Raw genomic sequence first — 144,179 nt, forward strand, 5'->3', positions numbered from 1 at the left:
AATCAATTTTTATAGACTTCTTGATGAGCTAGAGTTCTGATATATGGTGAGAGGACAGTATTTTGATATTTGCCGTGGTTAATTACTAATTGATCGCATAATTTTGTTTAATTTTGCTAGTATGAGTGCAGTTATCAGTTATCCGATATCATTTGTAAGAACATTTGATTGTAACAATGCAAGATAATTATAATAACAGTCTTGGCTGTTTATTCTTCATATTAATTGTATTAATCTAATAATCTAATTCCACTAGCTGCATCTTGACACAAAGAAAGAAAAGGTTTTTAAACGATATTCGCACAATAAACATTGAGTAACTTTTTGTTCGGCATCCAAATAATGCATTTCTTAAAGCAAATATTATTTTCCCACGTTTTTGGAATTTAAGAATGCATTAACAATTCCATCAGCAGGAAAAATATCAAATCAACGAAAAGAAAAGGCTTCTCAAGCCTTTGCCAATAAATCCAAAAATTTCCATTCAAATTCCAATGACATAGCTCGCCGCCTCATAAAATGTCACTTATAGAATATAAAAAAGGTAATGGAAAATCAAATTTTATATCTTAGTAAATACCTTGTGGTTTTATAATTTTATAAATATCAAATTTTATGTCCCAATAAATACTTTGTAGCATTATAACTATAATTTACAGACACGCCAACCAAAATATTTCATAATATTTCTCTACAAACAATTTCATAATATTTCTCTACAAATAATTTCATATTATTTCTCTACAAATAATTTCATAATATTTCTCTACAATTCCATATTTTGTGACAAAAAAAGGACATTTCTCTTTGTTAAAATTATTGATGCCTTTTTATGTGCTTAAAACTTTCAACAGCAGTTTCAGATTTATTAAATTAATTTGCTGTAGTTGTAATTATTATAATAATGTATATAATCATAAATGGAATTAAATTCTGACATTAAAATATTATTAGATCCTCAGTTACTATTAAAGTGTGGATGTAAAATATATTTTACATCCATTCAAATACATTAAAAAATATATTTTACGCTTACTAATGAACGCTTACTAATAAAGATGAACAATTTCAAATAATTTTAATGATTCATGAAGTATTTATTGCCATTGTCGATCGCCACTATTTTTGGAGTATAAATAATGTCCTCTGCCCCAAGTCTTCTTTCATTAAACATTATTCAGTCAAACTTCCCGACTCTGGTGACAGGCACAAGTTTAGTTGAGTTATATTAACTTCCCGTTATAAAGCAACACTAGGGCTATTTTGGGACGGATCTAGTCATTTTGAACCGCAGTCAGATGACGAGGACGATATCTGAACTGACACCCCCTTTCCAAACTTCCACATCCCAATAGTGGGAGGACTGGTGTCAGGCACAACGATTATTCTATAAATATATGCAACACTGAAGAGCATAATAATTACATCGGCATTTTTTGAAATGATACCGATTTTGCAGGAAAGAACATTTAACGTTAAAGATTATGCCTAAATATGCAAATTGTCATAAGCCTAGTAATTGTTATAGAAATGGCCAGACGGAGAAGTACAACAAGCCCAATAGAAACGCCTTATTCTGCAAGAAAAACATTGAACACACGTAGCAAAACACATCCGAAGACAAGCAAAGAACAACACTTGCGGAAATGAACGGCACTCAACAAATAGAATACAGCAACGTCGCTCAGAGTGGGGTTAGGGACTCACTTGATTGACACACGTTTATATGCTCTCGGTGACAAGATATTGATTCCTAATAAAGTTATTGCCATAATTCTTGTATTTTCAGAATTTTCATTCTTGTTGTCGAAACGGTTACCAAATTTGTATTCAAAATGAGCAGCATTGCTTCTCTTCTCGTTGCTATGACATCAATAGTGCAAAGAAACAGCATTATAGATCTGAACATTATTCAGCACTCCGAAACTAGAGATAAAAATGATAAGAATGCGTTCGCTTATGAAATGAAATCTGTGCATACAGGAAATGCGTAGTAAAATAATCACCTGATACATGTACGGAAAAGTAATTGACATCAAGTCATGTCTCATAAATCAGCTATCCTCTGTCAAGCATTTCCAAGAATGCAAGAAACATGATGTGTTAGTTTACAGTTATTTTCACTGACAGTATTGACCCCCCCCCGTCCAGGGGGCAGCTTAGATATGGGGATGAGAAGCTTCCAGAAAAAGATAAATCATACCTACTGAGAGGAATGATCTTCGCCTGACTTCCGACACAGAAATCAAAAATTGCTCAAACGTAAGTTAAAAAGATCGAACAATAAATGAGTCCATTACTTCTTTAACGTGATACATTATTAGGATGTTTGGTTAAAAAGAACCATGTTCTGTAACAAGAAATGCGAATACACAATTATATATTACAAAATAGAAGCAGACAACTGTCGAACTGTACGATCTTTAACTGATTTAAACAGAATAGAAACAAATTTCTTCTTTCTTCCCCAAACTCCTCACTTTAAGATGGTGTTTGTGACTTTCACAAATCAGTAGTCTGATATATTGAATTATTAATCTTTCTGTTCCCCTACTGGATCATTTAAAAAACACTTCAAACCGTAGGGAGATATTTCAAACATATTACATTTATTTTAAATATCCTTTTGCATTTCTAAGAAACGGTCAGGCGATTAAGATTTTTATGATGCATTTTAGATTCTTTTTTTCTGAGATATGTTCTTTTGGTGACTTTTAAATGAATTTCGTATGTATAATAAAGTTTTAATACGCAGGATTAACTTTTCTCTACGTAGTTTTGTAAATACAAATGACTTTTTTTCAAAAATGTATGTTCCTTTCATAATTTTCGTTCTTTTAGGAAATTATTACTTACTTGTTCATTTTATATTTAAGTGTTGTAAAATGTCCTAATTTTGAGCCAAATTTAAGAGCGTAGTTTCATTGAAAAAAATACTTTTCATTAAGTTGAAAAATGACAATCAATGAAAACTGATTTTTCTTATCTGATCGAAGCAATTATGGGATGAACAGTCCCGAGCCATTTTTGAAATCGTTCTCTCATTTCATGAAAGCTTTTCCCCCGAAACCATCTCTACAAAGCCATACTTGAGAATTATAAAAACCACGAGACAACGAAAGAGTGGCCTTTCCAATCAATAAACACATCAAAAGGAAACCGAAGTCTACCCCAACCAATTTTGTGGAAAGCAAAAGTCCGTACTGGAGTGAAATAAGCTCCACTGCTTTTAACTTCACTGTGTTTTCTCGCCGGCTCTTGAGAAGACGCTTTCACTCCACCCCTATCCACTGAAAAGCAACAAAATTTTTCCTACGAGAAAAACCAAAACCAACAACAAAAAGAAGAAAAAGTTTTCTTTGGTCCCCCCAACTCTAGGCATGTAAAGGTGTCATCGTGTATTGCGGAAAAGGCAAATTCCGCCCCCTAGCGGTGAAACTCCGGGGATCCTGCGCCTGTGGGTGTGCGCGTGGAACACTGCAGTGGTTGATTCAGGAGAGAGTTGGAGGCGAAGAAAATCGTCTGTGCCCCCCCGAACCATCCTTTTTTCCGGTGGATACAATCTTTCGGCAGCACCACTTCTTCTGGTGCCTTCCACAAGCAGCAAACATTCCAGTCGATTCGCCAGGACTTCCAGAGGTAAGTGCTAGACCGTACTTTTTCTCTGTTTTTTCCAGGAATTTTTCCCATTTTGGGAGCGATCGCGGCGTGTTCTCAGCCGGTTTTTGATCGTACGTGTAGACGGGGAATGACCGAAACGGCTAGTGTCCGCTTTTGGCACAGGGCGGAGATCTCTGTGTGTGAAGTGCGCAGGTTAAACTCATAAGCAGACCGCTGGTTGCAAGCAAATTTTACATCAATAAATGGTTTAGAATATCGGAATCTCCTTAATTTGAAAGGTATGACGTCGTTCTTCTGGTCATCTGCGTCACGCCGGACCAATTGCGTCATGAGAGTTAAAGTCGGCCAAAGAGTCTCAAACGAAAGGACATCTTCATGACATTAAATATATGGTAGAATAAAAGATATTTGGGAAATTATATAATATAATAATGCACATCTTAAAGATTGTTATGGCTGGTTTACATTTTTGACGCATCATGGCTAATGTTTGCTTATTAATTGTTTGTCATTCTTTTATATTCTTCTTCCTAAGCATATTTGTATGTTATCAACAACTTCCATGCGTTGATGTCCGAGTTATTCAGTTGTCTCGTTTCCTTTATTTTGCTTTTTTGAATGGCGGTATTCGATGCTATACTTTTTCATGTCATGTTTGTGCAGTGATTCTTAAGACAACGTTCGCAGATAGGTCAGCAATTTCTCTTCTGAAACAGTCAATGTAAAACTACCGCTTTTCTTAATACGTTAATTAATATTTTTTTCATGCATTTGATAACAGAATTAAAAACAAACACATATAAGTCAAACTTTCCACTCTTAATCAACATATAATTAATCATTCCTTTAACAAAGAGAAAATTCTAAAAAGTCAAAGTTATTTTTCAGTTTTTGTCATAGTTTATACACCGCAAAGGGGGGAAAACCCAAGAGAAATAATAATTGCATTCAAACGCATAAGGGGAAGGAAATTCAGTTCAAGATGGGAACTTGAATTACTAATAAGCCTCCAAACTTTCGAGAGCAGAGTATAAATAAGTAAACTTTAGAGTAATTACAAAGTTTTTAAGTAGTAAAAACAATAAATAGTTTTAACTGTGATAATTAATATCATTAATATTGTTATCACTAAAAAGATTATAAAAATGTTTGAATTATTAAATTCGATACAATCCTGGCACTAAGGAGGTGTTTTTGTTTTGGTAACAGAAGAGAGAGCCATTATTAATTTTCTGAATACACAGAAAAATGCCTTAAAATTACATAATAAATAGATTTAAATAGATTTCATGCATTTAGACGCATTTAAATAGATTTCATAAAGAAACGTTTCTTCGTGAACAATCCCCATTTATTAATTGAGCGAGATGTCAAACTTTTTCTTTCTTTTGCATACAATGTTTTTTATGATAATTATCATTCTGATACTTACATGCATTTAAAATTAATAATCTTTGAAAAAAATTAAAGTTTTAATGAATGAAAAATACCAATATCAACCAGTACAGTTGACTAGCACGCATATATGTATTAATGGGTGAAGACCCCAAATATATGCTACTAATATTTCATCTCTCTTGATTCTCTCTTCTGATAAACTCATTCTTGAATCGAATCTCCACTGTCAATTAGCTGAATTTAACTCATATTTGCATTTCAGGAAAACCTTTTCACGATAGCTATACAGCTGCTTACAAAAAATAATCTTCTTCATTGCTGAATAAATATGCGAGTCATTGAAAATAATAAAATGTTCAGATGAAATTATAATAGAGCGAATTTGCATAGATAATTCTCTTTTTTCGATAAAATTCAATTGTTTTTTATTTTTTAGAAGGATTCATAAAATGGGTGGAAAAAAGATGTTACAAGCATCCTCAAAAAATAGGTCTTCATTTTATTCCAACGCCGTTCGAATTTTGAATTGTGAAATCAGAAATTTATAGTTAATAGTTATCTTATTATATTATAAGAATTTTATTGTTAATGTGACTGCATTCATATGAACTGATGTCAATTGCGGCTTATTATGGACACAAGCAGTAGTAAAAGTAATAAAGCCGTTGGACGACTCCACTTGGTGTGTCATGACGATATCGAAAATGAAAACAGGAGTCTGACCTGCAAATCCTAAATTCTCAAAAAAGAAGATCTTTTCCATTAGAGTAATTTTAACTCCATAACTTTTGAACATTTGAAAAGAGAATGCTTCGTTACCAATGCACAAATAATAACCAAACAAATGTTTTAAATATTAATTTTTCAAAATACATGCAATGCACTAGTAAAATATTACTGCTCCAAGAAAGCATATCTGAAGTCAAGGAAAAAAATGTCGTCCATTTTCTATATCAAAGCAAAAATATATGTATGAAATGTATTTATAGGTAGCACGAAAATTCGAAATGGCAGTAAATTAATTTCCCTTTGTAAAACCCAGCATTTGAAATGCCTTTATGAGCAGCATGAAAAATCAAAGCTGTCATCGAAAGGAAATTCCCCGCTGAATTATCGATTAAGAGCTGTCTATTGAAGTCATTTTTGGCGCCATGGCATCTAATGTCTGTCGGAGATGCGTGAATGCAGGGAACTCAGCGAATATTATGAATGAATTCTTCGGGTTCAACAACCTGCTGTGAATTCAGGCTCGATTTCTAGAAAACTAAAAATGGATTCACAAAGTGACAGATATGCATCTATCGTGCAGACATATCAGTTAGGTTGTCTCTTAGGAATTCTGTTTTAATGCTGATAATCGATAGGCAATGCAAACTTCAAATTACTTCTACTCATTTATTATTAGTTACCTTCTTTTTTCTCCCAGTAAAACATATTAAAAAATAAAAAAATATTATTTAGTAATAAAATTAATTTTAATCACACACGTTTTGATACATTGTTAATAATCCTGAAATTTCTTTTTCTATTAGATTGATGTAAGTGATGCTATTTTTATTTATTTATTTATACTCTTATTCTTTAATGCGTTTTCTCTACTTTTAAATAAAATTTCCTAATGCTTTTGTCTTTAGAAAAAAATTACTTGCATACCGATACCACATTATTACAATTAGAAGCTCATTTTAAAGGCCCTTTTTAAAAGAGAGACAAGTTTTTTTTGTAGTTAAGAAGAAAATTGAATGAACTTCCAACCAAACACATACATTTGTTCGGTTGGCTTGATTTCACTGGAACATGGAGGTTTGGAGGTCTCTTAAATGATAATATTCGACAATTTATTGTGTTTTTTTTTTCATGTAAAGAATATTTATTTCGATTTTCTACTCGTCTAAATTTCAAGTTAAAATAAGAAAAGAAAGGTAATTGTTGTCTGTAAGAAAGGAAGATAACTGTTATTTAACTCCATATTATGCATACAATTCAGAATATTAAAATTTTTGAGTAAGAATCCTTCAAACGAAAATTTATAAATAAGAATATCATTATTCTTTAAAAAATGAATGCAAGCAAAATTCATCTCATTTTTTTAAAACGTGGAAGTCATATAAAAAATGTTTTTTTTTTATTTATATTGTGAGCTACTGCCAAAAAGCTGTCAATTGTTTAGAAAGGAAATACATCAATAAATGATGAATTCCTCGTGAATTACAAATGATTACAAATTTATAATGTTCCATCGAGATAGAATAAAACTATAGATTGTATATAGGATTAAACTAGTAGATTTTATTTTTGTATTGAATTTAAACAGTTTTTAAGAAGACCTTTTGCTTCCATTGAAAAAAAAGTTTTCTGAATTTATATCACAATGAGTTATAAATAGGGTTAAGCTATAATTCATTTGGGAAAAAAATCGTTGAATCAGTAGCATATGTTGTATATTTTAGGGAAGTATATCTTACTGTAAATAGATATCTTATCTATTTTAATATAATACAAGATAATATTAGCTATTTATTTTCCAAGTTTGTTGATAAAAAAACTGATAAGAAAAATAAAACCATGAAAAAATAAACCAATTACAAGAGATGCCTTTTGCGATACTGCTCTTTATGTATATTTAATCATTTATTAACGTTGTTACCATACTTTTGAAATATGTGTCCATTCCTACTTACAAATAGTTGATTTTGACGATCTGAAACCTATTATTCAAGGAAATTTTTTTTTTTCTGAAAGAATATTTAATGTTTAAAAATATTAAACATTTTTTTATCAATTTTATTATTTTATTTTGTTTAATAAACGTCATCATTAAATTAGAAATATTGCAATGAATGTAGAGATAGCTTGAATCACGAATTATACTAATTAACGTATAAAAAAATGGATAAATTATTCAGATTTTTAACATTTTAATAGATTTTATTTTTCCTGCTTCGGTGAAATTTTTATATTATATTGAATTTTAGAAATGCCCTTTCGTATAGTGAATTATAATTTAAAAGATTAGAACTATGTGAAAAATAAATAATACTTGCAATTACTCAATAAATGGTTCCTCAAATCAGCAACCATTACCACTCAAACATTTTGTGAAGCTTATCATGAAGAAAACCGATAATATTTCTTATTTTAAGGATAGATGATTCTATTTGAGGACTTAATTCCACTGCAAGGGCTTCGCTTATACCGAATAATCATATAAATTAAAATCGAGTCATTCATAAATAATTCATAATTCATTTGGAAATAAAGTTACGCTGCTTCCATTTTTGTCTCACAGGCTTAATGCATTCTTAATTAAATCATCATAACAATGCATTCCACAAACAGACGAGTCATCTAATAGGCAGAGAAGACAACAGAATAATTAAGTGAATTTCTTCATTTCTTTCGCTGTGATTGGTGAAGATAGACCCGACGTTAATCATCAAAATTTCCGAAAACTGGTAATGGCTGACAACTTTGTTATTCAGTCTTTTTTTTTTTTTTTTGTATAATACGGTCGCATGTATAACAATTCATGTAAAAAATATTCCTTGCATCATTTTGTGAGAGCTGAATACTTATCTTTTGCGAACAATTATCACGGTATTGAGTAGATATTGTAATTGAATATCACTTGGCTGGTATCATTATTCGTTATTGTAAGTAAGAAGGAGTTCATACTACTTCAAGAATTAATTCAATTATAAAGTGTCCATTTTTTTCATTTTCCAATCATTTATTCCATTTTTTTTATTAAAAATATTTTCGATTTTTCATAATATGGTATATAATATTTTAGACTTACTGTTTCTGCAAAAGATTTAGGTCACTCAATGGCTCATTTTAATAATCAATTATTGTAAAAAATTAAGTTTTCATAATGTTGTAATCGTACATTCATTTCATAATTTAGTGAATTTTTTAATTTTTATTGTTACAATGTGTTTATTTTATTTATTCCCCATTCAGGTCATGCTTGTACACTTAGAGATAATGATTCTACAAGTTGTTATATTTTATGCCAATAAAGAATTTTTTCTGGATTTCTAAAATCAGCATAAGGTCTTAAAGCTACATGTTCAGACAAATACCATGTTCGGTTTACAAGTTATTTTTGCTTCTATTATAATAATTTAAAGAGATGAGCATCATGAAAATTATTATAGATATAATATGGTATTTTGCACAGATTTTATTGCATAAAAATGGTTTGGGATTTCAGTACTGACAGGAAATGTTATCGTTCAGCTGCGTGAAATGCCCATCTAAAAAGATCAACTCTTAAAACTTAATATTCAAAAGATAAATCTAATTTCACCTGTTTATGATTTTTTGTTATTACGTACCAAGAACCCTCACACGAGAAAAAAGCAGCATTTCTTTGATAAATTCAATTCAAAATTTGATAAATATGTACAATGTAGATGTTGAAACTACGGACTATTTTTCCCAAATCTAACTCGTTACATTTTTTAATTATCATATTTACAGATAAACAGACGTAAATATGCGTTCATGCCGATCTATTCAAAATCATGTTTGTTTATTTGTTCGTTGGACTCGAAGAGATTTGAAATGATATTCATTATTTTTGAATAAATTTTCAATGAAACAAAAACATGCAAAATACAGTGTGCAGTTCACTTCATGAGGTGAAATTTTATATTTAAACTTAATATTTTCTATTTAAAATAATCTATATAATTCTACGTCTTTATTAAATGTGAATTTTGAACTTCGAAACTATATTTATAATTTTATTTCAAACTTGTATTTAAATATACCTATAAATTTGAATTTCAATTTTCAATTTTTATATAAATTTATTTTTATGCAAATTGACTTATTAAATAGATTAACATATTGTAATGTCATTCTAATAGCCGAGAAAGGAAACAACAAAAAATTACAATGGTATCAACTTTAAGCACACACATTGCTAAGTAAATTAATTATCTGTTTAATTAACATAAAATGCATCACGTTTGACATATTTGGTCTATTATCTATGTTTTCTATACGTACCCTTTAAAATTTCAAGATACTTTTCAGTAGTTGTATACCAAATATTGCAATATATAAAATACCATTTAATTGTTTTTTTGTCTGGTTCCGATTTAAAATGAAAATTGGTGATTAGGTAACAATATTTTTGCTCACCCAAAATCACATCTATTGGTATCAAACAGTTTTTGCATAAAGATACATGTATATACATAACTGTAAATAAAAAAAGGAAGCCTTATTATCATTTTACAAAAACAAAAATAAATAAAAAGTAGTAAAAGCAAAGTCTAAAACTGAAACTTCCATAAGAAAAATCATTTGTCAGAGAATGAGAAATAACCATGTATCAGGATGTGAAAGAAAATACTTTTAAAGTGAAAGCATTAAAATTTATGGCAGAATCGAAGCTCATAAAAGATCCCATTATAAAAATGTTGTTGAACATAAAGGTAATAAAAATGCATTTTTGAATTCCAAAATTTTATTGTGATATTGAAAGCAAAAGTAGAAGCTTGTTTGTTGCTTTAATCTTCCATTCTCCAAAAAAAAAAAAAAAAATCGAGTTTTTGGTTTTTGGCATCTGATATCATTTTCTTTATTATTGGAATTGGAACCCAAGGAATTGGAAAGAAGCGACTTTCGAAAATTATGGATTGAAATTAAATTATGTTTTACAAGCGCATTGAAGTGCATTTCTCAACGTTATTTTTTTTTTAATATTTTTTCAACGTGATAATGCTTAAACATTTGCATACTATCTGTAAATAGCGTAGTGCGTGATGTGATATATACAATGGAAAAATTGTTCAAATCGTTTTATACTGCAGCCGCTAAATCTAGAGCTACGAAATTTGGCCCGTAGTTACTTCTTAAGTAGTAAATTCTTACTAAGAAATGATTATTTAAAACTTTTAATTACATTTTTATTTAAAAATCAATTCAAACTTTATATTTTCTTGAATAATTTCAGAGCATATTACCGCACAAACATAATTTTTATATCGCTTTAAATTTTTTTAAAAAATAAACCATTTATTCATATCCATTTTATCTGTAAAAGTTTTTTTTCTAGTTTATAAAAGTTACTAGCCGCCTTTGGCGACCAGCCGGTTCGCCAATCTTAATGCTCATTAAAATTTTAATAAATAAATATTTTATGTAAGTCCTATTTTAATACTTTCTTCACCAAAATATTTTAAAACTTCACTCATAACATTAAAAAGGCCTTCAGCCATAATGTAATATTATCTTTCTAATTTTCTGGTAGCTCCCGTAGAATTTATGCTTTAAATTAAAGTGGAAATGATTAAACTGCAATTAATATAAGAACATTTTTTTCCGAAACAAATATTTTTTTTATAATATGATTACTGAAAACAGAGTCACTGAGCATTTAAATCTTATGAGCGCTAAAGAATATCTTTCTTAATTTATGTAATACATCAAGAATTTGTCAACAAATTTTTCTCAGATTCATCATCAGCAGATCGATTAATTAACAAGGCTTAATTTTAAACACACCAAACACTAAGAAAATAAACAGAATCGTTTAAAACAATCGGTCGAAAACAGGTTAAAAAAAACTACTACTTAAAAAACGATGTACTTAAAACTTAAGCATATACAAAAAATATATAAGTAACATCAATCAATTTAGTTACAAAAGCACACAACTAATCTAAAAATAATTTAAATGAAGTCCGTATCTGTTGAAAATAGTTGTCAACAATCAGAACACAATGCGCATGCGTGAATTTTCAACGCCAGTTATTGTAACGTAAATGCGTGAATTTTCAACGCCAGTTATTGTAATGTAAATGCGTGAATTTTCTACGCCAGTTGGAGTAACGCTTTGCAGATTAGAAAATTTTAATTCAAAAGTACTTCAGAATGAATTTGAAAGATCGATTAAATGACAAGGTTTAATTTTAAATGCATAAAACATTAATAAAATAAACAGAATCGTTTGAAATAATCGGTTGAAAACATGTTAAGCCTAGTCTCATTAGCGTGGGATAAAAAAACTAAAACCTTACTCATTTGGCGGTAGGGAAAATGAAAAAAAAAATTTTTTTTTTGGCGGGAAAGTTAGTTTTTAATTAATAATTAAAATTCTAATTAAAAATTCACATTCTCCATATTCCCGACCTAAAAACAATTAATTTACAAACCAGAGTTGTGGATTTTATTGGCACAAGAGCCATGATATTGGCTATGCTGCGCTAAACTGTGTTTTTCAGGATTAAATTATAAAATTTCAGCTATATATATATATATATATATATATATATATATATATATATATATATATATATATATATATATATATATATATATATATATATATATATATAAACCCTTTTGAGAAAGATGAAGAAAACTTAAATATGTGGATAAAAACCTATTGATTTCAAAAATGCAAAAATTTGAACATGTGGTGTCTTACCAAGTAAGAGAGGTAATGGAGTATTCGTATTTTGAAAGAAGTGCAAACGTTGAGCATTGAAATTTGGACATTCTGACAATATATGTTGGACAGACATTTGACAGTCACACTGGGAACATAGAGGTGGTTGTTCACCTAGTAACAAGTGGAGATGGGTGAATCTCGTATGCCCAATACGTAAACGGGTTAATACCGTGTCTGCTTTTCGATTAGGTAATGAAGACCACGGTTGTACAAGAGGTTTAATGGTATGTAGTTTATTGTTAGTTTCAAGGTCCCACTGAGCTTGCCATTTGGAATAAAGAAGCCTTTTAGTGTGCTTATTTAAGTCGCTTACAGGAATAGATGTGTTTAATTTACTTTTTAATGTGCTTAATTTACAAACCAATTAAGCAGTTGTCAACAATCAGAACACAATGCGCATACGTGAATTTTCTACGCCAGTTGGGGTAATGCTATGCAGATTAGAAATTTTTAATTTCTTTCATTCTGCTTTATTTTAATTTAATTAAGTTTGGTAGCTGTAGGTCAAACGGTCTGGTCTGTAGAGAGCCAACACACACACACACACACACACACACACACACACACACACACACACACACACACACACACACACACACACACACACACACACACACACACACACACACAATGAGCTTTATTATAAGTATAGATTATTAAAAAATATTTCGTAATAATACATTTCTTTTCTTTAGTTTCTAGATTTGTGCTCAAGCGCGTTGAGCCGATATTTAATACATTTTGCGAATGTGGGTTATTGCTGTTACATATTTAAGTAAAGATAAATGAATTGAGCTTAAAATATTATTGTATTGTATTGGTTCAGACTAGAGGTCCAAATCTCGTCAAAAATTTCATCAGTGGGAAAAAAATTATATTCATTAAAAATTTCTAGCTGAAAATGATATGTGATTTGTTTTTTTTATCGTATATCAAATATAAATAAGTTTGATAGCCTTTCATTTTTTTTCAAATAATTGTAGTGAAAGCGATTTCCGATATTTTATTCTCAAGAATTTAGTAAAATGGATGTGTTTGGACTGATGAATTAGAAAATCCTGAAAAAAAAAATACTGAAATCTGTTTTTTTTATCTGTCTACTCCACTTCAAAAACCAAAAGGACTTAGAAGCAGAACATATCTGCCCGACTGCACGCTTACATATGCATCAGCATGATCATTCATAAACGCAGCGACAAACGGAGGCTTATCAACCTGCACCAATTCTGTACAAAATCATTCATAACTGATATTCTTGCCATCCTAAGCATGCATAATGGCATGTTCGAAACTACCTAATATATTTTTTTGGCTGTGAAAATAATATACATACACATAAACAAAAGAAACATTAAACTTTTTAGCTTGTCTAATCTCATACTTAAGGAAAGGGTTGCATTAAGAATTTAAGATATATCGCATTCAAAGAAATGATACTTTAAAGAATTTATTTGCACGTGCCCTCTCTACTGAATTCGCATTTTAAACAAGAGTTTCCAGTCCATCGTATGTTACTTTATTTAAAAAGTGTCTTCCCGTTCAATAATTTCAAAATGTAAATCATTTTTTAACAGATCTTATCAACTTCATTTGGCGCCCACTTAAAAGTATTGAACAAAAGGAATTCATTTCATTAAGTGTTTTTATTTTCTATTCCAATATTATTCCGTGAATGTTTTCAAGAATTTATTAGAGAAAAAGTAAATTAAAGGATACAAACTGTTCGCATTTTATCATAAATTCCGTAATGTCCAACTTAAATGCAGAAAACATAAGCAAAATATGAATGCAAATCTAGGTCTAATTCTTAAGAAAATGGACTCAAACTGATTTTATTTTTCGCTGATAAATGACTAAAATTAGAAACTCCAGATCTGCTGGCTTCAAATCATGTTCAAACAATTAAAATTTAGAACGTTTAAAAAATATTTTAAGAATTTTATTCATGTTGATGAAATATTAAAATCTTTATTTTCTTTCTGGGAAATGTAAATCATTACTGTATTTAGTTTGGATGTTATATATTCCTTAATCAAGTAATCTGGCTCTACTTTTCATTAAAGAAAATTCCATCTGGCCAATTAATTCATCCTTAGATCATTTTAACATGACTGCTTTTGTGCTGACATCTTATTGTCTGCAAACTGTCTGATGTAAAAATCGTTCTAAGTGCTCTACAAGACAGAACCGTTGGAACTAGAGTTACCAAACAAGGCAGGGAGTAAAAATTCTTGGGTAATAGGTAGAAAAGAATCATTCATTATTTTAATTAGTTTAAAATTTTATAAATGTTTCTTTATTAACTTTTCCAGCTTTAAAATGAAAAAGAGCAATCTTTAAACGAGATGAATTTTATTTCTGTGCAATACATTTTTCACTTTTAAGTAATATCGCTAAATTAATAATACACAATCGGTAAAAACAGTTTTTTTGTTATAATGAAATACAAACTAATTTTATTGATCCAAGGGCATTTATCAATATTTTGATATCATGACTTAAAAATATGCTTTCTTTGAACTTCATTTCAAAGCAGAATTCTCACTTTTATTCGTTTAATAATGTTTATATGCAAACATTCTTTCTACAGTGATGTAAAAAGGCAACAGTCGAAAAGGAAAGCCATCCAGCCGATTCCAGTCTACAGTTTTATTATGTTATAATGTTATGGGCAGGTCCTTTGACATTCTTTTGTACTCTGAATGAAATTAATTTATTTAACTTTGCTGCCGTCAGTTGACTGTGCTTGCCACTCTTCTAAGTTACTAAATAAAGAATATGCAATGTACGCATGCGCTCGCCAAATTGCACTGGTTAAATTTCGCCCAAACATTTTACATTCTGATTGTTGAAGCTTTGAATGTTAAAATACAAAAGAAAGAGATAATTGTAGAAAGATTTAAAAAACATTTTCCACCGAATAATACTGAGTTATTCAAAATATTGCTGATGAAAAGTGAAGGGAAGCATTTTTACTTGCGTCAAATTGTGAAATAGGCTTTCTTAAGCATAAAAACTTTTCTAAACTAAAGATGCAAATGATAATAAATCAATTGTACAAGATAAAAGTTAAAAAGCTTATAAATAATACAATGCATTGAAAATATATAATTCAGTCAAAAAACATTTCAGATAAAAGTTTTTCTAACAATGAGATTCTAATGTAACAGAAAACGATAACAAGAAAAAAAAATCAGGGAAAAAATTTCAGAGCATAAACATACCGAAAGAATTTCACTGAAGTTCTGACGTAAAAAAGTATAATCAAATTAAAAAAAGAAAATGTAAAGTAAGCAGAGCTCTGTGCTAAATTTTTCATGGTGTTGGCGGATAAACTAAAAAACATAAACATAACTTATTCTGTTCTTAAATAGTTTATATAAATCTATTGTATGCTTTGATAGTATGTTATTTAAAATGACAGTGATGTCCATTTTTGTTTGCATAGAATCATTCAAATACATGGCACAAGTTTCAGTTGCAGTTAAAGATATTATTTGATAAAGGTTTCTCTCCCCTTCCTTGTAGCATAGCAACGGATTGATACGATATGAAAGGAATCTGTCTGAAGTAAAACAATCTTTTGTTTGATTCCGTTCAATAAAAGATAAGAAAAAAAATTCAATGAATAATTTTAAGAACTATTTTTAGATAAATAAATCATGAGTACTAAGAACAAAGGAGTTATTATTAATAATGTATCTGAATTATCCCAAAATTATAAGGTTTGAATGTGTTATTCATTTGAAGTGATGCTACCAAGTCATACATTGAGTGATAGGGGACGATATCGGCTCTACTGTCTGTCCTATTCTAGCGCAGTCTTAAAATCTTATATTTTCGAAATAAGATTTTATTTCTTACTAGCAGACCCGGCCACTCGTTGCTGTGGCTAAGGTTTTTGTTATATTACATAGTAGTAAAGTATTCAAGGGAAACGGTAGGAGAACACCAGTCATGGGGACCACCATGCTTTTTTACACAGATGCCATTTGTAAAAAAAAACATGGGGACCTCCATGATTGATTTTCTACTACCGTTGATATTGAGCAAAAATCAATACAAAAAAAAAATTAAATTTCTTTATTTTTTGTTTTCAAGTTTGTAACAAATGAGTACATTACAAAGTTGTTAGTAAAAAACACGTAACACTTAAACTTATAAATGAGGTAGGTAGGGCAGATAGTTTTAAATCTTTTATTAATATTTATTAATAAAAGATTTAAAACTATCTTAATGTTTATTATTTTGAATTATAAATACTTTTAATTTCAATTTAATTTAGCCCTAATCGGTGCACAATATTTTTGGTTAACCTGTCTATAGCTAACTCAAATAGATTTGACGGTTTTCCTACACGTGAACATGCAACATATAGTTGCCCATGAAAAAAACATGGATTTTCCAAATCTAAACCACAAATGGACATTGTTTGGCCTTGAGACATTTATAGACATGGCAAGAGCTAAACGAATTGGAAACTGTAACCTTTTGAAGGGTATCGTAGATTCTGATGGTATCATCGGAAGACGTGGCAACACGACCACTTCTCCTTTAAACTTTCCAGTTAAAATGGTAGCTTCAAGTATATTTCCGGTGATCTTTTTGATGACTAAACTCGTACCGTTGCATAATCGAGATGGATTCAAATTACGCAGGAGAATAATAGATGAACCAATCTTTAATCGAAGGTTATGTGGTTAATTTCGTCAACATCAACATTTTTGGCTGACAAAATAGCCCGATAACTCAGCCAGTTATGATTCAAGTAATTACTCTGTATATCCGGAAAAATACTCTGAATCAATTCATTTTCCCCTCAAGAACAGTGCAGAAATTGTCTGGCAGTTTAATGCATTGCGTATTTGGTTGCAGTTCTATTTTACCGTTCCCAATATCTAGTAATTGTTCAGAAAATATTTGTGCTGATGGATCACTTTGCAATTGTACGCACATGTTTATGGCCAATCGAATTGTTTCAACACTTCGCCATAAGAATGATTGTTTTAAACATGCATTTTAATTAAAGATTGTTGAACAATGAAGCACTAATAATTAAAAAGCAAGAAGAATTGCACTGTATTACTTTTACTATAATATGAATTCAATTTATACTTCAGTCTAAATAACACGTGGTCGGCTATGCTAATACCAAAAATTGATAAAGTAAGAACAATTGAATTTCATTGTATTGCGTTTACTACGAAATAAATTTAACTTATACTTTAGCCTCAGCAACACGTGGTGGTTATGCCATTAAATTGTAGCTTATGTGAAACGTTGGTACTTTTAACACAGCGCCATCTGTTAGAATACTTACTCAATCCAGTCAACAGATACCGCCATCTGTTAGAATCGCTTGGAGCTAACAGATAATTGTGACTGTCAAATAAGGAACAAATAATTTGTTCCTTCTTAAAACCTTCCTTAGTATAAGCCCTTTATGATGTATAATAAATCCTCTAACTTCAGTGATACAGATTCTGGCTTCCTCAGCTTAAAGGAAAGATTTTTTTTTAATAAAAAAGTTCTATATTCTACACATGAAGTTGCCATGAGATTTATTCCGTCATTGATACATTTGTCTGTTGCAATAATTCAGAATTCATTTACAAAATGAAATCAGTTCCAGAAACATTTATTAAATAATGATAAGCATTGTAGCTGAAGTGAATGATAGCTGAGTTGATGATAGCTGACATAACTTGATACGTACATGCAGTTTATTAGTAAAGAAATGAAAAACTGAAACGATTATTGTAACCATTTTTTATTATCATATCTTCAATAATTTATATAAAAAAGATTAAATTTCCTTTAGCATACAAATGAGTTAATATTTTTTTATTATCGATTAGAGGAACTTATTATTGGCTCGTTCACTTACCTTTTTTACGATATGCTTAACAAAAGAAATAAAATTATTTAATTGAAAATTCAATGAAGGTAACAAATGTTATTGCCGTACAACATTTTTCTTAGTAAACAGTCAAATAAAGAATCGGAATTCATTCAAAACGAAAAGTAATAATTATCCGTGTGCACCTCCAAGTATTTTTCCAAACTTCTTTATAGTTAAAAAAAAGCAGAATTTTAGTATGTTATATTAATCAGTGATCCGTTAAAATGTGTGTAATTAATCATTTTCAAATAAAATATCTTATTTCTGAGAATTGCCACCGTGCAGAGTAATACAAAATTCAAACATAAGATCGTGATACTTTATCCGTTGCAACGTATAAAATGGATTGTATGCATTAAAAAATAATTGTGGAAAATGATATCTTATTCCTGAGAAACGTTTTCGGATAGGATCATAAATAATTCGAACATTCGGATTCGAAACGTAACGCAAATGCGTGAGTTTTTCTACGCCAGTTGGTGTAACGCTATGCAGATTAAAAATTTTTAATTTCCTTTATTCTGTTTTATTTTAATTCAAAAGTACTTTAGAATTAATCTGAAAGATCGATTCATTAACAATGTTTAATTTTAAAAGCACCAAACATTAAAAAAATAAATGGAATCGTTTTAAATAATCAGCCGAAAAATCTTAAGCCTAGCCTCATGACTGTTGGGGAAAAAAAAATTGAAGCCGTACTCATTTGGCGGCGGGGAAAATGAAACGATTTTTTTGGCGGGAAAGTTACTTTTTAATTAATAATTAAAATTCTAATTAAACATTCAAAAAAGGGCTATCCTATCTTTTAAGTTAGATCAAACTGCACACGGTGTGCAAATTTGATTAAAATCGGTTAAGTAGTTTAGGAGTCCATCGCGGACAAACAACGTGACACGTAATTTATATATATTAAGATATCGAATCGTATATTATCTTATCGAATCTTATATTTCGATTAAGACAGGCAAATAAGCGATCGTCAAAGATTTGGAGCCTTGATTTTTTAGATATTTTCACCTTTAAGATATTCCTGTGCCCTAAAAATTCTATTTTTGTAATTATGTCTGTCTGTCTACGAACACGATAAATGAAATACACAAGAACCAGGTGAATGAAATTTGGCATGCTTACACAAAAATGGATTTTTATGAAATGGCTAATGAAACCGTCTACAGAACGTCTATTTCTCTGATTGTCCTCGTGCACGGGAGCGCCACAATTCAAAATTGAAATAAGATAGATGAATAAAGTTTGGCAAATGGTTTTTGGCAGTAGAGATGACATTAGTGTATCATTTTGGACTATATCTTCTAATTGTTTAAGTGGTTTTCAGTCTCTGTCTTCTGGTATAAAAACAGAAAATTACTACAAGCTACATGAAAGAAATTCGGTGTTCCATCTTTTCCCCAAAATCACGGTTTCATATTTCGAACACAATTGATTGAAATGAAGGGATCTATCTTCTTCTTGTAAGCCTAAGTAGAACACAAGAAGCACCCTAATGGGTATGCCTATGAGGATATCGAGTGGAAGATATTCCTCTCACTGGTTTGAATAAGTTGAAAGAAGGCATTAAAAATATTTCTCGTGAGAGCAAGCGACGTTTAATAACCTGTTTTCAATCATGATTGCTTCATTTATCCGATATAAATATTTTAATAAAGTGCCGTTGAAATTTACTATGACAGTGCTTCTCCACCTTTCAGTATTCGTTTTAGCTTTTCAACCCAGTTTTCAATTATAATTTTCATTGCGCCCCCTCCCCCCGTTTACAAATAAAATGTGTACAACAATAATGCATATTGAGTATTTTGGATTCTGTTTTTAAATTATTTTTTACCTAACTGCCAAAACAAGAGTAAAAGCGAGCCAACGTTGGCGAGAAACCACATTTGGCATTTTGCCAGCGGGTGGTGAACAGATGAAGCGAATTTAAGCGGGGAAAATTTAAATACTATATTTGAAATGAAAGCCAAACAGGGAGATAACATTAAAAGAATATGAAAGTAGAAAAATTCATTAATGAAAGTTAACCTAGACGGGATGAGCTAAATTTAGAAACTGGGAATGCATTTTTTCGAATAATAAAAGAAATAAAATAGAAGCACGACTAAACAAACACAAAAGAAAAATAATAAGTTATGTTTGTGGAAGGGAATCCACACGAATGATGCCGTCTCGAGTAGGTGAAGAGCAAATGTTTTTTCATAGAAAGAAGGAAAATGTTCGGTTACGCAGTTTAAATTCCAGCCAGTCTCATTCGAGCCGATCCTTCTATCGTTATCGAATCTATCGTGAATGTGTATGTTATATATGTTTTCGTGTTAATTGCATTATTAAATATTCACGGCAGTAGATTTATGTAGACTCGTGGATAAATTTTTAAGCGAAAGTAAGCGAGCATTAGACTATAGTCAAGCACCAACAAATACACAGATGAGCGTGGTTCCGAAAATAAAACTAAGAAAATATTCTCAAGAATACTTAAATTTTGGGTTTATCAGTACTGAAATAAATGAAGAGGAAAGGCCCCTGTGTATCATTTGCTCAAAAATGTTGGCCGCAGACAGCATGAAACCTAATGAACTTAAATGACGACATTTGGAAACGCTTCATAGTGAGTATAACAAATCCAGAGAATTCTTTGAATTAAAATTAAAATCATATAAAAAGCAAAAATTATTTTTTAAAGAAACTTTGTGAATAAAAAAGCTTTAATTGCATCTTACAAAGTTTCATATAAAATAGCCAGATGTAAAAACCCTCACACCATTCGTGAAGAGCTTATTTTGCCAGCAACAATTGAGATTGCAGAAACTATATTTGGAGATAATTTTTCAAAACAATTGCAGTCCATGCTTCTTTCAAATGACACTTGTAGAATTGCTGATAAAGCTGCAGATGTACAGTGTCAGCTTTTCTCGAAGTTGCGTGACAAATTTTTTTCAGTACAGCTTGATGAAGCAACAGATAGTAATAAAGATGCTCATTTAATTGCCTATGTTCGAATTTGTGATAATATGTCAGTAGCTGCAAACCAACAGAACTCAAAACAACAGTGCTCGCATTATTTGCTATTTTAAATGATTTTATGAACGAGGCAAACATAGAATGGAAAAATTGCGTCGGAACGTACACCGATGGTGCTCGTTCAATGTCCGGGAGATTTCAAGGTATACAAGCACTTGTAAAACAAAAATTGCCTCAATGGGTCTGGATACATTGCATGATCCACAGAGAAGCTTTGGTTTCGAAATAAATGAGTCATGGTCTGAATACTGTGTTAACTACGGTTGTAACCGTAGTAAATTATATAAAAATGAGACCCCCTGAAATTCAGAATATTTTCCGCACTTTGTAAAGACATGGATTCAGTACATTCAGCGTTACTATTTTATTCCGAGACAAGATGGTTATCACGTGGGAAATTTTTGCAACTTGTTTATGAATTAAGAGAAGAATTCGCCATTTTCTCAGAAGAAGAAAACAGACCGGAGGCCGAAAATTTTCGCGATGGTTTATTTGTGATGAAATTGAGCTACTTGGTTGACATATTCGAGAAATTAAATAACTTGAATCTTCAATTCCAAGGAGCAAATACACATATGTTGGATACGAGTGATAAAGTTAATGCTTTTTGTAGAAAATTGGAATTGTGGAACAGGAATTTAAAGCAAAAAAAACCTAGCAATGTTTGCAAATGTGGATGATTGTACTAAAACTTACAAGGCTGAAGAAGAATATGTAAAAGTTGTTTTTGTAACCATTGAAAATCATTTAGCCATGCTGGCAAAGAATTTTAAAAAGTATTTTCTTGCTGGCGACAAACTGATAGCAAGTTACGAGTGAGTTAGGGATCCATTTCATAAGACTCCCGAAGAACTTTCAATTGATGAGGAAGAAAAATTCATGAACTTCACTACAAGTGGCGAAACTAAAAGACAATTTAGCAATAAATCACTATTTGAATTTTGGGAAGGAGTAGAGGATGATTTTTCTGCAGTAAAAACAAGGGCATTTAGCATTCTATTACCATTTTCAACATCCTATCTTTGTGAAACTGGATTCACTGCTGTGGCTTCTTTGAAGACAAAATACAGATCTCGGCTAAATATAGAAACAGAACTGAGATTGGCTATTTCTAATATTACGCCTTCCTTTGAAAAATTTTGCTCTGAAAGACAGGCCCAATGAAGTCACTAATAATTATTAAATTTGTTTTTAATTTAGTATATTTTAATTAAGTAAGTTTTGATTTAGTAAGTTGTTTTACTTTAATAAGTTATTAAATATGTCGAAATGTATTTTGTTTTCTATGTGTATGTGTGCTTTCCTTTCAGTCAGTTAATCGATTTTTTTAAAATAATATTTTATCTTGGATATTCTCGCGACCCCCCTCTAGTGTGATCGCCCCCCCCTAGGGGGGCATGCCCCACAGGTTGAGAATCGCTGAACTATCATATGAACTTTGCCAATAATTTGTTTTCAGAAATATGTTATTTTATTGTTGTTTTCATAAATATTGTGCTTAAAAATATCTCATTCCTATTGAAAAAAATGTAATAAATTTTTTAGGCAATATTAATTTTTCACAAAACACAAAGAATTAATTTTACATTTCTGTCAGTCATAAAATGTAATAAAAGTTATTGGTTTATAATTCTAGTTGGAAATATCTGTAATAAAACATCTAACTTAAGGTGCATTATTTACATTGTTTCCGACAAAAGCATTCAGTCTTATTAAATGTATAAATGTATTAGAATTACCATAGAATGCCTTGTCAGTCTTTCATGGGAATAATTTAGAAAAGGACTCTTCCCACCGCACATATATACTCGTTAAATATAGAATTTGAAAGCATCTCCATCAAGCAGTGCAAGTAGGAAACTTTATTTTCAACCAATAAAGTTAATATCTTGTTTAATTTCAGCAGAAATAATAGGGTATGATAACATTTTAAATTGCATTCATATGGCTTATCAAACAAAAAGCAGAAATAAGGCTTATCAAAAAGAAAAAAATGATAAGTGGAATTTCTGAATTGTTCGGTTTTATCATATTCCAAAACCAATTTTTTTTTCATTGCTGTGCCAAATTCTCTATGCATGTGGACACCAACGGAGATTCGAATCTGTATTCTGAAACATTTTAGAGTGGGAATATTTTAGACTTGAATTTTCTACTTCGTACCATCTGCTGCATTCTGAGTGTAATGTATCACTCTGTTTACAGGAAACATGCTAGCTAAAAGCATTATTATGCGAATAAAAAATGCTTTCTAAAATGGCTTGCTTTGAACTAAATGTTCAAATAACGCAGCATGTTTTTAATCAATGCGAAAAATGCAAAACTGAAAAATTTGACAAAGCAGTAAAGCTCTTTCATTTTTTTTTTTCATTTCAATGATAAAAAGCATGCTTACAGTTAATGTTTAAAATTTAATTTTGAAAAATTTATAGAAACTAAACAAAACTTAAATTTTTGAAAAGGCAATTTTTTATGTTTAAACCGGATAAAAATGATTTTACTGCTGTTATACGCGCTCCGGAGCTGTAACTAAAAAATTTTAAGATTATGAATTTCTAGTTATTAAAAAAACTAATGAAATTTTTAAAACCTTTTTCAGTGAGCATATATTATCCTAGAAATAACAAAGTGCCAAATTTGGCTATTCTAATTCTAATTCTTTCCTGTACTCAGTTTCTTAAGTGATTTTTTTCAAGCACAGAGTTTGCAAAATGCATACTACTCAAACCCTTATTAAAAACTGTAAAATAAATTATTATAAATTGTTAAAAAGATTCCAAACAAATGAATATAGTATATATTTTTCCATTTTTCAAACGAATTCAAAAAATAAAAATATATTAAATTAATGTCAAGCATAAAATAGGAAAAAATTGTGTGCACTATTTACATTCCTTTGGCAATGATTTCAGCTTTATAGTCCTGGGCATAATGAAGATTATTGTTAACATCTTTGTAAATGAAGAATCTACCCAAATGAGAAAGATTAAGAAATATATAATATATACAGAGCAAGGCAGAATTTCACATATTAGTAAAGTTATAAATTTTTAAAAACAATCTAAATTTTGATGAAGTTTTCTGTTATTTGCTATGCATTTTTCTCTAAATTGAAGAAATACATAAACGAGGAAAGGAAGCTGAAACTTTAGGAGTGCATTAAATACATGCAGTGATCTTAAATTATGAAAAACAAAATTAAATAATTTAATCAGTTCCAATAATTATAAATTTGTTTTATAATGCTAATTATTTTATTTACAAATAACATAACAGTTTAAAAATTTGGAAATCAAATACCATCAAATCCAAAAAGCACATAACCACTACCGAATAATATTACATAAATTTATAGTTCGGGTTTTTATGGCGACATAACCAGAATTAGATACACTACTTCAAAGTTGTAATTTGGAAGAAAGATTTCAGATTTCATATCCTTTACAAATATATAAATTTAAAACGACTTTTATAATTTAACAACATAATACAACAAAATGTAGAGCAGACCGAATGGTTTCGGGCCTTCCTGCCACGAGAATAATTGGTGCGAGACAAAACGATGCATTTCCTTTTTTCATTTACTTTCTCTTTATTTCACCTGAAGCACAAAATCAAATACGTGAATTTATTCATAAAAATCTCAGATAGTTTCATTCCCTGTTCTAAATTAATTTATTAAATTGTTCGGGTGGGCTGTTCATCGCAGTATCTTTCTTGGAATATTTTTTTCATTCTCAGAGGAAAACCCTATTTCCACATATTAAAGGAATTATAAAATTCTACTTAATTATTGAAATTAGCAAAATTACAAGGTAAATTCCATAAAATGGTTCTCCAAATAAATTCATTCATAATTCTAAAGAATCTTTAGCTATTGGAAATTAAAACAAACCTTCTTCTTTGTTTTGTAATAAAATTCAGAACTTCATGCGCAGAGAAAATTGAATAGATAATGTTCAGATCGTGAACGAGACTTTATATGTTCCTTATCAATCTGCAAGCCCACCGCCGCACTTAAATAGTTTGTCTTTAAGAAAGTCATTTCTTTGTTTCTTACAAGTAAATTTTCTGATTAAAATAGAATATTGACTGCCTTTTATTATTCGAAAATTGTGTTGTGCCTCTAGAACAGGTTGTCTATGAATGCTAAATGTTTATTTTATTTATTTATTTATTATTATTATTATTTTTTTTGAGGATAATACATGTTACTCAATTTGCTCTAAGCATAGTTTTAACGTTTTAATCTTATAGCGTAATGCATTTTATATTTTTTATATGAATATAGCTCATGTATATGTTTGTTTTCTCGTATATGTAATGTACAAAGAAGAAGTATTTGTTAATTAAAACTTTCACAGTGTGAATGGTATAATTTGGCTCCCGAAGCATAATTTGCTTGTTTCGCCCCTTGCCATCGTCAGTGTTTCAGAAATGGTAAATAGCGCCTGGGAGTTGATATTCATTTTTCTTCCTCTCTTCGCATGTGAATTCAAATAATGCGTAAGCTCAGTATTGCTTTGTCTCGATGGCGCTGCTTAAGACTGGCACCCTGGGCACACGTACACCCCTGCTCGCAAATCGCATTGAAATACGGCACTCACATTTAGAAGATTTTTGCAAACAATTTCTATTTTTAGGCACACGAATAGTTTAAGCCGAAATATAATAGAAGATAGAATGCTGAAGAATACAGCCTATTTGATTTTAAGATTTCAAGAGCTCTGATTTTGATTATATTTAGCTTATGTATTTGTTTAATTTTTTTGTGCATAAATGGGAAATAATGGGAATAATGGAATACTGTTACATTTTATAGTTTAAAGAAAAATACGTAGGAGAGACGAGGGCCAGTTGTTAGAATTTTTTTCATTTTTTTGTTAGAGAATGTATTATAAGTATTTTTGTGAAACATTCGTTAACACTTACTTTAATTATTGACGATCCGTACCCTATTTTTAATAACCGATAAGGAACGAAAATTTAACAGCATCAACAGTTTAATGCGCATATGTATATCATGAAATCTTATCCCAAATTGGAGTATGTTGTTACACTACATGGTATAATTTGTTACATACAATGTTTTAGCAATATAAACAAATATGATATTTTTATGTTTTTCTTATTTTATTGATTTCATAGAATAATAATATGACTTTGCTTTATTTATAAAGCACTTAATTTATTATTCTGGGTCTGATGGAGCGGTTAATTAAGGTCTGAACCGTAGTTTTTGCAACTATGCAATTTGTGAAATTAGCTCTGTGGCCCCTTTCCAATCAGTTGGGACATTGAAGTCAATCAGCATTTTAAGACTGATTCATAAAACTCTGTGCAGCATCAATTGTCCTCTGTGGTCTAAAGAAGGAAGTTTCTTCTTTCGTTTATTTGTCTGGTTGGATGCTGCTTCTCTTTCGGTCCTTGCAATTTTTCTCTTTCTAGTTTGTCATTTTACGACTCAGGTTTTCAAAACATTTTTTACCGATGAAAACCAACCACCTATCGGTTTCAGATTTGCCACTTTTTACTCGTAAGCTTCTGGAAATGTCTCGGTTTCCTGTAGGCATGAAGCCCTTCTCCCTCCTGTCGAAGCAGAGGGGCTTATTTTTAATGAAAGGCTTATTTGTGATGCAGAAAGTCTTCCTCCTGATATAAAATAGAACTTCTTTTGTTTATATTACTTCTTCATGCATCTTCTGCAATATTTTTTCCTTCAATTAATTCTGTTGGCTGTGAACTATCGATTGTGATGGATGGCAAGAAACCTTTTTCACCAAAAATGTTCCAATTAAATGGCCAGATCTCAGTTGCGAGGAAACATTACAGAACTTACAATGACTCGATAACATTTCATAGGAGATATCTTACTGCCGAAGAAATATCGTATGCTGTCAGATTTTTTTGGAGATTTTTCTTCATCTAGGAATGAGTGACTACATTAGTGAATATTCTGTAAAGTCCAAATACAGACCTGGTTGTCACATGTGAGGTACACCTTGAAAAAAGTGTACCTCACATTCTCCATATTTTTCGAAGAAGTCTATTGTTGGCAAAGCGAGGTGATAATGAGAATTATCCAGAAGAAGTAGGACAAGCCATTACTTTGGCACACTTTACAAGCTATGAATTTCATGAAATCTTGAAATTCTTTCCATAATATTTACACAAATGTATTCGTTGAAACCCCACTCCCTTTATCTACGTGTTCATAGCTGAAATATTTAAAATTTCTCCTAGAAAAAGACAAAAAAAGAGGAAATGAAATTAAGAACTAGCAAACTCTTGACTAAGACTAAAACCCTAAAACTAAGCAAAACCTTGAAAGCAAAATGAGCAATAACTGCTTAGTTATTGCTCATTTTGCATTCAAAGGGATGATTACATCTGAATTATTTGTTTTGATAGGCTTTGATGTCATTTTTATAAAGATTCTATAATTAAAAGATTAGATCTCTTTGTTGTTGAAAAATTTCGTCTATAGGATAAAAATATTTATCCTCGTTGTGTTTGGAAACTTTTTATTTCATTTCCCCAGTAGCTGAGTGAAAATATATATTTAATTAATTTTGATAAGAAAAGCATATTATATAAAACATATAATCACATGCAATTTTAAGATCTGGACTCTGTTAAAATGTATCAAATTAAGTGCAAATAGTTTACAAAAAAGAATATTAATTAAAATGACACAGATCCACAAATTTTACACTTTATTGCTTATAATATCAATTACATCATAGATGAAATACTGTATGGATTACCTTTTCGTTAACATTAAATCAGTGTTACCTTTGTTTTCATTTTTTCATTGATCCTATAAATGGTAGCTTTAATATATTTTTATTTTTATTTGACCTAGAATGAATGGTAAAAAAGTGTAAAACCTCAAAGGTGAAATACTAAATGATGTATTTCTATTGAATATCAACAAATATTTTCATTTTAAATTCACTTTTCAAAGTTAGAACTGTAGAAAAAAAAATTCAACATCTTTCTGTCGGTATCTAATTGTTCCCCACAGAATGTTATATGTTCTTACACCATTAATGATTGCAGGTAATCCTTCCTTACAGATTTGATATCGAAGTTGTTTAATCACTAAAAATTTATACGTTTCTAAATAGCATATTGTTACGAATTTGTAGTATTACTTTCCTGCAGACTCAGTCTCATGGCTGAAGAGGGAGATTTGCGCATGTTCTAAATGGAGGTCACATCCAAGACTCGGCGGCAAAAATGAAGGGTTTAAGAAAGATGAGAATTGTGGCACTACTCTATTTCTTAACACCTATTTTGAAGATTTGTATCATATTTTATCCGTCTCCAATCCCTCGATCTATCCGCTGATGAGCACAATAATCAAATGATGTGAAGAAACTGGTAAGATTTAGAACGGAAGTGTGGCATCAAATATGTCGACGGGTTTGTATGTATATTCGCGTATAAAAGTGACGGCTAACAAATATAATGATTTAGATAACAGAAATTTGGTATATGGTCTTATAACTAAATTGTAGATTGAACTTTCAGTGGGTCCCCTCACATGTTGGTTTAAATGTTAATGAGATAGAGGATAACTTATCTAAGCTGACATATTTCATGGTGATGCAGCACTAACTTATTTTGAAATCTCCTCTATCAAAAAGATGGAGTCGAGTGCACTTTGGAGAATCCCACCTGCTCACCCTTAGTACTTTGGTAAGAGTCCCGGTTGGTGTCAATGTCTGAATATCTCTAGAAAACAGCAAACGGCTCTCTCTCGTTTTTGAGTGAACACACCAAATCCCTCACCTTCCAACACGGACGGAGGATCTTTGCTGAATGTCCTTGGTGCAAAGCAGATCAAGCCTCCCCCAATCATATTCTTAAATGTTTAAATTTTACGATTTTTGAGATTTTACGGGGTCCGCTATTGTTTTTGGACTGTTTAGAGATATTTGGTTTCATGGAGCTATACCATCGCAGCTATACCACCTGGGATCAGAAACAACAACAGATAGAATTGAGGCATCCATTGGCGATCAAAATGTACACGTGGTTTTCTTCATTATGCTACGGAACAGAAAATACTCAAAATTGGGCTAGAGTCGGTGTTGGTGCGGGAAGGAGAAGGAGTGATACTGCAAGTGCATACGTTCGCGCCTCACTTCCCGATACGTTTGAGGTCTGCAGATTCTCAGGAGAATTGAAAAGACAGTCTAAGCATATAAGAAAGTCGATTCCCACTGGTTCTTTGTATCTTCATATATTTACAATCAAATAATCTTTACATAGCTCTGAACGTAAAAATCCATATTTTTAGAATTTTGAATTATTACTTTATTTGTAAAAAAAAATGTAAGTCTTTTTCTTTTTTGAAATAACAGGTGAGGTATTTAGGAGCAAGTCATGTCGCAATCAGATTATAAAAGTAACGATCCGAATCCCTTCGCACCAAATTTCAAGGTTTACTTTTCTGACACAAAATTCCACATACAGCCATCCAAATTTTAACGCCACAAAATCGAGATAAACATTGCTTAACATGGCTAGGTTCAACTAACATCAGATTAACATTCATAGTGGATATACTCTCGAGGCTGCTTTGGTTGAGTTTAATTTAGTATTATTTACAACTCGCTTTTAAAACAAAAGCCATATTGGTGTTAACAATATACTTTCGAGCTGTGATCAGATAACGAGGATAACCAGCGATACAGGCGAATTTAATGTGCACAGTGCTCTATGGTTAAAACAGGTTTCAAATCTATAGCCTCGGTGCTGAGATCTTATTCCCAGGCTACCTGCATCCAAATATGTCTTGGACTGTAATGACATGTTAAAAACTGTTAACAATTTGCTGAAAACCTTGTAGGGTAGAAAGAAAAAAAATGTAGTACTTTGAATTACATGGGGAAACCATGGGGAAACATTTCCCGTGGGGAAAATGCACATTTTGTGTTAAAGTCACCAATCAAATTCCGCTAATAAAAATTTAACCCCGATACGTGGAAAAGAACACCTGAAGTCGGAAATTGATCCGGTTTGTTCATTGTAAAGGCTGGTTAATGGGTGTGCGCACGGAAGCAAACCATCAGGCTTCTATGATTCACTCTGCGACCAGCGCTGCAAGTAATTAGATGGAAGAAAATATATTTACATCATTCTCTATACACGGAGAAATATTATTTGTGATTCTGAAAACGGTTTTACTCGCCTTTTTATTCATTTTCTGTAAAGATCTGATACAGTAAAAGAGAATAAAATTTAGTATACACACGTTATTCCCATTCTAATCAGGACTCATTAGCTATTTCATTGGAAATAGACATATAATTCTGATTGGTTGGATGCTTTAAATGAAGAAAAGAATTCTGTTTTATGTCGTTTCGGCCAATCGTAGTGCAGCTGAAAATTCACGAAATCTAAAGTTCTATATAATTTCCCAATTCTGTTAGTCTATTTAATAAAATTTCTTTGGCATAATATAATTTTAACAATTTTATTTTAATATCATGTCATTAATGCGTAATATTTAAGGTAAACTTGATTTACATTCACAGAATATACAGTCAAATCAAAATCAAACAGTTCATTTCCAAACCGTTTGTAATAGACATACACATCTAATTTGAAAAACTATGTAAAAATTTATAATTTGCTCTTATGTAGCTTGAGTCAATAATGTTTTCATGGAATACAAATTTTAATACATATCTTCTGTATACGAACTCTATTTGATAAATTCTTTCTTAATCTGATAAATTGAATTCTATGTAAATAACAGAAAAATTTTTATTCAATAATTCTCTTTTATAAAATATTCTTGAGACAATAACATTTAAAGAGAAACAATTCTCTTCTTCTGCAACCGTATTTCATCTAGTTATGAAGTCTTGAATAACACAATTTAAAACATTTCAACGTTACTTTAGAGAAATTTATTCCTCGTATGAATTTCATTTCACTAAAACTTTAGGCTTGATTGGCCTAAAATAATAAAATTCCTAATTCGGTCATTTTTTTATTTCTAATTTTTTGAATAGCAATGCCATTGGGTAAAATAATATAAAACATAATTTTGACCATTAAAGCAATTTAAAACACTTTTCCAACTGTATACCGATAATCCAAAACTTTGTACTTTTTTCTAACGGTTTAGAATTTAGTTAAATGACCTCGATTACAGTGAACAACCTGTATTGATATTTTTAATAATTCAGAGGTTCTGTGGTCTACAATAATAATAATAATGCGATTATTAAAAAAATATTGAAAATCAAGAATATTCTAATCTTAGAATTAGGTGCATATTTAGAAATATTATCTCTTGTCTTTAACGAATATTTTTTTCCAAAATTTGATAATGATTTGCAAATTTGGAATAGGAATAGATGCTAAATTTTCCACATCTGTTCTCACTGAGTTTTCGAGTTATCATATATCTCTACTATTCCACGCTTTATATTTAGTTTCGTCTTTTATTACAGAGAACTGAGTTCCTAAACAGTATTTCTTCCTTTAAATTAGGTTTAAAGTGGAAACGAATCTGCATTTGTGGTGTAGAAGGTGCCCAATTTCTACCAACTGATTCGATGCGCTTTATAGATTTCGAATTCATATGTAAATAGAAGTTTATAACTTGGAGATTCATTTTTTGTTTGTTCAATGATTTCTACAAATATGGCTTCGTAAAATGGAAAGTGGCAATGTGATATGGTTGGCACAGATCCGTAAATGGTCACAAAACCTCCTTACCAGAAGACTTACTGGCTGGGAAGCAATATTACAAATTCGTATCACAAATATTTTTAAGTATATTTTGCAATAATTTTCAATATTTTAACTACTACGTTTATATATATGTGAGTTGCAATGATACTGAAAATTTTTTATGGGTATGTACTCGTCATCCTTACAATAATCAAGAGAAATTTTTAAAAAATAATATGAAGACAGGCGAATCAAACCTTTATGCTACGATAATTTTATCTCGTTGTTCAATTCTCCTTTAAAGTTTATAATTTAAATTTAGAATATTAAAAAAAATTGTGATATTTACAGATAACTTTCATTTTTTGCAATAGAACTGGTATTTTTTGCCTTGAAGCTGTTTGAATTTATTCATAACTTATTTTGTAAAAATTTATAATTGAAAATCTAACAAATATTATAAGAATAAACAAGTATATTCTTATAATAACGATCTGTCTAATTTTAGATGTTAGTTTCTCCATTTTTTTTATATTGGTTTGTATATATAACATAAATCTATGTTTGCAAATTCGCAGTTTTAGGAAAATTACAAAAATATATTTAATCGAGATATTAGTCTACATTTGGATTCGTGTCATATTAGAATTCAACTTTATGTAAGTAAAACTTTAGAAGAATTGATTGAATTGCTCGTCTCTGATAAATAGAAGTAATGTTATTCTGATAAAATGTAATTAATAAAAATAATAATTAATCTTTACTCTCACATACTGATTCTATTTTATTATATGTTATTTATAATCTTTATTACAATCGATCCAAATGTACCTATTCTGACACACTGCGTTATGAGATGCTGCTCTTTTATCGAATACTTAAGGGTAGCATAAGTTTACAAGAACACGAATACAGTAGACGACAAAGGCAAAGGGTTAGGTCACAGTTTCAACATTATTCAACGGCCGGAAACAGTGTCAAGTTGTAACAGAAACTGCATTTTTGTTCCTCGCACCTTTGATTGTCAGCTAAATGTATCGTCATTAAAGATCCACCAAAAGCTGTTTTAAAAATTATGAAGTACACTTTAAATGAATGAAAAATTTACCATTTACTAATATATAAAATATATTTTTTTTAATTCCGATATTTTTTTTTAAATGTAAGAGAAAATGAAGAAATTTTCTGCCTTATCGTGTATCATTCTTTTGAAATTCTTCAAGCCATACGGTACGATAGATTAATTTTCACAGATTTCACTTAAGAAAACATTTAAAAAATGTGCTATTATCTTTCCTTTCTTTCCTTTTGCTTCCTCCAATGTAAAGCACTACTATAGTAACTATATGGAACACGATGACATCTATATACTTATAATAAAGCTCAATGTGTGTGTGTGTGTGAGTATTGATGCTCTACAGGCCAGGTCATTTGACATACAGCTATCAAATTTGGTACATGTATACCTTAGAGGTCGGGAATGTGCACCTGGGGTCCCTTTTTTTGAAATTTTAATTAGAATTTTAATTATTAATTAAAAACTAACTTTCCCGCCAAAAAATCTTCCATTTTCCCCACCGCCAAATTTTCCACCAAAATAATCTTCCATTTTCCCCACCGCCAAATGAGTAAGGCTTCAGTTTTTTTTTCTCCCAACAGTAATGAGGCTAGGGTTAATATTTTTCGGCGGAGTATTTCAAACGATTCTGTTTATTTTCTTAATGTTTGATGCATTTAAAATTAAACATTGTTAATTAATCCATGTTTCAGATTCATTCTGAAGTACTTTTGAATTAAAATAACACAGAATAAAGGAAATTAAAAATGTATAATCTGCATAGCGTTACCCCAACTGGCGTAGAAAAATTCACGCATTTGTGTTACCTAACTGGCGTTGAAAATTCACGCATGCGCATTGTTCTGATTGTTGTCATGACAACCACTATCAACGGATGATTTAAATTATTTTTAGGTTAGTTGCATGCTTTTGTAAGTAAATTGTATTTATGTTAGTTATATATTTTTTGTATATGCTTATAGTTTTAAGTACACCGTTTTTTAAGTATTTTTTTAACCTGTTTTCAAGGATTTAAATTATTTTTATGTTAGTTGCATGCTTTTGTAATTAAATTGTATTTATCTTAGTTATATATTTTTTTTGTATATACTTATAGTTTTAAGTACATCGTTTTTTAAGTAGTTTTTTAAAACCTGTTTTCGACCGATTATTTTAAACGATTCATTTTATTTTCTTAGTGTTTGATGCATTTAAAATGAAACATTGTTAATGAATCGATCTGTTGATGATGAATCTGAGAAATTTTTTGACAAATTCTTGAGATATTACATAAATTAAGAAAGATATTCTTTAGTGCCCATAAAGTTTAAACGCTCAGTGACTCTATTATCAGTAATCATATTATTAAAAAAAAAATGCTTTGTTTCAGTAAAGAATATTATTATATTAATTGCAGATTAATCATTTCCACTTTAATTTAAAGCATAAATTCTACGAGAGCTAACAGAAAATGAGAGAGATACATATTACCTTATGACTGAAGGCCTTTATAATATTATGAGTGAATTATATGACTATCAAAATTTGAAGTTTTAAAATATTTTGCTGAAGAATCTATTAAAGTTGGAATTGCATAAAATATTTAATTATTAAAATTTTAACGAACATTAAGATTGGCGAACCGGCTGGTCGCCAAAGGCGGCTAGTGGTATAAATAATACTATGTGAATTTTCTTTGATTCGGAACTGCAGAAAACATTAAATGCTAGAAAATATTCCAAGGTCAAAAGGTTTGCATTTAAATTCTGAATTTTTTTCATCTCTTGTAACTTTAGTCTGCATGTTAGTCTACTCTGCGCATTGTAGGAGAAAAGAGGGAAAATCAAACCTGTTTTAGTAATTGAAGATTCACAAATAATTTACGACATTTTTCAAAATTCGATTTCATTAAATACGCACTGAGTATATAATCCGGCTGCATGCTAAATATGTCTTTGTTCAAACAGGGTGATTAAAAAGGGTATGTCATCTGAGTGCCGTGTTCTAATCGTGAATCTAAATTAAGTTTTGTACTAAGTAGCGTTCCTGCAACCTCACAGATAGATGGTAAAATATCCAATGAATCGGAAATAAGATTTCTAGTCCATGAATGTTCCTACTTTCCAAATTTGGCAGTGATCTTCCTCCCAGAACGGCTTGCATTTCAATGCACACAAACTACAGGTGGCATGCCAGCCTGTAAAAAGTATTATCTTGAAAAGTCTAGAACATTTTCCGTTCATTATATTATAAGTATATATATCGAATGCTCAAATATGAGGTCAAGGCTTTTTTGGTACACACCTGTACCTCGTACATATATTGGCAACTCTTTTTCCTTATTTTAGTTGCATGAAGCTTAAAGAATGGACTGCTTCATTGCCATTTAATTAAATAGTTTCCGTACATATTGCTAACTAATATATCTCATCAATCTTATATCTGACTTTGAAGTACGTTATTATTCGATAGAGTGTACTTATCGCTCTTGCAGATGAGTTATGCCATAAATCAAATACCCGCTCCTATTTGCACCGTTTTCCGCTTTTGCCATTTTCAAAATGGCGTCACAAGACATACGCACTTTACAGCAGACGGCCGGGAAAATTTATAACAGAAATCATTATTCTCTACGAAAAATAAGAGGCGTAGCCGACGTGATCTCATTTTGCCTGAGTACTCCCACACGCGATCAGTAATTATACTAGTACCTGGTGCAAGGACCGCTCCATAGTTTGCCAGAATAAACTATTCGGAATGTCAGGGTTCTAGGGCTAATCGTTGTTGGCTTCAGGTATTGATTGATCGCTGTGCTTCAGACGGGGAATGCTTCACTTCATGAAGACGTACAAAGACTTTGGAGAGGGTTGGTTTGTAAGCAGATTATTTTATCAGTAAGGAGTGCGTGTTTTTTTTTTTTTTTTTTTGTTGCTGGAAAGAGTTTTGTTTTCCTTCTGTGAAATTTCAAGACAGTTGAATCAACACAGATCATTAGAAATCGTCTTTGCTTAAAATTTTAAAGTCCACGGTAATAGATACAGAGCACAGTTTATGTGTAGGATGGTTTAACAGCCTTAACAAAAAAGTCTTTTGAATTTTATGCAGTGATTAGATGCTGCCTCATATTCTAAAGAAGAATAACTTTGTAGTATTAATACATCAATCAATTTCAAAGTTTTGTGCCTATGTTTTCTGTTTAACAAATAAAATAAGTGGATAAAAGTTCTTTCAAAATTATATAAAAATTAATAATTTTATGAAAAGTAATAAAACTTTATGAACTTTTAAAGATATATAATTTTAAAAAATGAATAACTTGCACTTTAAATGCACATATTTTGATTTGATTATTTGCAAACAATATTATCCTCAAATTTACATTCACTTCCAATAAGGATATACTGAAATTTCGAAAGCATTAAAAATTCTTATAATTACTGTCCGCCTTTGAAATCTTTACATTAAAACATTTTTTGCTGTGAGAGTTGCTTTTACAAATGTCTTTGATAACAAAACAAAAAAAAAAAAAAAAAAAAAAAAAAAAAGCTGAGCTTGAAAGAGAAGAAAAATTATAAACTTTGGAGTAGAAAATATTTATTCACTTATTCATTCAGGAGAGAAAATCTTTTCATTTTCACTGAATGATCACATTTTGCTCAGAATATTTTTCTTTACCTTGCGCATGTAATTGTGAAATAAAAGCTCAGAAGTCATCCATCTATGGGAATTACAATGAAATGTTTAAGATTAAATATTTCCCATACAAAGCGCTCGCATTTTTGCTTCCAAAATAATTTCCGCTGTCTTGAATTCTAAAAGAAATGGTTAATTGCATTGTCTTTTCGTTTTACTCCAGACAAAAAAGAAAAGAAATATTCTTGCTGTAAAGTGTGTTATCGGTCCATAAATAAAAATTCTTTGAGGAAAAAGATGTTTTATTCTTTTCAGTCATTACTATAAAGTGATTTTTTTTTCTTTTCTTCTCCCTGCATTCCATTTCATTTTATGAAGTTGAGCGATCTTTTCTTATCGTCAGACGACTAAGTAAGAAATATGAAGTGTGTTTATATAAAAAAGCAAAGTAATAATTTAATTAAACTCTTGTTATAAATGCAAGTATTTCAAATAGTGACCTGATTTTATGTATTTTATTTCATTTCGATATAAAAACAAAGGCTAAGTGATGGTTATTGAGTTTCATATTTTTTTTTTTTTTATAAAGCATTCAGTTGAAGTTGAATTGATGGCATTTATACATTTCAAACCTTCAACCTTCAAATATTTCTGATCGAATTTTTCATGCTAATTTGTATCTTATAGTTGTTTTTGAAATAATTTTTACTGCCTTTTCTCAGTTCAATTTAATTTTCGAATTTGTTACAAATTTATTTATTCAAACAGTTTTTCTGTTAAATGTATACACTGACGGGAAAAAAATCCCAACACCAAGAAAAAATTATTGTAGAGTAATGAAATTTGGACAATGCATTTGTTTGTTAACATGTTTAATTGATTAAATTTTCAAGATCACAGGTTAATTTAAGCTCAAGAAAATGTATTTCAAATTCGAAATGTTGTTACATTAATAACCGGTGTATCCTCCTGAATTTTGAATGAAAGCCTGGAAAAGTTCATACATTATGCCATACAGGTGCTGAATGTCACTTTGTGGTATGGAATTCTATGCTTGTTGTACATGTTCTGTCAATACTGAAACGGTCAGTGCTGGCTGTGGATGATGCTGGAGTTGTCGTCCAATGATATCCCATAAGTGCTCAATTGGAGACAGACCTGGTGATCTTGCAGGCCAAGGTAACATGTAGACACTCTGTAAAGTAGAAAGCTGTCCTTAAATTTACCGATTTCTAACAGTTCGTTGTGTCACTGTGGTACCAACTGCAGCTCCAACTTCTGCCGCAGACGCACTACGATGCGCCACAGCCGTACGCCGAATATGTCGGTCTTCCCTCTCAGTAGAGCCACTTAGCCACCCAGAGCCCGGTCTTCTTGATACAGTACCATCCCTTGAGCATTACTGCCAACAATCATTCACAATGGATACATTCCGGCCAAGTCTTTCTGCAATATCGCAGGAAGAAAATCCACCTTCTCGTAGCCCTATTACACGACCTCGTTCAAACTCGGAGAGCTGTTGATAAGGGCTTCTACGCCTTCTTAAAGGCATACTTGGCTAACATCAACTCAATACGTCAGATTTCAAAGATTCATAACGCTCCCCAACTTTATAGCACGCATTTAAAGCAAACCTGATATGTAAATTCTGAGTGGCGCTACTAGCGCCAGACTTATGCGGAAAGCGAGAAATTTGAATCGATCTCATCTTTCAGATGTATAAATACACCTACCTAATTTTGTTTATCTAGCACAAATCCTTCTTGGTGTTGGGATTTTTTTTCCGCCAGTGTAAATTGATGATCTTTTCTGTACGACATGGAGCTGAATTAGTGAAATACATTGCGGAGTAGATCAAAATAGTAATGAAAAATGTTTTAATTACAGTAAGAAAGTAAACTATTATTGCACAATAGACGGAACTGAAGAACAGACAAATGAATCAGAGATGTTAAAATGAATCAAAAGGATGAACTTTATGTTATCGAAGCCGTTTTTAAATACATAGATAGACAAAACCTCAAGTACGAATGCATATCTTTCTATGAAAGGCATTATGTAACAGCTATCTATAAAGTATCGATCTGCCTATAAGCAATTGGTTAACACAAAATTAAAGAAAAGAATTCTTTATAGATTCATTTTAAAAGCTTTTTTAGTAAGACTAGCTTACACGAATAATTCTCGTGTCGCATAGTTTCTCTTTTCTGCTTTCCTCCTTGAAATACCGTATATTACGAGATATTAATACGTAAGGTAAAAATTAAATGTTCCTTCCTGTACTATTATGAGAAATGTTTTTTATTCATTCGTTTTTTATTAACGAATTAGTTGTTTTGCTCAAGTATTCAAATTGCAACTTTGGAAAAAGATGACTTACATTCAAATTCAGGATTCGATTAAAAATCAGCCTTATAAACATTCGTTTTTTTCTCGTTATTATTTTATGTTTCTTCTCTTCATGATCTCTTCAAGTTCATGTTCTCTTCAAGATCAATTTATTTCTTCTTTACATTAACTTAATGAAGATTGCAAAAAACTTAATAATTGAGTTGCTTATTATTTCAATATTTTGTTAACTAGGCCTGTATCATAAGCATATCCAAAAAGTTTTGCGAAATTTGGGAAGATTTTCATAGTCAATGCCTTGAGGCTACAGAGCAATATTTTTATTCCATTATTTCTTTTATTTGCGGTTAATTAATCTTTACTACGAATATTGAGAATTTGTCAATATTAAGTAAAATTCCTTGATTTCCCCAATTCTTTTTACTGTTTTTTTTTCTGTAAACACTTGACTATGTAGAGCTTTGTTTTAAATCTCTTTAGAATACTGAATTAGCAACTTTAATTCCTTAATAAGTTTTTTAATTGCCTTCTTGACAAGAATGGACGCATCATTTTTGCATTCTGTAGAATGCCTATATTTACAGACGGATAAATAGCCATTACACATTATAATGATTCTGAATGTAAATTCAAAGAATGTGATATTGCGGAATCTCTTTAAATCGTGCCTCATAAATATCATTTTATCCTATTCTTTCTCGTTCAATTCAATGTTGAAAATTTTTTAGTAGAGTGCGTAGTTGCACAGTGCGTACTTTTAACTCCTATCAAAAAGTAACAATTCTATCATTTCTTTTTGAGGTAACAGCTAACGTAAATGTGGTAACAGATTTATTCTTTCTTTTCTGAACTGTTCAAACTTCATATTCTGATATCACATGGCTCGAAATGTGCTCACTCTTGTATAACGTATTTAAAAACCAGTTGATGGAAAGTGTGAGACGGGATTGCCGTTTGGGAAAATTAAGAGCAGCGTTTTATTGTTATATGCTCTGTGATAAGTTATATGTTATGTTGAGAAATGAAAAAAATATCCGTAAGAAAGATTATTGTTCAACAACTATCATTAAATGTTGATCCACCATTTAAATTTTTACATAATTTCAGATTTAATAATGATTGTGACAGATTAAACGAATAAAATGGATATTAATTTGATTATGAAATCTTGTATAGGCATGCGCAGTAGCATTGAGAACTAAATGAAGCTCTAGCATTTTGAATAAATATTCGACTTTGTCTTAAATATGTTATTCCGGAGCAGTCCCTTGACGAGCATGTTATTGTGTAATAAATAAGCCTTGATTATTGTGTAATAATCTTAAACATATTTTCTTACATGTGCGAAATGAGTGATAAACTCTTACAATAGCGGCTTTTATTTCTGACCCTTTGATAAATTTCTGATGAAAGGTTTGATGTGAAAGTGATTTTTTTTCACTTGTATCACTAAAATGTGTCTTCCCACTCTGAAATTTAAAAACAAAATGAAAACTGCAGCATAAATACGTCTAACTGCAATTGAACACAAGTACAAATTTGGAATCAATCATCAGAATGGCAGCACTCCCAGTAGTATTTCAAAATTTTATTTATTGTATTATTTCATAACATTTGCCGCTTTTTTAGTTTCTCTTTTACGAAGTACAGAGAAAGTATGAAAAGCGCCAAAAAAAATCAGACTCGAGATTTTTATGCTTTAGATCTTCCCGAAAAACACATTTTTGGAAAAGGACTGTCTGCCTATCGGTCTGTCCGTTTGTCTGTCAGTCTTTATGTCTGTCCCAAAGGTAACTAAAAAACGCTTTGCGCTAAAAGGATGAGATTTCATATATGGTCTTTTTTATCAAATTTTTAAATATCTATCTAATTTTGAGCAAAATCTATTCAGAGAAAGTCTGTTCTGTGGGCTGTTCGAGCATAGTTATAAATCGAAGAGAGCTACATAGATAAAATTCATTTTACAGATTTAAGCTGGATAATTCAAAAACGCAGTAACTTAGATATGTCAAATTTGGTGTTGATTTTTATGGCTGCAACTGTAGTTAAGTGTCAAATTTTGATTTCAAGTGATTGGAAAAAAACTCGATTGAAACCCAAATTCATTTCAATTAGAGTGTGCCAGAAGAGATTTTGGAAACATCACACCTGCTGGTTAATTCTGATAATTTTTGTTCTCGAAGGATTACAAATTGTATCATTCGTTAATCGTATTTTGTAAATTTAAATAAAAAGGGAAAAACCTCTTGGCATATACGGAAGCACTGTAGATCATCAAAATTAAAGGCGTGGATTATTAAAATAATAGAAAGAGTTATCTGTTCTCAATGTTCATCGCAAAGCACTGGCAAGGAAATGGAGCTTTTTTGTGACAAGCTCATGTCAAAACAATAGTGAAAATTATAAATAGACAGTCACATTTTCTTCTTTTTCCTCTACCTTCCATAAACCGATGCATTTTCCTTTTCTGCTTTGTAAAACACTGCAAAATCATCATAAAGCTTTAATCACAATCGCTATTTTTACATTCTATAGAAACATGGCATTTATAAGTTAAAAGAAATTATTTTAAAAAAATAGCTCTGGAAAAGTTGAAACTTTGGAAATTACATTAAAATGAATTGAAATATCTCCAACAATATGTAAAAATAAAAGATTTTTTTAAAATTAGGAAAACACTTTACACAATAGTATATTAACTCTTTATTGTACAGAAAGCTATGTAAAAATATACAAAATATAAAAATTGAAGTGTTTTACTTTAAAATCTAAAAAAAGTACTTATTTCATTAGGAAAGGTGAATTTCCCAAATTTTCCATTATAAGAAGAGTCGATTATGTACACGATATTTTACACATTCAGAAAAAATTTATTATGCCTTTTTATAGAATGAAAGATTTTCCTTTTGTCTTTTGTACGAAGGTATGATACCGCAAACTCTCCTTCTCCATATAATTAAGTGGACATACCGACAAAAAGGTTTGGCACTGTTTTTCTTTGCCAAAACCTTAACCACATCAAACATTCGGAGCTATAGTTTTCAAGAACCATGCCGTTACTGTCCTGGGTGATATCGATCTCTAACAATGCACCATGCTCGTCAGATGTATCATGTTAAGGTACATCTGACCTTTGTATGCTGAGGTAATTCCTCTGATTGTTCTCTCATCCACAATCTGATGTGCTGCAAATGTGTCTGGATGAGATGAATCTTTCCTCGTCAAATATCAAATGATTAAATCTACCTTTTCAAGGAATCAAAGAAGAGCATCAAGAGATATTTCCCAATCTGCACAAGTTGTTCGAGGATCTCTTCTTCTTTAATACTGTCCAACAAAATCTGCTATATTGGTTTCTTCGAATGGAGATCTTTTACTTTTATTCTCGATGATTCTTCGAGGCATTTTAATAATTTTTCGAATGTACTCCTTTATTAAGCACTGTAGAGATAACAAACGGCAACGTAGCATTATGATAAATTTGATTGTTGCGCCTTTCCAATTTGGTCCTGTCGCTTCTTGACATCTGAAATACTTAAAAAATAAACGGTGGAAGCATAAGATTTGAAAAAAAATACCTAAAAAATTTGAGAAAAAGACGAAATTCTAGATTGGCAATGTTATTCCATTTATATTTCGATTTCTGGGGAAATATAACAAAATATATTATTAAACCAAAATGTCACATAAAATTTGAATTTAAAAGTGGTTCTGAAATAGAGTTATATGCAAAACAAGTAGTTTTTGCTTATTCTCTAACGAATGGGCTGTTCGAATCACTTAAACTGCCCACCAAAAACACTAGTGCCTAGTTTCAAAAAGTCTGTTTTTCGGATTAGGTTGAATTAAAACATGGAGATTCATCAAAATTTCGAGATCAATTGTTTTTCCCATTTGTACGACTTTTTAATATTTTACCTTAGAACATTTCGTTTATGAGAAAGTTAAAAAAAAAAAAAAAAATTAAGTTCATGCATAAAAAAAGTTTTATTTGTCGCATTTATTTTTTAAAAAAATGCATTATTTGACAGCATGCTATCCCGTTTAGTTGTGCGTTGTCATCGTTACGTTTGTATTCATTTACGATCTGAATGAAATTCATTTACACTCATGTAAGATTCGTAGGCATAAGTTTTCATAAGGTAGGTTTGTTCATATTTAAAAAGCAGTTTTTGATCAAAATTAGCAATTTTTTTTGTTTTATTTTAAAACTCATTAATTTGGATTTTCAAATCTGTGTTTGTTTTAATTCTACGATCAATAGAAAACCCAGATATATTTTTTATGAACCACTGTAGCTGAAAACGAAACCAGAAGTACCAACTGGAAGTTGAATATTTTCCAACATTTTATCAAATACACGCATCTTTGAATTATAATTTATTTTATAATATGTTCTATCAACAAACCACGTGTATTAGAAAACGCTATGAGTAGTTTTTATGCCAAAAGAATTAGCAATTGCATCTGCTTTTGAACATTGTTTATGTTTACAAAGCATTTTTAGTACAAGACATGAAAACTTTCAATGAATTTTTTGAAAAACTCAAATTTTGTTAAAATTTTCATACGCAAGACATGATATTTTAAAAACTTATTAATATACTACCTTGAAATTGGGCATATATGTTACTTTAAGTGTTTGTTCCAAAGGCAATGAACTAGGGATATAACATTGACCTGAACAGTTTTTTTTTTTTTTTTTTTAGAGCTGCCTAATGTAATTTTCAACAACGAATTTTGATTCTAGCTCATTTCCTTCACCATAACTTTAAGTTTATTGTGTATCAAAATAATTGGAATACGTGCAATAGAATATTTTGTAGAGTGTTTTGCATTTTGCAGCATTTTTTCCCTATTTTTTATTATAAAAATAATTGGAATATGTAAAGTAGAATTTTTTGTAGAGTGTTTTGCATTTTGCTGCAATTTTAACTATTTTTTTACCCAAATTGACACATTTTGCAAAATTTCAATTGGCACAGAATTTTCTAATCAATATTTTTCATTATTTGCAATCACACTGATGCAGAAAATGATCTTAAAATAGCTCATTAAAGGGAATTGTCAAAAATTTGTCTCCATATGTAAGCAGATACCTTAATTGATTTCTATCAAATGCTCATCTTATTGGAGGAAAAAGATAGGGATATCATGTTAGCACGTGGAAGACACGTGCGATGAAGTTTGCCATGTGGTTATGACGTCAGACGATTTGATAAATCCATGTGTTGATCCAAAAATAAAAGCATTTTTTTTTTTTTTTTTTTTTGCATAAATATGAAGGATGAATTGAAATTTAATTTTACTTTGAATCTTAACAACGAATCTCTTTCCGGAATGTTATGAATTTCCCGAGTACCGCAGCTCCCAGTAACAGAAGTTTCGGTCGCGAAAGCCGATATATTTACCATCCGGTCATCAAAAATGCATGCGGTGGCCGAATGCCAAGGTCGAAAGAACCATTTAAAATGGGCGTTACCTTCCAGCTTCGGATTTGGCTCGGCATTCACCAACTGGAGTGAAAAAGGCAACGCGGAGATGAATGATTCACAAAATAATAAAATACAACCATAAATAAGTCGATAGAGGGTACTCCTAGAACATAAGTTGCCTCTTAGACAAATAATTATTATATCCGGCATACTGCAACAATGGAATTTTCTTCTAATAGATATGCAATATACTTCCTCTGAGCTGAATATTTATGAAGTGTGAAAGCATTGTTGACAGAAATCTGTAGAAAACGAGTTATATCAAAACGAAATAAAAAAAAAAAAATATTCTCGAATATTTTTATATTATTATATTTGATGAGTGTTTGCATCCCATGTTTTTACTGCTTATCTCTCATTTTTTTCCCTTCTTTCTTGTTATTTCTTTAATTAAGTGAGGATTTTAAAATAATCAACCGTTATATTTAGATTTGAAATTTAAGTTTTTCTAAATGAATATTTAATACTAGGAAATTCTGCTATTGGTACGAACGAAAGTGATCTGCTAACATTAAAAAAATTTCAATCATTTGTTTTCCGTAACACGTCTAGCATCCATGGAAGTTAAATTTCAAACGATAAAATAGTTCATCTCATTTCTATTCTTGGTGCTGCTGATGTATCTATTGGGCTAAAAGTAACAGTTGAGACAGAGTTCTTGCTCTGTCTCAAGCCAGAGCCCAGCACTGGTGCTCATAGACGCAATCCAATCTTCGTCGTTAGATTCGTCAGCATCTGAATAAATTAAAATTAAAATATGTGATAACTACATTTAAACTGATCCATTTTCACACCAGCTGATGCAGTCGCGTTAAGTAGAATTTGAGAAAAATTCTCCATTCCAATGAATCATTAACGATTTTAGAATTTACATCGCTTCCAAAGCAATAATTTACTGTTTGTTTCGCCCAGATGCGGATGGCAGTCATTTTAGTTATTACTCTCTATCATAGCAAATCGACAATCGATAAGTTTTCTACTCCTAGCGATATCATGAGGTATCCGGAAGAAATCCGAGCGATTTATAGACTAAATGGACAAATGCGTCAAAAAAAATTCAGTGTTTTACAAATTATTTTAAAAAAAGCATGAGATTTGATATTTTAAGCACATTCGCACGATTACGAATAAGAATATTATATCCCAAAGAAAGAAAGATTATTCCTTTTTGTTTATATTTGCTGTCTTTTATGTATTCTGGAAATAATTTTATCATTTACATCATATTTCCTTGTTTGGATTTTGCTGTAAAAGGGGCCAGTTTTACAACATAAAAAAAGTAAAAAAATGGACAGATGATAATTATTTTCAGCATTGAATATCATAATTAAAATTAAAATTTCTTTCAAAATTTTAGAATGGATGAAAAATAAATATATAAAAAAAAAATGTTCATTTTCATCCAAAATGAATGGAAAAACGAAAACAGAATTAAGATATAAAAAAATCGTCATCACAGCGCTTACTTTTGCCTGACCTTTAAATGTCAAGGTAAATGACTTAAATTTCTGTTCTGTTTTTCAGTTAACTCACATTAATTCATTTTTGACCGGCAACTAATACTTTTAGATTTTTATTTTCTTAATTCTTCCAATGCATTTGGAGTTAATAAAAGTAATATTTAATCATAAAATGCGCATGTTTAATAAGTTTGCAATTTGTTGCAATGGATTTCATTACTATAATGGACCTGCTTTTCGAATAGTTTGATGTGCCAGTTGGAAAAAATATTATTGCATTTGGTCACGAATAATTCATGCCTAAAATTGAATCACTTTAAATCGTTTCTGAACTTCAAGGATTTGATTTGCATCTTCACGTTATTCAATGCAACATGTTAGAAAAGGCAGAACAGAGCGCCTCTCATATCCCCGTATCCTTGACCATTCTGATCACTGAACGTTTTGATGGGCATGTTACGGGAATTTTATTAAATATCAAAATATTTACAGTAGAAAAAACAAAAATAACTATGCACAGAATTTACAAACCTATAAGAAATTATATAAAAATGAAATGATATTAAAAACTTTTCTGCCTGTATCATCATTATTCCAATAATTTTGCCATTCCTATAGCATGTTTTTCCGAAGGAGGTTTTTTATATGTGGTTTAGGAAGCTTTGTTTGCATATATAATTGCCCATCTCGTGTTGCATCCTTTGCCAGTTGGTCTGCGTTTTCATTTCCTATATTGCCTGCATGCGTTTTTACTCACATGACTTTTACTATTGAATTTGAAAGGAGGATGCTAAAAATTTCTCTTGCTATTTGATTTGTATTCTTTGAATTAGAGGGTGTTATGATACTTGCTCTATTGTCGACATGTACAGGATGATCAAGAAATGACAGGAGGTATTCGGAGCCTTGTAGCGTGTTATGTACTGGATAAAATATAACAAAATTTGTCCACCATACACATTAATGTATGTGGTTTTGATTTATCACAAAAAAAGTACCAAAAAACGCCGAGAGGGAAAATACTGACGCTGCAAGAGCATAATATGTGTGTGTGTGGGGGGGGAATGCATAACTGCCAATGGAAACAGTAAATAGCAACACACTAAATACCAACGAAAAACGTTTATTATAGCAACTTACAAATTTGACTCAAGGTGACCACCAACTTGATGTTCCAATAATTGCATGCGATACACAAGGTTTTCCAAGGTGACTGGCAGCATATCGGCATTCATTCGCCTGACATGTAACGTTATTTGATCTTTTAAAGTAGAAATGTCAGGAACATGTCCTTGATACACAACCCTTTAAAGTGAACCAGAACAGCTTCACAACCAGAAATTGCCAAGATTCAGATCAGTGTCATCGGTTAATAGGTGTTTCTTATGCGGATAAAATTTCAGGATCTTACGCAATATCTTCTGTATCGTCGAGACCGGGGTATCTGTTTGTCCTGGTATTGAATATGCACTGCTGATAACCTCTGCTTATTAGCTTTCACCTGATCCGTAATGGTAACTGCAACTTCTTCAACTTGTTCCTGCTTGATAAATTTACATCTTCGGCCTAGTTGCACACCAAGAATTCCCGTTGTTTTAAATCTTTCAACCATTCTTCATAAGTTAGTTATGGTCTATGCAACTGTTTTAACCGCCGGTATTCACGAACAGCAACACTGGCTTTTTTAACCAGCTGATAAAACAGCTAGATTAATAAGGACCTTTCACGTAGTGACAACGCAATCGACGGACTAATTCTTGTAGAATGATATAAATTCCCACAACACTTCCTTTTATTTTCGATGTCATGTCACAAAGTACCCGTATAAGCAAATTACATAATAAAGTTTTCGGTCGCAGAGCCAGGATTTCCACTCTCGGCGTCTTTTGGTATCAATTTTTTTCCTAATAAATCGAAACCGCATACTTTAATGTATACGGTGGCCAAATTTTGTTATATTTTTTCCAATACATAACACGCTACAAGGCTCCAAACACCTCTTATTATTTCTTGATCATCCTGTATTTTAAAAGTGCTGATGTTTGGAAATTGTGTTTCAAAAACTTATTTATTTTTTTCTTGATAATATTTTTGATATTTCTTTACTGTGATTTCAATGAATAAAGATGAAAATAAATTTAATCAAATACTATAATTATTGTTGAATTGTAAAACTATACAGTATGGTACCGCAAAATATCTTAATTCATGGCGATACAGAATTACCTCTCATTTGAAAAATAGCTTCATACTCGATTTGTCCGCATGTTCAAAAGATTAAATAAATTAGGGGGAAACAATAGAGATAATCATGTTGTCAGAAAACTAAAGCAGAATATTCTTTCCTACTCAGTAGGTGAGTAGTGATACAGAAACTGGTTATCTTTCAAAATCTTTCCCTCTGCTTTTTTTTTTTGTCTTTAGCTCATTTTTTTTTTGGGGGGGAGGGTATTTTTAATCATTTCTCTTTAATATTCACGTAAATTGCACTTATCATCCTATTTCTCTTGAAAATAAAACTTATTTTTCCAAAAATTAAGCCAGGCCCTATTTTAAGAGATTATTTTATTTCCCTTGAAAAATTTATGTTCATTGAGGTAAGAGAATTCTCATTTATTTCCTTTATAACTATGAACAAAATTTACATACCTTCAACTGCTGCCAAATCGTCTCCTGGAACATATAAAATTCCAAACACTGAATTTCTTTCCACTCCAATTCCTGCAAGATAATTGGCCCTCATCTCTTGTTCTAGCAATAGAACAAACGACAATGCCTGTAAATAGGTCCTGCGAATTTCTAAACGCCTGGCTCTTCTCCATTGACGGTCGTTATCTCCCAACACAAAGAATAACGGTTTCGAACTGATTTTTTCATTATTTATCAAATGTGCTCTGCAATCCTCTTAACCCAGACTGGTTATTCGACAATAAATCTGTGTGACGATTTTAACTCTGCTTAAACTGCGAGAATATTGAAAAATAAACTTTTAACTTAATTTTCGATTAGGCTCTTTATTTTCGGTGGAAAATGATATGCACTATGTGAATAATTTTTTAAAATTTCAATTGCAATCAATCAGTTTTTATAATAAAGATATTTGTTCTGTAATGAGAAAAAGATAAGTATATTTTTTCTATAATTGTTTGAACTAACGCTCTTACATTCACTGGTAAAAGAAAATATAAGACAAACTTTGAAGCATACTTATTTTATACCATTTAAATACAGAAAATTTAAAAATAGATTCTTTAAAAAATTATTATAGTTAGCAGTTTTTATTGGTATATATAGCAGTTTTTATTGGTATTTTCAATAAGAGTAAATCCATCAAATAATTGATTTTACATTCGTTTATCGGTACATGCGTAGGTGAAGACGGTATTCTAAAAACATAACCAATGAGAGGAATAAAATGTGCTCTTGATTCCAAATTTTATCAAACTTTAGAATTATTGGGTTGATGGAAAGAAGTCCAAAAACCCATAACCTTTTGCTATATTTCTTTACTATATTTCGACCACAATGGGCTAATAGAAAGGTCTCGGCTAATGATTCCAGGTTAAAAAAAACTCGATTCTACCGAAGAACCGCTTATGTGAGCGAGTCAGAAACTGGCCAATTTCATCCTCCGCTTTCACAATGTGGTGCGGGTACTTGGAGAGAAGGGCGTCAACTCAAATGCCATCACCATCATCAGACCAAGGTTACGAAAACCGTCTTAAAACAACTTGATCGTTATTTCAAATCAGATTGTGATATAACTAAACTAAATACATTAACTTATGAAAGTATGCACAAAGTGCATCCTTTGGATAAGCATAGGAGAAAGCCAACAGAACAATTCTACAGATGTTTAAATTTACATGAGCATATAATTGTTCTTGGAAGGAGGAATGCCAATTACTCACATTCATTTATATAGATTTCCCATCAGAACTATATTGCATGTATTTACAAATAAAAATCGTCACTGTATGGCTAATACTTTTTTTACATATATTCCTTTCATTATATACCCTTCATAGATCAATTTTAAAAAATGTATTCACTACATATCTTCTAAATACTTGTATTGATCTTAGAAAAATTTCGTAATTTTCCTAACCTCCCCGATAAGTTTAATCATTACTGACGACTCTAATAGAAAATTTTTCAAGGCGATCAGATCCATTAGAATTGGGATTCATGCATCCAAACAACATCCATTTTATTAAATTAAGTACCAAACATGATACGACCCCATTTACAAATTGAGGAACCATTCAGATTTACGAAACTTCACCCTCCTTCCATGTAGGAAAACACAGCAACCTCCATCGCTGTTCATCCTCCAGTAAAGAAGCTCCCGTCATTTAATTGCTCCAATCGAAAAAGTCCTTAAATTAAATAAGCGGCGCGAAGAAAACGAATTTGAACGGCGACGACATTTGGCCGAGACACCACTTAAAGTGATTTAGGGCCAATACATGGAAGAGTATATCCTCGTTGGATCGATGTGCAGAGTCTTCGCAGGGAAGGTGGGGAGAAAAATTTGGAAAGGAGCGGAATTGCATTGCGTATGGTCATATTGAAACCGAAGAAAATCGGTAAAAAAGAAAAAAGAAAAAAAAAAAAAAAAAAGGGGGTACATGTCGAGACTGTCTCAATGTTGTGCTTCGAGGAATTGGATGATTAGGTTTGTTTTTAATAACGTTCTTAGTACAAAAAAAACAAACAAATTTATTAAAAATGAATGAAAAGTTTCCAAAGTTTGTTGCTTTTCTTGCTTTTTCTTTTTTATTTGTTTGTTTAAGAGAACTTTATTCTTTTAATATAAAATTTGCTTTAAATATGAGTTATAGGATAAAAATGAGACACAAAAACAATATATAAATGCCGCCTCATAGATGACAAAATAATACATTGTTCTAGAAAAACGTTTAATTAAAAAAAATTTCTGTTAAATTCTTAATTTCATTTGTAATTTAACTGGTTTTTACTTTTTGATTTAATTTAGTATAAAGAAGAGACCATCAACCTTTTATGATTTTTATTTCAAAGGTATGCGATCAGATAAAATTGTTTCAATTAAAAGGTCAAAGGATAATGATTTTATATTTAGATGTGGAGATGCTAAGATATTGTTACTAATACTGTCTATCGCAAGTTCTGTCATTAGAATGTTTGGCAATAAAAAACATATTTGACAAAGTCAATGGCAATTTGTAGAAAGAAATATCGTTAAAAAGTGCAATGTATGCATGATGCGTAAAAAATGAACCATTCTCCATTCCTACTATTCCATGTGTCAGATACATAGATGCTGAAGGCAAGGTTAGTATTTTAAAATATTACAAATATCTAAAGCTTTGTTTGATAATTTATTGAAGATAAGTAAACTTACTTCAATGGGGCATTCGTGATACCAATCTTGATCATAAAACGTCTTGTGATCAGAAAAGCAAAACATTTTTCGCCAAATATGAACCATTTCTTCTTTAACATTTAAATACCATAGATTTTAAAATAATATTTAAGCATTTTTATGAAGTTTCATAACGGTTTTACAACTGAAGTTCAGCAGCAGAAACTTGTCATTTAAAATTTCATTTATCCAATTTAATGAAAATGTCATTTTTATTTACTTTCCCCTTTATTTATATCTAAGATGCTCATTTATTTATTCTCAACATATTTCTGAAGACTTTAAATATATTTTAAGCAATAAATAACATTTCTTTTATTACCACTTGTTTAGTTTCTTCATAAATTTTGCTTTAAAATTTAATGAAGAAAATGACCTGTCATTCATTTACTTTAATCCGATATTTCATTAAACTATCCTCTTTTATCCTTTAGTCATACTTCTGTCAATGAATAACTGCTTTTCATCCCACTACCCTTATTTTTTAACGACGCTTACGCTATTCGTGTGAAAATAGCGCACCGATTTCATTTTAGCATTTTAATGGTGGCAAAAAAACTCGTGATGTGCAGTTGCGTTCTAAATGCAAGGTCAGATTAAGACATCTGACACCTGTAGGAGAAAAAAACTCATACGTTCTTGAAAATTATACCGATACACGCTTTATATATTCGCATAAATAGCCAAACATATCCAAACATTAAAAAAAATCATATGCATATTTAATGTTTTTAAATTAACGAGACTTTATATAAATGATCGAAATAGGAAAACAACTTTGAAAATATTTATTATCTTATATTGAAAAAAAGCCTTAATTCCTTAAAATTTATTTTGATATATTTGTACTTTTAGTAAATGCATGAGAAGTCGCTTAAGTTTACCTAATAGAGACACCGAACCAAGCTAGATGGAGCTACTTTTGCCATGTACGAATCGTGAATTTCTTATAGTGAATAGTTTCCCTTATAGTGAATGCTTGAAGTCAGAGTGTTACTTAATCTCTATTTCTGTTAGTATCCGAATAATGAAGGAGAATGTGCCTGTGTCGGCACTCTACATGACAGATCATGCGACTTAGTGCTCCTTCATGCAGCGCAGATATGCTTTGGAAAGTGCAAATGTGCGGAGGGATTCTCTTTATACTTTTAATTAGAAATTTAATTAAAAATGAAGTGACATTTTAGAGTTATTCCACGATAGCTTAATGAAATATTACAATAAAATTAATTTTTATATTATTTAAAAATTTACAATATGTATTTAAGAGTTAAGTAATTCTTGTGTTTGCAAATATTAATCATGGATTAATCATTCTAATATTAATCATATTAGAATGAATCATGCTGCTTGGAAGATTTTAGTCAATGGAATGTCATTTAATTTTTAGAGAAAAAGTTCATGGGGTTGGTTAAATTGTTTCCAAATTGGTAATTGAACAAATGGAGTGCAACTGACATTTATTCAGTTTGAAGCTATTTGACTAATATGGAATTCATCTTCCACATATTTCGTTTCTCGTAACATTTTAACAATAATCGAGGTCAATCCTATGTGACAGAAAATTACAAACTGACAAATCAATGATGAATGAGATCACACTTTTAAAGTTGATGTGCAGAAAGGATTCACGAAATCGATGAATTAATGAAACCTTTTTATAACAGATTTATTTTTTTACGGACCAGAATCGGCAAAGCTGTGCCAAACAATGGTATAAAATCTATGCTACTACTAGATGAAAACAGAAAAAAAACAGGACAAAAAAAAAAGAAATGAAAAGATGTTTAAATTTCATCCATTAAACTATATCTGCGAGATAAGAAAATAAATTTGGATGGCTAGGATCAACCAGCAGCTCGCTTAAATTTGGGCACTATCTACTAGACTATTTCAATTTCCGATTTGTATGTTTCGCATGTACATTAGAATATCGAATTCTCATATTAATAGACAGGCACACGGGAGTTGGGTCTAAATTTAATAAAAGCCTACGAGTAAAGTAGGTATGCCCAACTCTCAATCTAGCAAGTTTAACTCTTGATTTTCTGTTTAAATGACAAAATTTAAAACCTCTAATAGAATGACGGATTGCATGCAGCTTATTATTTTTCTTGGATTCCACATGTTTTGCAAAAATTCAAGAAATTTTGATTTAAGATGTTGGAAATATCTTAAAATAGAACAAATGACTACAAAATTATATTCGAGGGTTTTTCTAATTTATCAGCTTTCTTATTGTCAATTATTCCATCATATTAAAATATTAAAACTTTGTTAAAAAGAAAAATATGCACACAAAAAAACCCTTCATGAATGCTCTAGTGGATGGCATTGTCTAGAAACATGTTGCCCAACTTTGACGCAGCTCTTTGAATCTATAATTATCCTTTTTCATAAACGAAGTTGGTTTAAAGTCATGGAAATAAAATAAATTTATGTAGTAAAGATACTACACTAGTTGTGTAATTTTTCAGATTCTTTTGAAATTATATAAAACTGCAACAGAGCAATCATTTCTGGCCTTTGTGTCATATAAATCTTTATAACGTTATCTATGATAATAAAGCAGCTACAAGTATACCAAATGAGGCGTATCATCCTTGGATAGTCTTATAAAGTTATATATTGTCGATAGTTTGAGCTTTATCCATGGAGATGGCATTACCTCACTTGTCATTATATTAAGATTTTCTATGTTATGATAATTTAAGAGTGCTCTAATTTTCTGACCAAATGATGGAGTGAACGATGATTTAATTGAAAATAATAAACTCAAAACCGGATTTAATATCCTATCGTAATGCGGATTTCTCTTAAAGCTCTTTATTTTTAAAAAAAAAAGATACTTCAGAAATTGCTTTTCGCAACTAATTTGCTAAAATTGCTCACCGCTATTACGTATAGACTTTGAAAAAGAGATATTAGGATTGTCTTCGTAGTTTAAAGGAAATTTTGATGAATCATATCTAAAGTTTAGAAAACTGGCTTAGTAGTCCAACTACATACGATACCGCAATAGTTAAGTTTAGATAAAACTAATGATTTATGTATCTTTAAAAGAGATGCGCAATCAACTTACCTCGTTCTGCATGAAAATTATAAAAATTGGATTATTTATAAAAATTGGAAGTTTTAGTGGAAAGTTCATCTTACTTCTTAAAACATCATTACGCCATGACGTATCATAGGCTTTTCCGATGTCACCTAAACACCGTTTCAAAACCGAAACCAAGTACTTCTTTGCTACTGTCTCTCTTATTTCAATTTCTAATAGTGATACGTTATCCTTTTAATAGCAACACCGCATCAAAACTGACTTTGAAATAGTAATAAGACGTTTTTTTAATATATATATATATATATATATATATATATATATATATATATATTAAACGCGCATTTTTTCCATAAATTTACTGAGGCAGCTGATTAATGCAATACTGCAATTAGGCTGTAGTCTGCTGGGTTTTGAAGATCTTTTGAAGAGGTAAGACACTCCCCCCCCCCAGGAATTTGGACTAATTATTCATTTCGTATTTTGTTAAAAGGGGAAAGTATGATCAATAGTCTTTTATTTATACACTTTAGTATTTAATAATGAATCCTATCTAGCTTAAAAGACGACAAATAAGACTAATTTAAAGCAATATGTAATTCTTGAATAATAAAATCTCCATTATAAGCTCGTACTGATGATTGTGTGAAATATAATATTTTCACTCCCTCTGGTTTGTTTAAACTTAGTGGAACCTCGAGAATAAGATTCATTTTACAAAATTACAGCAAATTTCTCTTTATTAGAGAAATCGACCATGTTTTCTTCTTTTTTGCTTAAGAAATGACTTGCCCATTAATACTTAAAATCGAAACAGCCAACATGTTTTTGTCCATATCATTTTTTCTTACTTTCTTCCGTAAAATCTTTGACAATTAATTCTAATGAATTGAATTCATATATTGTCAGAGCTTTAACGTTTAATTTTCCGAACAATTGCTTTTGTATGCTTAAAAGCTGTAAAATTCTCTGTTGTTGGATACCTTCCTTCTCTGTTGTTGGATGTCCAATACCTTACTCAGAGCCTTTTTGATCCTCCCATATTTCTAATTTCATAATAGCTTTCCAATTCTTTTTAATTTTCCTGCAGTCTTGGGATAGAAGCCTCTGCGTTTTTAATAAAGCAGTCGGTAATCGTTTTCTTAGCGTCATTTCTCTCTGATATTTAAACCATTTCTTTAGTAAATATTCTAAAAAGTTGCCAATCTGTTTTGTCCGTAATAAAATGGCGGGATCTTTTAGGTAATATTAGCCGATAGAGCTGAAATGATGCGGAAAATGGTTACTATTATAAAAATAATGATTTATATAATATTATATAAGTCGGTATTATACAAATTAACTTTAAAATATCATTGAATAACCAAGAATTAATAAACAAGAAACAAAATTTAAAATGTAAAAAGTTCTGGCAGATTGATGGAAGAAAATGTGATTTAAATTATTCTGAGGATACAAATCGTAATCTGACATCCACTTTTCATTTTGCAACCCTCGAGCATTAAATTCAAAACTTCCCCCAACGAGACTATGCCCATTCTTGTCGTCCAAGATGATGAGTGACGTCTTATAAGAACATTTAGTTCATTCTGTTGCAGAAATACTCCAAGAACTAGTTTCCAGCACAGCTACTTCGTCAACAGCACATCATTCTATGAATTATCTTTTCTTAATTGATACTAATTTTTAATTTTCGTTTAAAAAGTAGGATTAAAGAGTGTTTCTTGTGAGGCTTTGCTGAAGAATTGAAACTTATTCATCACATCTTTAAGGACTTTATAGTGATAGCGATGCCTTATCCATTAAATTAAATGAATGGATATGAAAAGAAAAATCAGAATTTATTTTTCTTCCGATTCGCTCGTCAGCATACCGCTTTCATCTGTTGGAAAGCCTGCTATTGTATTATCCACAAACGAAATAGACAGATTGTTTGTCTTTAGTTCCCGTTTTTTTAAAGTCTCCATCCCTTTTTACATCCCTTTTATTTGAGCTAATAATCTGACTTTCTTAGCTGCTTTACTATTCTTAAAAGCTTTTTTCACTTTTTATTTTCTTGTTCTTGTTATTTGTGGGGGGAATATGACTTTTCTCAAATGCTTTCAATACAAAAACGCCTTGAAGGTTAATTTTTTTTAAATATTTTCATTGAACTTAACTTGATTTTCTTTCGTAGAATTTGTTTAAGGGCTAAGAGAGCCGTTTGACTATAATGATCTTATTATAAAATTTACTAGCTGACCCGACAAACGTTGTTCTGCCATATAAATTATTTCTAGTGAATATATTGGTTGTTAATTAAAAAATAACGAATGTATTGTAAGTGTGTGGGGATGGGATCTATGACAGAAAGAGGAATGGAGCGCTGTAGACAATGATCGCCGATAAAAAAAAAACCCACCAACCATTCATTTTTTCAATACAATGTATTTCATTAGCGTAACGAACATATACATTGCTTGATCTCTTAAAAGTTAAACGTAAAGTGAAAAAAGTAATACATTTTTTATCCTAAAGTATAAAAATGAAATAAAGAAAATCAATATTCATTTCGAAGAGCAGTTGAGTGTACGATATTTTTGTCAGTGCGTCTTTAGCCAACAGAAATAAGCTCGTTGGTTTGCCCACGCCAGAACATGCCACGTATAATTGTCCGTGTGAAAAACAGGACAAGTGGCCCAAATCTAAGCTGCAATCAGATATCGTTTGGCCTTGCGACTTATTGATTGTCATTGAGAATGCCAATTTAATAGGACATTGTGTTTAAATTCAATTGGTACGTCTGTGAGAATCATTGGAATTCGTGGCAGCAAAAAAGTTTCGGCACGGAATTTGCCATTCCAAATGGTGGCTTCGATAACGTTTTTCATCAATTTTTTAATGATCAATCGCGTGCCATTGCACAGCCATGGTGGGTTCAAATTCTGAAGTTAAATAACCAGAGATCCACCTTTCAGTCGTAAAAGGTGTGGTGACATGCCTGGCAAATCCAGTCAGTTCAAAAATTCTGTTGGATAATTTACAGCTTTGTTAGCATCGCAAACTGTATCGATCGATTTGTATGATACCAAGTCGCCTGTATTTTGAAGTTTAAATCGTCAACGTCCATATTTTTTTCTACCAAAATGGTTCTTTCTGCCAGCCACGCATGATTTATGTATTGTGTGCGTGCATCGGGAAATATGAGGTCAATGAGAGCATTTTGCGAATCACCGACAGTGCAGAGATGAGTGGGCAATTTTATGCATCCAGTATTTTCATAGACAGCGACTTTTCCATCTCCGATATCTAACAATTGGTCCGAGAATGTGTCAGTAGATGGATCTTGTAACGTTTAGAAGCGTGTGTTTATTTTTAGCTGGACTTTTTCAACATTACGCTACAGTGGCGATGATTTCAAGCAAGCGTTGATCTCATCAGCGTATACATTGAACGTGGAATGATGGGATAGGGACACCCTAATTACCTAGCGTTATGAAATACACTTTACGACCTATTCTCATACCTACCAAATACACATAAAAAATTTCATAAAAATTGGTCGAACCGTTTCGGAGAAGTAAGAACACAAAGACTGTGACACGAGATTTTTATATATTAAATTAGTCTATTGTGATGGATAGTATTCAATTATTTGTATTGATTATGATGATAACGGTTGCTATCGGATTAAAGTGTCCTTTATTCGTCTGATTTTTTTTTTGTTTTTTTTGCTGTTTGAGAAGGTAGACCTGAGAGGTACCAGGTGATGATGCTGTTTTTGTTAGCCATACTAGCTAAATTTGTCTTCAGGACTGCTATTTCATTGGAGTGCGACTCTGAACTATTTTTTGTCTCTATAAATGAAATGTTCTGTTTTATTTTTATTGTTTGGATTTCTTTTTCGTTTATCCAGCGAGAACAATTAGTGATATAAGCTAACTGGTTACCTTTGTAATTTATGCAACGCGGTGAGGAATCACGATTTCCATTACCTTGGTCAAAATTGGGAATATTGTCCAGAAGTTAATCTTCCTCGATATGGCTGAGTAATATGACCAAATCTTTGACACTTATAACAGTGTGAAGCATTGAGAATGAACGAACCTACTGGGCACTTTAAATAAGCTAAGCGCACAGATTCAGGAAGATTAGGGATATTCAGTATTGATATGAGAACACTGGTAGTATGTTCTTACTCATTACGTTTAATATTTATTCTTCTAATTCCAGTGATATGCTGGTCTTTTATAAATTCTAAAATTTCAAGTTTTCTGTCGTTTCGAAGTCCAGAAGTCCCTTTCGAATGATTTCGAATGTATTACGGCATAACAAATACTTCACGTTCCCCAATTGCTTCATTTGTCATTCAGTTAGAAGCCTGTTTGAATGTTGCCATTTCGGCAACATTCAAACGGCATAACAAATACTTTACGTACCCCAATTGCTTCATTTGTCATTCAGTTAGAAGCCTGTTTGAATGTTGCCATTTCAACAAGAATATTTCCATTACTGCACTTTTTTAGTGACTTCGTTCAACTAATAATACTGCAATTCAGGATAACTGAAACCCGTTTAAAATTGCTTTTTTTCCCTTTTTATCATGAAAAATAAAAATTACTTTGACACTCATTTGATGATGGTGGGATTGACGGACACTCTGATCCGTCGAAGGAAGTGTTTTGCCTTGAGACTCTAGATATTTGCGTTCATTCCGGTACGTTTCCATCCACCATGGAGTTCTACAAGGAAGGCAGTTGCTAATTCTAAATTTTTCCATCTTCGGTACTTGCCTTAGAGATGATACCAGGCTGTAGCATTACAGAAACTGCAATTCTTGTCTTACAGCAGCCAGTTTGAACCAGTGGTTTTGAACCAAACCACCAGCCCCTTGACGGGAGCGAGCTTCTGCTTCTTGATTTACTAAGAAGTAAAAGCTAAAGGGAACGCAAAAGAATACCACGATCTTACTTTCCACCTAACGGGCCAACATGCATGGTTAACTGTGTGTTTAATATGCGTCTAAACCACACAAACAAAAATTCAAAAAACGTTGCGCGAGTTAGGCAGTAACACTGTGATTTCCAAGGGAAATACTACATTAGCAGAAGAGAGATAATAGAAAAACTATACTGTGAAAACCGACTCTAAAATAAAACTACATTAGCAGAAGACAGATATTTCAAAAGCTATCGTGTGAAAGCCGACACCAAAATAAAAAATAAAAAATAAGATAAATAGCCAATTTGTTGCCTTCACATTCTGAGGTTCCAAAAACCTCAGACGAAAACAAATCATGTTCTCACATGATAATAATATGGAAATATCCATGAACAATATTCAAAATGAAATGGGATTTAGAAAGAACAAAAATGAGAGAAGGATCACTAGTGCAATTCGAGGCACCACATCCATATTTATTAAAAACAACAAACCCCTTGGAATAATATGAGAATCTCGGGAGCGGGACAACCTTACCCACCTAAGGAAGATGAGCTTCTGAGGAGGGTAAGGCTCCATGAAACTCAGCCTTTTGTTTCAAAAATGCAACATATTTGCACATAATATCCGAATACTTATATAATAAAATTGTCATGAAATGTACATAAATTACTTTTAAAAGTATTAAAAATGTGTTGAAGACTGGATGTGATGAGGTATTGCAAAACATATTACGCCATTTGCCATCAAGTGTAATCAAACTTTAAACCCATTGAACTAGATTGTCAGTCATGCAAATGGAATAAAAGTATCTGTATGGGGAAAACCCATTCCTGATAAGACTCTCAAAAGTATTAAAGTAATTATATAGGAACTCAAATTCTTCTTTTGTATTCTTGATGTGTTATTACGATAATGGTGTGCTCTTTGGTTTATATCGTTGAGCTAGGCTTTTCGGTTTATACTGTCCGATTTTCATTATTTAAACGCATATACTAACAAATCTTTTTATGTTAAAAAATTCTGGAAAAAGTCAATTTATAGAAATTTCGAATATTGAAATTTTAATATACGGAAAAAAAATTGCATTTTATCAGTTTCATGTTAAAAGCAAGTAAACATAAATTTTTATGACGTAGAAGAATCAAAAGAATGAATCAATCAAATAAAGTTAATTTATGTTTTCTATTACTTTTTTTAACAAATAAGAATGATTTTCCAAAATGGTTGACGTACTCTTCCAAACAAATTTTTTGTAAGTTATTATTTTCGTATCTCTTAAATATATCCTTTACTAAGCTGGACATTTTTTTACCCTTAAAAAATTCTTTTCGAGTCTCTTTGTTCAATAAAACTACCATTCCACGACAGAAAGAGAATTCATTAAACAGAAATCAAGAATATATCTATCTATACATATATACATATAGTTCAACGACAACATTTAAATACTTTTCCGTCAATAACTTCCAGCCTTCCTAAAATTTCTGTTTCAACAAGATTTTTGGAAGAGTTATCTATAATCCGAATTTTTAATTCATATGCTGCTTAAAACAGAAATCAACGATCACGTTTTGATTGCAAAAAATAATTTTTAAATGAAATTCTTTGTTTCATATATCGAAATTTTATTCCATGTACAGGGAATATTTTTTAATAGAAAATCGGTGATCAATGAAAAAGTTCAATATATTTCTATAGGGAAATATCCAAAATCCGTAATCGGGTTGTACGGGGAAAAGTCCAACTGGCTAGGTAACGTGTAAAGACGCTTCACGAAGCACGAGTAGTAAACATAGATGAAACGTGAAAAGAAACACTCGCAGAAAATAGCAGCATACAAGCAGCAAATCGCTAACAAATAACTATAATAGCACAGAGCACTCAGAGAGATTTCGCTAAAAAAATTTCGCACAACTACTCACTCGAGCACAACTCTTTTTCTCTCTTGACTCTCAGCTTTTTATATTTTCCGCTAAAGGAAAAAGAAGCATCTAAGAGGAATCGTATTTTCTTTCTTAATCGAGGTATCGCCATGAGTCTCGAATATTCCAGGTCCTTCATTTTTTTGCCAGAGTCATCTCTGAGAATCATTGACAGCACATTTCGCATCCGTTAGATCTATCTGTAAAGTTTTCTTCCTTACCATGAGAGTAATTGTTTTGGAAAGTAATGTAAATTCGTAACAATATGGAGAATTTCGATGTATAGAAATTCGATACATTGGCCTTCTACTGTATTCGTAAACTTTCTAAAGGAGCGAATAGTCTGAAATTTAATGACATTGAGTTTTACTGTTGTTATGTTCTTTCTTATTTTCTTTTATGTTCTTTGTACAGGGGCAAGTAGAAATTAAACCAAGATGCCTGAACCCACAGAGGCCGGCGACCCCATGGGCGGGAAGACCGAATTGGAGCAACTCCAATTCAAAGCCAACCAGGTTACAGATGAGGTAAGCGAAGGAAACTTTTTCCATCTCACTGTGTTGATCTGAAATGTGGATGGAACACAACTGAAAAGAAAAAAGCATTCAATCAGTAATAAAAAAAGCATAATTTCGTATTCGAATGACAAAGAAGTCAATCTCTTTCATTTATGAGGTTCAGTGAATATTTCAATAATAGTTAAAACATTTATGATAAGAATCAATAACCTGGCGCCAGTATCTGGTAAGAATTAATACTGATAATTTTTGAAAAAAACTGAAAGAAAAAAAAACTTGATTTGGTCTTAGAATTCCTAAATGTAATACCACAGGAATTTTACAGAAACAACAAAAAAAAAAAAAAATCTTTTAATAGTTAAAAATTTAATTTTTTTTAGATTTTTGTTGTTTACTCCTCTATTAAATGAAATCACATATTTTGAAAAAATTAATAATTCATTAATAACAGGAGCTTACAAAAATATCTGAAACGTGAACTTCTTGATTAATAAGCTATCTTATTAAAAACAGACTAGTCATTGTAGTTGATCCCTATATTAATGAGATGCATACTTCTACTTTGTTTGCATAGAATCACATTATTCAAGTAGACAGCAACTTAAGTGGACAGGAAATAATTGTGTGTAAACTGTTTCTGAAAATCAACAATGAAATTTCTTGCACATAACACTTTCAGGATGTTCCTTTTTCATAAATTAAACACCTATATGTAATTATTATATATATATTTAAAAGAAAATTTCTTCCTACCAGATTATTTACCATCACTATACAGGAAAACGTGTTTTCAGATATTGTATCTGTTGCATTCAAATCTTCATTTGAAAGTAAGATTTTATTGTCAACCTCATACCCTTTTGAAATAAATCTCACTCTTTTGTTTACAGTCGCTGGATGCCACCCGGAGAATGATGGCGTTGTGCGACGAGGTAAGTTTTCAATTAGTTTGGCTTAACTATAATTTCATTATTTGAAGAAATAGTTATCTCATGAATTTTCAATCGTATAAAATCATTTTTTTTAAATTAAAGTATTTTTAAAATTTAAACAACTTAAAAAAGAATATATTTTCATTCTAATGATCTTAATATCTGCTCTGAAGACTAGAAATCATTTGTATTAGGTTAGTCAGCAAATATCCACAATGTAAAAAATATTAAAAGCATTAAAGACATTTTTTAAAAATTAGTAGAAAATGTTGTGCACTTCTTTCTTGTTGAGAAATTTAGAGGTTTGATAAAGCAGCTATCTTATAAATGAATAAATTGTTTCATATTTATCTCGTGGCTGCATCGATGATTGGAGGGGAGGGGATATGAAAATTTGATATATCAGTTGCTTCTTTTACAAATACAAGGTTTCGAAAGTTTCACTGGTATATGGATAACTTACGAAAGTAGCGGAATTAGAAGAAAAGGCCCACAAATGAAAATATAAAATAAACATTTCCAAGCGTATTTTTTAACAGTTCTTAGTTATATCCTGAGAAATCGTAGGAGCTAAAATTTCTTTCCTCAAAGTCTAATTTCTCAGATTCTATCAAAGTGAATATTTGCGATACAAAAATGGATCATCTAGTCATAAGATTTTACAGTATATTAAACATCTAAAGATCACTTTTTCAAAATTTATTATTCTCATTAAATTAGAAGGTGTTGCCGCCAACTTTAGTTAGGAATATTTTAGAATCAGGCGATAACTATTTTCATCGTTATAGAAAATGCTGGATTAAGCTTTATGAATCATTAATGTAAACAGTTAACCCTAATGTAATGTTCATTGCCCTAATGTAAATCGTCTGTAGAGCAAAAGCCATAGTAATGGGCTGAAATGCTATATAAATATTGCGATCCCCGATTTATCCATCTTAACTTCTAAAAGCAAATATTTCTTATAGATTTAATTTCATTTCTGCATAAGCAGTTTTTGAGTATCAATTGTTAACAACAAACTGAAGTAACAAAACATTTAATTGTGGATCACCTTTAAAAGAGTTATTTTTAATGTTTTGCTTATGATTAAAACTAAATGTAAAAGAAATTTAAAACAAAATGGAAAAAATACAGAACTTTTTTAATGTAAAACGCATATCATATTGAACTGTAAGTGAATTTGAAAATAAAAAAAGTCCTGATAATGATCTGAAATTTAAAAGTTGCTTCATTTTAGTTTCAATACATTCGAATTCAAGGCACTTGGAAATCAAACGAAAGAGCAAAAGAGAGTTATCCAATCTAACTCGAGATTCTGCCCCTTCCAAAGCTGCGGAAATTACGGTCCATTGCTTACCTTTTTCAACTTTATAATTTGGTTGTATGAATCATCCAATAAATGGTTCTCAAGTGAACAGTAATCATGACATAGGGCAAAAGATTTAGCACAAAGAAGCAGTTCCTAGTTGCATACAACCTTTTCTTGGTCTTCAGCATATCATGCACTTATATTTCCCAACCTATCGTACGCATATCCTTAAATTCCTGGGAGTATGAAGTGGTCTGCACGAAACTAAGACAGATAGCAGACAAAATGAAAAGATTTATATATATATATATATAAAAGAAAATTAAATGAATGGTCATGTAAAAATTGAGAGTCATGCAAACCTAAAAGCCTTTTGGGCAACAGTGAAAGAATGCCAAGAATAAAATATCACGCACACAGAGTTGGTAGAAACAAGACACTTGTCTAAGACTATGGCAACAATAAGTTATTATCGTGGAAGTTAAGCTGTAGTATGGAAACCCTTTTTTCGATTGTTAATAATAAATATTGAAATTATCTTGAAGAAATTTTACGCATTCTATGATCCGCCTTCATTGAATCCAGTTTTTACAAACACTGAAATCTATGAGACAAGATCATGGATGGCATTGAAGCTGCCTTTCATTGGAACAGATAATTATCCTAATGATTAATGGTCAGTTTTCATCAAAAGATAATGCGAAGTTATTTCACTGCTGTTTTCTGTTACTAAGATTCTGAATTTGTACAATTATAAAAATAGGAAAAATAAATTCAAACATATATTGTAAAATATTATTAGATCTATTCGAATCGTTTGAATCTTTAGTTAACTCAAGCTCTTGGCATATTTAGTAAAAGCTGTATGACCGTGAAAGCTTTATAATACTTCCCTTGAAAGTTTAAAGCCTTTAGTATGACCCTAAAAGCGTGCTAAAAAAACCATAGGAGTTCAAGAAAAAATAAAGGATAGGAGTCGCTTCTGTGAATTTCAGTAGAAAGCAACATTCCATTTGGAAGAAATATGTTACTGTTTTTAAGATAATATTTCAGTGTGTGATAAAAGAAGAGAAGTTCAAGAAATTATTTCAGTTTTAAAATGAGCCATTTTATTTATTATTCAATTAAGCATGATCACTCTATTCTCTGGGGATAAAGTTGCGACGAATAACTTCATGGATAGAATGTCTCTCGGTGATTTCATATCTTGACGGTACAGTGCGATTTATTGTGGCTGGATTCCGTGTAACTTCTTAAAAGTGAAACGAAGTAGATGCATCGGTTAGAATATAGTTCGAAAATAAGTTATGCTTTAAACATCGACTTTAATAAATATTAGAATACGTCGGAAATATTTTCAAGGGCCTATGACGATGTGTCGCAGTGCATATCTTTCAGATTCATTTCCAGGTTGCTAATTGTTCTTTTCCTTTCAACAGAGCAAAGAAGCCGGCATACGAACACTCGTCGCACTGGATGATCAAGGAGGTAACGATTTCTTTCCTTTTTTCTTTTTTTTTTAATTAACAAATGCGAAGGGTGCCCGAAACTAAGTGCCATTTAGTAATTAAAGAAGGGAAACGATTGTTAGAAAAACACTTTCATTACATACTGAAGTTCAAAGCTTAAGCAAACAAAGTTATTTTTTAGCATGATTGGGACCATTGTTGAAGTACTTATCATAGCAAGGCACGAGCTTTTGTATGCCCTTGTAGCAGCAAGAAGCAGCATCGATGATGAAAAAAATGCGCGGGAAACGGGAGTAAAATGCACCGACCTATCATAATGGTGAATCGACAATTATTTTTTATCTTTTCTAACTATTGAAAAGAAAATGATCATCCATCTGAGACCGCTGCCCGTTTCTCTTTTCACCAGGAACATTTTTACGTCCTTATTATCGAATCATTCATCGCTTTTAGCCGTGGACTTCACACATTTGTCCATGAATTTCCTTCGGCTTAGTGTTCCCAGTAATAAGAGAGTGGATGACAAAACGTTACATGCATACGGCAAGATACTCAATTAAAAATAAATTGCAGCTTAGAAGTGGAAAACGGAATTCAGTTTCTGGATAACCCTCGTACTTCTGACAAACTAACTGTCTTAGAATGATGTCAAAAGATGTATAAAGAAACAGAGATAAATAGTTTTTTTCTTGATGAAATCATTCAAGTTACATGAGTTTATACTTAATTATTTTATTGAACTCAAAATCTTCATTCAATATTTTATTTTTTGCCAATTCTTTTCATAATGGATGTTTATTTCCCTATGTTTATTTAGGATATTCTAAATTTAGTTCCAATTAATTTTAATTTTTGGCTTAATTAATTTTCATTTTTGGCCTAGTTAATTTTAATTTTTGGCTTAATCTTTTTTTTGGTTTAAAATATTTATAAAATATTAGGAAATATAATGCAAGATTTTAACATGAAATGATTGAGCTGGAAGCAAAATGATGTCTGTTTCTTTCATTCCCTAAATTTTCTATCGCTTATGTAATAATATTATAACATGCAATTAATATATATAATTCAAGTTTATTTTGATTGATTCGAAATTAAAAATAAAAATTGTAAAACATTGCTCTTATTTTTGCGCTGCTTTTGTTAGTTAAATTTATCCATACCTTTAGTGCATCGTCATACCTACTTTATTTTATGCTGTAGTATATTCATTAGAAAAAGAAATATTCTTTTGATCTCTTTATATGTGAAATGTATTGTTTAGTTCAAAGTTTTGTTGCACAACTGTCGCATTCAAAGTGCTGTTTGCAATTATTTATTAAATTACTTATTTAATTGACATTATTAATATTAAATTATGAAAACACTTTTCTGGTTATTTGTTTATTTTATATTATTTTTAAAAAATGTTTCCATCTTTAACGTAAATCCTTACTGCCAATTTTAGCTTAAAAAGTGTCATTTTCTTTCGCTTCCTCATTTTAAAACCAATGTTTCTTTACTCAGATTTTAGGATGCATGAAATTTGTAATGTGGTCCCATCAGCTTCGAATGAGTTGATTTGAATAATGTTTTAATTTTCAGATTTGATTTAGTTTATCAGTGTGCTTTCAATTTTGCAAATCATTTATTGATTCAGATAATTTTTATTGATTCTCTATCAACATGAGTTTGTTACTACAGTACTGTTCAAATTCATTGAAGCAAGCTTCATTTTTCATAGAATTTGCCCTTTCATAGGAAGTTCTTGTCTGGAACTAATTTAAACTCTGTTTTGTTTCTGAGGAAGGTTGACTTAAATTAACTCAAAATTATTTGAGCTCTTTCATCATGACACATGGAGTATTTTCGCGCTAATTGCGTTTCAGCTGATGCTACAAGCAATCGATTGCGCGAGATGTTAAGTTTTCAATTGTGAGAAAAAAAATTAATATCGCCGCCAGGAAAAGGTCTAGAATTGTTATCCTATATAAGTAAACCTCTATGACTCTAAGGGATATTGCTGTTGCAATTGGAGTTGGAAAATCCACGTTTTTCAGGATTATGAATCAGAAAAATTTTGGCCCACTTGCTTCAAAATGGAAAAGTAAATACAAACACAAACACAAGAGAAATATCAGACAGACAGACTTCTTGTACGAAATTGTAAAATGCATCATCTCAAAACAAATTCAAATCTTCAGAGAGAATTTCTGGCTGCTGCATAAACGTTCATTCATTTACCATGCGGAAAAAGGCTTTTAAGAGATGGGCAAGAACATCAATACGAAAACAGTTATTAACACCAGAAATGAAGAAAAGCAAATAGGATGTGCGAAGATGATGTTTTGGGTCAGGAAATGTTTATCCTGGACTTCACATAACTAGAAACGGTTATAATATTTAATTCTAAATAGTTATACTAAATTCTAATTGTTAAGTATTCTCAAAAATAATTAGGGCTATTTTATATATGGAGGAATGGCAGCTTGAGCTAGAAAAAAAATGTGCATTTTATACAAACTTTCGCTGGCGGTGATGATGTGTTCCAATATTATTTTGTTCCATGCTATAAGTTACTAAAAAGAATATATTCTTTTCAAGGAAAGGAATTAATAATTCGTCTGGCATTTTTCCAAATTTAACTCTCATTGAAAATTTTCTAAATTGTTTTAATGATACATATTGGCAAGATAGACTGTCCCCTCCCCCCCCCAAAATAAGAAAGAAAACAAAAGAAAAGAAAAAAGTATTGAGAAAGTCATGAAATTTGGTTTCTTGATGACGACGTCAAACGTTTGCCTCCAAGACTCGTAGGATCCATGCCGGAAACGTATATGGTATCATTGAAGGTGGAGGAGGACATATTTTCTATTAAACTGCAATTTAATCTGTGCAAGTGAATTTGTAATAGTAAGTGTATTATTAATTAAATTATATATGTGAAAATTAAGTTCATTCAATGAATCCCAGTTAATTTGCACAGCACTACATGCCGTCAATTCTATTGCAAAGCTTGTTTCTCCTTTCAGAACAAATGGATAGGATCGAAGAAGACATGGACAAAATTAACGCTGATATGAAGGAAGCGGAAAAGAATTTGGAAGGAATGGAAAAATGCTGTGGTATTTGCGTGTGCCCTTGTAATAAGTAAGCGGTATTCTTCTCTTCGCCATGGTTTTAGTAAATAATTCATTTATCACATGATAAAAACTTCTATGGAATTTATTAATAATGATTTTGTAACAAAATTTCACCTTTTCTCCATTTTGCAATGCATTTTTTGTTAGCACCCGACGTCAACATCTATTTCTAATCAAAACATTGTGGGAGATAATAAAAAAATATTATATAATGTTATTCAAATTCAAATAAAACTATTCACAAATTAGATGCTTAGTAATTTTTTCATTTACGTATATTATATTTTAAAATATCGAAAAAAAGATTCATGCAAAGTGACCCAATTTTTTATGTCTCCTAATGATTCATTAGGAGAGGAATGATCTTCCCAGTCCGTGGAAAGTCATTTAGGGTTAATTTAGAGGTTGAGCATTTTCAATTTTAAAAAAAGAGAGAAATATCCTCTCTAAGCTTCAGCAAAATTTCTTCAGCCATCCAAAATAAATATTCCTATATACATTAAGCATAGTCATTTTCTTTGATAGTTCATAAAAAGGAATTAGATCTTCTCAGACATGTAGTTTCACAAGTTGAATCAAATCAACAAATTTCCTGTCAATCAGTTTACTTTTATATGCATTTAAACTATTCTTTCGTCTATTCTAAGCCTTGGAGCTAATTTATCTTTACATCTTTTTTAATTGGAGAATGAAAGAACTTGTATACCAAACTTCATTAAAAGCACTTTGCAGTTCGAAAGTTTGTTCCAGGAAAATAATTATTTAGCTGGAACAAACATTATAATTTTTTTTATGTATACAGTTTTTGAATATTTCTGTAAAATCACAGTGGTTCTATCACTTCGTTTTCTAATTTTTTGCAATTTTTTAAAGCTTAGACAATGCTATTCAAGACTTTTCGTCTCTTTACCTTTCGTGAATGAAAATAAAATTCAGAGCAATCGTAAAAAATATCATGATTTCACGTACTGAGCGATCTTTATGAGGAAAAAAAATCTATTTTCAAAGTCTAATAAGGGATACTGATCACGGAAACAAATAAATAAACGTAAAAAGTAATTCCAAAGTGGAAACAATAAAATATTTTTACTCTATGTTTTCAAATAACAGCATATATTCCTACTAAATGTTAAATGGAAACAGTGTGCTTAAACTAAAACCTTATTTTAACACAATCAGTATTACTGCAAGAAAAGATACCAAACAATTCATGGGCTAGAAATCGATCGCACCACCTCCATCACTGCAACAATAACCTCCGAAGACGGCTGTGAAAGCTCTTGCATGCATCTCTTCTTTCATTCGACCCGAAAGATGAAATATCTCGAGGGAAAGGCCGAAAGAATAAGGAAGATGAGACGAGGCGGTCGCTTCTCTTTTCACGAATTCCTTTAGATGGGAATAATCGTGAAAACTGATATATGTCGATGGCAGTTTCGGTCACTCTGAATGCTTCTAGTGGTAGATATCAAGAAATATCTCATAATAATCCCTTTCTGAGGCTGTAAAGACTATTAATAATTCTTAAATAAACGTTATAGGTCTTAGAAATTTTTTTTTTGAATATTAGACATACTGAGATTGTTCTAATTGATTTCATTTATCTGGATAATCGAAGGCTTCGTAAGTTTAGTGTGAAAAGTGGCCTTACTGTTATAGTTAGTTCCTTTCCCAAAAAAAATTCTCATATTCATCATGTCAAATTATTTAAAGATTTTTTGTAGCAAAATTCTAATTGTTTCAAGAAAATAACGTCGAGCCGTAAAGCTGCTAGGCGCATTTGAAGATTAAAACCACTGTAAAACATTTCTATACTGTTCTATCCAACACACTGTGCTATATACCACCGTCTTTAAAGTTCTGCATAGCTTGATGGGGCCAACTATCAAAACAATTTTGTGTAGTATTTCTACAAGATTCAATATTTAAAGAATATGAATTTCCAAGATGGTGTGCAAATTTAAGTCGCAAACAACAATGAAAAATAAAATTTAAAAAGAACATGATGGTAAAAAAAATTCCGTGTCAGTATTGCCAAATAAAGCATCTGATATACAGTTAAATGAAACGCAACGAATAAATAAAATGGCCCGTTTGTTCAACTTCTCAATGCACGAACCGTAAAGATTCACGTGGCAGACGACTTCCAAAAACACTGTGGCATTCATAGGCATACTAAAATGCTTCAAAATAAGGCCCGTCTTCTTTTATTTATCGTTCTTCTCTTCATTGGTCCCATCATGCTTTCCTGCCCCCTAAAAATCTTTTTGTTGGATAGCACACAAGTCTCGAAGTGAAATTTTTTAACTTTTTTCTAGTGCTTCAAATATTCGACACATCAAGACAGATTTCAAATTTAATAAAAGATTGAATAACAAATCCAAAGAGTAAGGAGGCTATGGTTTGATAATTAGTTTTTCATAATGAGTTATTTTTTTAACTAAAATTTCAGCCAAGGTTGCAAAGTTACCTTATGGTGAAACCTCTATGCGTTTGCTGCTATTCAATCCGTGCCTCTTTAATCTATCTGCCACTTTGGAATGTCGCATAACATTCAAGTACACAAGTCTGATTATTTATTTTTTTACTTCTTTTAACAAATGAACGAATAAAATTTACCTACGAATTAGAAAAATAAAATCAATATCATCTTCCCATTCGATCAACTTGCATTGTTAGATCTTGCCTGCAGGCGATTCTTCACTTAGATAATTGCCTATTTAGTCTAATGTCATGTCTGCAAATCATGTTTCTTATCATCTGTTTGAACGTGTTACGAAACTTGAGTCGCATTTGAATGATTCAATAAATTCAGAATTGGCGACACAATTCATCGCCAGTAGCTAACAAATAGGGTACAAATTGCACTTTAAAGCGATGCAACTGCAAATTAGTACTCTAAACTGTGTAGTGTGAGTTTTGGGTGATGCTTAAAACTTGCGACGATATGCACTGCAATTGATGTAAAGTCTTCCCTGTGAAATGGGCTGGCCAGTTTTATATCGCCATTGATGCAATTTTGCTGATTTAAAATGTTTGTACTATGGACAGCATTTGGACTTCCGGCATCAGTTTTGCTGCAAATATATAAGATATTTCAGTAACCGCTTTTTTCCAAAATTTCGCTCAAACTCTTCTATTTTCGAAATATTAACAATTTTCAAACATATTATATACAAAATTATTCTGCTTATATTTGTCACTCATGTAATAGTGATAAAATTGCTTGGTGAAAAAAATGTATGCTCAAATTGTAAAAATATTGGTCCCAAATGCTGCAACAATAAATTGTCAGTTTCTTGTATTAAGGCTCTAATTCAAAAACTTTTATTCTAAGTTTACTTACACTTTTGTACATGCTTCGCACTCTCATCAAATATTTTCATTTACTAAATGATTATCCAGTATTGATAATGGCAGAAAATATTATTCTGGATATATTTTTTGCATTTTTTCTAGTTATTTTTTACTATTATTCATTCTATGCCATTACTGCCCTGAATATGGTAGAGGTATCAAGTTCTTGTTTTAATATAAAAAAAAATTATTACAAAAACATCTGTTGGATGTAATAATGTTGATACCATCGAATAATTCATTTTTAGCAGTTATTTTATGCAACGGAAGGTTTTCCTTTTATGTCAAGAAAGCTAAATTTTTATAGATGCCTTACTTTTTGCCCTAAAAATGGTCGATGATGGAAAAAGCAAAATATGTGCCTCACTTTGATAAAACAAAATTCTCCTCTTGTCTTCAGCGTGCTTTTCGACAATGCATGCACACAATTTTGAAGTAAATGTAATAAAGCGATGGTATGAATATCTTCCTTCTGATTTCTTTTCTTTTTGGAGATTTACAAAAGAAAGAGTGTTTGCCCCACCAATGACTGCTTTTGATGAGCTGAAGGACAGACACGTACGTGCCGTTGCAGATGAAATGTTAAAGATATTGATGAGAACTATAATATCACTTTGATATTCTTCGAGCTACAAAGGGAATGATTGGATTAAATTTACTAAATTATATTAAAATCTTTATAATTACTTTATTATGCATCCAAACAAATATATGTCTCATTTTCGTTGAATTATATTTTTAATCAGGCCAAGACTTCGTACTTGCTCAGTAAATCTGTCGGTGTCTGTTTCTTCTTCCTTATTGGAGTAACATTAAAAATACTTTTTTCGGCGATTTTGCTCAATGTCTGATTGTGATAAGAGTGTCACAATTCAACTTCTTATTCTCTTCCATCAGATCTTCGGATTTCAAAGAGGATGCAAGTACATGGAAAGCAAGCGAGGATGGCAAGATTGTAAACAATCAGCCAGCTCGAGTTATGGATGACAGGAACGGAGCGGGACCCATGGGAGGATACATCGCCAAGTGAGTGACCTGCGTCATTTTTTTTTTTTTTTACTTGAACTTTGTTGTAGAACCATTAATTGATGATAGAAATGATTCATTTACTTTTATTAGTGGGGAGGGGGGGATTTTACATTTCAGTTTGAGACTATAAAAAAGTAGAAAGTGATCTCACTGAAAGTGTTTCGCATATTCCATAATAAAATTGTTTTCGTCCTTTTTCCAGCGGAAGAGTGTCGTCATGAATTGAGGTGGTGAGCGATACGATAACTCACATTTTTATTTTCAAATGACATGACATGATGGTTAGTATACTGAAATAAAAGCAAACAAGTATTTTAGAAGCCCCTTTTTGTGACCCTGTTAAAACCAAAATGTGATACAAAATTACAATTTTAATAAAAAGGTCGTATGTTAAATTTCATGCATTTAAATCGTTTCATTTTTAAATTATCACATTTTCAGGCCTGCAAATGTTTAGAAGGACAGACGATTCACTTTCTAGTGAGTCTAGCTCGAATTTGAGTATGGATTTAGATTTGGATTTTAAATAAGGAAACCAGATTTCATCCGTCTGCTTCTTTACTTATTATAATTATAGTGTTCATTTGATCTCAAACAGACAAAGAGGCAGACTTACTGAGAAGAGATTTCTTTTAAAATTTGAAAGAAATCTACTCATTTGGTGAGCACATCTTTTACTGAATTTCAGTCGTCTTGCTCAAAGCACTTTTGAGCTGTAGCGTTCATAATCAGACGTGATTCTAAAAATCTGTTGTTCCGATTCAGATGGGTTGAAACGTGGAAATTCGTCAAAATCGTGTTTTCTCTTTACATAGAAGACAGTAAAAGTTGACGTTCTTATTTTGACTATATAAGAGTGTTATTTTGAAAAATGGTCAAATGTGATTGCGTCTCATGGTCAAAACTGATATATATGAGCCGTTTATTTTGAAAATGGGGCAAGTCCACTTATTGCGAGTTATTTAAAGGTTCGCGTTTCAATTAATTTAAAAATATTGACAAGTATTAATAGATATATTTTTTGTATTTTGTGGCACCAGATAATGTAGGTTTATAATCCAATAGTGTTTACAGTGCTGACTAAAAAAATAAGAGCTCCATTATAACTTAATGAACTTGCCTCACTTTAAAAATTAAAGAATTATTATAATCATTCATTTAATTGGGAAATAATATTTCAGTTGCATCAGCCTTTTTTTAAGAATAAAAGCAAAATACTATTCAAATTTTTATAAATATTTATTCATTTGATAAAAAGGGGAAAAAAAGCCAAGAATATTCTAGTAGAAAATATAACATAACAACAAACAATTCAGTTTTATTAAGAATTTCAATAAAATTATATATTTCAGTTTATATGTAAGTGTAATCAATTTGAATTTTATTCAAGATTTAACATTTTAAAAAATTTATGATGAACGGGAGGTATATATGGTAATAAATCCATCATATCCTTGTATTTTTCAGATGTAATAAATCTCTTTTTTTTTCTTTTTTTTTTTGATCCTTTGGAATTATTTACCTTCCTTGTTGTGTTGACAAATAGATAATTTTAAATTCAAAATCTCGTTCTATCGAAGTCTTGTGGAACATTTTCTATGGTGCCTCCCTTGTAAATCTGATCCAGCATTTAGTTAATCAATTCACGGTTTCTCCATCGGTATTTTTCTTTCTTTTTAAAACCACCTTTTCCAAAGGTTGTGGTTGAAAATAAATTTCCATGTTTGATTTCATGTACTAAAAATTGATTATGTTTTCGACAATTTTGTATTACTTTATAGTAATCCTTTGTAGTAATCAAGGAACTGGTTTCTGGATTGAATAGTTACTGGATAGTTCCACGCCAAAACCACGATCGTTCGGTAGAAATGAAAATCCTGACAGTAAAAATTTGTGATCAATGATATTTATTTCGTTGTCACTGGACTGAATAATCAGTGTTGGAAGTAAATATATTATTATCGACACACAAAATTAAGATATACTTTTTATTATTTATAAAATACTGTACAACCACCGATTTTCAATATCAAAAATAGATAAATAGAAACACCCTAAAAAGATTTTCAATACTGTTATGAGCTAAAACTTCCATCTCCCAAATACTAGAATCTAAATTTTATTTTACTATAAATTTTTTACTCATAAAAAGATCATAACAAGTTTTATCCATTACTGCCATTATCTCCATTTTTTTTTTCAAAAATGAACTTGCCCCACTTTCAAAATAAACGGCTCATATATATATATATATATATATATATATATATATATATATATATATATATATATATATATATATATATATATATATATATATATATATATATATATATATATATATATATATATATATATATATATATATATATATATATATATATATATATATATATATATATATATATATATATATATATATATATATATATATATATATATACCCCAAATTGTATCATGAGAATCATTGCAATGGTTATTCTTCCAATTTTGATGATGATTGCGTGTGTGCCAAACATGAGCCATGCACATACTGCACACATACATTCATCTTTACTGTTAGTGATGACGCTTCTTATTTGCAGGATCACCAACGACGCTCGCGAGGAGGAGATGGAAGACAACATGCAGCAAGTGAGTACTATGATCGGCAACTTGCGCAACATGGCCATCGACATGGGAAGTGAGATGGAGTCACAGAACAGACAGCTCGACAGGATCAATCTCAAGGTGGGTTTCTTGCTGCAAACGATTTTGAAATACTTATATGAAATATTATAAACCATTTCAGCTTATCAATATATATATATTATTTCTTTAGATTCTATATATCTGTTATGGAAAGGAATTTCTTTATATGAGTGTAAACTTTATTTGATTCCTGGCTTCGTATCGTCTATTCTTACATCCGGTATCAACCTGAATGTTGACATTTTTGTCAATCAGAGGAGGAAAATATTTTTAATGAAAAACAAAATAAATTTAATACACCCTCGTAAATAAAAAGGAGCATAGCAAGTACAGTTTAATAAAATATATTGTATGACCGAATTTATAATTCTTTTAATGGCATAACAAGGAAGTTACACATGGGATGAAATACGAATTTTTTAAACTCCTAATCATCTTCGGTGGCTTAGAAGTTCAAATAATAACCAAAACACTGCTTTTCTTTTTGCCTATCATATTTCCTTTTAAAACGTCATAAATCCATTCATTTTCTGTCTCTACAGTACACCCTGCGTCGGGGTATTTAAATTGTATTGTTCCTGCATTTCCCATTAGCATAAAATGCTTGCCAATATTATGACAATATCTTCAAAACATTGTATGTCAAAATATCAAAATATCGTAGAGATAGCAATGCAATATTTTGTTCTAATAGACTTTTCTCTCCCTGTCTCTACGTTACTGGATTCTCTTTGCTTCTATTTTAACAATTTTAATGAAAATAATTTTTTTTTTGACAATTAATTGTAAACGTTACTTGCATTTCCTTAAATGCTGAAAATAGGTTTGAAGAATAAAATCACTACGTTACTAATTTCAACTAATGTGAGCAAAAAACATGCGAGAATACTTTGCTCTGCACTCTTTCAAATTTAGCATGCCAATGACAATTCACAAAAATTAAAAAAAAAAAAATAAAAAAAAACTTTTTTTTATTTATTTACTTTACCATACCAAATTGTAGCAAATTGAAATCGAACAAGTATTAACTTAAAATCAGTATAAATTTTCATGTCCGCATTAGTAGTGCCATCTAGTGACCAGAAAAGATATTTAATTCAATGTATTATTTGCCTGCAGAAATGTAATTAAAGCAAAATCATATTCATGGTGAGAGAAATTTTGTAACATTACAATACATCCCCATTCTACTGATTTCAGTTGTAATTAATTATAAATAATAATTAAGAACAGGGTGAGCATCTTACTTTTCGGTGTGTGTGGGTGGGGGAGGGAAGGGAGAGAGTAAAAATATTGGCTTCAGGGATGAATGTTTTCGACTCAGAAAACCAGCCTAATTTACAGGAGTACCCGTTTTATGAGATAAATTATCATTTTTGCTTAATTTTAATCTTAAATTAAAATTATTAGTTTGTTTAATTGAAAATTATATTATTTTCAAAGTTTCTTGTTGTGCCAATTGTAACGTAGCAAGTAATGAAATAACAGGAAAAAAAGTACTCTGAAAAGTATTGAAAATTAATAATACAAAACTAAAAAAAAAAAAAAAAAAAAAAAAAAAAAAAAGAATGATAATAAACAAAAATAATTCTATTGTGGTACACCTCATTTTTCTGAATAATAAGCTGAAACTGATAATATTTGATAGATTTAAATAAATGTGTCGATTAAATGCATACAACTGAAGTTTGAAATCAATTAATGATTGATTAAATTAAATATTTACATATGCATTATTATTTTTGAGTTTTGGTTTATATAAATTGTAATTACTACTGTATTCAACTTTAGTAAATACACACAAGCTTATTTCTACGTTTGCACGAAAATATTTCTTACTTCCTGAATTTCGGTAAGAGAAGTATTGTCTATGGGCACCATCTGCATTTAAATGATAGCACTGCTACCATCGAAATTATATTATTCAGCATCTAATTTTCTTTTTACTTGACAGATCGAGGATTTCAATAGTTTTACACACTCTCAGGTTATAGTTGTTATTGCGGAAATTGTTATAATCTAAAAGAAAAAAAAGGGAAAAAAACTTATTGAAAATTGCTAATTGAATTTGCTTATTGAAAATTATGCATGATACTTTAAAAAAATTTCTCATGTGATTTTTTTTTCTTTCGGCATTTGCTGTTAAGATACGATTTTTCATTCAATTGTTTTATATTAAATTGTTTAACCTCATCGTCCATTTCTTTCTAAATTTATTTATTATTACATGCCGGCTCTAGAGAACTGCTAAGTACTTAAAACAATAATATGAACTATCTGCTCACCAATACAAAACTAAAGTACTTTTAGAATCTATGAATAAAAGACAAATATGAGTCTATACATTTCACTTTTTCTTTGCTCTACAAACATAGTTAAGACGATTTCATTTCAACTATTGTCAACTGATGACCAAAATGGGGATTTGAAAAAAAATTACTAAGGGTGTCTCATCTCTTCGCCTCTCCTCTGATAATAATGTATATTCTTTTGGGATGATATTTTCTACTGATATCTCAGTAACTTTGTTATCGTTTTCGTGTCATATTCTTCCTCAATTGTTACAAACTATTTGAGTCATTAATGTTTTTGGGTACTTTTCTTTTAGTTCGATAGCAATCTGCATAAAAGCAAAATGTGCCGCACACCACCCATGATGATGGAAAGTTGGAAAAAAAATCCTTCATTTCATGGCATAGTGTTAAAGAAAATGACTCCAACCTTTATGCTCTTTGACAATTGCTATCAAGCTAACGTAAAAGAACCCAATTTGGGTTATTTCATCTAAATGATTTCTAATGAATGATTTTTTATTTTTTTTCCAGGCCGAATCCAACAAGACGCGAATCACTTCGGCTAACCAGCGAGCATCCAAACTTCTGAAGGATTAAGTCATTCGAAACGCGGTCGCACATTTTCTCAATTTTTCGTATAAGAACTTATGTCTCGACTCTCTCTTCGTATCCTTTTGGTTTTCTAAGACTTTGAACGAACGCTTCGCGTTAGTTTCGATATGTTTATCAATTTCCATCATGGATTCTCCTGATAACAAAGGGCTCCTCTAAACCAAGGACTTTTCAATGCCACATTCTAACTGAAAATTTATAATACCATGCTATGTTTTGCATATTTTAATTTGAAATTGTGCTATTTTCACGTAGACTGCTGTTTCTGAATAGATTTCAATATTTAAAAACTTGATTTAAACTTTAACAGTTTTTAGTTTATAAAAGGAGTGTCTTTTATTTTTAAATATGAAGGAAGGCTTATAAATGTTTCATAGTTCACTTCTTTTGGAAATGTTCATTGTTAAGAATTCGTCCATATTCGTTTCTTTCTAAATTCTTCCAACTTGTAATGTGTACCTTTTTTCTTCTTTTTTAAAAAATTTGTTCTTATCGAAATACAAAAAAAGTAGTTCTTAGAGCAAACTGAAATACCGAAATGGAAAGCAAATTTTTATTTAAGTCTTCATGATAGTGCCTATTAAAATGTGAAAATTTCAAGAGAATCTAATTTATTTTTTCAAAAATACTTTATGAAGGAACCATTGTGATATGTACTCGTATACTATTGTATATTGTTAATTATTCTTAATGTATTTTAAAATGGAGCCCTTTTGGTATGTTCACTGTTAAACACAAGGCACTGCTAGTTGGAATAAAGTCTTTTATATTGTTTGATAACATTGGACAACATATTTGGATGGATAAAGGAAATAAAATATTTAATTTTGTACAGTGCTTTGGACGAAAAATTCAACGAAATAAAATTTAAAAAAATATTATTATTATTCTTTTCTATATAAAACCTTATGGTAAATTATACCTATTGTGTTTCTAATGAATATGTAATAATTTTGATATAAAAATAGTATTTTAAACTTCTAGTTATGCTACTTTGATAAGATAACAGTTTCATTATTTTGTAAATTTTTATAAATCATTATTTTTAGGTGTATACCAAACATTATTTGTTTTTATTAAGATTTTATGCTGAGGGCGTGGAGACAAAGCACGCCTTTGCTTCCTTTACAGTTCAGATATTTTCACTTTATTTATCATAATGCATTTTTCACAAAAAGTAATAGCTTCATTTCTGCATATAAAAACGCTTCACAAGTACTAAAATGTAAAACTAAAATTAACCTGAATAGAAATAAATAGGCCTGAATCTTGACATACAAACGATAATTTTATTAAAGATGAAATAATTTCAAAAAATATTAAATTGATTAAATAATTACAAAATTATTTATTAAAATATTTCCCCTTTCTGTAAATAACGTTTGTCTCACAATCCTGAAAATTATAAATTCTAAAATATGAATGAATATTTTTAGAGTTATTTGAATGTGAATGTGAATGATCGTTCGAAAGTTGTCCAGTGGTATCTTTTTTTATTCTTTAGGTTAGGTCATTTTTATTCTTTTTTTATATATATAAAATATGTTACGCGACCATGTTGTGAAGACAGAATGTGCCTAGACGAAACTTTCGTTCTTCATTTCTTTATTGTTTTTTTCCTGTATACTTAATGTATAAAAACATTTAACGAAAGCTTTCAAACTGTTACTCTTTATCTAAGCATCTGTGTTAGTGATTTTAAATGTGTCGAAATATACTTACTAAAATACTTCATGGCACCCGTATTGAAGGTGCTTTTGGTGTTAATACTGGTAGACTGCATTTGTTGTACATACGCATGATAGACAAAAGTATACATTCAGTATCATTGAACTTAATCCTTTACATCCCTAAAAACGTTTCTCACACTTGGGTCATCTTTTCTGAATTGCTTTACCTTAATTAAACACGAATTATTTCTTTTCTACAAAAATATAAATTTAGGTTTTAGTAAATTTCCCACGGGCTAAATATGAACGCAAAAAATAAATACTTTAATCTTAGTATTGCTTTCAATTTTTTTAATTGCAAAACGTGATAGTGGTTCTTTTCTTGTGAGATGATAACACTAGAAGAATAGGAAGGATGACTTAAGTTTATGACATTTTTTTTTCTTTGTTTGATGACATAAATTGTAATTTATTTAAAAATCTTCAAAATTCGAAGCTTCAAAATTTTTTATAAGAGAAATTTTTAATCATTCCTTTTTTTTCCCTATAACTTTATGTGAAACGATATCCTATGATAGCTATTTACAATTATAGATATGTTTTACTTTATATTTAATATTAAAATAAAGGCTTCTAACCAAGTGTGAGAAAATGAACGAAGCACAACTATTAGATAGATGATTAGAAAGAAGACACTTACTATTTAAACTTTCAGAACTACATTAAAATGAGGATACATAAGAGATTAACGAAGTTAAAGGGTATAGTTTCAATGATTTTGTTAACTGAAAAATAAACAATATTTATTAATTCTTAGTAATGAGTTATTATTATATGTTTTATTATTATTTTTTTCGACGCCTGGACCAAATATACAAGGTGCATACTTTCAGTGAAATTGTTTTTTACAGTCAATATTTGCTTTAATTTTAATTTATATTGTATTTCAATTTGTTTGTTTTCTTGTTGTGTACCAAGTACTCAGTGCATTTTATCTTTATTTTAAGACAGCGAAACTAGACAATAATATGAAAAAAATCTAAAGATAAAAAAAAAATTGTACAAAGATAGCTTCATTTTGAATAAATATTCAAATGAACGCCTTTTTTTATTCTAGTGAGTTAATAAAAGTGATGTGCGATTTTCAATTACTAAAGTTTAGAGTCATCGTATTTAAGCTTGCCGAGTATATTTTGTGCACAAACTCGTCTTCGAAGCCACACTTGTTTTAGGATGTGTAGTGTCTCCACCAGAGAGTGCACCTTGTATAGTGTTTGCAAATCCATTTATAACATCACTTTATGATGTCTTTGCTCAGAAAGCAAAGTGATATTAAAATTGTTGCGCGTAGCGACACGCTGACGGAAATCAACGACTGCAGAAATTACCCTCAAAGTTACTTTTTCAGTTTTGGCTGTCAATGATGGCACATTTTATACATTTCTTTCAGTCAATGAAAGAATCGTTTACTTTATTTCGTAGTAAATTAAAAGTGGATTTTTTTAAAATTATAATCGAAATCGAATAATCGGAATTCGAAAAATCGAAATCGAATCCTTCAACTTAATTTTTCTAACATCAAATAATCGCTTTGTTTTTTAAACTGTTTCTTTTGTAAACAAAATTTTTATAATATATTTCGAGATGATTTTGAAAGAAATTTTTTCTTTCTTTTACTGGATGCTGTTGCTGATTACTAAATTAGGTCTGTCGCTACCCGAAAAAAACCGTGATCTCACAAGTGTCATATGATGTACATAGATTATATAAAAAAGTCTTATAAAAATATAATATATAACTTTTCCTCTCTATGTGTTGTGTTGAAACTTTTATCTATTATATTTGTAAAAAAAACTACCAAAGTAAAAAGTAATTTCTCACTGTGTAGTGGATACGCTGTGTCACTTCCTTAGATTGAATAAGAGTTGCTCATATGACGTAGTGTTATGCAACTTATGTAACAACAGCTTCAAACTATACATAAAAATAAGCTTAACTATACTAAGAATCTGTATGTTCTAATTTCTAAGAACTAATCATCCAAATATTTGTGCATCTAAGTGTATAAAATTATCACAAGAAATAACAATTATTATTTATTTTTACAACGATTATTTCTTCTTATCTTATTCTTATATTTTATTACTTGTTCCTATATTTAACTTTTTCAACTACAACTTGTTTGAAGTTCATCTTGAAAATTTTGAATTCCAATCTATCATTGTGCAACATAAAAAAAAAAATTAACGAAGTGTTGCATAAATTGCTGTGTTTATCTTGCTAAGTTTATGTCTGTAGCGTCTCATGCGTTAAACTTCAAACTATGACGAACTTGTTAGCATATCTTTTCGGTAAGAGCTTACGAAGCTGTTCGTTCATTGAAGAATTAGTGATTTAAAAAGTGTCAGAAATTCGTTACAAAGAACAGTGGTATTCAATCGTTCCTTTAAAGTTAGTTTCGAATATTGTTTGGAAGGGATATTTACTTGTTAAAAACATTTCTGTGATAGTTTGATGAAATGCCTGACAGATGAACGATGAGATCTCCCTTACAAGCTTCAGTTATCTTCTAATGTGATACAAACAAACTCCGCTAGTGATGTGAATACTGTCATTAGATCAAGAATAGGAAGAGTTCTGTCGACGCATTCAGAAGAGGAAATGATGAAGTGAACGTTCTGAACAGTTCATTAATCACTAAAATTTCTTACGTTTTCTCATAAATAACTTTTTGTTTGATGAGAAGTTTATTCAGCAAATGAAATAAATGAAAAATTCGAGAGCAATCGACGATTTGGCAAAAAAATTGTTCAAAAAGAAACCTTAAATTAGAATCGATGAGCCAAAAAAACTTTTGAAATGCCCGAAATTTCTCATTTTTTCCAGCTGTAAATTTAAAGCTACTCTTCCATAATTTTAAAATGACATGTTGAAAGAGTTTTTTATAGCACCAGAAACAACGAATTTATTGATTTTAAAGGCAATGATTTTAATATACTTGTAATACTAAGTTAAATAAGAACTTTAGATTTTTTTACCCTACAATATGAAATATCTGAAACATTTTAAACCTAGTGCAAGCGTGCCATATTTTTAAAAGAAACAGGGCTAAAAATTGAAAGTCTCTTTCTTTTAATCATTTGAAATTTCAAAATTTTTATTGGTTCTTTCTCCTTCAGTTAGAGAAAGAGATTTTTCCTTACTGAAGCATTTTATTTTCGAATACACTGCATAAGAATTAGAGTCAATTGAAAAAAAAGCCTCGAAATATGTACATATTTTATGATAGTATAAAAGACTCATTTAGAATTGCTTACCGTTCAATCAGTCAAATATGTAAGCATACAATATGGACAAGGCAAATGCCCGCGGAGATATTTTTGCTGTTAAAGTCTAATATTATAATTTGTTTTTCAAAGAAATCATATAGCCATAATGCATTGTTAAATAATAGATATTTTGTTAAGCTACGGGTAGTAGTTATAAAATATATAGAAATTCTGATATCTTAAACTTCCATGCAGTCTGCATCTTGATATCAGCTTACTGAAATAGAACATTCGATTTTGGAACTAATAATGTCCCCCCCCCTCCTGTTTTGATTTAGAAAACTACTTAGGTCTTCTTTTAAAACAGTCAGTATCTCGCTACATATGACACTTTTAGCATATTGTATTTTTTTATTCAATGACTCAATAAATATGTGCTGTTTCTTGAAAGGTCGTATTGAATGAGAAGTGTTAAAGCGTGAATAATTTATGAACCTTTTAAATCACGATATTTCCTGTTTTTTTCTCTTACACGCTAATCGTTAATCATATTTCAGATAATTTTTTTGACTTTTTTTTTCAAAAAATAATTATAATTTCATGAAATATTAATTGTGAATTGCTTTTTACTGAATTTCTCTTATTAAAGTAAAAATAAATAAATAAATGCGCGCGCATCGATCACTGATAAAAATATTTCATTTTTATGATTACCAGCACAAGTTTATTTTGCAATTCTTTGTGGGAAAAATAGGAAAAGAAAAAGAATTCTCGATCTGGAACTCACTGAATTTATATGAGAAATCAATTGCACATTTAGAGGCAATTGTTCTTATTCGACTGAAAGCATCTAAATTAGAATTGTACATTCTTCCGAAAAGTACTTTTAATTTCGTAAAGAGAAATAAATTTCTTTAATCTTCACTTATTAATTAGAGAACTCAACATATAATGAAGAATAATAAATCATAGATGATGAATAATTTTCTGTTCAAAGAATAGAATATACGGAATATACGAAGAATAGAATATATAGAAAAAATGCGCAAGATCAGGATTAAAATGTTTGAAATAAATATTTTAAATATGCGGTCATTAAAACAAAGCCCATTTTGTCTTTCACTAAAGCTTTCGAAATTACAAAATTTAGTTCATTCGGCTTCATTTTATATTAGCAATAAAATGAGGCATCGAATTTGGAAATTTTTGAACTTAATAAATATCTGCTCTGAAATCGCTATTAATAAATACCTATGTATTTTATAGAATAAAGAAATCGCGTAGATGGAATTATTCTTCGAATTATATTAGTTAAGCAAATATCTCTTAAACTTCATATTAAGTGCACTTCTCTTTACATTTTAGATTTCAAAAGGATAAAATGTTTAAATAACTTGATAAATTAAAAATTGGGCAGTTTGCAGGTGCTACAGAAGAACTAAGTTTATTAAAAAACAAATTTCCTACTTTTATTTGATTGCTATTTAACTGAAATAATGATTGGAAACTGCTCAGCTATAAACTAAATGTCACTTTTTATTTTATCCATTATCGTGGAATAATGGATAAAAAAACCGGTTCACCGCAGGTTCAGTACATGAATAGAATTTCAGAAATTAAAAATGATATATACACTCGTTTCCTTCTTTATGAAATTAAAAAAGAGTGAAACTGAACTCTTATGATATGCTGTAAATAATTATAATCAGAGAAAAATGGCTTTATTCAACACCGAAACGAGTGCTGCTCACTCCATTAGCTTTTAGGTGATTCGCGCAAAAGGAAATCTATAAGGAGATATTTTGCTTTGCCATTGAATGCACTTTTTAAAGAGCTCTGATTTATCTCTGGAGTTTTAATTTTATATAGAAAGTATGTACATGCATTCCGTGAAACTGATGCGTTGTGCGTAGAAGGTGAAAGCTCTTACTTTGTGGCTGTATGGAAAGTAGCGATTGTATATAAGTATTATCTTGTAGATATTTTTTTTATTTTTGTTAGAATAGTATTATTTTACATTAAGTAATTTCTGTACATATTTTGTTCATTAATAAATTTAATTTTCCAAATGTTTATTGCAATGTGTTGTTCTTCCTACTCAAACACATCGTAGACACCTTGATTTCGAAATCATTTTTGTCTCCTTTTTGAAGAGGATTTCACAGCAAAACATGCCAGAGTCTTGGTGAAATATTTCTAACAACAAAACTATTTGCAAAAACGTATATTTCTTACCGAGTGACGTTTCACACGAGAACGCAACGGCACAGCTCATTCATTCCTGGTACTTCTGATGCTTCTCCTCATGGCGCCGCAGTTTTCAGCATACTACAAATTCTGCTGAACGTACGAGGAGATATCGAAGACGTGAAATTCGAATATAGCATTTCTCTTTTGAAGAAAGGAGAATGTTCAATATAGATTTTCAGAATCATTGTCACAATACATAATGACACATAAAAAAAAAGGGGGCAAAGTAGCAAATCTCAAACTGCAACAAATAATATTCACTCAATAATATCGCTTATATGAAGTAATAAAATCCAAAATGAACCATAACATATAATAAGTAAGTTTTCGTATGAAACAATTAAATAATATAAAAATGACCAGATCTTTTTGTGCAATGTGGTGCACTTGCCTACTGATAATCTGGCCTGCTTATGCTAGCCCGGTTATTTTGTCTATTTTTTACACTTCAAAACAGACTTATTATTTATTTTATATTATTATTAAACGTATTATTTTCTTTACTTTCCTTTAAAATGCTCCTAGGATAAACTATAAAATAAGTTGATGTTGATAAATGTTAATATTGTTATTTGTATTCAGCATGGATCATTTTCTACTTTGAAATATCATGACGCAGCACAGCGCCGCGACTTGCTGGCTGTCAGAGCCCACCTGAGGAGATATGGAACCCTATCGGAAACAATTTTCTATTATATTTGATTCCCAATCAACTTTGAATATAAACCCAGTCAATATAAAATAAATTTAACAAAAAAAAAATTACTTTTAAAAGGCACATCTATTAGTAAATTAAGCTATAGATATTTTTTGTGCAATTTTTTTTATGTTTAAGTCTTAAATTTTTATTATATATATCATGGAATCTTAAAATGATTTTTTCTCTTTAAATTCACTACCTCATGGTATCACTCCAATGGTATCAAAATGTAAGTAAATTGATAATCAATTTGTAATCAAATTCAAAAAAAAATTTTAATCGTACCCAGTTATAGGAAATATACACGCATGTACAATTTTAGAACTCTTCCTCGCTAGAAGTCAGTGAAAACTGCATTGCAAAAAAAACGAACCAAGTTGCATAGTAAAATTATTATTTAAGGCATTCCATTTATTAAATCCATTGAGCATTTCCATCCGGAGCACATTAGAAAGAAAAATAAATATTATATTTCAAATACCTCATTTTTAATAACAAATAATTTCCAGATTTTAATCAAAATTTTTATTATTATTTAAATTTTCCTGCAAAAAAGAATCAAATCATTTTATTTCAGATTATCAACATCATCATAAAGAAAAAAAAATAATTATAAAATAATTATCTTGATTTAAAAACACTGTTTCGAAATTCAACTCAAACTGAATTTTCATTCTTCATTACTATATCTATAATTTTCAAACAAAAACAAAAAAAAAAAAAAAAAAAAAATCTCATCTAAATATCTAAAAAAATTTCCTTCCTATTTTTTATTTATTTTATTTTGGGCATCTAATAGCAGTTTATATTTGTATTTAAAGAAAATTTTTACTTATATTAAACGAAATCAGATTTTTTCAATCAAATAATGTAAAAACAGCAATGCGGAATCATCAAAAGAGTTGAACTTGACTCTTTGAAATCCAAATATACCTAAAAATTTAAGTTTAGAAAATTTGTAAAAGGGTAGCAATAAAAAAACAATGCATTTTAGATTAAAATGGGCAAAGAGTGACTCATTAACAATATTTTACAATTTTAATAAACAAACAGATAATAAATAAATAATTTAGGACATTTTTTAAAAAATAACGTAATAATATAAATATATTATAAAGAAATAATTTTCATTGATAAAAACTTGAATAATTTTGTAATAAACTTAAAAGAACTTAGGAAATAAGAATTTCTTTTATTGGATACGTTGGAAGGTAGTGAAGTTGCGTAGGGAATTAAAAACCTATTTTTTCATGATTCACTATGGACATAAATACGGCTGCATTTAACTAACAAAAAAAATCAGAAATTCAAAACATATACACAATTTGCTGTCTTGACTTTATTAAACTAAACAAAATTAATTCGTCTTGCGAACGAAATTTTTATATTAATAGGAAATTCAAGAGACAAAAAAATTCGAACTGTCAACGAACTAAGATTGAAAATGGTCAAATTAACCAAGCTACATAATAATTATTGTGATTTAATGCACCTTTTTAAAAGAAGGTTTAATGCCGATGTTTTATAAAAATGTGGTAAACTACTTTTCTAGCTGCAAATCACTTTCTATATTGAAACGGATTTTTTTTTTTATCTGCCGTCTTAACCTTGATAATAAAAAAATTTGCTCAATAAGAATCGAATCGATTTGCTCGAAAAATTTGCTCAATAAGAATTTGGGATTTTCTGAAATGCGGCCTTAAATGTATTAGGATCTGTTTATTTTTAACCCCGTTTTCACAAATGTTGCAGATCAAATGTTGCCAGCAAGACTACTTTGCTGGCTTATCAACAGCCAATTGGTCCCCTTTCACATAAGGTAGTTTGGTCCTCTCCTCCCAGATATATGTATGTGAGAGAGAGAAAAAGGAAGAAATTTCTAGTGTAGAGGATTCTCAGAAATTCCCTTACCTTTCCCTAATAAAAATAATAATAAACAAAATTCTGATACATTTTATGTTATAAAGACACAAACTTTTCTGCTCAAAGCCTGGCAGTAAGAATCCGCTCAGATTTTGTATTGACTGCTGAGTATGAGACAAGACTTGTGCATAGCCGACCACCCCGCCACCACTGAACGAGGCAATATCCACAGGATTTGTTGTGGCCGACTGCTGTCTTTAACATAATCCATCCATATTACTGAATAATTCTCCGAACTGACATCCTCCGATACGTGACAAGATTCAAGGGAAACTACCCCTTAGTGCCGGAAACGTCGGTTCTATCTAAAAAAGGATTAAGCTACATGATTTTTTCCCCTCTCTTTTTCTCCGCTGCACTTCCATAGAGCTGAGATACTGATAGAGGGATTGCAACCCTATTTTGGTGTAGGACAAGATGAATTGCTGTAACAGCACTGTGTTCGCTGTAACAGAATTCTCCGTTCCCCATTATATTTCAATGAAGCTTTATTTAAACTGATGTATTTTGCTACTTGCTTTATTTTAATCTCAAATGTGCTGCAAGTGCTTGGCTGCAAGCTTGGCGTGATTTTTTTCCGCCAATACAAGTGTTTACATAAACATTATTGACCGATTAATAATCATATATTTATTTTAGTGCAAACAAAGTTCCTTATTATCTCCAATATGTTGTTTCTTTTTTACCATAAATATTCAAATCGTATTATACCGTGAAAGATATTAAATCATCATTGTGAATGAAATAGTGAAACTAAAACGTATGTTTTATTGAAAATGCTATATAGTAAAATTTCATAAATGTGCTAGCAGTCATTGCATGTTTTTATAAATTTTAATTAAGATCTAAAAAGAAACTAGTGGGTATTCTAAAAATAAGAAACTATTAACGAAAGAAATGCTATCGTTACAGATAAAAATTTTGTCTGAATGTTAACATTTATTAACTTGCGATATGCACATACCCTAAAATCCCCGTTTTCGTAAAAATTTCGAATTCCTTATTATCTTGTATTAAATCAACACATTTAAGATTCCAAAAATGATTTAATTTTGTTTCTGCGGTAGTTAGAATCAAAGTTACTGGCAAAACTATAAACCAGAAACGAAATATTTAAAACTGATATTAACAAGGGGAAGGCACGAGGTTTAAAACTGACGAGGTTGTGTAGTATACACTTAGAATGTTTATTCATGAGAATATTAAGACTCAATTGCAAACCTCAAAACTTTCAAATTAGCTTATATGTTAATAATGTGTTGCCCCAACGAGCGTTCGAATAGTGTAATGGTTAAGGCACTGGCATAGCATTTTCGATACCTGGGTTCGTTCCTGGGCTGGCTTTTTTTGTTTTCTTTCTAAATTATTTCGAAATAATTTAACAGTTTTAATTAATATCTTTTTCAATTTTTATGCAAAAATAAATATTTACTCTCCTAATTCTTAGATTATAATTTAATTTTTAGAAAGAAAATTAATTATAAATACGAATGCATTTTTTTAAATATTCAGAAGAAAAAAAAAGACTTAAGTCACTTTTATAATATGCTTTTATAAATTTTTTTATCGATATGAGAAAATGATAAAAGTATTTGAACATGTATTTTGGTTTGGTTTGGTTTGGAGTTTTTTGGCGCAAGGGCCAAACTGCGCCATACGTGCGATAAAAAAAGTTTCAAATCTATTTAAATAACAGCACTTAAAGCATTAAGAAAAAGGAGTTAAAATGTAAAAAAATAAATGATAAATTCCAAACATTGGTTAAAAAGTTAAATGTTCGTTAAAAAGCCGATAGTTCTCAGAAAGTTAAAAATATCTGGATGGTATTTCTCTCCCAGCAATTCTGAAAGAGTTACATGAGATGAATGAAAGTAGCGAGAGCGATGATGATTATAGTTCGGACATTCTATTAAAAGGTGATAAACATTTAATTCAATACAGCATGTAGGACACTTTGGTGCATTCTCTCCAAAGAGTAAATGTTTATGACTAAACCGAGTGTGCCCTATACGGAGGCGAGTCAGTATGACATCTGCCCCTCGTATAGGCAAAACTGGCCACAAGCCAATTAACGGTTTAATAAGATGCAATTTATTTTGGATCTGTTGGTCCCATGTCACCTGCCACAGAGAAAAAATATATTTTGTGACAGATATCTGAATATCCCTATAAGGGATTTCATAATGTAATAAGGAAGAAGCAGTTTTAGCAGTGTAATCAGCTTTTTCATTCCCTGCAATTCCAACATGACCAGGGATCCAGCAGAGTAAAATGCTAAAACCCCGAAGATGGAGAGTCCGCAAGAGTTCCAAAATTTTAATAGCGATGGGATGCGTATGAAAGTTAAAATGATGAAGTGCCTCTAAAGAACTCATGCTGTCGGTATATATACAGCATTGATAGTGAGATGAGAGCGAAATCTTCTGTAATGCAAAGAAAATCGCCATCAGTTCAGCAGAGAGAATTGAGAATGATGTATGCAGACAGAAGCTGTGTATCTCGTCGCCAAAGATGACGCCACAACCAACATGTCCGTCTGATTTTGAAGCATCGGTAAATATTGGAAAATGCGAGGCATAATGGGAACGATGAGAACTAAAAAGTTGTTGGAAGATTACTGGAGCAGTCGTAGTTTTATTAAAACCCAAGAAAGTATTCAGAAAAGAAAACTGAGGAGTCTCCCAAGGAGAAAATGCGTTAAAATCAATTGACAAGATATCAGGAACTTCGAATCTGGAGTTTTGGATTACACTTTCGACTCTCTCACAAAAAGGAAGTACATGAGAAGGTCGAGCATTATATAATCTTTGAAGACTAACAGGATTGGCCATATGAGTAATAGGATGATTGAGAAGAGATTTCGCTCGGAAATAATACTGCAATGAAAGTTTTTTTCGCCGCAAATGCAAAGGCATTTGGTGGCACATGACATAAAGGCTCTCTATTGGCGACGTCCGAAAAGCCCCTGAACAAATTCGTAAGGCAGAATGATGCACTGTATCTAGCAGGCGTAGCGTAGCAGAACTGGTAGAGCCATATATTAAACATCCATAATCAATCCTAGACAATATTATGGCTTGGTATATACGTAGTAAGGAGGTACGATCGGCACCCCAAGACGTACGAGAGAGTACCTTGAGTATATTCAGAGATTTCTCGCATCTCTTTCGCAATTGTGAGATATGCGGAAGAAATGTGAGCTTCCGATCGAAAACCACTCCCAGAAACTTCACTTGATCGACAACAGGAATTGGCTCATTACGAATGAAGATTGACGGATCAGGGTGAATAATTCGCTTTCTGCAAAAATGGACACATCGACTCTTTTCAGCTGAAAGAGTGTGTCCATTTTTATCACACCAAGTAACCAATTTCGTAATAGCATTTTGCAACTGCCGCTCAATCAAATGCATATTACAGCCTTGACAAGAAATCTGAAGGTCGTCAACGTACAAATTTCCTTGAACAGATGGTGGTAACTGATTTAATATGTCGCTAAAATGCATGATAAAAAGTGTGACACTGAGAACACTCCCTTGTGGAACGCCCTCAGCTTGAATAAAAGGATCAGAATAAAATTTCCCCATGCGTACCCTAAACGTACGAGATGATAAAAAGTTTTTTATAAAAATTGGGAGCTTTCCCCTAAAACCCAAGTTTAAAAGTTTCTGAAGAATTCCAAAACGCCAAGTACGATCATATGCCCTTTCTACGTCAAAGAAAATGGAGACGAGGTGATTTCGTCGCACAAAAGCGTTGCGAATTTGAGTCTCCATATGGATTATATTATCAATAGTGGATCGTCCTTTACGGAAGCCACTTTTCATAAGCGGAATACATGCTAGTTTCTCTAATTCAAAAACTAGTCGGGCATTGACCATACGCTCGAGTGTCTTGCAAATGACACTGGTTAATGCAATCGGTCTGTAGTGCAGAGGATTAGAGGGATCTTTACCCGGTTTCAGAATTGGAATTATCAGAGCTTCTTGCCACTGGTTTGGAAATATTTCTTCCTTCCATATTCTGTTAAACAAAAGTAACAGATTTGAGAGCGAAACGGCACTCAAATGGCGAAGCATACTGTATGTAATTCCGTCTGGGCCAGGGCTGGTATCATGAGCTAGGGATATAGCTTTTTCCAATTCGAACATCTTAAATTCACAGTTATATGGATGGGCTTTACGAGTTTGAAAATTCAGAGTGAGTTGTTCTGCGCGATTTTTAGTTGCTATAAATTCAGAACTATAGGATTCAACAGCAGAAACTTGTGCAAACGTACGCCCGAGAGTATTGGCGATATCTAATGGGGAGGAGTATGTCGCATTCCTGATTTTCAGAACAGGAAAAGTAAACTCCTGATAAATTCCATTAGCCGCCTTTACTTTTTTCCATAATTGCTTGCTTGAAGTGCGAGATGTAATTGATGAAATATATTTAACCCATGATTCCCTCTCACTACGACGACGAATGCGACGAGCAATAGCTTTGGCTTGTTTGAATGCGACAAGATTTTCTGACGTGGGATACCTTCTAAAGATATTCCATAATTTCTTCTGTTGTTTATGACTGTCACGGCAGTCCCCATTCCACCATGGTCTCCGGTATTTACGTAGTCTTGGTGAACTTTTAGGAATGGTTTTGTTTGCAGCCTTTATTAAGACATCAATAACATGTTGCACTGCCTCCGAAATGTCTGCCACACTGACCATAGTCTGAGTAATATTTGCTAGTTGCGTGAAACCGGCCCAATCGGCCCGCTGGAATAGAAAACGCTGTGGAAGATGTATTCCGTTGTGTCTATCAGCATATGAAATAATTAACGGAAAATGATCACTACCATGGAGATCATCTCCGACTTTAAAATTCAGTAATGGCAATAACTCAGGAGAACAAATGGCCAGATCAATGCTATGAAATGAGCGCGTGGGTTCATGGAAGTGTGTTTTCTCTTCATTGTTCAGCAAACAGAGACAGTTATTGGCAATAAACTGCTCAATCTGTCTCCCGCGAGAATTCGTACGTTCCGAACCCCACAAAATGTTATGCGCATTGAAATCACCTAATAATAAACAAGGCTTAGGAAGTTGGTCCACTAAATTGTTAAGTTCCTGTTGGCTAATGACATCATTAGGTGGCAGGTAGATAGAGCAGACTGTAAATAAAATCCGAGTATGAACCTGCACAGCCGATGCTTGCAGGGAGGTATGTAGAATAAGAGGGGTGCTCGGATATAGATTAGATGTTAAAACACAGACACCTCCAGAATTATTCACTCCAGTGTCTGCATCCTTCCGAACACAGTTATAGCCCCTTAATTTAAGTGGAATATTTGATTTTAAGAAGGTTTCTTGTATACCAATACAGACTGGATGAAAAGTGTTACAAATGGTCTTGATGTCTTGAAATTTGGAACGGATGCCTCGACAGTTCCAGGAGACGAAAGTACCCATTAAGAAATCTAGGTTGCATCAAAGATATTGGGAACATTTGATTGAGTTATTGAAATATCACAACTCATTTTAAAATCTTCATCCTCTTCTTCAGATGGATAGAGAGAAATTAAATCGGTACTTTTGGAAACGCCGCCGAAAATGGATGTCAAATCTTTGTGGACTGTGCCTTTATTCGCCAGTCCAAGAGCGACGGAGTTTCGAAAGAGTGATTTTTTTAATTTAGAAGGCACGTCTTGTGAAGATAGGCCACGTTTAGACAGTTTTAACATTAATGATTTCTGAGATTTCGATTTAAGTTTGTTTTTATGTGGTTTGGAGGTTTCTGTAACATTATTTGATGATTTCTCTGAATGAGAAGTGGGGGAATTTTCATGAGTTTTGGTTTCAACAGTTGTTTTTGCATTAGATCCTTGAGCAGCAGAAGCATAAGTGATACCTGGTGTAGGAGTCTCAGCCATAACCTTGCGCCTGGCTTCAGGGTAAGGTATATTTTCCTTAAATTTTACAGCAACAATTTTTTTCTCTAATTGCCATTTGGGGCATAAACGAGAATAAGAGGCATGGTTGCCGTTGCAATTAACGCACTTTTCAGGGGCATTGCACTCCAGACTATCATGCCCTTTCTCTGCACAACGAGCACAGACAGGTGTCCCGCGGCAGGCTGTCTTAGCGTGACCAAAGCGTTGACATTGATAACATCTCAGAGGGTTGGGGATATAAGGCCTAACAGGCAATTTCATGTAACCAGCTCTGACAGCTTCGGGTAGTTTAGGTTTATGAAACGTAAGAATTAAGTGTTTTGTAGGAAGGAGTTGTCCATCCCGTCGAATATTAATACGGCGTACATGAGTTACTCCTTCAGACCGGAAATCCTCGGTAATTTTTTCCACTGTTTCATTAAATAATTCGCCACATGTTATCACGCCTTTACTGTTATTAAGGGAAGAATGAGCCTTAACAGAAACAGGTATAGTTGATAAACTTTTAAGCTTAAGTATTTGATGGGACTGCTTCAGAGATTTTACCTCTACAAGCAAGTCACCTGAACGCAGCTTACGAATAGAATTTACTTCGCCAAGAGAACCAGAGATAGCCTTTTCGACAAGAAAAGGAGATACTGTATGGAAAGTTTCATTTTTTTTTCTGAAATACGGTGAATGACAAAAAATGAGTCGTAAAGAATTTCACATGATTTTGCGATGTTCATTCGTTGCCCACTGAAGGGAGAAAAGTTTTTTTTGCCCATATGACATTGCAGGAAATTCGGGTCCGGCGGCACCGCCCACCACGGAGCCCAACAAGGGATGGCAGCCACCGGCTCTGATTTCACCAGCCTCGGTACTTACCATAGTGCTGACCAGTACCTATACGCTCGGAGTTACCCCCGGGGACAGTGACCACCCTTAACGCCAAGCCCAAGGAGTAACCCCTTTGCTTGATCCCTAGCAGACTAGCCACTCAGGTGACTAGCTACCAGCCGATTGATGCACAGGGGACCACAGTGCACCACCCGTCTTTCTAATGGGTCGCCACGCACGGCCAACACGTGGGGTTTTGGCTGTCCATGAGAAGCAAGAAGCAAACAGAGCGGCAACCGCTTCTCATGGAGAGCTCCCTCGCTTGCCGTCGAGGGAAGGAAAAACACAGCAGAAAGCAGAAGGCGTAGGGGAGTGGAAACTTAAAGGGAGTATAGATCCCTGGGAACCTCGGGATTGGGACACCCGTACTCACCTATAGTAGGTGAGCCCCTGAGGGGATTTGAACATGTAATGTAAAGTTAAAAAATGTTTTTAGGTAAAGAAAAGAAATAAAATGTTTACTTAAAGAAGAAAAATAATCACTTTTAATTAATGTACAAAAACAAAGTAAAAAACTAAACATAAATTAAATCAACAAATTCGGCTACTGATGTAAAAGGACCCAATGCCGGGAAGCAAAATGTTGCGCGACTGTTTTTAAGTATGCCATGATTTGCGATATGTGGCCAAAAAAGGTATTCTTACTTCCAGATTTCCCCTAAATCACGTGACTCATGTTGGGTACACTTGTTTAGACAAGAAACAGGCGACTAGCTCCCTCCATTTATATATCAGCTCTACGTGCACTTCGCTATTTTAAAATTCATGGCAGCAAAAACGAATGGAAAACATTAGTCAGCAAACGAATTAAAAAACGCGACAAATCTTAAAATGAATGAACTGAAAATAAAACGATGCGTGTTTTCATTGTAAGTAAGTCGAAATACATTTTTTGTAGTATTCTGGCACAGGACAACTTGCACGTGAAGCCCTACTGGATGAAATGAGTCAAATTGGTTAAATACCTTCCATGGTAGCTGTTTCCAACGCCTCTTCCAATACTTATTTTCTCCACAGAGGTAATTCCATGTAAAAAAAAAAAATCCACATTCCTTTTACGCGAATTCTACAACAAGCAAAATAGGAACTGACTTTCTAAAAATTCATTTGCTTATAAAAGTTATATTTAACAAAGTTTTAGAACAGACTAAAATGAAAAAAAAAATTAACGAAGGATACTTTAAACCTTTGATAAAGTTCAAAAGGAAGAACTGTTATAAAACAATTTTAATCGGCCTTCTATTTAATCAAATTTGGTACATAATATCACGCATATTTTAAAAGTTATTCGGAACTGCGGGAATTTTATGATTAAAATTTGTCCTTTCAGAAGGTTCTAGAAACGATTCTGTGGCTCTAAAAGAAGACTTATCAGACTGTTTTGGACGAAATAAGGCCCTGAGAAAGTTTCAAATGAACAAATAATTGAGGAGAAGTTTTCAATAGCAATTTTTGAATGAAAACTGCTGTTGAAACTTTCGGATAAAAAACACATGAAATAAAATGAGATATATATACTCCCATTTACTGATCTTTTTTTTCGGTCCAAAGGACATTAATTCTTTTTTTAAAAAAAACTTATTATAAAGCAATTATGAACCCTCCCCATATATTATCACTTTAACTGTATGCAACGAAATTTCTTGAATAATATTAGGATTGTTTTCCGCTTAAATCCTACGATTATGTGTGTTCACTTGTCATCTACATCGGTCCACAGAGTATTATTCCTGGATATTTCACATTCAGTCGTGGAAAAAAAAACTGCAATGCAAATACTATCCCTTTCTAACCTGTAGTAGCTGATACACTCAATGAACCATGTATGAGTAACTGTTCAAAATGTTGCGCATTCACTTTATAAATTAGCAAGTTGGCTTCATTCTTATTAATAAAGGGAAGTGCTTGCGAGAGCGCTTTTATTTCATGTCCAGACGAATCTATTGCATTAACAGTAATGAAATGTGCCATCCATGTAACAGTAGAGATAGCTCAGTGGGGATATGGAAGGATTCCTCCACTTAAATGTTCAGAGCTTCAAGCAAAACTGCGGCATTTTTAAGAAGAACAAGAGTAGATTTATTTTATACGAAAAAGAAGAAAACAAGAAAAATTAATAGAATAAGTAGAATGAGCTCTTTCGAGTTGGAAAGAAATATTAAGTTCTTGCCAGCCAGATAATAAAGTGGGTAGTGAAACAGCAGCACCCTCAGCTCAATTTATCTCGAAACCTGAAATTTAAAGTGTAATTCTTTTTTTTTTCTCTATTAAATATTTTGATATAATCTGAGTTACTCCTTGCACGTAGTACCTCATTATCGCCAAATTCGACCTGATCGGCTTACACAAATAACTGTCGTATTAAAATCGGATAATCAAATTTTGGAGAAAAGAACACGTTTGTCCTATTAAATACAATAAATTAAAAAAAAAAAAGAGGAAAGGAAATTTCGATTTTCCCTCTAGCATATTTTTCTATTGATCTCGCCTTTCTTTTTCCTTGTTCTATGAAAAACAGAAAGTAAAATGTTGACATTTTGTGTGCTCAGCTTTTATTTCTTAATATATGGTTCATTTAATATGAAGTCACGTAACAAAAACAGCTTGAAAAGTTTTTCAATGCCTATTAAAAAACATGACAAACAAAGTAAGTCTTGAAAACGTGATGAACTGAAAAAAAACATAATCCGCTCTTTAGTTTTAATCCACATTTGAGTAGTACTTGAAAAACAATCTTAACACCAAACATATTTAACTTCCATGGTTATAAATTCTATACTTCAAACAACTACATTTCTGCCCATCTCCAAATTTTATGTTTGGATATTTCTATTCCCTTATCAACTGGTACAACACTGTTTCAGCAAATTAAAATTAATAAAGAACTCTCTTCTGCCAAGCATGTGTGCAGAACGTCAAAATGCATTTGCTATATTAAGCATCGAAAAAGAAATGGCAGAAAAAATTGTAATTAGTCTGAAGTCATCGGTACCAAAAAAAAAAATAATAATAACGCTTTAAATATATATACAATATATATGTTCGAGGTTGTAATATATATATATTTTTTTTTACTTTTTAATAAACTTTACTGCCGCAAATGTTACTCAGGCCCATTTATAGAGAAGGCCAGATCTGTGCAGAGGAATTCTTGTTCGGTTGGAGGTCTGTAATCGCAAAACCTTCATACCATTATGAAGGGAATTTCTATTTTAAGCAGATTCTTTTAAGTCAAAGTAGCAGTTTGGGAGAGAGAAGTGGTAAATAAATGGCGAAGCATGTTATATGTGATTTTATTAGGACCAGGAGTGGTACCATAAACTTTTGACATGGACATTAATAGTTCGTTCATCCTAAATTTAAAATTGTAAGTATGAGATTTTCGAGTATAAAAATGCAAAGACTTTCGTTTTGTGCTATTCTTAAGTGCTACAAAATCATTCTCATTCAAATCAGCAGCGGAAATCTGCTCAAAGCGTGAAATATATGGTGTGATGGACAATGAGCTACCGTCAGAGGAGACTATTAAGGGGAAATTATTGCTGTCGTGCAGATTGTTTCTAATCGTGAAATTCAGTAATGGTAAAAGAAAATAAATTAAGAGAGAAAATAGTCGGCTCAAGATTGTGGAGGGAACAAATGGAATTATGGGCATAGATTTTATAATCATTATTGAGCAGAGAGAGACAATTATCAGAGATAAATAGTTTATTCTGTTACCCACGAGAATTGATATTTTCCGAATTCCACTAAGTACTATGTGTGTTGAAACTGTCTAGTGATAGAAAATGTTGGTAACATGTCCACTAAGTTGTTAAATTCATGACGGGTAATGATAGCATGCGGCAGTCAGACAAAGTGCGATAAGGGTCAGTGTATGGCCTGAGCTGTTACAGCCTGTAAAGAAATTTCCAAATTTAAATCAGATATCGTATAAGAGTTGAAGCCTAGGATGCATTCCCTACCGGAGGAATTATTTCCGGTACTGGCATCTTTCCAAACACAGTTATAGCCGCGAAATTTTATAAAAATGTCAGATTTCAGGAAAGTTTTTTGAAGAACAATATAAGTTGAATAGAGTTGATTTATAATCTATACTTATAATAAAGCTCAATGTGTGTGTGTGTGTTGGCACTCTACAGACCAGATCGTTTGACCTACAGTTACCAAATTTTGTACATGTATACCTTGGAGGTCGGAAACGTGCACCTGGAGTCCCTTTCTTTGAATTTTTAATTAGAATTTTAATTACTAATTAAAAACTAACTTTTCCACCAAAAAAATCTTCATTTCCCCACCACCAAATAAGTAAGGTTTCAGTTTCTTTTCCCACGCTAATGAGGCTAGGCTTAACATTTTTGGACCGATTATTTCAAACGATTCTGTTTATTTTCTTAATATTCCATGCATTTAAAATTAAACATTGTTAATTAATCGATCTTTCAGATTCATTCTGAAGTACTTTTGAATTAAAATAAAACAGAATAATGAAATTAAAAATTTCTAATCTGCATAGCATTACCCCAACTGGCGTAGAAAAATTCACGCATTTGCGTTACCATAACTGCCGTTGAAAATTCACGCATGCGCATTGTGATCTGATTGTTGGCAGCAATTTTCAACGAATGCGGACTTTATTTAAATTATTTTTAGGTGAATTGTATTCTTTTGTAATTAAATTGTGTTTATGTTAGTTGTATATTTTTTGTATATGCTTATAGTTTTAAGTACATCGTTTTTGAAGTAGTTTTTTTTTAACCTGTTTTCGACCGATTATTTTAAACTGTGTTTATTTTCTTAGTGTTTGATGCATTTAAAATTAAACCTTGTTAATGAATCGATCTGCTCATGATGAATCTGGGAGAATTTTGTTGACAAATTCTTGAGATATTACATAAATTAAGAAAGATATTCTTTAGTGCCCACAAGGTTTAAATGCGCAGTGACTCTGTTTTCAGTAATCATATTATTAAAAAAAATGCATTGTTTCAGTTTCAGTATATATTATCATATTAATTACAGATTAATCATTTCTACTTTAATTAAAAACATAAATTCTACGGGAGCTAACAGAAAATTAGGAGGATGCATATTTCGCTATGAATAAAGGCATTTATAATATTATGAGTGAATTATATGGCTATCGAAATTCGAAGTTTTAAAATATTTTAATTAACAAGCTATTAAAGTAGGAATTACATAAAATATTTAATTATTAAAATTTTAACGAGCATTAAGATTGGAGAAACGGTTGGTCTACAAAGGCGACTAGTATGTTTAATAAAAACAAATTTGAACCAAAGGCTTTTCCAAAAACGAAAGGGCCCATCAAGGAACAGAAATTGCAGAATTAATGCTAAGAGTATTATAGAGACTTGATGAGATATTGTACCTCATTTGGAATACATCCTCCTCCTTAGACGGATGAAGGGATTTTTGATTGCGCTAAAAATGGGTAGTAAATCCTAATGGACTCTATCTCCAAGCGAGAGAATTTTGTACATATAAAGCTCAATTTGTGTCGTATCTCTTTTTGGGAGACATTGTTTCGCTTGCCTAAGGACAAGAGATTTTTGGGAAGTAGACTGAAGTTTTTCCTATTGCTTTTGGGGCGTCCGGGACAATACTGATTGTTTAAGCTTTGAATCAGTTATAATAATTGAAACCATATCAGAAATGGATTTAAGTGATCACCTCTTTCTAGAAATGAAGCGTTGTATGGAGACTAATGGATGCAGATAGGGTTCTAAACGCTTTTATTTATTTTCATTTTCTGAGAGTGAATGTGGGACGTAACTTCAACGAGTAGGTAACTAGAACTCAATTTCAAACTGGATTACTTTAGCAATGGAACTCATGATGATTTTATCAATGAGGAAAGGAAGGACATTACCAAAGGCCCCGATCTCAGACGCTAGTCGTTTCATTATTAAAAAAAAAAAAAAAAACACTTCAAAATAATTGTTGAAGCCAGATTTATGCGCAGTTTCTTGTCACCGAAAGGAGAAACGGGGTTTTGCCCGCGTGGCGTTCGGATGGCATTCCCCGTCATTCAGGTCAAGAAAATTCCATTGATATCGAATGCCCCGAAAATATTGGAAAAATTCGATAAATAAAATGCACAACAGAAAGTACGATTGTGAGCGAAAATAGGCTTAACACGTTGATTAATACATGACTCGCCTGCAGTTCTCATCTGCTGTTTAATTAGATGCTCTTTTTCTGTTTTATATACTGAATAGGAATATCTAATCCGATAGATGATCCAAAATCACGTGAGTCGAATCACTGAAGCTGTTAACTGTCGCCAGATAAGTATCTCACAAAAATGACTTTAGCATTATTTTAAAATTAAAAAAAAAAACTTTTTAATTCTAACAGTTTTGTTTCCATTAAATTTCTTTCTTTATAATTTTTTTTTTTAATTTCATACGATGCACACTCTGTAACAGTGTTTTTTTTTATCTAATAAAATTTAAAGTCATTCGTCAAAATATTGAATCGCGTTCTTTTGTCAGTTTTAAAATTAAGATAAAAAAAAGAAAGGATTTATTCTTACATTAATTCAACGCAATTTTCATTTTCATTTTCGTTTCTATTTTATAATATCTACATTTTTTTTAAATTTTCAAGCCCAATAATTTGTAGTAAGTTGACTCAATTCAATTCATGTTTTTCAGTTTCATCAAATAACAAGCGTAAATTCTGAAAAAAAAACCGAGTCCCATATTAATAGTTTTAAAAACTCCATTAACAAGACGAATAAGCTAGATTTCAAATTCCCGCTAATGAGCTTTTTATGCGTAGTAATACAGTAAAGAAAATTGAATATGCATCTTGGAAGCCTTTTTTTGCCGGCATATTGAAACTGAAATTCGACATAGAGCTACGATTTTAGATAAAAAATTTAAACACCGAGTTTCTTTTTTTAAGTTCTTGTGCCTTGAATTATAACGTTTACTTAGGTTCAAATACACATGCAAACAAACAATCAAACACCAGACGGATTTGGTTTAAAACTCAATAAAGATCTATAGTTTAAGAACTAAAATAGTGTACAGAATTTTATTTATGTATCTCTTAAAGTTTTGAATTTATCTTTTACATTTGCTCTTCAGGAATTTAGCTCACATTTTTTCAAAAACTTACAAATTTGATACCAAGGTCTCATGTAAATTTCATTCGTTTAGCTTAAGTTGTTTTTGAGTTATTGTTCTTATAGTCAAACAGAAATGATTTTTTTAAAGTTGTTTTTCAGGCTTAAGCAGATTTGAAAAGCGGAGATTCGTTAAAATTCGTAGTTCAAATTTTTTGACGATTGCAATATTTTCTCTTTTTGCACCTAGTGTGCTTGAAAGTGAAAAGAGTTTTCAAATTAAAATTCCCAGGTGAATAACCAGAAAAGCACGACAAACGACAATAATTTTTTGAATTTTCCTGTTAATCAGGAATAGAGGAGAAAAAAAGCTTATTCCCCCCCCCCCTTTTTATGCCAATAAAATAAAAGCTTCCGTAAGATAATAATCAAACAATCGAGTCACACCATTTGATCTCAAAGTTTGAATTACCTCTCTTTGGAATAAAATCTTTGAAACGATGTAAGAATTGTTTAAAAAAGCAAGAATTGTAATAAGTGTTCTTGGATATTGCAAGTTATTCCCTTTTTATCGTTAATAGTTAAAAAATGAAGCTTTGGGTGTTGGAAATTCTCTGCACTGTCCTAACCGGTCACTTCTTTATCGAAAGTAAGTTTCCACCAAACAAATGTTCTTTCCTAATTCATTTTCTTTTCAGAAGTTTTAAGGAAAAAGAGTGTGTACCGACTAATCGCCTTTCTTCCGGACGCTCTTTAATAAATTTACTATCCCCCCCCCAGCATAAAACGCTAGTATTGAGCAATAACATGAGAGCCAGAAATGTTCAATTATTATTATTATGATTGATTGATTGTTTTGTAGTATCTTAAAGAAGAATGATACTTCTGCCATAAATGCATGTCTTTGGACGACAATAGTTACGAAAGATCGATTTTTAGCAGGGATCGAGCGCTTTTACAAAATGTAGTGTATGATCTTCGGCGATTAATCGCTAATACGAATAGCACGCAAGAGCCAGAATCACAAAGTTTGCATGACATTTTTTTCGCCCAAATGTAACCAATATTTGAATAAAATGACACCTGCAATGGCAAGATCACATGCCCAGTCAGTGCGTTTTTGAGTGATGGCGCTAAGATGCATGAGGAAGTTTAAGCGCATCCTAAACGGATTTCGAACCAAATTTGATACGGATCTAGGTTTTAGATGCTAAACTAGCTTATCAAATTTGATTGATCTAGCTTTTTAAGTTTTGTTCATTTGTATTCGGAAAGGCAGACTTCTACTGAATGGAACTCGTTAAAAATTTAATAGAAATCTTCAAATCTGGAAAGAAATTTCACCCATCGAGCTAAAGCGGTTTTGAATTATTGTGTTCACAGACAGATAGACACTCGTAATTCTATAAATGTGTTTTTCTCATTGTTGGAAATTTCTTAAATTTTTGGTACTTTAACAGATTCTGCATTATGAGAAATCCTCGTACGTCTATAGAATTTGAGAAAAATAGTTCAAAAAAGGCCGTGATATACGGAGAAAACGATTTAGGGGCAGTTTTAATGTATGCAAACGTTGAAAATAGGTTATTTATTATTATATTCATTTATTCAAATTTTCCTTTCAATCCTTCATGCTGTGTGTTTGCTCTAAGAACAATGAATGTTTTTTTAGGCTGACCGTTTAAGCGAAGAAGCAAGACTAAAAAGGAATTCTAAGTCATTGCTTTTATTTGTATTTTTAATTACGAATAAATAATTGATAAATAATGGTTTCAAGGCATATTGTTTAACTCAATCAGAAATTTTGGGTAAGCTTAACAATTAATATCGCTAAAAGAAGCTTGAATAAAAGTATTGCCGAAGCCAGCTGAAGACTAAAAGTCACATGTTTATTTTCTAGAAACATTTATTAAGATTGTGCTGTTAATTTGTATGTTAAAAAAAAAATGACTTTCTAAACGAGAAATGCTTCGCAGAATGAACGAAGAGGGCACATCGTGATGTCACAAGCAGGATCGGCCAATATCTCGGATATCAGTCTATACTAAGCATTTGTTTGAAGAGTATCTTTATTTCTGAATGAAAGAAGATTTGGCCGGATAGCATTGCTGAATGCGCTTCTGGGGGGTTTGACCAAGTACCTATAAAGCTTAAAATGATTAGATTCCCTCTCTGCTTAAAATTATGGGGTCAAAGACGGACAGCAAGAGTCAACGAGCTGGTGAAAGAGCATAGGCGAAGAACTTGTAAAGGAATGCATTCTGTATGGCAACAAAAAGTTGCAGATGAGATTTGGTGAGCAGAGGAGGTTTACAGTTTAGTTATATTAACGTCCGCGTTAAAGCAACGCTAAGGCTATTTTGGGACGGACTTGGTCATTCTGAACCTCAGTCAGATGACGAAGACGACATCTGAGCTGGCACACCCCTCTCCAAACTTACACACCACACTACACTAGCGGAAGGACATTTGGTTCCGACAGATTTAGCGTGCGCCTTACTCGCTTACACGACGGTTCTTCGGTGGAATCGGGTCTCGAATCTGAAATCCTTTGGCTCCGAAGCCAAGACCTTACCACCAAGCCATCGCGGTTCAAGAAAGGAGCTAATAAGAGAAAATTCAGAAGAGAACAACCTTCCAGTGCAATAACGGAGATTATGAAGGTATTGGAAACTAGCGTATCGTCGTTGAGAAGCATCGGCCTAACCAGGCAATAGTTAACTGTGCGTTCTACAAATTTACTTATAAGGCTGTGTCTCATCTTCCCAGATTTTGAATCGCGGCCGAAGGCAAATATCTTTAGATAATTTTCTTGTAGAAAAGCATGCATTATAACTGATAAATTATAATAATTATAAATTTGAAGAGGTTTTTTTTTTTTAAAGAATGCGTTCCTTTCATTGGTATCAAAATTTTTATGATTTTATATTTGAACATTTTTAATTTGGTAATTTAAAAATTGATAGTTACTATTAATAATAGTAATTAATAATAAATATATTTTCATAATTTTTAAAAAGCCATTGTTTTTTCTTGCTTGTTTAGTATTTTAGTGCATAGTAAGAATTATTTTAAAGATTCATTATATCTTAAAATATACTTTAAAAAACTGACACTCTCCTTTAACATTAGGAATGCAAATTTTTAATTGCTTATAAATCATAAACCATGAAATTTACAAAATTTTATATGTTTGACCTATTTTAATTTGAAGAATTCAAATTCATATTCGAAATCAGGTATCGCTAACAGAAAAAAAAAATGAATTTATATAAATCTAAACCTGGAAACGACCCCTTACAAGAATAAATGTTTTACACGCTTATAAAAAACACATTTCTACAATGACGTGCAGTTACACTTTTACTGAGCTGCAATTAATTTCATAATAATGAGAAGGAACCAAATACTTTTTTTATGGCTTTACTTTCTGCTTCACTGTATTTAACTATACAACAAGCATCTGCATGCAAATGTGGAATGTAAAAAAATGTTTTTAATCATAATACATAAATAAAAAGGCATATTTTCAAATTTAAACTTAAAATATCGTTAACTTAATGTTAATAAAAATGTTTTGAGGTGAATAAAATGTTTTGAGGATTTATAAGAAGAAGCGCCTCATAGTGTGCTTTGTTTAGGGCCGCAAAATACCAAATCCGCCAACGTTTTATTCAAAAACGATGAATGCATATTGCTCAAATTAATAGCTAGCAGCACAATGAAGTGTAAGATACAGAAGGTTATCAAAGAAATGGAAACATATGTGAATAAAAGTGACATTTTTGAATCGCTTCGTAAGCATTGAAATATAATAATAGATACCAGTTTTTTTGTATAAATAACAATGTATGTATTCTGGTGGTATGTGTTAGAATTATTGAAGTTCTGTCATTCTTGGATTTTTTTCAAAAGCGTAAAATGTCGGACCTTTTAGATTTTCAAAGAGGCCAAATTTTAGGAGCCCGTCTAGCTAGAGAAAGTGTGACCGAAACATCCGAACTGTTAAGCGTTTCTAGAGGTATACGGTGTCTTAAGCCATGACAGCATACACACAGCGCGGAAAGACAAGCGGAAATAGTGGGCGGAAAGAGAAACTCAGTGAAAGAGACCGATGGATATTGAAGCGGATTGTAATGTCTAAAAAGCGAACAACTGCAGCAAAAATGACCGCAGAGCTCAATACCCATCTGGATTCTCCAGTGTCAATGATTACAGTTAGAAGACACCTTCATAACACAGAACATTTATGGCAGGGCAGCAATTCCCAAACCACTTGTCACAGATGTTAATGGTAAACATCGTCTACAGTGGTGTCACACGCACAAAACCTGATCGATTGATAAGTGGAAAGAAGTAATATAGTCTGACGAATCCTGTTTCACTCTACAACAGGACGGGTGCACGTTTGGAGGACACCTGCACAAGCTTATGATCGTGATTATTCCTTTCAGCTGTCAAGAATGGATTTGGATCTGTCTTGATATGGGCAGCCACATCGTGATATTCTGCTGGACCAATCGCAACCCTCAAAGAAAGTATCAGTGGGAAGAAGTATAGAGAAATTTTAACTCCATCCTACGATACAAACTTTGTTTCCTGCAAGAGGTGGAATTTTCCAGGACGATAATGCATCTATCCATTCAGCGAGGTTTCTCCAATCATGGTTTGATGAACACGAGGATGAAGTGAAACATCTGCCTTGGCCCTCACAGTCACCCTACCTCCATATAAAAGAACCGTTATGGTATGTTTTAGTGTTAAATACGGAATCGATATCCTCCACCGGTATCTCTCCCAAAACTTTCACAATATCTCTAGAAAGAATGATACAATATTCCTCTAAATACTATTGAAACGATCCCTTTTCTAATCCAAGCTGTATTACATTCTAAAGGCGATCTTACACCATACTAATAAAGGATTCTTTATATATCTAAGGTGTTTCCACTATTTTGATAACTACCTGTAGTTTAAGTAAGAAAATAGAAACTTCAGACAAAGTCTTGAAATGTATTCATGAATATTTATATAAAAAGACGATTTAAAAAAAAATTTTCACTAACGACATCAACTTTGTGGCATTTTGTTCTTTTTCTAAATACTTATCCGTTTTATTTGGTACATGAATGTATTATTTCTTAGCATTTAGTATAAGCAAGGCCATCGTAACTTAAATTCATCTTCATTAATTCTTTCATCATTAAAGTTGAAAAGAGCCAAAAATCGCATGCCAAATGTTCTACTTGTACCTTGTTGTTGTTGTTGTTAATTTCAGTTTTATGGCACAAGGGCCACATATGGCCATGCTGCGCCAAAACATGTGGTTAGAGCTGTGAATAAAAGGTAAAATTTTAAATATCATAATTGAAAAATGTTCTTAAAAGTCCAGTATAAAAGAATCAGAACAAATATAAAAGCTAAAAAATTTCAAATGTGAGGGTAAAAACCAATGGTCTTCAAATATTTAAAAATGTTACAATGGGGACGTTCTCCCACCAAGTCACAAATATGTGGTGACGATGCACCAAAAAAATGTAATCGATGGTGATTAAAAGAGTAGCATTCGGTTAAAATATGGATGACCGTATAATCAACATTGCATGATGTGCATAAAGGACATCTTTCACCTAACAAAAGATGTTTATGAGTGAATCGGGTGTGGCCGATGCGGAGTCGAGTCAATTTGACATCGAGATCACGCACCGGAACAATTGGCCATGGTTTTATGTTGGGTTTAATATTATGCAATTTATTTGAGATTTGAGAATCCCAAAATGTTTGCCATTGCATGCGTATGTACGAGATATAACTCTTCTTTACATCACAATAAGGAATTGGCCGCCGCAATAAAGTGGATGCTGCTTTTGCCGCATCATCAGCAATTTCGTTCCCAATTATACCGACGTGACCAGGAATCCAACAAAATAAAATCTGAATATTCCTGGAATTCAGTTTTCGTAAAAGATGAAGTATATCCCAAACCAAAGGATGCTTAGAATTTTGGGGTTGGTTGAGAGAAACAAGAGCGCTCATACTGTCTGAGTATAAACAAAATTTACGATCATGTAAACTTGAAACTTTCTCAAGCGCGAGTAAAATCGCCGTTAGCTCAGCTGTGAAAACTGAACACGAGTTTCGCAAGCGGCAACTAAATGTTTCTTGAGAAATGACAACCGAGCAGCCAACATGACCAGTTGTTTTTGAACCATCTGTAAAGATGGGAATGTATGCAGAAAATTTATCACGATGATTTAAATACAGCTTTTGGAAAACAACTGGAGCTGTATTCGCTTTATCATATTGTGAAAAGGGATTATGGAGGGAGATGTCTGGGATATCCCATGGTGGAAATGATATAGAATCTAACTTACAGATTTGTACATCCGAAATTTGATAATCAGCAAGCATTCTTTTAGTCCTTTCATAGAAAGGAAGGATGTTAGAAGGACGAGCCGTATATAATCTTGACAGACTAATAGGCACAGTTATATGGCATATAGGATGATTTGAATAACTCTGAAGACGAAAAAAATATTGAGCGCTTAACTGTTTTTGGCGCAAATTCAATGGCATTTGGTTACAAACTACATACAAACTATGCACCGGTGATGTGCGGAAAGCACCAGAACAGATCCGTAAGGCAGAATGATGTATCGTGTTCAAATGTCGTAAGACATTAGAGCGAGCAGTTCCATACACTTCGCATCCATAATCAATACGGGAGAGTATAACAGATTGATAAATGCGAAGTAAAGATGTCCTGTCTGCTCCCCATGACGTTGTTGAGAGGACTTTCAAAATATTGAGGGATTTCTCACACCTCTTTCTCAAATGAAGAACATGAGGAAGGAAGGTGAGTTTTCGATCAAAAATAATCCCCAAAAAATTTACCTCTTGAACTACTAGAATATTAACATCCCGTATATGTATTACAGGATCAGGATGGAGTCCCCGTTTTCGACAAAAATGTACACAACGGCTCTTTTCAGGAGAGATCGTACGCCCATTTCTGTCACACCAAGCAGTAAGTTTGTTGATAGCTCTCTGAAGTTGCCGTTCTATTAAAGCCATATTAGATCCCTGACAGGAGATCTGCAGATCATCCACGTATAACGTTCCATAAACGGATGATGGTAAAACATGAAGGATTTGACTCAAATGGAGAATAAAAAGGGTGACACTTAAAACACTTCCTTGTGGGACACCCTCATTTTGAATAAAAGCATCGGAAAAAGTATTACCAATACGAACACGAAAAACACGAGTGTTTAAAAAATTCTGTATAAAATTCGGTAGGTTACCCCTAAAGCCGCAGTCAAATAAAACCCGAAGGATTCCGTATCGCCAAGTACGATCATATGCTTTCTGTATATCTAAAAATACAGAAACAAGGTGGTTTCTGTTTACAAACGCGTTACGTATTTGCGACTCAAGATACACAATATTATCAAGAGTAGATCGTCCACGACGAAACCCACTTTGGAATGGCGGGATGCATCCGTTTTTCTCCAATTCATGAAGAAGACGCGCATTAATCATGCGCTCAAGGGTTTTGCAAAGGCAACTTGTCAAAGCGATTGGTCTGTAATTTAATGGGTCTTTGGGATCTTTCCCTGCTTTTAAGATGGGAACTACAGTAGCTTCTCGCCACTGGGTTGGGAATAAATTTCCACTCCAAATTCTATTATATAGATAAAGTAGGTGTGTAAGAGATGTTTCATCCAGATGCCGAAGCATACTGTACGTAATTCCATCAGGACCTGGACTAGTATCTCGAGTTTTGGCAAGAGCACTTTTTAATTCATTCATCCGGAATTCGTGGTTATATGGCAGATTCTTTCGGGTCCTGAACTGCAAAATGAATTTCTCAGCTTGTTTCTTTTTTGAAAGAAAGACTGGATTATAAGAACCGTTGCTAGAAACGCCTGCAAAAGTTTCACCAATGGCATTAGCTATGTCAAAAGGCGAAGAGAATGTAGACATTTCTGTATTCAAAACAGGAAAATCGAATTCTTTATAAATGCCATTAGCGGCTTTGACCTTTTTCCATAACTGCGCACTAGATATAGTGGATGTTATTGAAGATACATATTTTATCCAGGATTCTCTCTGGCTGTAAGGCCGGATACGACGAGCGTTTGCCCTTGCTTTCTTAAATGCTATTAAATTTTCCGTAGTTGGGTACCTGCGGAAAATTCCCCACAACTTTCTTTGTTTTTTATAAGCGTCGCGACAAGCCTCATTCCACCATGGTTTGCAAAATGTTCGTGGAATAGGACATCGTTTAGGTATGGTTGCATCAGCTGCTCCTATAATACAGTTAATTACATTTTGTACAGCATCAGTAATGCTGCTAGAAGTGATCATAGATTCAGTTAACACTGCATTCCTAGTGAATTCAATCCAGTCAGCACGTTGAAAAGCGTACGTTTGTGGAGAATTCATCAAATTGCTAGTTTCTGAATGGAATACAATCAAGGGGAAATGATCACTGTTGTAAAGATCACTTGCAATTTCAAAATTCAAAAAGGGAAGGAGTGCTGGAGAACAAATAGCCAGATCAAGGGAATGAAACGTAAGCGTGGGCCCGTGAAAGTACGTTTTCTCGTCATTGTTTAGTAGACAGAGACAGTTATCAGAAATGAGTTGTTCAATCCGTCGTCCACGCGAGTTTGTACTCTCAGAACCCCACAAATTACTGTGCCCATTGAAGTCACCTAATAATATGAAAGGTGCCGGTAATTGTTCTATCAACATATCAAGATCCTTTTGAGGAATAACATCATTTGGTGGTAGATAAATGCAGCAGACAGTCATCAAGGTTTGAACATGAACCTGCACTGCTACAGCCTGCAAGGATGTGTGAAGAGGAAAGGTGCAACTAGGGTAGAGATTAGATGTCAGTATACAAACTCCGCCTGAATTTGCAGCTCCAATATCACTATCCTTCCTTACTGAGTTATATCCTCGCAATTTTAAATAAGTATTTGATTTTAAGAAAGTTTCTTGAAGTGCAATACAAATAGGGTGTGTCGCATTGATAAGAGCTTTAAGATCTGCAAGTTTCGACCTAATGCCGCGACAATTCCAAGAGAGGAAAGAAACCATTAAACGGCTTTAGGGGGGAACTTTATTAATGACAGTATATGGAGTTGCTTGCTGATCGCAACTCATTTGGATATCTTCTTCATCCTCTGAAGGATGGATTTTTAATAGCTCTGTACTTGTCGATGGATTACCAAACAAAGATGGTAAATCCTTGGTAGCGAGACCAGCTTTTCCCAGTTCTAGAGCAATTGATCTTTTTGATTTCAAATCTTTAAGAGAAGATCCCTGTTTCGAAAGTTTTAAAGCAAGTGATCTTTGAGATTTAGACATTTTTTTCTTGTTTACCTTGTTTGGCCGTTGTTCTGCTATTGGACTATCAGGGATTCGATCTGAATCAGTATCAGTTGTTACAATAACAACACGTTTAGTTTGTGTTGCAGATACTGAAACAGATTTTTTAATGACAGATGCATAGCTTTTCCCTTCTGTGGGTGTTTGAGCTTGCACCAGGCGTTTAGCTTCAGGAAATGTTATGTTGTTTTTCACTTTAGTAGTGACAATTTCTTTTTCAAGTTTCCATTTAGGACAAGAGCGAGAATAAGAAGTATGCTCACCCCTGCAATTCACACATTTTTCATTAGATGGGCATTCAGAGCTCTCGTGGCCGGCTACTGCACAACGGGCGCAGGTAAGTGTCCCGCGGCAATTAGCTTTTGAGTGGCCAAAACGCTGGCAATTAAAGCACCTCAAAGGATTCGGTATAAAAGGCCTTACTGGCAATTTCATATAGCCTGCCTTTATAGTCTCAGGTAACTTGGGAGAATTGAAGGTCAAAATTAAATGTTTGGTTGGAAGGAGCTGTCCATCTCGTCGAATATTGATGCGACGCACATGAGTCACTCCTTCAGGTTTAAGCTCATCAGTAATTTTTTCCAAAGTATCATTTAGTAATTCTCTGCAGGTTATCACACCTTTAGAGGAATTCAGAGTTCGATGAGTAGTGACATTGATTTGTATTGTTGCTAACGCCTTTAGTTTTAAAATTTGTTGAGCTTGTTTACGAGAATTTACCTCAACAAGTAAATCTCCAGAACGCAGCTTTCGTATGGTAGTAACTTCGCCAATAGTGCTTACAATGGCCTTTTGAACAAGAAACGGCGATACCGAATTGAATGTTTCTTTTTCATTTGAAACTCTCTGGATAACAAAAAATTTATCAAAAGTTTGAATTTTTAAAGAATTTTCAATGTGATGCGTAAGTTTAGATTTCCCCATATGATATTGAAGATGATTCGGGCCCGACGGCATCGCCCACCACGGAGCCCAACAAGGGATGGCAGTTACCGGCTCTGGGAATTCCCAACCTCGGCACTTGCCATAATGCTAGCCGGAACCTATACGTTGGGAGTCACCCCCGGGGACAGTGACCACCCTTAACGCCAAGCCCAAGGAGTGACCCCTTCACTTGATCCCTAGCAAACCAACCACTCAGGTGGCTAGCTACCAGCCGATTGATGCACAGGGGACCACAGTGCACCACCCGTCTTTCAAATGGGTCGCCACGCACGGCCAACACGTGGGACATTGGCTGTCCATGAGAAGCAAGAAGCAAACAGAGCGGCGACAGCTTCTCATGCAGAGCTCCCTCGCTTGCCATCGAGGGAAAGAAAAAACAAAGGTGAAAGCAGAAGGCGCAGAGGAGAGTAAACCTAAAGAGAGTAAAGATCCCTGGGTACCTCGGGATTGGGACACCCGTACTCACCTATAGTAGGTGAGCCCCTGAGGGGGTTCTACTTGTACCACAACGAGTACAACAGAAAGGCCGAAAGATAAACTCATACGCAGGCAGAAAGACCTGCGTATGAATGGAAACCATTAAATGAAATAGTCACGTGCACACATAAACATTATTATAGTTTTGAAGATTAACGCTAGCGTTTACTTTTATATTCCTAATTTAAGTTAAGTTTGGTTTAACTACATAAAAAAACTGTTTAGAAGCAATATGAAAGCTATTTTCTCTTTCTGGTGACCTGTTTCATTTAATATCCCATTGAATAATTCGGTCATCGTGAATTAGATTCATAAAAGATACTTTGAGATGAATATTTAAATAGTAATCGAAGGGTGATAAATAAGCTGGTGCACTTTTGTTCAGACTTCTTGGGAACACTAATAGAAAAATGTTTGTATCTCGTGTTCAGATTTATCGAGCATCGGATCCATATACAATGGAGAACCTTCACTTTCAAACCGCAGATCCCATCATTGGGGCGCCACGCACCACCATGAAAATATTAGGTTGTCGCATAAATTTTTTTTCATGCCATGCTAGATAAATCCTTTTCACACAACGCACACCATGCACCACTTTTAACTGGCTATGTTTAAACAAACACGCAAATTTACCTACATGACATTTACGGTATCAGTTTCGATCAACAGCTCTTTTGAAAATGTTTTGCCAGAGACACAAAATCTTTCAAAACATTTTACAACGTCATTCGTTATGGATAGCTGAAGGAAGCATTTACAGCATTTCATTGCTTCAAAAAAGCCGAGAGAGGTGCTATGACTATTACAATTGTCTGCACTCGTATTCCAGATTTAAGAGATTTAAAGCTACCAATTTTGATTTGAAAGGTGAAGACCTCGGCGGAGCGACTGATACGAATCTTATAAAAATCATGTTATGTACTTAAATACGTGAAATAAACGATCCAGGTAGCAGATGCCACAAGCCTTTTCAGAACAATGGATGCACAGTCGTCTGATCAGGAAGGGATGGGACAATACACGTTAAGTTTAGGTTCACTCCAATTGCTCAATTGCTTTGTAAAACAATTGCTAATCCAGAAGTATGAAGAAGCAGTTTTTTTTTTCTTAAATAAACTTATCATTACAGACATTTTATTCTGTATCAAAATGACCATCGAAAAAAGCAATTGGTCTGAGGGCTGTAGACTTTCAGTTATCGCAGAGCCTGGGCTTCACCCAAATAAAATCCGATCCTCTGAATCAGGGGTGGGCGGAATTTTCAAGGATACGAGCTACTTCTAATTTTTTCAAGGTGTTACGGTCCACCCAACAGCATAGGTGTGGTCGGCTAGAAAAAAGTCTACAACTTACAACTTAATAATAAATGTGGAATATGTACTTACGTACATAACTACCGAGTAATAATAATAGCCACAAATATAATAATATAAAATGACGCATTTAATATCAACAATTGAAAATACATTAAAAAATAAATCATTTTCATCGTTCTCATAGTTGTAGTTAGCAGAAGATTTAGTCTGCATCCTGTCCGCCAGTCTTGAATATCTCGGTATATAATAACTAACTGCTCATCTTGCACTGGATTCTGAGTGGTCTTCTGTGAGACAGGAACGATATTGTTGTCTTAATTATATTCATCGTTGAAAATGCAGATTCACACAGGTAGATACAGCCAAAGAACGATGTTAAATGATGTGCAACATTTTTAAAATTAGCATACTTTACTTCGTCCATTAGATTCCAAAAGCTATTCTTAGGCTCTGAACTCTGTGCTTTTAAAGTTATCAATCTGAAGGAGAAAAACATTGAAAATAATTCTTTTCGTGATAAACGATTCTAATCCATAAAAAAAAAAAAAAAAAAAAAAAAAAAAAAAAAAAAAACCGCACATCTCGAAGAATACTTTGGAAGTAATCCCTAATAATTTCGGAAATAGGGAATAACGAGATTTTCTGGAAGATGGAAGAATGTGATAGAACAGAGTTCCCATAAAGCAATAAGTCAATCGTAATCAGCAAATATCGTATACTCATTTCATATATAAATAAAAGAATTTCTGACTCACGCTAATATGTTTAACTGCATTTCATGAGGTGCTGCGTATGTTGTGTGTTAATTGCGAAGGTATTGAGTGTGTAATGTCTGATGTGACATTTTGTGTACATAAGTAATACTACTACTTAAATCTATTTTGAAAATTTACCTGTTATGAATTTTTATTTAAAATTTTCAAACGTTTTAGGTGCAGCTCAGAACTGCGAGGAAGACGGAGCGGTAGCTGAAATGTTTTGTCCAGATTCCAGCTTCTTATTGAAAGCAATAGGATCGTAAGGAACCATTCATTTTCCTTTCTAATCGTCATCCACATACTTGTCATGAGCAGTAAAATATTCTTATTAATAAATAATTCAAGAGACAAAAATGAAGAACAATCATAGACAAATTAGCAAAGCTAAAACGTCTCCTCAGATTAGATCAAATGCCAAGGAATCAGCATTTAAATACATTGAGCAGAGAAGAAAATTAGCTCATTTGTGTCTTTTTTCATAAACTGACACGACTGTAAAATATCGGCAAACATTTGAGTACATCCAGGAATATTTGAATGCAACATGCTAGATTTACAGGTTTTTAGTTATCGGATACAAGTATTTTATTTCGAACAAGCTAGAAATCCAGTTTTAATGATCTAAGTCCAATTTTAATTATGTAAATCAGTTAACTGATATTTAGGACTATTTTTGCTGTCTTAATTTGAATAGTTTCAAGTAACATAACAGTTTGGTATTAATATGAAAAATTGAAATTTTAACCCTGTCGTTCCTCACTTTTCTTCAAGTTGCCAAGCTCTCCAAATCTGAAGATCCTTCATTATTATGGCCATCATGCTTATTTTTTCCATTCACTTATATTCTCCATCAAGAACATTACAATTCGAGCCAAATGTTGTGTGCGTGACCACATATAGCATTTCACAAAATTTTCTAGTAATTTTGGTCGTTTTCGGGCTAATAGGGCAACAGCTTGAAAACATCTTATAGGAAATAGCCTACTGCCAGAAACTAACAAATTACAACTAAGAGTATAAATTTAATTCAGAACATTTAACAAAGAGATTAAAAACTCAAATTTCATGTAAATTTAAAACAAAAACTTTCAGTCTTCATATCGGTGTTTTTCCGAAAATGAAATTTAGTTGAAATAAAACACAATATTTTTCGAAATAAGATTAAAATTTTTGCGTTTTATCGAAAATTGCACCAAAATAAATGAAAAATCCGTATCACTGATTGCAACAAAGATAACCATAATCCATTCTGTCTGTTATCTAAAATATCAAAATTCATTGAAGTTTGACTATTGTAAGTGTTATATGTTGTGCAAGAGAAATTCTTGTATATACCTTTATGTATATACAAGGTAATATATATAAATGAAATCAAATAAGAACATAACAACAAAACTGCATTGTAAACAAAGGAAGAAAATGCTTAAATTATATGAACAAAAGAGAGAAAAGATGATCCCATAGGAAACAAATGCGAAAACTGTGCAATTCAAGGAACACTGCGGAAATAAAACGTAAATCTACTGTAAAAGTAGAAACAAAATGTAAAGCTGTTAGTGAAACAACGGTAAACGCATTCCTTGCTTATCTGAGGATGAAGTTACTGCAACAGGAATTACAGCATTTTCTGCAACAATATAGAACAATGAAGTTGAAAGACTGTCTTCTGTTCTGTCTGTTAAATTACTGTCTTCACTCCAAATGCTATAGTAGACCACTGTAGAAAGACAGAAAATGCGATACATATCTGAGAAAGGAAATAAATATATAATAAAGTGGTAAAAAAAAGTAGAAATAAAAAAGTAAATCACAAAGGAATATACATATATATAGGTTATCAAAGAAGAGTTATTGCTAAAAAAGTATTTTCCTATTGTATAAAATTAATAAATATATTATTAATTTTATTTGTAGTTATGGGCATAATGTTATACTGAAATGAATCCGAATTCTCACTAAGAAAATATTGCATTACAATGTGCGGCTGCATTATATAAATGATTGCACTTTGAACCAAGATTCACTTATGTGACATTTTTGTTAGTATGTTGCTTTGGGGTGGTTCCATGACTGATGAGATAAAGAAATGTTAGTATGTTTCATTTCATAAATAAATATTTTTATAAATATACTACTGCATTCAAAATACTCTGAAATGTTTTAAATATTTTATAACTGCGTATAAAGTATGCCATTTTAAGCGAAGGGTATATAGTGTGATTACCCACTCGAAGCAGATTTCAGCCGGCATTCAAAACATCCAAATTGGAGGGGGGGGGGCAGACTAAATCATAGGTACTCTGTCATGATAATCCCCCGGTTTACAGGGCCTACCGGAAGTGAAAATCTCTGTTAGAACATGACATTTAGATACTCCCTAACAAGTTCGTTCTTTTAATTTGCTCCGTGCGACTTTTTCATGGAATGGATTTCGCTTAAAAGTAACAAATCCCAAGTTTCGGTGAAGTGCATCGAAAACGATACTGGAATTAAAATAAAAAGAGATCCTTGATCCATTTTTTCATCTTTGAATGCGCGATAACAAAGAAAAAGTTCCACACTATTTTAAAATAAATACAAAATAAGGAGTCTGAACCTGCGCTCATGTTTCAACAATGAAACGTTCAGGAACTTTTTAAATGCGATGATGAAATTCCTATACTATAATTCGATTGACGAAATGTCAAATGAAGAAATGAAATTCCGTGAAATCCATTTTCTGAAAGCAAACTTGTGAAAACCCCGCCACTCTTTCAATTTCACTCATTCGTTGCAGGAGGAGCCCGTTTTTCGGGGACGCTTTGGCCGTTTCCTGCGTAAATGCACGCGAGCAACTGCACGAAGATGAAGAGCACCCGCACACTTTTCTCTCGGCTGATGGCGGCTCCACCCTGGATGCCGGGTGCCCGGACGAAAGCGAGATTATCACAAGTAAGGATCTCCATTTTTTCTTTGAATGTAAAATCAACCACTGGAGTCCAAAATGGACTTTACTACAAACTTTAAGAGGCTGCATCCGCAGATTTTGATCTCAGTAGAAAGTCTAGGACACAATTTCTTATAAATGCATTAGGACTTCACAAACAGTACGATTTTAATATGCTAGATCTATAAATACGAAATTATCAGCAATTTAGGAAGGAAAATACAAATTCATGTACAAAGCATGCACACGTATAATAAGGTGTTCACATGAGAGATGTTCGATCGCTATTTCTTTTCGTTCTGTTGAAGAGCAAACATGGCCACATAGAATACGCATGAAGAAAGAACAACATCTTGTATGAATGTTACAAGACGTCGAGAACCAATTTTTTAATCAATTGTTAGGTACTAACTCATTCCATCTGTTTTGTTTTCTCCTGTATATGCTTTCATCTTGCCAAACTTTCATCCTATACATGAATCTCTAGAAATAAAATCTCCGAGTTTCTTCATTTTAATCTACAGTATAAATCAGAAGAAAAAAAAAAAAGAAAGAATATGTCTATCTTTCACAATAACTCCTTATAACTGATGAACATTAACCATTGTGGGGCAATTTTCAACTGATCAAACAATAACTATTTTCAATTTCGAAAATTAATGATTCAAATTACAAAATTAAGTAAACCTTATAACAACAACAATAATGGAGCCAAGTTAAGGCATATTTGCTCAGTTTTTCATTATTTCTTGCATAATTAGTATACAAATATTAGCTATGTACATATAAAAGGACAAACAATTATCTTTTCAATGGTTTCGATTTAATTTCCTTATAAATTCTTCTTGAAATTTCTTAATAATTTTTTTTAATTTCCTTTTTAAAAACAATTTGCAGCACTGTTGCTATTGTTGCAATTGAATTCAAATTAACTTAATTCATTAAATTTTTTGCGTATTTTTCCACTTTTAAAATATGATAAAAATGGGGGAATTGACATTCGCATTTTTCAAAGCAAAACTTTTTATTTCGCATCACAGGCACATTTCAATATGCATACACAACAATCCAAAGATGTTCATTTAATTATTATGAGATGTTACGTTTAATTTTAACAAAATTTTTAATTCTCAAAATCAGATTGTACGATCAGCCAATGTTCCTGAATTTCGTACTTACCAAAAGGAGAACAATTAGGAGGGCTAAACTATTTAAACTAGAGAACTAAAAAAAAAGGACGATTAGGCATTCCATTACCAAAGAGAAATGAAGATATATTTTTGTACCAAGGGGAAATACGAATACAAAAAGAATGGCAGTTTGGATAATAGCAATAAATAAAGCATGAATTGTTACGAAATTGTAATACTGTTTCTCCACTCCGTAAATATCTTCATAAGGAAGAGATTTTTTTTTATATGGATAGCTCTAATTGATGTTAGGTCAATGAATCCAGGTATTGGCAACAAACTTGACCATAATTCGGCGGTTTTATTAGAAGTAAAACTAAAGACTCTAGAATGTGTGGGAAATTTAGTGATATCTCTATTAGGACTCAAGAATCATAGTTTCTTCATTATTTTTTGATGCCTGTCACAGGAACTATAAAAGAGGAGCGGGTGCAAGAAAAGTAATATTCGATTGGATTCGTAATTTAGAGTTTTGATCTCAAGCGAGTTTTTCTCTTTAACTTTCTGTTGTTGCTGTTGTTTTATAAAGATTTACTGATTGTGTGTTGTGGTGTTGTCTGCAAATGCCGGTTTTGTGCATGTTTCGGCTGTATTGCTCTAACTGTACTTCCTGTGTTCTCGTGTTTGCATGTGGAATAACCCATCGTATCCGTTATCGAACTTCCTGAACTCCTTCCCTTACACTCATTGGACAGACTTTCCTTACTAATATAACGGAACTGTTGTTGAAATTGTAGCAATAATGGTAAAGAAAAATGAAATGGCAACTATATTGATAGGCTCACTTTACATGATTTAAAGTACTGGAAGATGAGCAGAATGATTTAACCAATGCATTAGATAAGAGGACGAACAAAAATCAATGCAATGGAAAATAGTTTAAAGTCATTTTATCCCGAGCGATTTAAGTCATTTAAATATTTTGCTTTTTCATTACTTTCACAATCCGCTAAATGTTCCAATGGAGGATAGATATGCATACGACAGTCAATTAATTCTGGGTTATCGAAACATAGTACCTTTATGCCTAGTGTGTTTTTGTGCAATCTGTAGGTGATTCAAAATCCCGATGCTGGTATACAAAAATATTCCACTCGTATTTTTTTTCTAGGGATCTCCATTTGTATTATGAATGATCATGTACAGACTGCGACGATTTCTTGTTCCAAACTCAAAGACCCTGAGAGAATCGAAGAAAGATTCCAGGCGACAAGCGAGGAGATGAAGAACACCTTAGTTGACTGCGGGGAAAATAGCGCAGTCCAGAGTATAAGTTTAGAGGACGCAGGTAATGGGATGACCACAAAGATCACTTTTGGATGCTTGAAAATTTCACTTCCTGAAAATGAGCCTCCCGAATTAAAATAGTCCATCGCTTTTCTCTCCAGCTTAAGGTGGCAGATTGCTGTAACCAAATAAATTTACATTGTTTTGCATTCAGTGAATTTTTCTTGTCAAAACTGTGTAAACATTAATATTTTAAATTAATAATATTTAATTTCATTTCCACACAATGCATTCCAACAAAATTTTTGCATAAAGTGAGAAAAAAAATAAAAGAAATAATTTTAAAAATCGCCCTTTTGTTAATGTATATGAGCAGAGAATCTTTTGTTTTAAATTGAAAATATGAAAGTTAAAACTAAACTATAAATGCAGAACATGCGACTTCCTGCGACTAGAAATGATAAACTGTGTATTCCGATTCAAAAATTCTTTGCAGCGAATGGTTCTATCATAAATGTTTATAAACAAAAGTTATTATCTTTAGATTTAGGTTTAAGAAAACAATTTGTTTATCCTTTTTATATTTGTGATATTAAAACTGCAATTATTGGTGCAGATTTTCTACATCATTTTAATTTGCAACCTGATTTAAGAAATCGTCGTTTAAATGATATGTGTACACATATAAATGCTCATGCTATTCTTAATAATACTGATGTTCATTCTATAAAATCTGTATTTTGTAATGATGATTTTTCAAAGTTATTAAATGATTTTCCTAATATTGTTAAAGCTCCATATGCAAACCAAATTGTAAAACATTCTGTTACGCATCATATTGAAACTTTTGGTTCTCCTGTTTATGCAAAACCTCGTAGGCTAGCATCCGATCGCTTAAAAATCGCTAAAATGGAATTTCAGCATATATTGGATTTAGGCCATATGCGGCCATCCAACAGCAATTATGCTTCTCCTCTACATATGGTTCCGAAAAAGGGAAGTGACGATTGGCATCCTGTTGGTGATTTTAGAGCTCTTAATGCTCAGACCAAAAAGGACAAATATCCTATTCCCAGTGTTTTGGATTTTACTAGCAAACTTCATGGAACCACAATTTTTTCTCATATTGATTTAGTTAAAGCTTTTCATCAAATTCCAATTGCTCCCGAGGACGTTCATAAAACAGCTATTTGTACGCCATAAGGACTCTTCGAGAGTACTCGGATGCAGTTTGGTTTGTGCAATGCATCAAGTACCTTTCAGAGATTTATTGATGAAGTTACTAGAGATTTAGATGGTGTGTTTGCTTTTATTGACGATTTATTAATTGCTTCAAAATCAATCGAAGAGCATAGACAACATCCCGGAGCTCTCTTTTCAAAATTAGACCATTATGGACTTACAATTAAATCTTCTAAGTGTACATTTGGTGTCCCTACCCTAGATTTTTTAGGATTTAAAGTTTTCAAACAAGGTATTTCTCCAATTCCTGATCGAGTTAGTACAATTCAAGAATTCCCGCGACCCACTACCCTTACTCAACTTCGTAGATTTTTGGGTATGTTTAATTTTTACCGCAGACTTCTTCCCAAGGCAGCTCACATATTATCACCTTTGATTAAATTTCTTGAAGGCCATAATAACAAAAAGAAATCACCCAGGCCAGCAAAAAAATCTGAAACTACTCTGCAATGGTCTGAGGAAGCTGACAAGGCATTTTCTAATGCTAAGAAAGCTCTTGCCGAAGCTACCCTACTCAAACATCCGATTCCTGGAGCTCCTTTAAGTCTGTGGACTGATGCATCCAAATTTGCTATTGAAAGCTCTTTAAATCAACTTTCAAATGGAATTTGGGAACCCATTGCATTTTTCTCAATAAAACTTTCTAAAAGTCAAACTAATTGGTCAACATACGACAGAGAACTTCTTGCTGTTTATGCTTCCATAAAAAAATTTCGACACATGCTTGAAGGTAGGGAATTTTCAATCTATACTGATCAAAGACCCCTTACTGAAGCCTTTAAGCAAAAGCCGGATAAATGCTCACCTCGTCAACTGAGACATTTAGATTTCATATCCCAGTTTTCTACCGATATTCGTTATATCAAGGGTACAGAGAACATTGTTGCAGATACATTGTCTCGCATTGAAATCGATTAAATTTCAAAAAAGAATTTAAATTTTCATGACATCTTACTCGCACAGTTAAATGATTCTGAACTTAAAGAATATCTGAAGTCTTCAAATTGTAAAATAGAAAAGCAATAGTTTCCCTTAGAGGATGTAACCATTTATTATGACTTATCTACTAACTCACCTCGTCCATACATTCCAAATTCTTTTCGTTCAATAGTTTTTGAAAATATTCACAATCTTTCGCATACTGGCATTCGAGCAACAAGAAAGCTGATTACTAAACGTTATTTTTGGCCAAACATTTATTAAAATTTCTGTTCAATCTTGTCATAATTGCCAACGTTCTAAAAATTCAAAAACATACAAAATCTCCTATAGGCACTTTCGCTTTGCCAGATGCTCGATTTGCCCATATAAATATCGATTTCATAGGACCACTCCCACCATCTGATGGTTATAAATATTGTATGAAAATAGTTGACCGATTTACCAGATGGCCGGAAGCTATTCCTGCTTTAGATATAACTGCTGAAACAACATGTAAAGCCCTAATTCATAATTGGATATCTCGTTTCGGTTGTCCAGTAACTATAACTACAGATCAAGGTAAAAATTTTGATTCACATCTATTTAGACATTTCAATAATATTTTGGGTACAAATCGAATCCGCACAACGTCCTACCATCCCCAATCCAATGGACTTGTAGAACGTTTCCACAGGGATCTTAAGAGTTCTATTATAGCCCATTGTCAACGAAACTGGACTGAAACTATTCCAATAGTTTTACTCGGAATTCGATCTGCAATTAAACCGGACATAAATGCCACATGTGCTGAATTAGTCCTTGGTACAACCTTCAGATTGCCTTCTGACATTTTAACCTCAAAAGTAGATCTATCAATACCAACAGATATTTATGTATCAAAATTCAAAGCACTAATGCAATCTATAAATCCTATCTCTACGTCTAGACAATCCGTTAAGCCTATTTATATTCATTCATCCTTAAATACTTGCTCTCATGTATTTTTGAGAGTGGACAGTGTTAAACATCCTCTTTCACTTCCTTACACTGGTCCACACCCTGTAATCACCAGAAAAGATAAAACTTTTGTATTAAAAATTAATAATAAAAATGTCACAGTTTCCATAGACTGTGTCAAACCTGCATATGTATTGACAGGATCTAATGACTTGTTACCTTCTATACCTGCATCTATTCATAAAACTCAAGCTGAACTCTCTTCTAAAAATGAACAATTGCCGACAAAACCAACTACCACTCGTAGTGGACGTCATGTCGATTTTCCAACAAGATTAATTACTGAGATATAAATTGCCGTGTATATATATATATTGTAACTGTAATTTTATGTATTTCATATATTATTGCATCTATTTACATCAATTTCTATTTACCATTTGAAACCATTATCCTATATTATACTTATTGTATTATGTGATGTTTTATTTTTATGCGCGTATAATTATCTTGTATTATCACATTTGTCGTTCTCCTTGTTCACTAGGGCAGTGTTTCTCAACCTTTCAGTATTCGCAGCCCAGTTTTCAATCATAATATTCATCGAGCCCCCCCCCCCCGCGCTTACAATAAAATGTATACAACAATAATGCATATTGAGTGTTTTTGATTTTGTTTTTAAATTATTTTTAACTAACTGCTAAAACAAGAGTAAAAGCGAGCCAACATTGGCGAGAAACCACATGTGGCATTTTGCCAATCGGATGGTGTACAGATGAAGCGAATGTAAGCGGAGGGGGGGGTAATTTAAATATTATATTTGAAATGAAAGTCAAACATGGAGATAACGTTAAAAGAATATGAAAGTAGAAAAATTCGTTAATGAAAGTTAACCTAGACGAGGTGAGCTAAATTTAGAAACTGGGAATACATTTTTTCGAATAATAAAAGAAATAAAACAGAAGCACGACTAATAACAATAAAAAAAAAAAAAAAAGTTATGTTTGTGGAAGGGAATCCACACGACCGATGCCGTCTCGAGCAGGCGCAGAGCAAATGTTTTCTCATAGAAAGGAGGAAAATGTTCGATAACGCAAGTTTCACTTCCTGCCAGTCTCATTCGAGTCGATTCTTCTATCGCTATCGAATCTAACGTGAATGTGTATGTTATGTATGTTTTCGTGTTAATTGCATTATTAAATATTCAAGCCAGTAGATTTATGTAGACTCGTGGATAAATTTTTAAGCGGAAGTAAGCGAGAATTAGACGATAGTCAAGCACCAACAAATACACAGACGAGCGTGGTTCCGAAAATAAAACCAAGAAAATATTCTCAAGAATATTCAAGAAGAAAAGCCTATGTGTATAATTTGCTCAAAAATGTTAGCCGCAGACAGCATGAAACCTAATAAACTTAAACGAGGACATTTGGAAACGCTTCATAGTGAGTACAACAAACCCAGATAATTCTTCGAATTAAAATTAAAATCATATAAAAAGCAAAAATTACCTTTTAAAGAAACTTTGCGAATAAAAAAAGCTTTAATTGCATCTTACAAAGTTTCATATCAAATAGCCAGATGTAAAAACCCTCACACCATTGGTGAAGAGCTTATTTTGCCAGCAGCAAATCGAGATTGCAGAAAATATGTTCGGAGATAATTTTTCAAAACAATTGCAGTCCATATCTCTTTCAAATGATACTGTTGCTCGTCGAATTGGTGATATAGCTGAAGATGTACAGTATCAGCTTTTCGCGAAGTTGCGTGACAAATTGTTTTCAGTACAGCTTGATGAAGCAACAGATACTAATAAAGATGCTCATTTAATTGCCTATGTTCGATTTTGTGATAATATGTCAGTAGTAGAACTACTTTTCTGTAAACCAATAGAATTCAAAACAACAGCGCTCGCATTATTTGTTATTTTAAATAATTTTATGAATGAGGCAAAAATAGAATGGAAAAATTGCATCGGAATATGCACCGATGGTCCTCGTTCAATGTCCGGAAGACTATACTATAATTCACTTTTACCGAAAAATAATCTTTTAAGTTACTTATTTCAACAGAAAAACGAGTAATGTTACCGCAAATAAATTCTCCGTTTTAGCTTGAGTTGCGCCGTTTTATTTGCAGTTTCATACGGCGTCGCCATTGCAGAAATCTGAAGTATAAATACAAAAAAAAAATCAGTAAGAAAGTAAATTTGCCGATATTTCGTAAAAAGCAGGAAGTATAAATTCACGGTTCTGATTCAAATAGAGTTTTCGGCACCATATACTAGGAGACGGCATTAATCTATACTACTATTATAAAAGTGAAAGTTTGGATGGATGGATGTCAATCATGCCAGAACGGCTGAACGCAATTGGAAGAAATTTGGCACAGAGATAGATTATAGTATGAAATAGGACATAGGCTACCATTTATTCTGGTTAATTTAGTGATTAATTTTTTATTAATTAAAAACTAACTTCCCGCCGAAACTCTTTTCATTTCCCCAACGCCAAATGAGTAAGGCTTCAGGGTTTCTTTCCCACGCTAATGAGGTTAGGCTTAACCAATTCGATTATTTCAAACGATTCTGTTTATTTTCTTAATCTTTTATGCATTAAAAAATAAATATTGTTAATTAATCGATCTTTCGGTTTCATTCTGAAATACCTTTGAATTAAAATAAAACAGAATAAGGGAAATTAAAAAAATTCTAATCTTTATTGCGTTACCCCGAATGGCGTAGAAAATTCACGCATTTGCGTTGCCCCAATTGGCGTTGAAAATTCACGCATGCGCAGTGTGTTCTGATTGTCGACAACTGTATTTTCAACGAATACGGTCTTGTTTTTGTTTGGACCAGACTAATCGGCAAAACTGTTTTCAACAGCACCATAATGATATGGTTTAATAACATTTTACATTGTGATTAGACCGTCAGTTCTCACACATACACATCAAAATTTCCACTCGTACGAAGTCGCGAGTAAAAGCTAGTATGACATATATTTATTCTTCACAATAAGTAAACGTGCAAGCATATAAGTAGTTTTAGAATAACAACAAAACAAGGTGATGCTACTCAAGTTAAAAATAACTATACAGAAGTATTTGCTTGCTTGCTTGCCACATTGTTTTTGCCACGGCAGTTATTAGCCTCCCCAAATCTACAGGGAAGAGTCCAAAGCCATGTAAGCAGTGATGAAACGATAAATGCCAAAGTTGAAAAAAAAAAGTGTTAGATGAAACATGGTATATACAGGGTGAGCAAAAAACCCGTAAAATATTTAAAAATTTATAAAACCGAAAAAATAACCAAAATAAAAAACGATTTGCAGTTTAGCATTGATAGGTCATGAAATTCTTGTTTTAAGATAAGAAAAAAAATTAAAAAAACAGTCAAAAAAGGGCGCTAGTTCGAGCGACTAAGTTGGAAATAGACAAAAGACACAGATGATTATAAATACTTACGCTCTTGATCCTGAATAACAAACAGTCTTGCCATGCACTTTTAATGTCGGATACCATATATAGAGAGAAATTTATGAGGTAGGCTATCTCCGAAGTTGAAAAAGATCCCACCTGGGTCTTTAAATTCTTGTGAATAGACGAAGCTCATCTTTTTGCTCCATGGCAACGTTAGTACATATAAATGTCGCATCTGAGCGACGTTTAATCCACGAGTGTATCCTGAGAAACCATTGCATTCCGTGAAAGTACTGTAGTAAATTCCGTGCCAAAGTCACAGTGGGTTCACAGGTTGCTTCATGATAGAATCTCTCTTCTTTAAAACACAGTGTCCAGTAAATGCGTGGAAAACGGTGAAAGTAAATGCTAATGCTCAGCGTTATTAAATGCTTCTGCGCTAAAAAAATTGATTCATGTTTGCGTGTTGTTGTTGTTGTATGGTTTATTGGCGCAAGAGCCATTTTTGGCTATACTGCGCCAAGCTTACGGTAAAATCAAGACAGACATTTAAACCAAAACGATTTTAAAAGTTAGTTTAAGTAAAAGTCCATAAAAATGTCGATACAAATATTATAAAACTATTTTAACGAAAGACAATGATTAATGTAAATGCAAAATAATCATGCAATGAAGACTTATTTTACAAAAAATGAAAACCAGACGAAAAAAGTGTTAAATACAGTTGATGAAGCGTATAGCTCTTAAAAATTTAAAAATATTTGGATGGTATTTCTCACCCACCAGGTCTTGCAAGTTAAGAGAAAGCGAGTTTAAAAAATTATGACGATGAGCATTAAAATTAGGACATTCAATTAAAATATGTTTAACACTAAAAGCAATATGACAAGTGGGGAAAATTGGCACCCTTTCACCCAAGATGAGATGACGATGAGTAAAGCGGGTGTGTCCTATACGGAGGCGAGTCAATTTCACATCAACCTCTCGTATAGGGTGAACAGGCCATAAACCAATTGTAGGCTTGACGGAATGAAGCTTATTCTCGGTCTTCAAATCCCATGTTAATTGCCATGTTGAATAAATATGTTTTATGAAAAATCTCTTAATGTCGCCATATGGAAGTTTATGGGACAAAAAGGAGTCTGCAGATTTTGCCGCTGAATCAGCTTCTTCATTCCCAGAAATGCCTACGTGACTCGGGATCCAACTAAAAAGGATGTGAAAACCTTCATTTTGAAGGAGACGCCAAGTAAACAGGATTCTAATCGCAATCGGATGCATCCGATTGCTGCAGTGCGAAAGTGTCTCTAATGCACTCATACTATCAGTATAAATAATAAAGTTACGTTCAGGGAAAGGCGAAATTTTCTGAAGGGCCCAGAAAATTGCCATCAACTCAGCAGTGAATACTGAACAGCAATTATGTAAATGATAGCTCAGCGTATCAGACGGAAGAATTATGCCACAACCGACATGCCCATCTGATTTTGAGCCATCCGTAAAAATTGGTACAAAAGAAGAATATTGATAGCGATGATGCAAAAACAGATGTTTAAATATAGCTGGATCATTTGAAGATTTGTCAAAGCCTGTAAAGGGATTCATGTAAGAAAATTTTGGGATATCCCAGGGGGGAAAACACAATAAATCTACAGTCTTAATGATAACATTTGAAAGGCCTGAGTCGTGCAAAAGTACTTTCATTCTCTCACTAAATGGAAGAATGTGAGAGGAACGAGCATCATATAGTCTGCGAAGATTAAGTGGTAACTTTATATTAGAGATGGGGTGATAAGAAAAAGATTTTGCACGGAAATAATAACAGGCAGACAAATTTTTGCGTCTTAAGTCAAGAGGTAACTGGTTGCAAATAGAGTAGAGGCTATCTACGGGAGAGGTACGAAACGCTCCGGAACAAATCCTTAAGGCAGAATGGTGAATGGTATCCAATCGTCGCAGGAAAGAAGCACGAGCGGAACCATACACTATGCACCCATAATCCATGCGAGAGAGGATGACTGCTTCGTAAATATGGAGCAGAGATGTCCGATCTGCACCCCAAGATGTTTTAGAGAGTACCTTTAAAATGTTTAGTGCTACCTCACATTTCTTCCGCAAGTTTAAAATATGAGGAAGAAAGGAGAGTTTTCTATCAAAAATTACTCCCAGAAATCGTACCTCATTTACAACAGCGATAGGCGCATTTCGTATTTTAATGACAGGATCTAGATGGATATTTCGTTTCCGGCAGAAATGAAGGCATCGGCTCTTCTCTGAAGAGATAGTATGCCCGTTATTATCGCACCAAGCTACTACTTTGTTAACGGCATTTTGCAACTGTCGCTCTATTAAATTCATATTGCTGCCCTGGCATGAAATCTGCAGGCCATCAACATAAAGTGATGCCTGAATAGATGAAGGTAAAACAGATAAAACTTGACTAATGTGAATAATAAAAAGTGTAACACTGAGGACACTTCCTTGCGGAACTCCCTCAGCTTGAATAAAAGAATCGGAATAAAAGTTGCCTACACGAACTCTAAAAGTCCGATGTGATAAAAAATTCTGTAAAAAGATGGGCAAGTTTCCTCTAAAACCAAATTTAAAAAGTGTAGAAAGTACTCCATAGCGCCATGTCCGGTCATACGCCTTCTCAATGTCAAAAAATATGGATACAAGGTGGTTCCTTCTAACAAATGTGTTGCGAATTTCGGTTTCCAGTAGTACGAGGTTATCATAAGTAGATCTACCTCTTCGGAAACCACTCTGCAATGGGGGAATACATCCTTGTTTCTCCAATTCGTGAATAAGACGTGCATTGACCATTCTTTCAAAGGTTTTGCAGAGGCAGTTCGTCAAAGCAATTGGTCGGTACTTCAGAGGGTTAGATGTGTCCTTGCCAGGTTTTAATATTGGGATCACAATTGCTTCTCGCCATTGTGAAGGGTACTTCTGTTCAATCCATATTCTGTTAAATAATAATAACAGATTCGAAAGTGAAGTTGCATTCAAATGGCGGAGCATGTTATACGTCATCCCATCTGGTCCAGGGCTAGTATCATGGGCTTTAGATAAAGCCATTTCCAGTTCAGACATTCTGAATTCACAGTTATATTGACTGGTATTTTGGGCTTTAAAGCGCAAAGGCAACCGTTCCGCGCGATTCTTAGATGCCAGAAATTCAGGGCTGTAAGAATCTATTGCGGATACTTGTGCGAATGCTTGACCGAGAATATTGGCAATATCTAACGGGGCGGAATGCGCCATATTTCCTGTATTTAAAACAGGAATGCGGGTTTCACTGTATATCCCATTAGCAGCCTTTACTTTCTTCCACAAATGTTTACTGGAAGTGGTGGATGTGATGGGTGACACGAATTTAATCCAAGATTCCCTCTGACTACGTCGGCGTATTCGACGAGCAAGGGCTCTGGCACGCTTAAAAGCAACTAGATTTTCTGTTGTCGGGTACCTTCTAAAAATATTCCAAAGTCGTTTTTGGTTCTTATGACTGTCGCGACAAGCTTCGTTCCACCACGGTCTACGAAGTTTTCTTAGACGTGGGGAAGTCTTCGGGATGGTGGCATTTGCGGCACTTATTATGTTATCAACGACATGTTGCACTGCTTCCGTGATGTCGCAAATATTGACCATAGTTTCTGTGACATTTGCCAATCGCATGAAAGCATCCCAGTCTGCCCGCTGGAATAGGAAACGCGGAGGACAATGAGTCACACCACTTCTATCAGCATGGGAGACAATAATAGGGAAATGATCACTATTATAAAGATATCTGCTCACTGCAAAGGTCAGCAATGGCAGAAGTTCAGGAGAACATATGGCCAGATCAATTGTATGGAAGCTACGTGTGGGTTCGTGAAAGTATGTTTTTTCTTCGTTGTTCAGTAAACTGAGACAGTTATTGGCAATAAACTGCTCAATCTGTCTCCCACGAGAATTTGTTCTCTCCGAACCCCATAAGGTACTATGCCCGTTGAAGTCGCCGAGTAAAATAAAAGGCGAAGGAAGCTGGTCCACTAGGTTATCAAGGTCTTGTTGACAGATGACATCATGAGGCGGTAAGTAAATGCAGCATACTGTGACTAATGTTCGTACGTGAACTTGCACAGCCACAGCCTGTAGAGAAGTATGTAAATTTAGTTGTGAGCTCGGATGGAGATTTGACGTGAAGATACAGACACCTCCAGAATTGTGAGATCTTGTGTCTGCATCTTTCCGAATACAGGTATAACCGCGCAGTTTTATAGGAATGTTTGGTGTCAAAAATGTTTCTTGAACACCAAGGCAAACTGGATGAAAGTTGTTAATAATGATCTTGATGTCATGAAGTTTGGACCGAATGCCGCGACAATTCCAAGAGAGGAAGGTACCCATTATGAAAGTCTTTTTGCAAGGGAAGGTGTGGGAACAGTGTTCGGAGGTTGCGTGACATCGCACCTCATTTCAAATTCATCCTCCTCCTCAGATGGATGGAGTGAGATGATTTCGGGACTTTTTGATGTGCCACCAAAAATGGACGTTAAGTCCTTATGAGCAACACCTTTATTCGCAAGTCCCAGAGCAACAGAACTACTTAAAGTTGTTTTTTTAAGTTTACTGGCAAGATCTTTAGTAGCCAGTCCACGTTTGGAGAGCTTTAGCTTGAGGGATTTATTTGATTTCTGTTTTGGTTTAAATGTGACATTTGGTTTACTATTATCAGGAGTACTATTCAGGGAAGTTTCAGTATCAGAATCAGACAATTTTACCTGTGTTTCTGTTTTGTTGCCTTTTTTTGTACAGTTTGTGCAGGAGCAGTTTTTACAATAGGTGTTTTGAGCAGCGGATGCATAACTTAAACCAGGTTTGGGTGTTAATGCTACAATTTTCCGTCTCGCTTCGGGATACGATATATTCTCTTTTATTTTAATTGTTGTAATTTGTTTTTCCAGTTTCCAGCATTCACAGGTCCGAGAATAAGATGTATGATTTTCGCCACAATTCACGCATTTTTCTTCTGCGTTACATTTTTGGCTTTCATGGCCTTTTCCTGCACAGCGGGCGCAAGTTAGGGTCCCGCGGCAATTAATTTTGGAATGCCCAAAACGCTGGCATTGAAAGCATCTCAACGGATTTGGTATGTACTGTCTAACCGGTAATTTTATGTATCCTGCATATATAAATTCTGGTAATTTGGTACTATGGAACGTTAGAATGTAATGTTTTGTTGGTTGAATTTGACCATCCCGTCTAATATTGATTTGACGTACGTGCGTAACTCCTTGAGGTTTAAGCTCTTTTGTTATTTCCTCAAGAGGGACATTGAACAATTCTCCGCACGTAATTACTCCCTTAGTATAGTTTAAAGAATTATGAGGTGTAACTGTCACTGGAAATGTAGCCAAAGCTTTTATTTTAATGATTTGCTGTGCTTGTTTTTTAGAACTGACTTCCACCAGCAAATCACCTGAACGCATTTTTCGAATGGAAGACACGTCGCCAACAGTTGCTGTAATAGCTTTTTGTACTAGAAAAGGGGAGATATTATTAAATGTTTCATTATTTTCGGACACGCGTTTCATTATAAAAAAGGAGTCAAAATGATGAAAGTTGGTAGATTGAAAGTTGACAAATTTTTGATTCTTATTATGCCCACTGAAGGGAGACTTTTTGGAAGAGCCCATGTGATATTGAGAGAAATTCAGGCCCGACGGCACCGCCCACCACGGAGCCCAACAAGGGAAGGCAGCCACCGGCTCTGGCCATTCCCAGCCTCGGCGCTTACCTTGGTGCTAGCCGGAACAAATACGCTCGGAGTTACCCCCGGGGACAGTGACCACCCTTAACGCCAAGCCCAAGGAGTAACCCCTTTGCTTGATCCCTAGCAGACTAGCCACTCAGGTGACTAGGTACCAGCCGATTGATGTACAGGGGACCACAGTACACCACCCGTCTTTCTAATGGGTCGCCACGCACGGCCAACACGTGGGACATCGGCTGTCCATGAGAAGCAAGAAGCAAACAGAGCGGCGACAGCTTCTCATGGAGAGCTCCCTCGCTTGCCGTCGAGGGATGGAAGGATCAAGTAAATAGCAGAAGGCGTAGAGGAGAGTAAGCATGAAGGGAGTAAAGATCCCTGGGAACCTCGGGATTGGGACACCCGTACTCACCTATAGTAGGTGAGCCCCTGAGGGGTCATGTTTGCGTGAAAAAGATGCGCTTTCTACTGTTACGTTTATGCAAAATGGAACAACAAGCCACACTGCTACTTCATTCAAGGAATTCCTGATGCAGATGTTCGGAGAAGAGAGAATCATTATCAGACGTTGCAAGTTTCCGTGGCCTCCAGATCTGATAGCAGAAGACTTTTGGTTATGGAGAAATTTAAAATCCCGGGTGTATCGATCCCGTCCATCCAATCTGTTCGGAATTGAAAGATGCAATCCGCCAAGAGCTGTTATGTATACAGCCGGACAAGCTATAAGCTGCCGTTGCTGGATTTGTGACACGCCTGCAATGTGTTATCATCTGTGCTGGTGGACATGTGGAACACATATTGCAATAATAAATGATTTGATAGCATTGTTTTTGTTATTTGCGTGTCTATTCTTTCACTTATGTACGAAACACCACCTATCGGCTGTTTTTTATTTTTTTATTTTTTTTTTTTTTTCCTTATTAAAAAAACCCATGACTTTCGATGCTAAACCTGCAAATCATTTTTTTTAGCTTAATTTTCCTGGTTTTATAAGTTTTTAAAGTTTTTACAGACTTTTTGTCCACTCTGTATACTAATTTTACTAAATTTAACTACTAAAATACTAAATGATACTAAACTTTTATATATTTACGATACTAAATATAATAAAATTTTAAAAACTCGAGTTGAATTTCGAAAAATTCAAAAAAAGATCAAAATAATTTCTGGCATATGTAAATTCAATAAATGAACATGTCTCTTCAAAAAACAATATGAAATAAATTAAGAAAGATTTTTGGCTGTTATCTTTATCCACATAGCACATCTTTCTTAAAGTATAGTGATCAAGTAATTTCTAATCCAAAAGAAATAGCTAAAGTCATCGATTTCAGACATTGCAAATGAAAAATTTTATCCCGTCAATTTTATTGTTTTTATTAAGTAAGCAGCACAGCAGCCCTTAACTTTTTTCAAAGTTCACCCAAAGAGAATGACAACTCCGGTTTTACTTTTAATGAACTGAAAGGGACATTACAAAAATAAAGTACATGATGACATAATTAGGAATCTCAGCGGATCATCTTTACTTACGAGTTTTATATTATTTAACATAGTTTGGACAAAGAGAGTTTTTCCTCTTCGCTGCATAAAGGTCGCCATTCCCAAACTTCAATGGGACTGACAAGATCCGTATAATTATAGACCTACAGCCCCAAGAGTATCATATACAGAGAAAGAAACCCGATGTCGACGAAAGCGCCTCCTAGCGATGGTGGGAGAGTGACCTTCAGAAGGACAACTTACACCCCCCCCCCCCGAACTACCCACAATAAAACTTTTCCTTACTCTTAGAAGAGATGTTTCGAAAACCAACTCTGTCTTTTGTTCGAATTTCGAACATCAAGAGAGAGGTGGGGGGGGGGGGTAATGAGTCATCCAAACTTGTTTAGAAAAGATAATGTTTCAGTTATAATAGATATTTTAGATTTTCTCTGCTTGCACAGAAAATCGTACTGAGCGCTGCGTGAGTGTTAAAGGGATTCTTAAAACATAGAACTGATTCATTATTAAAGCACTTCGATTTTTGGACATTTAATTGCTCTTTACGTTTCTGTTAATTAATATTAGAGAATCTCATAATTTAGAAGGAGTAAGCGAATAATTCAGTATTTCGTTTGACACAACTTTAATTTTTCAATCCAGGATGTGCCAATGAATTGTAAGGAAGTGTACGTGCCTATGAAATTGTAAGACCTCGACTTCATCTCCAAAGAATGGACGCAATCCTTTCACTCAATAATTTTAGCATTAGCAGCGAATTTTAATAAAATGTTCCAGATTTTTTTTTTAATTTTATAAGTAAATTATTTATTTAAAAAAAATATTAAATAGATTTAATCGAGAAAGGAAACGAACAAAATTTAATAAAATTTTTCAAATCTTGCTATGCATTTGATATGTGTAAAATGATTTGATGTTTCTGTGTAGCTGGAATGTTTCTAATTTCTGCCTAATTTTCCCAAAAAAGGGAATATCCTAAATTTTAATTGAATGACTCATATTACCATATTAAAAAGAAAAGATAAATATAGTTATTTTGAAATAATGTAAGAACAAATTCTATTCCTCAACTTTTCTAAGCATGGAATATAGCCAACTTAATATAATAAGGAGAAATGTCTTCTGGTTTTTGAAAGTGTTAAGCCATTAACTGAACGATTATTTCTAAATCCATTTTGTTTTATTTATTTATTGGATTTTACCAGCACCATCATTTATCTGCTTAGCCAGAATTCCATATTTTGTGCCAGATTTCTGGAATGTCATCTTAATTCTAATAAGAGACTGAAAATTCATCTTAGATTTGTAATAATTTTTACTTATATATAAAACTTATTTTTGTTATTTTCATATTAAATATGAAAATAATAAAAAGGAGTTACTTCTTTTATTATTTTCTAAACCATAAATCTAATTCCTATAAAATTCTTTTTTAACATTTCACAGTATGTATAATATGTCACCTCTATTTAACAAAGAAAAGAGTACACTGACCGCAAACCCTTCTCTCTGACATCCAGGAGAAGTCAAGACTGTTCAGCATTTCTGAAGGCTTATCAGCTATTTTTGTTTGTTTGTATGTAACTAAAATTTTAAAAAAATGTTTAGCGAGATTCAGTTAAATATTTTCGTAAGAATGTTTCTTCATTCAAAAAAAGAAATTATGATAAGTCCTATATAACCATGAATTAGAAAAAAAAATATTTGTAAAATATATTGTTACACAAATGCTAATACAGATTAAAAAACATTGTTTCTTTATCATATAAGAAAAAGTTTTTATGAAAGCAGGGACCAACTTAGTTTCATTTCATTTTTATAATTCAGATTTATTTTTATAATTCAGATTATATGGTTGTTAAAATCTACTTAGTTTGCTTTTGATGGGTTACTGATGAGAGTATATTTAACTTCAAATTCGACAGACATGGAACATTTTCTATTATATTAAAAATATTATACCGTTCTGCATTTTGTGCAATGCATCTCTTTTAATTTTCAGTAATCTCAACTAAAATGGAAACTTGAAAAACGAAGAGTTTAAATTACAACTAATACAAAAACTTTCTCATTCAGCATTGTTTATACGCTTTACAGATAATATTCTCATGTAATATTAATTAATTTCACTAACATTGATTCTTTTACATCTAGTAATTTATCATATTAAAAAGTAACAGAATTTTAAAATGGATACACTATAAAAATTTCACTGTTGTATACTTATGAAGTTAAACCTTAATCGCAAATATAAGTCTCAAAAAGTATATTAAAAGCATACTTTTATATAGCAATCTACTCATTATTCAAAAATAAACCATTTCTTCATAATTTCATCATTAACAAAAGAAAAGAAGCGGAAGGAAATATTGATAGCAACAATGAAAGAGAATTGTGTTTCATTTCAACAATTAAATATATTGTAGCAAAATACTTTCAAAATATTTTTTAATATTAGATTAAAAATATGAAAACATTTGTGCGGCCAATGGTGACATAATTAATAAGATAATTCTTAATTTGAAAATGAAGAAAAACCTTTTTGTATTGTAATATTTTCGGAAATTATCACATAAAACACCAAAATTTCACTTCATTTTTAATTAATTGAAATGAAAAATTTTAAATCTCTTGGAAGTGCGCATTCACATCCCTCTATGTGCGGTGGCTCTGGATTAAACGGTCGGGTCTGCAGCTTGATGGCTTGAAAGAAATAATAAAAAAATAACGGAACAGAAACTTTTAATTGCATCATCATGTAAAAATTCTTAAAGCTGCACGTGCTTTAATACTTTTAATATGTATATTTAATTACCTTGGAAACGATATTGTGAGTATTTTTTTTTTTATCTTTCCATTAAACAATTATTATTTAACAATTATAATCGGTAAATCTTTTATTTTTGGACATTCAAAATCATCAAGATTAAATGTTTTGTAATCGGTCAAAAATTCTAAGAATTTCTTTTCCGTCGTTTCATTCGATCTGATGAAGGAATTTAGTAATCCAAGAGTAAGTGCTTTGTTTCCTACGGTTCAAACTTTCAAAAGAATGAGGCGATTTAAAAAGCCATCGTCCACCGAAAGTATCATCATTCACAGCATACTCTTTGACGATAGAACGTCCCGGAAAGAGTTGAAATCCTTCAATGTCTAAGACTGCTGATGCCATGGTGTTTCCGTAACGAAATGACTAACGAGGCTGATATACATAATATTTGTCTCTCGAAAAAATACCAGTGCGCAGGCGCAATGAGTCCTCTGTTTGAGGTGTCAGATCAACAAGTAGATAGCTAAATGCTTTTGAGGTAGCATCTTCGTATACTTTTCGAAAAAAATTCACATTGTTTGGGTAAAGCTGGCGACCTAAATGAATGATTTGGGAACAATTGCGAGTATTTTTAAATAAAAACATGTAATGCGCATTCAGTGAAATATCTCGCATTTCTTTATCTTTGTGAAATATATTTTGAACTATAATAGTTAAATTACGATGATGACTTCCCTTAGTGAAAAGTTTGCTTAATTTATTGTCGCTGGAAAGTTCTACCATTAGATCATCGATCACAGTTATTGCATTCGAAATACTATTGATATTAGAAGGCAGTCCTTCGTGAAATTCTACATTTTTCATTTCTTTGTAAAGGTTTTGATAAGCCCCATAGCACCAGATAATTTTAGGGGGAAGGATGTATCATCTTAAAATCGATTAATTTCTTTACTAAGTGTGTCTTTGCACAACCTGTTGCTCCACCTACAAGAACGGTGCACGGGTTACGCAGATGTAATGAATTCATGATTACTAACTGAACATTTCGTGAGTGGTTGTATTTATACCAAAACAAAAAAAATTAACTAAATAGCTTTTCAATAAATTTATTTATTGTTTAAAAATCATTCTTACACCATATCGTTTTTTACAAATTGGTACATTCGAAAATCATTTTTCTGACATTGAGATAAATTGCTTACGATAGAATAAAAAAATTGTCCTTTACATCGTTTTAAAATAAAATAAATGCAGTAGGCTCTTCAAACATTAGACGTCAGACTTTGCATCGGTGTCGAATTCCATAACACAGAGAAATAACAGGAAACGAAATCTTGAAACAGTTGACCATAAAATTCAGGTGGATTTCCATACGAATAAAAAAAATTCAACTTTGTCGTCTTCCAAGTAAAAGGCTAAGCAGTGGAATCCTGGCTCAGATGACATGTCGGTATTCACAACAATAGCAGACTTTTCTTTCAAGATCGAGAATAGTGTCGGATGCAAATACGCCACGAAAAAAGGGGTGAAGTATGAGGGTCTTTTGATAAAATGTAATGTATCTGATTTCCATTCATTTTCAATTTCAAAAGTTGTATAAAATATTCCTCGTTTTGTTTATTTCTATTACGTTGTCGAACTCGGCGTAAATTAACATACACATAGTTTGTAAAAGCGCCTTTGAAAATTTAATTTCCAATCTCAAATTGCTATGAGATTTAAATGATCACCATTACAAAAGTCTGGTTATAAATTAAAAGAAAACAATGTCAAAATTTTTTATCGTTTTTCCAATCCACTGTCATTACCACTGTAAAACATTTCTGATGTAAGCTGAGAGGTCTTACTGCCGTAGCCATGATTCAATAACGTCTCAATATAAAATCGATAACGATATGTATTGCTGGAGTTAGACACAAGAAGATCATTTAAGGAAACATCTATTTGACTGAAGAGTGAATGAAGAAATAAGTTACAGGGCCAATATTAGTTTTTGTTGATGTAGATGCAGGTGGTGTTGTTAATGCAGATGTAGATGAAGATGACGATGTTGATGTAGATGAACCATTCGAATCAATTTTATTTAATATAGGTGAACCATCTGCTTTCAAAATTTTTGCTTTATTGCTTAAAATTTTTATTGTTTTTATTATTTTTTCTTTGCTTTATTGCCTTTGCTGAAATGTTTGCAAAATTTTAGCTGGGTTTCACTCAAATCGAGATATTTTTCTCCACTTCCAGAAATGTGAAATTCAACAGGTCCTCCATCGAATACTTTGGATAAGGGGTGAAATTCTACCCATTGACCATTTTCTACAGCTATTTGAGTAGGAGGTAATTGAAATAGTTCCAGTTCCGATTTGACACATTCTGGAGATCCTTCCAAAATGTAAGCCATTTATGAATCAAAGATGTCTCGATCTCTCCTCTTTCGTATCTTAAGTGAAATGGGTTTTTTCTGTTGTTTTCTTTTCCTTTTATATTTTCCTTCAACTATCATCGATTGTATTTGACCAATAGCTTTTCGAGTCAAGATTTTTCCAGCTTCTTTACTTCTTTTTTTAGCAGCGATTTTGATATCTTCCCCAAAAACAACATCGTTAATTACATTCGTTCCTGAGACTAGAGCTTCTTCTCCAATTGCTTTTCCTCCGTTCACTAGAAGTGGCAATGCCGCTCGAAGCCAACGACAAAATATTCCACCTAATCCACACCCTTTTTGAAAAGACACTCCCTCATAATATGGAATTCCAGAGCCTTTGTGGTTCAAATAATGATCTTGGAATTTTGTTGGCCAACAAGCATACGGCACTTTTGTAATACAGATCTTTCGTAGTAAAAGAACTGAAATAAATATCTACACTAAGAAACTCGGCCTATGTATAGAATTTGTCGCATTCGAAAATGCAAAACGATAATAACTTTTTCCCTTTCAAATGGAACCAAAGTATCTGAATTAAGACGAAGTTCCATTTCAATAGTTTGAAAGGAATGTCGGATTACTAGCACATAATGAGGTCTGTCATAATGAGCGCTTATAACATCTCCGTCTTTTCCGGAAATTCTCACAACTCTTAAAAGTGGTGTGTTCGTGGATAATCAAACAAAAGGGACCTGATCTGTCTTTTTTTTTCATTTATTACACGTAAAGCATCTACTGATGAAGACATCTGAAGCAGGGGTACAATACTAAAATAACGTGCATAGACATCACAAAAGCACACACACACAGAGCAACAGTAGACGCGTCTTTTGTAGCGCGGTAAAACCGAAGTTCTCTGACGGGAAAAAGTTGTTGCCAGATCAAGATTTAAGTTCTTGCGCTGGCTCTGCAACAGGGTGCTTCAACATATCCTACAACGACAGGTTGGACTATATCACTATATACATAAAATACTGGGAAAGCTGCTTGTGGATCAGCTACGAACGAGCTTTCTTCAACTTCCTCAACAACTTTAGGGTGGAAACCTAAAAGATCACACAAACCTTCTTGTAAGACAACTTTTGATTTCTTCTCTGTTTTTATTTGCACTCGTTTGTTGTTAGCATTGAATTTAAAACTGATGTTACCTTCGTGTGAAGGCAACAGCATTGGAACGGTTTCATAGGAACCTGGCGGAATTTTTCTGCTAATTAACTTTCCGTCTCCTAAATTAAAACTGAAGATATTGTTCTCGCTTATATTATACCACGTATGGGGATAAATTATTTCGGCTAATCCAACTTCTCATTTTTCTTCTAATGATATGAGTGTAGGGAGCTGAAATTTTATTATTTGGAAAATAATGTAAAGAGCTATCGGAAGGAAGCGTCAGATAAAATGGCATTTTGTTTCACAGTGAATAGATTTTCTTTAACGAATCTCACTATTTATAGCATTTCCACCTCACTCACCCATGAATTGAATTCTTTTGGATAACCCAGAAATTTTACAAAATATTCCATTTTACAATTTTTACCTTCATTTCTTAATCACTTTTTCTACAGGATAATGGCCGGAATCTTTAACCTTTTGCATTTCTCTGTCGTAAAATGTACCTTCTGTAACATTATTGTTTAAGTCTTTAAATTTATAAACATTAGGATTTCTTGGAAAAATATTATGAACAGTAAATATTTTTCTAGACCAATTATTTTCATATCCTTTCTCAAATCTTGCTTTCCATTTACTAATGTGAACCTTATCATCTACTTTAAAAGAACGTTTTTGTGATTTTTTTTCTGAAAGATTGACATATAAATTTTGCCAAACTTCGGCTTGGTTATCAATATTTACTGATGTTTGTTCCATTTTGACACTTCGATGCCAAGTATGATTGTAACTTGATATTAATCTCACAATCACATCAATGTACTTTCGAGTATTATATTCTGTAAAATATCTCGTCAGTTTTGACATTAAAGTTCTCTGAAAGCGTTCGACATCGCTAGTTTTAGTTTCATTATTTGTTGTAAAAAAGTGTACATTCATTTTCTTTAAATAATTTTGTACCATTCTGTTTTTGAATTATGTTCCTTTATCCGTTTGTAGTAATTGAGAAGTGCGTTCTTTGAATATTTTCTGAATGCCATTTCAAATGCTTTGACCTGTTTTATCCTTCAAGGGAATTGCCCAAGCATGTTTTGAAAACACTTCTATACATGCCAGCAAATATTTATATCCTTTATTAGATTTACTTAGAAACTGCATGCCTAACAAATGAGCTTGAAACTGTTCATTTATTCCACCTACTATGACTCAATTCCTTTTAAAATTTTGTCTTGCTGACTTATGTAGAGTGCAAGACTCTTTAGCCTCTATGGTGGAGCTTATAAGTCAGATAGCAGCGACGAGGAGCGGGTAATTACTTCTGTCTTGTGGTCTTGTTACTCGGTTGCGAACAGCAAAGTCCCAGGTTCTATTCTAGCCAATTCAACTTCCACATTGGTGACCTCGGACGATGAGCAAAACGCAACCTTCATGCCGCTGTTGTGGCGCCATTTACCCAGATCAACCCAAAGTCGTTAGACTCACTTGACTCAGCAGGCAACCACTCTCCCACACATGCTTGTCGCTACTCAAATGGGTACAGGCGCATTAGACTCAACAGCTAATACATTACCACTCAACAGCCATATCGTTCGACTCACTGGAGGGAGAGTACTGTGGTGAAGTTTATAAGCCAGATAACAGCTACGGGACAAGAGTAATTACTTTTGTCTTGTGGTCTTGTTACTCGGCTGCGAACCACAAGTTCCCAGGTTCTATTCTACCCAAGTCACCACTTCCACACCTCTAACCATTTTTTAATGTCTTTAGTTTTTACACTGTTTCCTACAGCCTTTCGCAAAGCATTTAAGCCTGTAAATCTTGCTGGATGCTCAGGATTTTTATAAAACCTTTCAAAAAAAATTCCGGTCATTCTTTTTTAGTTCATAAAAAAATCTTAAATAAAATTTTTAAAAAAGTTCTTCTCTTACATACACAAATAACTAATGAGATAACATAAGATTTACAAAGCCTTTATATACTTTTGCATCAAAAAAATATGTATATAAAAGATGAAGAATAAAATAAAAAATAAAACAAATAAACACAAACTAGAGGAAATAAATTTTATTATAAAGCCTTTAAAACTCAAAATATGATAAAGATACATCCACAGTTACATTTAAATGCAACTCTTCGATTTTCGAAAAGAATTTTACAGTATCCATTTCAGTAAATAAGTCATACTGAAACCATCGCAAATAAGGCTTTTTAATATTCAGTTTTACAAACTTAGCAGCTAACACATTCCATTCAACATTATATAGTGTTTTTTTCAAAATAAGCATCAAAATTCTTTTTCTTACTAAATGACACACAGTCGTGAGCGTCCATATTAAATAAGAGTCCTTTCTTATAGTCTATACGTTCAGTTTTTGAAAGCACAGATATATTTTGTGAAATACAACCCAACAAACACTTACATAAAGAAATTACCAGTTCATCATAACATTGTGGAGTATCAGCATCGCAGTCATCTAATTTTTCTTCATATGGTTACTACCGAATTTCAAAAATGACACGTTCTTTTAGTGTGTATGCTATGAGACTAGATTTACCACAATCGAAAAATCTGTAAATCGAATAGGTGTTCAAACTGAACTCCTCTGATGATTATTCTTTCCAGTAGCAGATGAAATGAATTGTCCTTTCTCAGAAAAATTCTCTGTAAACTAATATACATTTCAAAGTTGACACTGTGATGGGAAATGCACACATCTTTCTTCACAGTAACCACGGAATCGGAATCCAAAAGTGCAGGAAAAGTGCGAAGTGTAGACAGAACAGAACTCCCTACTTCAGGCTTCTTCTTTCGTAGGATGAAGGAAGTCGTTTCATCTGTCACGTAAACACGAATGTGACTTATGAAACGTATTCAGCACAACAAACAAGCCATCACCGAGAGGAATTGGTAACAAACTCAAAGAAATTTCTTGCTCCGTTCGGACGTTATTACACATATTTTTAGCCACTTGCTCACGTTGCTCATTCTTGCGTTTTGAACTTCCACACACATTAACGAATGACATCTTTTGGCAAATTCAAATAAGTCCAGTAATAGAGGGACACAACAGGCAAACATCCAAAGCGAAATGGTATACCGTACAGGATGAGTAGTCCAAGAGAGAGAGAGAAAGCGACAACCGAACACTCAGTTCACTTTACTTTACTAAAACAGCCAAGCAGAAATTTCCAATTTCAATCCTTGCGAGATCGTCACACTGCGTATAACCTGTTGTGTCCCTTGTCGACCAATGAGAACACGGAAAGTAAACAACATGCAGAAGACGGACAACGTAACCTTTTCTAAAATAGTAGCATTAAATCACTTCAACTCACCGCGACATCATATT

The 144,179-nt window shown here is 32.4% G+C and overlaps 3 protein-coding genes across 3 annotated transcripts; 2 read left to right on the top strand and 1 right to left on the bottom strand.

The window, feature by feature from the left end:
• Positions 1-3,491: 3,491 nt before the first annotated feature.
• LOC129984045 (synaptosomal-associated protein 25-like) lies at positions 3,492-85,772 on the top strand. Its single transcript, XM_056093808.1, has 8 exons — positions 3,492-3,639; positions 61,839-61,951; positions 62,833-62,874; positions 65,626-65,674; positions 68,667-68,784; positions 73,032-73,160; positions 75,749-75,893; positions 78,680-85,772. The coding sequence occupies exons 2-8, from the start codon at positions 61,862-61,864 to the stop codon at positions 78,743-78,745; spliced, it is 639 nt and encodes a 212-aa protein (XP_055949783.1). The 5' UTR covers positions 3,492-3,639; positions 61,839-61,861; the 3' UTR covers positions 78,746-85,772.
• Positions 85,773-94,030: 8,258 nt separating this feature from the next.
• Positions 94,031-96,355, bottom strand: LOC129983917 (uncharacterized). Its single transcript, XM_056093623.1, has 2 exons — positions 96,349-96,355; positions 94,031-95,142 (listed from the first exon to the last, which is right to left on the bottom strand). Exons 1-2 carry the CDS (start codon positions 96,353-96,355, stop codon positions 94,031-94,033), a joined length of 1,119 nt encoding a protein of 372 aa, XP_055949598.1.
• A 6,574-nt stretch (positions 96,356-102,929) lies between these two features.
• LOC129984046 (uncharacterized) lies at positions 102,930-120,898 on the top strand. Its single transcript, XM_056093809.1, has 4 exons — positions 102,930-103,128; positions 115,555-115,639; positions 118,157-118,311; positions 120,608-120,898. The coding sequence occupies exons 1-4, from the start codon at positions 103,068-103,070 to the stop codon at positions 120,862-120,864; spliced, it is 558 nt and encodes a 185-aa protein (XP_055949784.1). The 5' UTR covers positions 102,930-103,067; the 3' UTR covers positions 120,865-120,898.
• Positions 120,899-144,179: the final 23,281 nt, after the last annotated feature.

Source organism: Argiope bruennichi, chromosome 9, assembly GCF_947563725.1.
Source record: "Argiope bruennichi chromosome 9, qqArgBrue1.1, whole genome shotgun sequence".
Lineage (NCBI taxonomy): Eukaryota > Metazoa > Arthropoda > Arachnida > Araneae > Araneidae > Argiope > Argiope bruennichi.

Coding starts and splice junctions, on each gene's coding strand:
- LOC129984045 (XM_056093808.1), top strand. CDS start 61,862: ATGCCTGAACCCACAGAGGCCGGCGACCCCATGGGCGGGAAGACCGAA. Junction 68,785..73,031: donor TGCGTGTGCCCTTGTAATAA/GTAAGCGGTATT, acceptor CTCTTCCATCAG/ATCTTCGGATTTCAAAGAGG. Junction 75,894..78,679: donor TCGACAGGATCAATCTCAAG/GTGGGTTTCTTG, acceptor TTTTTTTTCCAG/GCCGAATCCAACAAGACGCG.
- LOC129984046 (XM_056093809.1), top strand. CDS start 103,068: ATGAAGCTTTGGGTGTTGGAAATTCTCTGCACTGTCCTAACCGGTCAC. Junction 103,129..115,554: donor CGGTCACTTCTTTATCGAAA/GTAAGTTTCCAC, acceptor CAAACGTTTTAG/GTGCAGCTCAGAACTGCGAG. Junction 115,640..118,156: donor TTATTGAAAGCAATAGGATC/GTAAGGAACCAT, acceptor CATTCGTTGCAG/GAGGAGCCCGTTTTTCGGGG.